Source organism: Saccostrea echinata, unplaced genomic scaffold, assembly GCF_033153115.1.
Source record: "Saccostrea echinata isolate AGI-Se365-2 ecotype Australia unplaced genomic scaffold, CSIRO_AGI_Sech_v1 ptg000017l, whole genome shotgun sequence".
Taxonomy (NCBI): Eukaryota; Metazoa; Mollusca; class Bivalvia; order Ostreida; family Ostreidae; genus Saccostrea; species Saccostrea echinata.
The window spans coordinates 6,247,794-6,391,972 of record NW_026889766.1 but is presented as its reverse complement, the minus strand read 5'-3'; the positions used below and the strand labels follow the sequence as shown (position 1 = coordinate 6,391,972).

Here is a 144,179-nt window from a genome sequence, read left to right as displayed (position 1 = left end):
TTTTACTACTTATCCAAACTGAGCATAAAACATTCTCAATGAATTTTTAAATCATTGTGTTGATCCTAACAAATTATTCCGACTCGCTGTATGGTCTGAAAAAACATGGCTGAACTTATCCATTCAGAAACTTAACCAGTGTGTGTTATGGTCTTGATGCAAGGTCATTTGGTCGAGTCAAGGTCACTGACAGAGAAACTGTAATTTCGCTACCGTATTTGTACTAGTGAAACATTGCTGGTATCATGCAGTGTGACATGGCCTTGACTCAAGTTCAAGGTCACTAAGGATAAGATGTTTTGACTGTATGTATGGACTAAAAGAACATGGCGTGTCACTGTGAACTTTTCAAGTCGGTAACACACAGATTGGGTTTTATGACAAGAGTGTGACATGGCTTGTCATTTGGTCATTTGGAATGTTCAAGGTCACGTACATTCCTTTACAGTTTTTCCTAGCGAAATATTGTAAGTTGCTTCCCCTTACAAGATTGCTTACATGTATAACTTTAGAATGTTGCATGACCTTGACTCAAGGTCACTTCTTCCTTCCGCAGCTCCAACGGAAGACCTATTCGTTGCTTTGCAACGAGCTCGCTCTAGTTTTGTCTTATTTTTTATTATTATTCTTATTTTTTTTTTGTTCTAAAACTCTTAATAGGTTTTCCTCCATTTAAAGGGTTGTTCGGAAATTATTGAGACATTTATTTTACTCCATAAAGGAAAGAGATAATTTCAAGAAAATTAGTAAACATTTTATCGAGAACAAATAGAAACAAATGTGATAAATATCTAATTGATGGGACAATTAAGTAAGTCCTGGTGAAATTATAAATTTGCATATGTGTACTGATGTTATGCAGCAAGTTACGTCACGTCGTTACGTCAATTTAACGTTACGCAAGCCGTAGATTTTTTTTCTCATGCTGAATTAACTCCGCTTTCTCTGTCATCACATATAACATTCTAGTAATCAGACTCTCTCTTTTCTTGAATGATTCTTTTTTTTAATATATGTTGTTGTTACTTGGATGTAAAGTTACATGCAGTGCCATATATCGGTTGACTTAGCATCAAGCAGTATCAAATTTTGCTCCGTGGGTCAATATTATTTAGTCCGTATTGACTCAGGTTGAACTATTTGTTAGAAAAAAAAATGCTGTATCAATGAAAAAAATCCATTATTCGCATTTTTATTGTGTTCGTAGGTCGTTAAGTCTGGACAAAAATTTAGTTATGTTCGCTGCGCCGACTTGACGTCAAAATTCATATTGTCGTCGTAATCAGATTTCTTTACCGTGCTTATTTTTTACGATCTTTGAATTTCTGATCGAAATTATATCAAAACTGCACATGTACAAAATAAAGAAAAAAAAAATTGAAAAAAATATATACAAAATTTGAATTATTTTATGGTCTTATTGGGGGTCCTACGAGAGTGAACGTAGTTGTAACATATTTTCCATATTTGATTCCATGACTGCCCCGGGTACCCATACCATTGATACATTAATATCTCATTGGAAGAAAGAAATAAAGTATTTGTAAATTATCTCAGAGATTGCAAATGAATACAGAAAATATTTGTTATGAAGTTTATTGGCGATTAAGGGCACGGCTGATATTGAATTCGAACAACAATCACAACACAAATCACAACTGTCAAATGTGGGCTGCATACAACTAGCAAGCCCCAAAAGGTATGAACAACATATCATATCAAATAGGTGACCTTGATCCTGGGAGTGGCAAGACTCAAGGTCAAAGTAACAAATGCATAGGTGACCTTGATCCTGAGAGGTGCAGGACTCAAGGTCAAAGTTCAACACATCAAAGCAATATGACTTTGCCACTGAGAGGTGCAGAGGTCAAGGTCAGTTTCAAATGTCATGTTTCACAAATTATATAGTAAAAGCCGCTCTTTACGCTTCTGATGTGTCAGCCATGCCAATTGTGAAGATTGTTGATGGTTTCATCCTGAAATATGTATAGAACAAGCAGTATCCATGTTTTGACTAACAAAAATTGCATAGAAGAATTAAGATTAACGGTGTGGGTGGGTTTGGGATTGAAAATAATTGTAGATTTTGAATTCAATTTGACATGAATAAATTGCACCATCATTACTGTTGCAGTGATTGAAGAGAAAAGGGAGATTAATTTGAGTGTGCATGACTTATATATATCTAAGGGGAATAACTGGCTACTTGCTAGGAAAGACAACTGTATTTGCACTCCTTCCATTACAGCAACCTATTCCTATATAGGAAATAGATGCAAAATTATCTCAGAGATTGCAAATGAATACAGAAAATATTTGTTATGAAGTTTATTGGCGATTAAGGGCACGGCTGATATTGAATACAAAAAACATTCACAACACAAATCACAACTGTCAAATGTGGGCTGCATACAACTAGCAAGCCCCAAAAAGTATGAACAACATATCATATCAACTAGGTGACCTTGATCCTGGGGGTGGCAAGACTCAAGGTCAACAAATGCATAGGTGACCTTGATCCTGGGAGGTGCAGGACTCAAGGTCAAAGTTCAACACATCAAAGCAATATGACCTTGCCACTGAGAGGTGCAGAGGTCAAGGTCAGTTTCAAATGTCATGTTTCACAAATTATATAGTAAAAGCCGCTCGTTACGCCAAAAGACCCAAACTGTAAGTGGTTTGACCAGAGTACTTACGTTTGGGGTCTCCGCCACCAAATTGGCAATGGGATGGGGCTTTGAGCGGCAACCTTACAGCCGTGCCCCTCTAAAGGCAAATGAAAGCTATTTAGGTTGTGGATAGGTGGAGACCTTGTTATTAATGATTTCCTCAATCCCACCTTGTATGGTATTTAAAAATATTTGATTCCCCAGGTCAGATAAATGTACCCCATCACTTTGAAAAAATTGTGTCTGGTCAGAGATGTCTGGGTATTTGATTACTGAACCCCCAAATTCATGCACCTTGCTTGTGATGAAAGAATTGATGCGTTTTCGTGATTTTTCCATTGCGGCTGAATTGTCAGAGAAGCGCCAAGTGCGTCTAGGCAAAATGAGGGACAAAATCAAGTGCACGTGTGGGAATTCCCGTCTCAAATACTGAAGTAAATGTGTTACAGCTAACTGTATTTTTCTTGCAGAAGTTTTTCCTAAATCTTTGCCCCCACCATGAATAAATATAGCATTTGGGAAAGACCTACTTGCTTTATAGTCTTTAATTTCTGAATGGTATTGAGCAAACACATTCCACCATAGCCTTGCCACCACAAATTAATATTTAACCTCTCTAGATTGAGATTTGACCCACCAGGCCGAAGGAATGACTCCGCAAATGCTCTTTTAATAATAGACGACCCAAACATCCAAACAATCAGCTGATCTGATAAACATTTTTTTTAATTAGAATTTAGGAATACGAAAGTATGTTTTGTAACAATTTGACTTCCATCTTCTTGAAGTTTGAATGACTTCGGTGTTGAATGGTGTTGAGCAAACACATTCCACCATAGCCTTGCCACCACAAATTAATATATAACCTCTCTAGATTGAGATTTGACCCACCGGGCCGAAGGAATGACTCTACAAATGCTCTTTTAATAATAGACGACCCAAACATCCAAATAATCAGCTGATCTGATATAACATTTTTTTAATTAGAATTTAGGAATACGAATGTATGTTTTGTAACAATTTGACTTCCATCTTCTTGAAGTTTGAATGACTTTGGATGGAAAACCTCTGATTGCCAACTCAGTGCTTGTACCTATTCTAAATGAATGCGACTTGTAATTTGCTGTATCTAGATTAAGGGCAGATATTGCCTTTGTCAAGACTGAGGAAAACTGGTATCTAGTAACTGGCGAGCCCCCAAAATGACAGAATAACACTGAGGCAATTGCAATCATTGTTTGGAAAGTTAAATTTCATATTTGAATATTTTATTAGAAAAGGGCGTTATTGATAACCTACACTGTAACAACAAAACTTTATGATAAACGTGATGACTTCAACTTTTGTATCGTCAACTTCGCTCACTTTTGTAGCAATATACCCTTATCACCTGCATATGGGGTTTATATCTCTCAGTTGATTCGATAAGCAAGAGCATGCTCTACCTATGAACAATATCTAAAACGAGGTAATCTATTGTCAAACAAGTTAATATATTCAAAATCTTTATAATCTCTACTGCAGCCACAACTGGAAATATGAACTGAAGAAACTGGTATTTTGCATAAAATACCACTTATCATTGTCCTGCAGTTCATAAAAAAACTTTTTTTTCTAAATTTTCCCATGTATTTTTTAATTCCATCTTGTTATATTACCTTCCTTCAGGGGTCATGATTTGAAAATAAAGAAAGAAAATACTTTTCTTCACTTTGTCAAGAATTATCCATATTACTTTATCCCTTTTCTACTCAGTGCTTTTTGTGAAGACCACTCCAATTTTCATTGTTTCTTTTTGAAAGAGAGCGTGGGCCATACCTGAATACCTTTCACACAAGGATGCTTTGTGACATCTATACTACTATATTAAAATAATAGACTCGAATTTTTGGCCTTTAATACCGATAAATCGGAAGAGTACTGTCGTTTGTTTTATATATTTTAAACATCATTGGTACTTGAAGATTACCAATTTGTTTTTATTTTTTCTCTATTAAGCTTCGCTAATTAATAATCAACGAAAATTCCTCAAAAAATTCCGGAAATCATCTGGATTTTACAATCTTGCGCGTACGTATTACATTCACGCTAAATTACGGTGTTCAAATCAGAGAAGACAAAAGTAATTTGTACTAAGTAGATATATATTTGTTATTTTATAATTTTCTCTAATAAGAAATCATAAATATATATATGAACAAAATATATAGCAAATTTCCAACGAAAATTTACACGTATTTGTATTAATGTTTCTGAGTTTATCCATGCAAGTGTGATATTGTGGCCACGTGGGTAATCATTCGCCATCTCGGAGACACATTTATTATATGTTATTTGTGTCTCTGGTCATCTCAACGGAGGCAAAAAGCTCATGATCGTAGGAGCAATATTAATGTAACTACCCGATTTTATTTTATTCTTCCTTTCTTTTATGCTTTTTTTTAGGGTAAATGGGGGGGGGGGGGGGGGTACAACTCCAGCTAGAAGCACATCTTAGTGAAGTAGGCATTCTTTTTCCGCCAAAAATTACAATAACATTATTTTCATTTCTTAACTTTGAAATAAATCGAAATAATTAAATAACGTCAATACAACCGATATTTTCAATTTGAAATGTGTCTAAATGATTGCAACTTGAATTTGTTCGCCATGTTTACTATTACCTTCACTGCTGAGATTTATAACTTCACCTCCAAAAATTTCTTTAACTTTAAAAAAAAAAGTGGGTGAAATATGTAAATTATTGTTATTGAACTTCGGTACGTTATATAGAAGGGACAGCCTGTTCTTCTAAATATGTAAAGGTTGTCGTGGTAACTACGCTTGATAGGTAGTCTGAAGTCAGCCCTTGCGGCCCGTACAGTTCATTCTATCAATGCTGCTAAAATATCGATTGTTTGTAAAATTTAATCCATGCATAGTAAATCTCAAAACTATGAGGTGGGACAAAATTAAGATCGTAAAAATATTTATTCAATGATGAAATGAATTATATTCAATCGTAGCAAACAAACTTATGTTTTATTAAATCGCCACAAGAAAAAATACACCAGCGTGAAAACAAGTTGTCTTCTTCAGCAGCCATGACAGTTCTCATGTGATGTAATGACTTTTGATTTAAAACGTTTAATACTGCAGTAGATTAATTTATTTATTGTTATCACTAAACAGATATATAAATGTTTATGAGGTATTTATTTTATTTTTGCTGCATTATTTACGTATGAAGTAAGAAAAATACCCATATTCAGTTCAAGATCCGCTCCCAAATTCTCATTGGCTGTCCCAAAATAAAATCGGTAAAGGTCAGTAAACTTTAAAGTTTGTGGTAAACTCAGACTTTACTAAATATTTTGGAAAAATTTATGCTCTGAATAATAACATTAGAAACATTTATTTTAAAATGTTCCTGATAACATTGCATGATTTCAATTAAAAAATGAAAATGATATTGTATGATCCAAAAAGAGTTGTACCCCACTCCCAGGAAAAGGCATCGTTATTGCAGCAAGAAGTACCTTCAAATTCCTACTTTCCTACTTAGGATACCCTTGCTTGGCTTATCTAAGATAATGATAATTCATGTTTCCCATATATTTTATACTTAGTATAAACAAGAGGCCCATGGGCCACACCGCTCACCTGAGCAACTATGGTCAATTACTCCAACCCAAACAGCTTTAACAAATCAGAAATATCTGTACAAATTTAGTTTTTTATATTAAGTTTTTGATACATATTCTAACTTTGGGATTTTTCTCCAAAGATTTTCAGATGTAAAATTTACAGTAAATATTCTGTTCCCCCCTCTCCCATTGTGGTTGTACCCTATCATGGCCCCCTGTGATCGTCATCATCAAATTTGAATGTACATTTATATGAATTTACATTTCAGAAAACCTCTCTGGTCAAGTAGTTTTGGAAAAGAAAATTCATAAAAAAATTTCCTATAAATACTCCCATGGATACCCCTCCCCCATTGTGGCCCCACCGTACCCCCAGGGGTCATGAAAGGTCATGATAAGATTTAAAGGAAATTGAGAATGCTTCCACATAAGTTTCAACATTCCTGGCCAAAAGGTTCTTGAGAAGAAGATTTTTAAAGATTTTCCCTATATATTACTATGTAAAATTTCAACCCCCCATTGAGGCCCCACCCTATCCCTGGGGGTCATGTTTTTAACAATATAGAATCTACACTACCTGAGGATGCTTCCACATAAGTTTCAACTTCCCTGGTCAAATGGTTCTTGAGAGTAATACATGTATTTTTAAAGATTTACCAAAAAATTTCAATATTTCTTAATTATCTCCCCTTGGTAAAGGGCGTGGTCACTCATTTTAACAATTTTGAATCCTCTTCACATAAGGAATTGCTTTGTGCCAAGTTTGGTTGAAAATGGCTTAGTGGTTTTGGAGAAGAAGTCGAAAATGTGAAAAGTTTACAGACAGCTAGACAGACTGACGACAGACAAAATGTGATCAGAAAAGCTCACTTGAGCTTTCAGCTCAGGTGAGCTAAAAAGTAAAACATATTACATTTGTTGAATCATAAAAGATGAAAAAAAAAACTTTCAACTGAAGCAAACATTTTGTTTCCAAAAATCGAATCAAAAGTATTCAAAAACCGAGGTTTTTGTTTTAATCGAATCGATTCAAAATATTACTAATTCAAGGATATTACATTAATTTTTATCAAAACAGACAGTCATGAGAGGATTTTCTTATATCATATGTAAAGTACATTTGATATTCTTAATTCTTATTATGATCTCTTGAACAACCAGTATTTTTTTTTCGGGGGGGGGGGGGGGTTATTTGCAAATAATCTGTTCTGCTTCACATCTGCTAAATTGTGTAGAAATACCAGTATAGCTCATTTGTCCATTTTCATTTCTGCTTTTACAGATTATATACATGTCTATTACCTGTGTATATATAAACTATATGTATTAGCAGTGCTTAATAACTCTTTTATTGTTGAGGTCATATTTTGAACAAGTTGAGACATGCAGTGTTAAAATTGTTACAAATTTTTTTTTACACCTTTAGTTTAATAACTAATCGTGTTAAAATACCGGCTAAACACATTTCTTCATTTTCATTACTTTGCTTGATATGTATCAGCAGTGCTCAACTCTTTGTTGTTGTCATATTTTCAATAAATATCCATAATTTCTTTTATTAAAGTTTGGAAAGGTGAAATTTATGTAAGCTCCGGTGTGATTCGAACTCATGACTTGATTTATAGCTAACTGGGGGTCAAACCCATTCTGCGCTACACTGTTACGCAACAATTTTGCAAAAAAAAAAAAAAAGAAAGAAAGAAAAAAACAGAATTATATTCACATTCATTGTTTATTTCAAAAGTACCTTACAATATATGAATGTGTCGATGTATCTATTTTGTAAATGTCCGATATGCTCATGGATGCATTCATAACAATGTCAACCCGTGCACGCACGGGTCAAAGTCTAGTTGGTTTAAAAATGATCCAGTGTATTTTTTAGAAGTCGTAAACGTTAAAGTTTACGCACGTTCAGACAGACATGAAAACAAACAGCTGAACAGACTGACACTGGACAAAATGTCATCAGAAATTTGCTGGGAAGTAAATTAAAGTTATTAGCCGCAGAAAAAAGTTATTTATAATAAGACTATATAGAAAAAATCGGTAGAATAATTTCTTCTCAATAACAACAATGCAATGTTTTGTCAGATCTACTCAATATTTACAAGCACAGCCAAAAAAGTCCGGAAAAAAAGTAAATCATCAAAAATTTAGTGTAAGGGCTACAACTTTCATACAAATGGGTCAATTAACACTAAATGCATACCATATATGATGTCATTGTCTAAAAGAATAGCAACAAGAGGCCCATGGTCCACAATGCTCACCTGAGTCAGTTTGGCCCTACTGTTCTGCATCAGATTCTTCCCCAATAAAGTTGTATTCCTAAATCATATCTTGATCACCTTTTGTGGCCCTACCCTAAATGCAGGCGCCACGATTTTTACAAAATTAATTTTGCATACCACAGTATGTTTCAACATTAAAATGGTTCATCATGGCTTTGCTGTTCTTGACAAGAGGAATTTTAAAGACTGTTCCTTACAATTATAAACCCTACTGTAGCCCCATCCTTCCTTCAGGGTCCATGATCTGAACAATTTACTATCAACACCATCTCAGAACGCTTCCATATAAGTATCAGTGTTTTCTGGCCCAGCAGTTCTTGGGATTTTTTAAAAGAAATTTCCTCTACATCTCAATGTAAAATTTTGATTCCCTATTGTGGCACCACTCTACCCCAGGGACCATAATCTGAATAATTTACATTCTACACTACCTCTGTATTTTTTCACCTTAATTTCGTTTTTTTTTCTGGTCCAGTGGTTCTTCTTCAGATTTTTCATAATCATTACAATGTTAAACTTTGATCTTCTATTGTAGCCCCTACCTACCTCTGAGGACCATGTTTTGAAGAATCTATACTACCTTAGGAAGGTTCCACTTAAGTTTTAGCATTACTGGCCCAATAGTTCTTAAAAAGAAAAATATTAAATATTTTTTCCAATACATTTCAATGTAAACTTTGATCTTCTATTGTGGCCCCACCTAACCCTGGGGCCATGATTTGAACAACTTATAATCTTCACTATCTTAGATAGCTTCCATATAAGTTTCAGTTCTTCTGGACAAGTGTTTCTTGAGAAGATTTTTTTAATGATCTCATCCTTTTTTGCCTTTTCTTGATTATTTCCCCTCAGAAGAGGACTTGGCCCTTCATTTTAATCATTTGGAATCCCCTTTACCCAGAAATGCTTTGTACCAACTTTGGACAAAAATATATATATATATATATATATATATATATATATATATATAACCCAGTGAAGTTGAAAATGAGAAAAGTTTACAGACAAAGGGAAGCTAGACAACAGGTGATTAGAAAAGCTCACTTGAGCTTTCAGCTCAGTGACCTAAAAAGTCAGGAAAACTATGACAATGACAGAATGACAAGACAGGGGCACCAAAAATCCATGATTATTTCCCTTTCAAAGAATGATCTAATTTGGCTCTGACCCAGGGGTTTGGGGATTTGAACAACCTGGGATCTCTCCTGTCTGAGACTGCTTGCATTTCAATATATCCCTTATCATGACCCTACTGGTCTTGAGAATAAGCTTTTTTTAAATTCCTATGTATTCCAATACGTACAAAGTTGATCCCATACTGTGTCCCCCCCCCCCCCATTCCTCCTAACACCCACCTAGGGGCCTTGATTTGAACAAAATTGTTTGTTTTCTCCCTGTTTTCTCTCTGAAAGCCTAAATTACAATGATGTGATTCCTCTTTTTACAATGTATGTACATAATCAAGGAACGTTTTTAAGTTTTGAGTGAGTTATTGGTGTCTAAATCACACAGACTTGTCACAAAAGCATCTTACATGAAGTGTGCTAGCGCTTCATGAAAAAATATGCCTACTTGCAAGTCTGTGTGATTTTTACACCAATAATTCACACTAAACTTAAAAACACTCCTTATATTGACATTTTACATGTTTAAATGCACCAAAAATATACTCAATGTTTGAATTTCTCGCTGCCCTATATTGTCATATTTTTATTAACGTCTCTTTAGTCTCAGTGTGACGTCACTTTAGAGTGCGTTTCTCCAAGTATTTTTCTATGCGTGAGTATACACAAAAATGACCTTCAAATCATTTTCACAGTTGGCTTAGTAGAAAAGCACAGCAAGTGTAAATATTAACATGTAAGTAAACCTGGTACATGTAAAACATGCAATGAAAATCCATTATAAACAGACATTAATTTCATAAATTATTCTTTTAATAAAGTCTCATGACAAAATAATAAGGCATTAAGAAATGTTTTAAAAAGAATGTACAAATGAATACATATGCCTATATTTTAAAAAAATACACAAGATACACCTGCAGAAATCAGTGGAAGAAATGGAACTAGTTAACAAATCAATCAACAAGATATAAACAATATAAAAAAGAATAAAAAATCTGGGGGGAAGTGCAAAAAAAGTATAATTTGTTAGTCTCAGTGGACAGCAAATAATTCTGGTTTATTTGTTAAAAACATAGGTACCTGAAAGGCTGAAATTAGTGGATAGTGTATGGGCTTCATACTAACCATTTCCATTTCCAGTAGTAAAAAGTGGTCAGGACTCTCATACCACATTTGGGAATGGGTTTGGGACCATTAAGATTAAGAAAATAGTGACATTTAGGGATAATCATTAAACTTAAAAATCATATTAGGTCTCTGATCTTTGTTATCAACTAAATTTTTGTTTTGCAATACAGAAGAAAATGAAAAACAAGTTATTACATATCTCCAACTATATTTTCTTTATTTTTTGTGAGAAAGACTACTGGAAAAATTGACACATTCAATTCTTAATCAGTCAGGGGTATAACTCAAACAAGTTATCCGAAAAATAACTTAAATAAGTTATTTTACACACTAGGGGTGAAATGATACACCTCCTTCACGGTTCGATACGTATTGTATAATTTTGTCTCGGTTCGGTTATTTTCGATACGATACATTTTGATAGAAGGAAACAAATTCAACGTTGTTTTATGCTTTCTTTTTCTAAATCTAGTCACATATTTTACGAATTTTATTTGCAAATTGACTAGAAGAAATTGATTAAAATTATTTGACTGTCAAAAATTATTTTACAAGCTATCAGTCAGCAAAAATTTACGTTTTCTATACTTATTTATACTGAGTAACGTGTTTTACCTTATGCCAAATCCGACTGAATAACGATTCTGACCGAAAAATGAACCGAACCGAAAATTAGAGATTTTGCACCGTGTATCAAACCGAGAAAAAATACCGCGGTGAATCGATACCGCGGTGAACCGTTTCACTCCTATTACACACACAAAAGTTTTTTTTAATAATAACTAAAATAAGTTATTTTTATATCCTACTTTGACATTGATTTCTTGGGAGTTTTGTATTTCCTGCCAATATGCATTGCATTTTTGGATTCCATTATGTAATACTAGATGGAATAGAGAATTGGTGAGGAGGTGGAGATAAACAGCATTTTAATCCTTATTTTGTGGTTTTATTTACATGGTTTATATGTCCAATTTTTATCATTAAATCAAAAACTTTTCCCAATTTTCCCAAGACTTTGAAGACTTTTTCTGGATTGAGCAAGGTTTAAATTTAATCAAACATTTGTTTTTGTCTTGGTGCACGAGCAAAAACCTTTGGTGCACAAGGTGTGAAGTTAGGGAGGAATGACACAATATAACTTAAACAAGTTATTCATTGAAACTATTTTGGAAATTTAAGATAACGTGTTTGAGTTACCAATGCTGGGAAAAAGTACATGTAGGTCATAGCAAAGAGAGGTAACTCACTGGGACAAAAAAATAACTCATTTGAGTTATTTTTGACAATAACTTGTTTGCATTAAGCCCCTGACTGTGAATTGGGAAAAACCATACCTTTTTGGAATTGGAAATGGGGCCCTTGAATAGCCCCAATTATAGGTAATTGAGAGCTCTGGTGGTTATGACATTTGCAGTCTTCGACAAATTCCGGCAGTCCGAAGCCCGGGACCTGGTAAAATTGGAAGCGGGCATGTGGAAATTGCATACTTACAAGCCCGAAGGGCATGTAAATTCGGAGGCCTAAGCCTCCGTATTATCAAATTAAATAATACAAATAACATTAAATGTACTTAAAGTCTGATTTTTCATTTAAAGTGGAGCACCAAATAAAATTTTAACAATAGTTTATTCTACCGTGATTTCCAAGGAACTCTTTTGCAAAGGAGACACAAAAAGTATACACGTTTAAAACAATACGTGACTTCCAACATGTCTAAGGAACTCTTTTGCAAAGGAGACACAAAATGTGTACAGGTTGAAAACAATATAAATGGCGAGACAATAGATCAATAGAAATGGATTTCGGATCATTTCCTTGAAATGAAAAGGCAAATAAGAATAAAATTACTTGATAAAATTCTGGGCATGTAAATTTTTGTTCGGGCTAGCATAATAAGTGGTTAAACCTGGGTATTTTCATAATGAAGTACATTTCTTTTGAAAATATCCTTTAAAAGAAACACAGCCTTAGATCACATAAACTCTATAAATCCCCCTATTTTTCAAACATTACCACCAGTTCACCTTAAGGATTTTAATTATATATCACTGTTTGATGCTTAGAGATTTGTATGAGACAAGAAGTTTTATGTAACACATATTTAACATCTACCAAAAATGATAAGAATGTCAGACTTTTTGGTGGAATGTCATTTAAAGTCATAGATACATAATATATTACGACCGAGATCAATACAGGATAAAACAGGATAACAATTTACAGATACTTCATGATAAATAGTGAATGTTTATATCATTCATTTCTTATATGTGAATTTATACAATCATTAACACTGGTCTATATGGAATGTATTCATCAGAAAGTTTATGGGACTGTATGAAATTTACATGTTCTTATGGGATTTTTCTCTATTATATATATATATAGGTATCATGAAAAATATTAAAATTCTTAAACAAATAACAAGTAAATAAATATGCAGCAATACCTTAAATATAAATACTTTCCACATAATTAAAACTTAAAAGCCACTCGAAAACATACAAAAGCATAAATAAAGGATAAAAACTCCTTGTGATAATGATCAGCAGAAATCACTCCATGCCAACCCAATGCAAGGGGTAATACTCTGTCCTGTTATATTGTTTTGACAGCCAACTGCCACTGGATGGAAAATTTCGATAATACACAACTTCTCCCCCTGCGAGGTAAGCCCCCCACCATCCAAAACTACCCGTGGACACAATGCTATGATTACAATGAGCAAGAAGAGCCATGTCTCCCCCGGCACTTCCTGTTGTTACGAATTTAATGTCGTCACCTTTCATATTGCTTTTGCACCAAGACATTTCAGCGCTCACAACAAGAAATACTAAGTTTTTAAATTTCCCCCGAAAATATTGGAATGCTTTGTCAAAATATTCCTTTGTGGCGACATTGTATCCTCGGGACAGTTCTCGTTTGCTTCCCATGTCACCACGACGAACATGAACACCAACGGTAATTTTGTCACCAATATTCAGTGAAGTCTGCAGTTGTCGAACTTTGTTTAATAATCCAGATTTGAACTTGAAGGATTTCTTCACTTCATCTTTCATGAAATCAAAGTATTTCCAGCTTTGATAAAATCCCCCTAACGAATAGTTTTTGTCATGACTTAAATTTTCTAGTGATTTGTCATATACCCCCGCCCCCTTTTCCCCGACACCTTTCAAGTTCAAAGGTTCGGAATCAGTCACCTGCGAAATATCAAAAACCTGAAGTAACGTATTTCTGCGCAAAATCATAGGTTTATAATTATGACGTTTGGATATTCCTAAAAGTGATGCGAACTCAAACATACGATTTCCTAAACGCCCTACACCAGTACTTATCATTATGTGTGAATTTCGGAAGGCCCCAGTATTCTCTGTATTATTGATGAACAAAGGATGTTGTTGAGTGGGTGTATGTTCTGTTGTGATGTTCATAGCATCTGGCGGTTCAAATCTATAATTTTCACTTACATCTCCATTGCTGATTCTTTCCTTTAAATCATACATCCTCTTGGAAGTAAAATAATTAAAACCGACTATATATACCATAATGGTGAAAGCACAAACTGGTACGAAAAATGTCCAACATTTCTTCCATACTGGAGTTAAGGACCAGCAGCATCTGTTCATTTTGCTCACTTCCTTAATGTGTAAGTAATTCTTAAAGATTTAAAACAGTGCATTCTAATTCATGAATATCTGCCAATCAGCTGATTTTCCCATGATGAGCTTCTTCTTTCAGAAAGACATGATACTCCTACGAAAATATGCACTGAAATCTGGAAGAAGTTAATGTTATTCCCTTTTTTTCTGAGAACTGCAATTTTTAATTCCACTCTATGCAGATGATCCTATGAAAATCTGCTTTAAAATCTGAAAGAAGTTGATGCTATTCCATCTTTGCTGGTAATTACACTCTCTAAGTTCATTTGAGGATTCCTGAAAAAAACAATGTACATTTTATTGAAAGAAGGTTCATTCATAACATCTAGCAAATTTTTCTTTGAGGTTCATACATATTTTTTTGTAATCTTTTTATAAATTACAATTAAAATATTATCAAAATGACTTTGATTCAGCGTTTGACATGTTCCACAGGTTAATAACCTAATTTGATGAAATCTTAACATTGTTTATCAAATAAACTGAGGCCTTAAAAGTACAATCTAAATAAATTTAGATGTTCTGTATCAGCTACTGCTTCTCAGAATATCTAATTTTAATTACTAGATTGGTATAAGTAACATTGAATATCCTTCTAGAGGCTGCAGTCATGATAAAAAAGCATATTAAGCAAATCTTATTCTAGTTTACATATAAAGGTATTGAAAGATTGATGATTACATTTTCTTTATACTCATTTACCACTTTTATAGGTCAGAGGTAAGGGGTCAATGTTATCTCTGTCAATCATATTATATAAATATTGCATATAGTTGAGTGTAACATTGAAAATTTTCACCCCAAGAAAACCATTGTCAACCAAGGCGCACCCAAAAGTTGACAATGGTTTTCGAGGGGTGAAAAATTTCAATGTTACACTCAACTACATGCAATATTTATTATATCATACTGAATGTTTTTATACAAATACATATAACAGTGGACCTAACATGCATAAATTCTGCGTCGTCAATTTTTTTTTGGAATATCACCCGTCTTCTAGCAATGTTGACTGTGCTACGCTGGAGGGCGTGGCTTCATTATTCAGCGGGTCATAGTGTTTTTTAACAAATGCTTCTCGACGAATCAGATTCAACTAATTTACATGAAAGTATAATATTAAAAAATACCTAGTTTGTGTGATAAGCAAAACTGTTGATGATAAGAATAAATGTAGATCATCTTTAACAAAGAAAATATTTATGATTCTGATCTATAACTGTAAGGGTCAACGATCAAGGTCAACTCCAATGACAGAATTACACACATTTTATAAATCTGAATCTGTTATTTTAAATCTGAATCTGTTATTTTTTAAATAACTTTGCTGTTACCTGTGCAAAGAAGCAAAAACTCCATGAAAAGTGTCGAAGCAAACATATGAACAGTCAGACATCATCATATCACAGATCTACAGTCTTTGCTTTGCAATAATGTGAATCTTGTTAGCTTATAATGAAAACAAATAAAAACATGCTTACTTTATCTGTTTTTTTTTTTTTAAATCCTTATAAATCCTTCAGAGGTCTTTATCATTTTTATCTCCTAGGATGTCGAAACTCTGCAAGGAAATACAGAAATATAACTTTATACATATACGGTAAATAAATTTCAAACAAAAAGAGAAAACATCGATTGCTTCAAGATGATCAATAAACTTATAAAATATTTATCTACATCCTGTTCAATAGTTGGTTAAGTTTGGTCTATCATATCAAAAAAGCGTTCTTCTCGACTCAAATTAAGCATTATCAGTAACATCATAAGGAAATAAATTCAAAAACAAAAAAACAGAAATCTACGCTGAATATGCATTCTAATCAGGAAAAGTCTTCTGTCCATGCCAAAACCAAAAAAGAATAGTCTATGATGTGATATTGATTTTTCCTACAAAGTGTAATAGTTTATACATTCAGTGGCATCAAAAACAGAAAATAAAAAAATAAGGATGCATATGTTACTTGATATCTTTAGCAGTCTTTTCAACCTATAACTAACTTAGTAATATTCACACCATTTCTCTAAATTCAAAAAAAAAAAAAAAAAAAATTCAAATGATCTAAAAAAAAAATTATCAATTTGTTTGATCAATTTTATAAAACTGTCAGAGGAACCATATTGATCTGCTTTCCACCTCGGTTATATGAATTAGGTCAAAATAAAAATATCAATTTGTAAATCAACTTTGAGAAAAAAAAATTCCCTAGTGGGGGGGGGGGGGGGGGGGAGGGGGGATTGCAGGGTCTGAAACAGTTCTGAACGGACTTATTCCATGGAGAGCCTAAGATTTCACACCCCACTGCTGCTTTTTCATGTTTTTGATAACAGTTTTGAATAAATGATCTGATTCAGATAATTTAAAAATCTTCTTTTTCATGACAATATGTGGTGAACCCAAACCAGATGTTGTATTTAACATGTTTTTTAAATTAATAAAATTGCACAAAATTGTAATTACATGTTCTGCTCAGCTGTATTGAATGAACTTTAAACATTTTATACTAATAAGTAATAACATGTAATGTAAGATTACAAAAAAATTTATAGTGTATTTTTTAAATATAAAAATATCTCGATGTAGGCAATTTTAATGGGCAGCTGAAAATAGTATCAAATAGTATGTTATAAATAAATGAACACGGATGGTTAAAAAAATTTGTAGCTCACCTGATTTCAACAAGATCATATTTATGTTCCAAAGTCAGTTCAATGCTGGACATTTAAACACAACCCTTTGCTTCAACCCTATTATCTAAATCAATTGTATCACAGAATTTATTGATTTAAAAGCTTTTAAGGATTAAATTTGTTTAGAATAATTATCAAGCTGGCTGGTATTATGAAATGCCTTTGATTGGAAATCTGTGTTATATTACATGTTTGTGAGAAGACCAAAGACTGAAATAAATTTATGTCTCTGAGCAGACACAGACAATTAGTATTATAATACAAGTCTTATAGCTATTTCATGCAGAGCCAGGGTTGTCCCTAAGAATTGAAATAGAAGGGGACATTTAAAAAGTAGAAGGGGAACTGGGGTTCCTCCCTTACTGGGGAGTTTAGGAGGAACACTGAAATAACCGGGGGATTACATCATTAAATGCAGGGAAATTCCCCGGCCCCTGGGTCTTAGAGACAACCCTGCAGAGCTGTTTTCCCTATTCTGTAATTTTCGTTGATTTATTAATAAATGGTTTCTCTCTGTAATCTGAGCTTTTCATCATTTCATACATTATACATTAATGACATTTGATATCTTTTAGATGATAATCAGGTCTGGTACAATCACTAGATTTAGCTACGTAGCTTGAATTACGTACATGGCTTTATTTACCTACCTGAAGTAGCTTTATTTAGCTACTAAATCAAACTTATTTCTTAAATAAGAATTTTTCCCAGAAAGTGCAGAAAATTGCACTTTGATGCAGTGATAATTTTCAACTTTGAACTCATCTGAAAACAATTCATGAAAAAATCACTCTTGGAGATGTGTCTTGTTTTGCGCAATTGCAATCAAAGTTCTAAAAGTTTTGGGGCTATATACAACTGTACAGTTAATTTGTGACCTAACAGTTACTTCTTGAGTGTAATAACAAAGAAAACCAGTTTTGGTTAACATGAGCACAATGTGAAGTTATCATACTTATCCACGCCTCATTGCGCACAAGGTGTGTACAGATACTCAAACAATGGGAATACATATTTTCCTTAAAAGTGATCAAACGCAGCAATGTTAAAATTATCTCTGCTTTAGATTGCTTTTTAAATGATACCTAGAATAAATATTAGTAGACATTTTCTTGCGACTTTTTGTCTTTTTAAAATAAAAAGCAAAATTGTGAAAAGTTGCCTTGAAATAGCTAAATAAAGCTACCTGCGGTAGGTAAATAAAGCTACGGTAGGTAATTTTAGCTATGTAGCTAAATGTACTGATTGTACTGGATCTGATAATAGCACATCTGTAATCTGTATTTTAAAACAAAAATCTGGGATAAATACAGAAGTTATGTAAATAATTGTAAATATCTGTGTTCAATAGAATTGTAGCAGTAGATTTTGACCCTCCTCCCTTTTCTGACCCAAATTTACCTTTGAAAAATGAATAAATAAATCTTGTAATGCTATTAATACATTTTTAAATAAAGCTAAAATAACTCAAAAAACTGTTCTTAAAGAAACCTAAAACATGGGCGCTTCTGGGGGCTTTGCCCCCAAGACCCCACCTGGATTTGACATGAAACCAATGGGAGCCATAACATGCCTAAACCCTATTCTCTTTAGAGAAGTGGACAGGCTTTCGCCTACATCCACTTCTCTTTGCAAGCCTTCATGTTTTGATTCTGGAAAACGTGTAAATCTCGAACCGGTGACGGTCTACACTTCAACTGATATTCCGTCTAAAATACGTCTGAATGTACGTAATAGACGTGTTATATTAACAATTTTAACATAAATACACACAATTGTCACAAGAAAACTGACCTTTAAGTATTGTTAATCCATTTTCACAAGTTCTCCATCCCAAATTTAAACTAATGTTTATGTATCACAGCTTATTAAAAAAAATTGAAAATTTTAAGTCGGATAATTTGGAAAAATTGGCGAAGACGTATTTTAATGTTCAAGAAAAGTTTTTGACAATTCACTTTTGATTTAGCATATTATTCAAAATTAATATTATTACCTATACTTATTTTTACTATTTTAATACAATTTAAATATAAATTTGAGCTTAAAAAATACTTCATTACTTCCTCACTGACAGTACTAAAAAATATTTTTTTATTTTTAAGCGATATTAACTCTACCTTTCCCGAGAAATGAAATAGGATTTAAAACAAAGATCAAAAGAATTTGAACAAAACTTGAGGAAATACTGTCTCGTTAGTTTAAACAGAGTAGAAGATTTCTCTAGTTTCATTATTATTTTGTAAAAATAGTTTCCATTTTTATCCGAATTAGAGATTTTAGAATACTTCAAGAGTTACTTGCACATAATTTAAATCTGGGATGGAGAACATGTGAAAATGGATTAACAATACTTAAAGGTCAGTTTTCTTGTGACAATTGTGTGTATTTATGTTAAAATTGATAATATAACACATCTATTACGTACATTCAGACGTATTTTAGACGAAATGTCAGTTGAAGTGTATACCGTCACCAGTTCGAGATTTACACGTTTTCCAGAATCAGAATATGAAGGCTTGAGAAGAGAAGTGGATGTAGGCGAAAGCCTGTCCACTTCTCTAAAGAGAATAGCCTCAACCCATGTCCTGTTGCCCCCCCCCCCCTTTTTAAACCACTGAATGTGCTGAAATATCATACAATGTTATGCTACATGTAAGCTGATGTAAATTATTGTACATTATTATACTGGGTCAATGGCGTATCCAAGATTTGCATTTTAAATAGGGAAAGGGAGTCAAACTGAACATAACAGTGAACAATCTCTCTAATTTAGGAAAATGAACAGTTAAGACAGAGGTTAGCGTAAAAATGACAGATGATATTGAAAGATAATGTTAAACGTGGCCACAGTTTTTGTTATCAGTTCGTGTTATCATACATCTGTGTATTACTATTATGCCTATACTGTAAAGTGTTACAGGTCCATGTAACCGATTGCAAAATCAAATATCGCGCTGAACACGTAACCTAATGAGGTAAACTTAAATAAAAAACAAACATAAGCATAAAACGAAAAATGTAATCCAATAATGTCTATTATTTATCAATAACATCCTACAAAACTCACTTACCATATAACATAAACACCTTTAGACTAAATAATACTCGTTCGTCCGATACGTTTGCGTACGTCGCCATTTTGAAACGGTGTCAACTGAAATCGTTACTTTGGATCGATTTTAAACCCCTACACACAAGGTGAAACTACTTGTATTAAAACATGTACAATCTTCCCACTGAGGTAAATTACAACATCGATAATAGGCTTTAAGATTCTTTATTGTTATTAAAGAAAGAAATTTACAAACAAATTATTTAACTGTGCTATATTTTGAGACACGTAATTTTTCTTTACAGGAGAAACTCAGTTCAGACGAAATTTTAGGAAATTTAAAATCGTATTCTTTTTTCAGTCAGTAAAATTAAAACGTCGACTTTTGTACACTTCACGCAACCATTCCCCGAGATAAATGAAAAACTAGGCATTTTGATATATATCATAGACAAATTCTTCTTAAAAAAAAATGGAATTTGGAAATTTTCGTATCTCAAGTTGTCATAAAAAAAAAATTTGTGAAAATTCACTCTGATTCTACAAACAAGTGGTCTAAAGTTGATATTAAAAGGATGCTGGAGATCTTCATAAACAACATATTTATGTACGGCTTTTTGATACCAGGTCTTCCAACAAACTGTTGGCATTGCGGGGGAGGGGGGGGGGGGGTCCTGCACAAGTACGTACACCAGCTTGCCCCTACTTTCTAAATCTTTCTACATCTACCTTTCTCCCTGGCCAAGGAGAAGGCAATATATTATTTTCATTTCAAATTTGTCTGTTATAGCTTTATTTTATTACAAAGAATCAAAGAACCATCTAAAGCTCTGTATCCCAGTGACTGACACGTGCTTGTGACATCTTCCCCATTCGACGTGAAAATGGCCACACAACCGTTACACACCTCCCTGGAAGATAAATTTGTATACGACTGAGTAATATATATATTTCAACTTTAGTTTGTATTTTTCACCCTTTAAATTAATAGTTTTTGCACTAGTGTTTTGCAAGGTTTTAACAATGGATTAGTGGGCAATACGTTCAAATGCCTGTGACATGAGGGGATTAATTGCTAGATTAATTTCACAAAAAATATCATATATTAACCTATTAAAATTTATTGCGATATTTAGTTGTACATACATCATACTATAATAAATGAAATACATCAGCATTCGATTTCTCTTACTGGCTATGTATACATTTTTCCTCTCAAAATGCGTGGGTTTTTTTTTTTTTTTTTTTTTTTTTTTTTTTTTTTTTTTTTTGTTTGTTTGTTTGCTTGTTTGTTTTCTTTTCTTTCTTTTCACTAACGATCCACACATTCAGTCTAAAGCTATTTCCATAATCTACTCACACAGTGAACACGAGAATGGAGAACCCTAGAAGTACCGGCCGAATTAATACGAATTGCGAAAATATCGTCATATTTTAACAGTATTGCATTAATTTTTGTATTGTTAAAAGGTTTCCTTTGTAGTAACATAACCATATCTTATTCATGTAATTATATAAAAAAGTACTTACTTGCAAGAGGCACGGGGATAATTTGGACATGACGTTACTTGACAGGCAGGTGCTTTACAAAATATGTTCGATTGACCATTCGGGCAACCTGATATAAACAGGAAATGATAACACAAAAGCAAAGGATATTTGACACTCAAAACTTTGCATGCACACCTTAACGGTCAATCAATATAACTATGGTTTTAAATAAAAAAAAAAAAAATTAAAAATACCTTTTAATCATCGTCAAGTCAATTACTTCAGAAATAAGGTACAATTTTTATACTTTTATGTAAATACGGGTTGGTCATGCGATCAAATCACATACGAATAATGATACCTCATTTCTTAATTAAGAATTTTGTTTTAATTTAGTACCAATTCCCCATTGATGAAAATGACACAAACAGTAAATTTCTAAAACTGGATTTGATCAATGTTGTCCGTGATTTCAAGTTGATTTGTTTTTAATCATATCAGAATTCAGACTGCCATTATACCGTTATTGCATGAGTTCAAACATTCCTGTTCCGTTCTAAAGTTGTTTGCGTTTCCACCACAGCAGCCATAGTAAAACTCCTCACACCTGTGCGTGTGGGAGTTGTAGAACCAGCGAGGACATAACCCGTCACACATACCCACATCCTTTGGAAGATGACACACCGACGCTGCAAACATATGTTTAGGAAGTTTCAAAATCTGTACTTCATCTTTTTTACGATATCTAAATTACACCCTCCATGCATTCTAACCTCCCAAAATACACAGGAGAATATGTCATGAAATGAACACTGAGGAGTTTATATTTTATGAATGCGATGAAAAAGGGTTGGGGTAGGATTGCGGATTTTATATTTTTACTAACATGCGTACTGAAAGAATTGGGTTGGGGGTGGGGGTGGGGGGTATTGTGGATTTTATGGTTCACGAACACACTGAAATTGATGGGGTGCTGATATTCATGTTTGTTACTACATATTATGTATTTACTCACATATTGCCGATCTCACCAAAACACAAAAATAAAAGAAGAGAAAAACCTGCAATAGAAGAAACTTAATATAGCAAGTTATTGTTTTTTTGTATATTTGTTTGTATGTTTGTTTTAAATGGTTTTTTTTTTTTTTTTATGGTTTTCTTTTATTCATTTATTTATATATTTTTACTATAATTTTCTCATTTCCTAGAATTATATTTTATTATTGCAGGGCAGTCCCAGGTTTCTGGAAAGGGAATGCGGGGAGGGTCTGGGAGGGGTACCCCTTCGTCTGAACCATTATTGCAGGGCCTTCCCCAGGTTTCCGGAAAGGGGATGGCGGGGGAAGGGGTCCGGGAGGTTTACCCCTTCCTCTGAACCGATTTTTATTTTTAAAGTCATAATTTCCACATTTTAGATTTAAAAAAATTCTAGCAGCAGACCTTTAAAAAGATCACAAAAAAAAAATGAATTTACAGGTTGTTTCTTTGTGTGTGTGTGTGTGTGTGAGGGTGTGTGTGTGTGTGTGTGTGTGTGCTTATTTCACAAAAAAAGTTTGGGTGTGCCTATTTAAAGAGGGTCATTAAAACTTTAAGTATATGTTTATTGTAATGATGTACACTTGACTTTTAAACATGTGTCATTACATGAAATCTTTACATGATAACTGTCCTAAATATGATATATATTTCAGCCAAGTCCAAAGATAAATCGGTCAAAAATAAGGACAACATTTAACTGAAATACCGACTCTAAAGATTAAAATAAAACATACCTTCATGATAAAGAGTACAGAATACTTCATCTCCAGCAGTGTACAGGTACTTCTGTTGACAAAGAGTCGTATGCACTTGTGTCGAGATAAATGATATAACGAATCATTGAATCCGGCGATATAATGTTTTATCACGTTGGAAATGACAGGTGAAAATCTCTCATCTTTTGATTTGAATCTCATCTCTCTCTCTCTCTCTTTTTTTTTAATAATTTCGTACATCTTCTATTTAATTTTCACAAGCCCATCAAGATATGTATATATATACATATGCATATATGAACATACTAGTTTTCATCTTAAAAATATATTTAATATACAATATGAATGAACACAACTTATTTCTGTAGTAAGAAACAAATTAAAAACAATATAATTTATGAAAGATATATTTTATAAATCATTGAAATCAGACAAATTTGGGGAAAAAATGAATTTTAATTGTCAGCGTTAGCAAGGCAGTCCTGTTTAAACCGCCCATATGTCACTTACCAATGAACACGTGTGCTCATATAACAAAATTAATCCAAATGTTCATGTACAATTTATGCTTCATTTAACTGGAAACTTTTTATACGAAAAGACGGTTAAGAAATTCTTTATAGCTTGCAGTGTAATTTTCTAAGTATTACACACCTTTAGACGTTAAAAATATTGGCATCATATTCGGCGTATTCATTCTTTACAGGTGTCAACAGAATGACTGCACAATATAAATGGAAGGGATTGGATTAGGGATCACGGGGGGGGGGGGTACGTCCAGTGGGTAAAGGGGTAAAGTATGGGGCAGGGGTCTAGTCTGGTATGTAAGGTGATTTTTTTTTTTTTTTTTTTTTTTTTTTTACTACATGCATACTGAATATACATAAGAATTACCCTTTTCTCTTCTCAAAAAGAAGTTGTTACATACATGGATCCGCGTATAGCAGATCTAGAACAAACGACTATATACACAGAAAAGGAGATCGATATTTCATTAATGCAATGCATTCTTAAGCATAAAATATTCGAGTTTTTCAGACTACTTTAAAAAAAAGTTAAAAGGGAAATAGATCCCAGTTTTATATTAGGATCTATACGTATAATTAATCTGAAAAGGGAAATATAGATGTCACTGAGTTTTTTTATTTCCCTCATCCTCATGAGATACTAGATCGAATTTTATTTTATCATTTTTTTTTATCTAAATGAGGAAAAAAATGTTGCTGATTAAAGACTTTCTTGTTGTTTTATTGGAGTATATGAGAAAGTCCATTTTTCACAACACTGCTTCATATGCACATGTGTAATACACTCACTTCACTTCCTTTTATTTGTTCCCATGTTATGAAACTGCATGCACTGGTCAGTGAACATAATGTTGACATAAAGATCTGGAAATATGACTGAATGACAGACTTCTGACATTTAGTCACCTTCCTGTAACAGTTTAGTAAACTGAATGCAGGCCCCTAGGAAGCAATTTCAGTTGGGGGATGGGGGGGGGGGGGCAACCAAACATTTTCATGGAGGGGGTGGGGGACTACCAACCAAAAATTCCTTGACAAGGAAGTTATGCGGGAAAAAGGTTATCAGACGTTATTATTGAGAGGGCACAATCATAAAGTAGCTAGTTTTTTTTTTAGTTTACTATATATAAATTAAAGGGGACGGAGCACGGGCATCCAGTATTCAATAACGCTGATATATTTTTTTAATTAAATATTTTCTAAGCGCATGATTCTAAAATTATCATTTTTAGTCCCCTACCGGAAGGGACTATAGGTTTCACCCTATCTGCTGATTGTCTAGCTGTTTGTCTGACAATTTGTCCCACTGGGTTTTCCACCTTTTATTCTACATGCTTGCAAATATTTAGCTGAATTTCATAATAATATATATGTCAGTGTACTTTGATAAGTAATAGATGCAATTTGCATTTCGTTTTGCTTCGATGATAAGGGGACGACCATTTGATTTTGAGAAGGGGGGAGGGCTGGCAAAATTATTCTAGTCAGATTATTTATTTTCATGCCAGTTAAGAATGGATTATTTATTTTCAAGATGATCAAGGACACAAATTACTTAATATTCTTCTTCACTGAAAAAAGAAACCAAAAAAAAAAAAAAAGGAAAACGCACAAACTCAAAAACTCTATTTCGCGTTTGGGGGGGGGGGGGGGTAGTAGCACTAATCAAGGACAAATTATTTATTTTCTTGCCAATCGAGGACAGATTATATTTATTTTCAACATTTTTGAGGATAGATTATTTACTTCCAAAATCAGCCACCCCCTCCAAGAATCCTCTAAAGGCCTCGGGACTCTGAGCCTTATTTTTGAAGGGAACCAGAATTGGACTAGAAGAAGGGGACTAGAATTATTGCAGAAAATTTGGACGTTAATTATGCTTAAATGCGATTTCCTCTCTTTAACTCATACTGAAAAATGAAGGAAAGGTAAAATCAGTCTGATTACTTTATTGCGTTATATCATGCAAACGCATCATTTTGATAAAATATCATCAATCCCGGACTTTTCAGGGACTTCGAAGATTCCTATCTGTGGGCTTCCGTTTAGGAACCACCAACTTCCCTCTGCGATTCACATACTTCCGTCTTTTATGTAAATGCTTCCGTCTTCGATTTCCAGATTTCCGCCTCCTCACGATAAGCACCGGTCGCCGTCGTTTGGGGGGTAGGGGAACTCGCCTGTGACACCTGTTCGTCACGTCCCTCCCGAATAAGATGAACCGCGAGATACATCCGTTACATCTTGGTCTAAAAATAGGTAATGAAATCATATTAATTTAAAAATAATGTGAGTAATTAATTCTTGTATCATGTTAATTGTAAATTTTGAACTTACTTGATGGAGGTAAATGCAAACTTTACCAACATGATACATAATGTAAATTTTGTATTTATCTCCACCTTGGAAATTCAAAATTTACAACATAATACATGTACTTACATATTTAATAAAATAAAATGAAATATATACCGTGCAATGCTGATTTAAAAAAAAAATGAAGAATTCTTAGCATTTTATCAGACCAAAGTAAATTGATTGAACACTTATTTGCATATATTTTACCCATTTAATTAAGCAACAGTGAATTCTATTATGAATGCTGTGTTGTTTCCTGTGGGTAAAGATGACTATTTTTAATCTACATGTATGTACAAAATAATTTCTCAATTAACAAAAGCATTTTCCCATAACGTATTGGGGGTCCTTGAAAGCTACCTATGGTTTGTTAAAAGAAAAACAAATTGATTGACACATGCATTATTTTATAAATAAATGTTATTTCAAAAAGAAGACTATTGACAACAATGCCGATCATTGAAACAGATTTATAAAACCTTATGAAGTGAAAACCCCTTATATTTTAACTCTTAGACCGACTACAAAAGGTTGCCTCCCTACTAATTTAACACATAACGGCTCTGCTTTCTTCAACAGGAAACTACTAGTATTTCAGAAATTTGGTATTACCCTAATCAGTTTATGGGAAGAAATATATATATATTTTTAAATGACTCCAATATATTTTCACTATATTTTGTAGTTTTCTTCTCTTTCTCTTTGATCTTGCTATATGTCCGAAAAATATCTAAATACTGATTTAATTTTTAAAAGAAATTTATACATCTAAGACAAAGAGGGATAACTCGATAATTGATACTTTTAGCAGATCCCTAAAAGATGATATGAGTTGATACATATGTTTTCTCAGTTTTTTCCCCACTGTTTTCAAAATGTCATTAAGCAATATTAACGCGTTTTTATCACGTAAGAAAAAAATTGCTTGGGTTCATAGATCTATAGGAAAAACGCCCGTTTACATTTAGAACTAAAGAGAATGAAAATTAACGTCTACTGATTTTTTTTCCTGAAAATTCTTCCTTTCGAAATATGGTACAAAATATTATTTTAAGAGAATCAAAAGCTATACATACACACAGATAGCCCACGGATAGCGTCGGCAGGTTTGAATGGTGCAAGCTCCCACAATGCATCGTACTTTATCTGGGTTTGTTCCGTTTGGACAACCTGAAAATTGAAATAACTTCCTTTTAGTAGGCTGCTTTGCAAATCAACCGTCAAAATAGATATGTGTATTGAAGAAAAATAATTATCGAATCCGTTTTATTTTTGGCCTTTGCCTAGTAGAGATAATTCAAATTGGACAAAATCAATATGGACACGTGCCTTTAGGAAAGTTAAAACAAAATGAAAATACACGATCGGTTTAAATGCTCATATTGGACCTTATCCTTATTAAAATTTTATGTCAAATTATTTCATTATCCTCAGCAAATGTTCTATTTGGCTGCCAGCTGATTCGGTACGCAAAGCATGTTCCGAGTTAAAATTCGTTTTAAAGCGAGGCAGGCTACTGACAAATAAGTTGATATTACAGGCTTTTGGTCGTCCCTATAAAGTCAGTATTTAGTGAATTCTATGGTCGTTATATTGACCTTGCCTACAAGATGTTGAAACCCCTTTGACCGAAATGTTTCATGTTAGACCATTTTTTCAAACTAATTTTGACTGAATTACTCCTTTAACCTCATCAAAACAGAGAGCTCATGGAGGCTGAGGCCTGTTGAGGGGATGCCTACTCTTCCTTGTCACCTGATCCCAGCTTTTGTGTTTTGAGGGCTCCATAATTATGCCCTTTTTAAGATTATATTTTTGTAGGATTCGTGGGACTGGGATTACTGCTTGTAATCTGTTATATCCACGTTTGTTGAAGTATTTGTATATTGATTAACATGTATTACCATCATTACAAGCATCCAGGCAGCTCTTTAAAGATCTGTGGTTATTGCCATTTCCCCCACAACCGCCGTATATAAACCTCCGACATGTGTTGTCAGACGGATGGAAGTACCATCTCCGGAAGAAGCCTTTACAAGGACCCGGATCTTTGGCTTCTGTACAGGAAGTTCCTACAGCAGAAATAAGACACGTATGAGAAACAATCTCTCACCAGAGGGTGCACTATCAAACACCCACAGCCTATATATGTAGCGCGCGCCCCCCCTGGTGAGATTTATTGGTGCAAGATACTTTATTTCGAAACTTAACAAAATGTATAACTTCAATATTAATCACCTCTTTGTAACATCACTTGGAACATTCAAACATAAAGAATTCGCCCCAGGGGTTGCATAAATGAAAACTGCATATAACGTTATAAATCAGCGATTCTGCATTTATACTGTGTTAAAGAGTTCAACCTTTAACAAACAAACAGGCCAAAAACTACATGTAATTATTTCGTGGGTGGCTTATAAGAAATCATCCTCTCTAAATAATTACACATTCTAACTTTTAATTGGCTGATGTTTCATTCCCGGCGTCATCAAAAGCCAATGACGTTATTCCTACCAAAAACAGCAACCTTCTGAATAAGTACAACCGTCAGAAATCCTTAAAACGGTTCAAATTTTTTATTTAAAAAAAAAAAACAACCTTTTTTAAAAGTAAATTTATCTATTGAGAATTGAAAATGAATACGACTGTTTTTAATATCATGAAGTTTTTACCAGCTATATATGCGTCATTCGTACCAAGAAAACCAGAGGAGTGAAAATCTCTTACCATGCAGAAAAGTCCCAAAACGTCCGTGTACCACGGCAATAACCTATAGGAAAAATATTTCAAAACATGAAAATACATAAACATATCGATGAAAAAAAAAATGAATTGGCAGGAAGATATATATTTCAATGTCCCAAGTAGATTGATAAAAATATGTTTAAAATATTGGAAATAATTATCCGTTAAGGAAAAGTAAGGGACTGTGTCTTACCCAAAGCAAGAAAAAGACCCTCAGAAACATCATGTTTATTTCCTTCCAAATAAATAGAAGGGGGCTGGCAATACATATAAAGCTTTATATCAAAGACATGGATCAGCATTGAAAAGAAATTCGTTTACAACTGAACGCATAAAACATGTGTTTTGTGTTGATTTACAATATGTAACAGCGATACATAATAAAATGTAATATGTTTTTTTGGTCGAATTACTGCTTTAACTTACCGGTAAGCCTCCATCTGTGGGCAGAAGCCACGTGTATGGCTATACTATAAAAAATTAGACCATGCTACCAAGAATGCCGAATGGAACCCCTATTCTTATTTTTCTCTGATTTAGTGCTTTCATGTTTAATTTAAAAATAGTATAAGATTGAAAATGAAGAGCATAATGCTTCTTATAGAATTCGATACTACAAAGGCTTATTATATCTTATTGCCCGATACTGTGATCCATTCATAGGAAAGCATGATGTTCTATGCTAAAAGTGTAGTTAAAGCATGTGAATCGGAGATGAATGTATGGCTGATGACACACGCTCATAAAAAGTCAAATTATTTCATGCCGTAAAATGTAGCCTAATGTTTTATACGTTTACAAATACTTGCAATTTATGACCAGTAATCGCTTAGAAAAAAGTTGACAACAAAAATTTAATTGTGCTAAAATTCAACTGAATTCAGTACTTAAGGACATACGCAATGTAGTTTGAACTTTATTGCCTTTTTCACTGGAGTTGAAGAGTTCCACAACTTAAAGGAATTGAGTGCTACATTTCTAAGTCTATATATGCTGTTGTTCACTTCTTCTAAAACAAGTTTGGATAAACAAAACATCTAGAATATATGTTCAGTAATTTTTGTGTATTTTTCTTTAAATAATACAGGAATTTTCATCAATTGATATCTTTTTAAAACCCCCGGTAATGCATGCCGATTTTTTGTTGATGAACATCTGAAGGCACTATAATCTTAAATGAAGAATATCTTGAAAAATTATCAGTAGGTAAGGTACGTTGCGTATGTCCTTAAGTTTTACTTCATGCTTCATTTTTAACTGTTAAAAATAATTTGGTCGCAACCTTTCAGCAAATCATGCATGTTGAAGGTAAATTGGTTATTGCTGTATTAGTGATCAAGAATCGTACATGTCATTGTTTTACAACATTTTCATTTCAGCACATGGAAACATGTCTTACATTCTTAAGTTTTAAATTAATAATGAGTTTGGAAATGAGATAAAATGTAGATTTATTTTCATGATGAGAAAACAGCTTCAAAGAAATAAATTATCAAAATTTTAGAGCAACTCCTTCAGAATATTGTGTCTCCAAAAAAAAAAAAATCAATTGAATGATGAGGACTTACAAATATGACTCATTCCAACATTTGTTTTATACTGGAAATACCTTATACATCAGAAATTTATTTTAGCAAAGACACAATATATGCTTCAATGCTTATTAAAAACGATATAATTACAATTTGTCAATATTGATTTTTACCTTGTTCTGTTCCATCGTAAAATAATCGAAGGTTCCTTGATGTTTGCTTTTCGTCCCTTGCGAGATCTTTTACTCATATGAGATGTCATTTTATACTGATTTTTATACTGATGAAGAAAGACAAATTTAAAGTTTTACTCTCCATACTCAGCGCCATTGATCTATGGGGAATCTTGTCAACGCCTGCCGTTATACGTGTCATCGGTTTAATTCATTACCGAAAAACGTTCACTTCTAAGTACAGTTGCTACCTATTTTTTTCTTCTTTTTTTTTCAAATTGATTTTTCAGGGCCTATACATGAACCTACAATCTTTCTACCACGATCGAGTAGTAGTAATCGAAGTTTACCGTAGCTTGATAATTATATATTTTCAATTAGAAAATATAAAATCAATGGTACAGTACTCTAATCTGTTTTCAAAAATTGCCAGATTAAATCCTCATGAATGACTAGGGTTGTGCACTTCGATAGGAAATCGTCTATGATTCCATTTGAATCGATAAGGCCATCCAACTTGAATAATGCTTACTTTAAGAGATACTCTTCTCCAAATTTTTCTTAAAAACAAATAAATTAAAAGAGAAAAGTAAGATTAGTATTTTTATACTACAATATACATATTCTATAGATGAAACAGCATAATAACGAAATAACACCTGCCTCCGGATGAACTATATCCAGCAAGATCTTAAGGTGTTCCCAAAACTGTATCTGTTCATAAAATTACACCTAACAGATATAATTTATTCGGTATGATTATCATTTCAATTCCAGACTTGGACTACCGTATCATTTTGCTGATTGCATTTTTAAACAAAATTTTTTTCTCCCTGTTTTTCGCCACGAAAGCTTAGGGGTATAATCATAAATGATACGCAATTCACTGTCGATATAATGATGCATTAATGGACGAGCTTGTATCGATATGACATATTTATATAAATTCATTAACGATTGACGAACGTGCATTATTGGAAATATTTGTTTTTTTTTTTTTTATCATAGATATGTGAAATCGCCATCCATACAAGATACAGCTTTTATAAGACGTGAACGTAGTATCAATTTTTGTCGGTATGGAGGTCGATTAATACTGTAAATGTATTACATTTAGCTGTATATTCTTTTTAGCGCTTTTGGCGGAAAGAAACTTCCGCTAATTCAAGTACAACGCTGAATGTGTTGCACATATATACATAAATAAGAACATGAAGAAATGCGCTAAATCAAATCCACGCTAACTTGTTCAAAATACAATTTCCGCTAAATATCGTACACGCTAAATATGATACATTTACAGTAATACAATTATATGATCAATGGTCGTTAAGCTATCTATTAAATAGAGAATATTATATACGGCTGATGTGACTTATGATATGGCTTTTAGTATGTGTTATTCTCTTTATCATATACTCAAAATATTTAATAAAGCCATTTTAGAATGTTTCGTGCATGTAAATTACCCTTTTCTTTAAAATCTAATAGAGACAATTTTAAATATTTTAGAATAAATTAAGTCGACAAAGTTTAGTACAAGAATTATATATTATAACTCTATTTCAATTAAATCAAGTTAATTAACTTTTTATCTTTATACTTATGTAATTTCCGGTTTAATAAGGATTTTTGCACGCGTGTTTGATTTCGGACCCGTCGTTGACATGGGATATTGTGACGTAACCCGTTTCTCACCGTGTGGAATCGGGGTATTTGTGGTAGATGCATATTTTACTAATTTTTCTTTGCATACATGTTTGTGTTATGTACATGTATGATAAGTGTCATATGTCATATTCATTTTGATTTAAAATGCACATATTGAATAATATAATTATTTTGTTTATAAACCTTTTGTGTGCATTCACACATGGTCTGTCAATAGGTGTATATAGATAAAAATGGTCTTAAGTCATTAATTATATCCAGGCCTAATGTTGGATGTTTCTTTTAATTTTATTGGTATTTTACTTTTTATTTTACTTGGAAATAAGTTCATGTTTTCCCCTCCAGAAGGTTCTTGTTTTTCTGGACATTCTTTGCTCAGAGTTTGGTCAGTTATGATGTCTATATGTGTGGTTGTCTGACATATTGACAAAATGACATTTTTAATTTAGAGACTGACTTTTCTTCTCCTTTTGGTAAGCTAATTATTTATTACTAATATTAATATGGTTCTAATATTTCAATTAAATGTCCAATCTGTAATTTTGCACACTTAATATATTTCCCAAGCAAATACTTTCCCTGAAGAAATGAGATCAGTGAAAATGATATTTTGAAGTATGATGAAAATGGAAAGATCTCGTTGTTATATATTTTAGGTAACATAATTTTATGATCTGGTATGTAATATTGGATAATTAATTTACTGATCACTCTGAGACTGTATGCTTTGTATATATACAGTATTTAGCAGTTACACGCCTGTTCCCATAGAATGGTATGCATATAATGATTTTAGGATTATTCAGTATTTTGTAATGTTCAAGTATATTATGATAACAATTATTGTAAGATTTTATGACAAGAATTGATTATTATTAAATTGTGGAGAAAAATATGTATATTATATGTATAAGGAATTATCTCCCTTGACAATCATTGTGTTATTTTTATGCTTATATTTACACTTGTTATATTGCAAGGTTACATTATACTTTTGATTGATTCCATCCTTTAAGTATCAATACAATCTTGTCCAGAACCCTCAACAGGCTGCGTTTTTATATAAACCAAACCCTGTTATATATTGACTACTTAGTATATGATAATATACAAATATTGACCGGTTTTGATGGTAACACTGATGATGTTAGCCTCTACCGGACGGAAATATATCCCGACAATGAGCGGAGGCAATATTTTCGGCCCAATGGGGCTAACATAATTAATGTTGCCAGAAAAAAAAAAAAAAAACAAAACAAAACAAATTAATAAAATGTTATTATGATTTCATTCGTTATCATTCAACAACTCATTTGTATCCAATGTATTATGTACACATTGATCTTTAGGTTGCTATGATAGTGTTACCTGGTTTTCCTTATTCTGATGTTAGGTTTTTTTGAAAGTTGCCAACTTGAAGGTATTATTACGTCATAATAAATCATTCTACTCATCAAAGCCAAATTCAATAATATTTTGGAAAACTCTCTTTGCCAATCAATTAGTAAAAGTTAAATGACCCTCAATATTTGTCGTAGGAGCTAATATAAATTATGTTTATTGTTTTTCTATATAAAATACGATATGATTTTTAGTATGTAATATTCTATATAAGCCAAAGGTGGAGACGAACATGTGGTGACAACAAACCCCTCTTTTATTTATCCTCTACATTATAAAACTAAACTACAAGTTCCCATATTATTTTCCCATGAAACACCTGTTTATTTTACATCCTTGATGATTCCCGATGTTTGTATATTCAACCTGTTGCACTTTGTCTGGACTCTGTCCTGTTTCTGACATTGCTCAAGGCCGCATTGCAGTTTTACTGATACTGGTGTAAAGCTCTACATTTTATAAACTAGGTATTTAATATTATTTGACATTGACTATAATTATCATTTTTGACCGAGGCGAAACATGCGTTACCTTTTTCCACATCGTGTTTAATAATCTGAAATGTAAATTAATGAATTTACTTGAAAAAATTACTCTCTCTACCTCTCTTCTATAAGTATTCAATTGACAATTGGGTTTTCTCTTTATGATCTGTTATGGAGACTGTCCCTTATTTGATTAGACATTTACCAGAATTACGAAAAATACAGGGTGTCCCAAGTAATTTAGGAAAACAATAGAATGAGATATATACCAAGAATAACGAAACATTACTATAACAAAAATTATACCATGGCCAGTTCTAGACGCTTGCAACAGATGTGTTCTGAATTGTAAAAAAAAAAAAGAATGAAAAATGACAGAAATTTCTTCAAAAGAAATACTTATCCAAATAAGTAGATTCGCATATAGATACTGAAAATAAAATATATATGGATATAGATAATGAAAAGAAAGATGTATTCTCTATTCTTTTTTAAAACCCAACAAAGGACTATATTCTGTAGTGGCCAGTATCTGCCCCCAAAATAAAACTTTGATGGAGAAATCTTTAATTATGTTCTAAACCAGGTGGATATTTGCAGACTTCAAAGCATTAAATATTTTTATCAACTATGACATCATTAGTTAGATATGACGTCAATAAAATGACGAAAATTCCAAATTGCAATGATTTTGAGAGAAAATAGCGTATTTTACGTCGGTATTTTGATTGGAAATTATCGAGCGCAGGTCTGCTCAGACTAGATCTTTTGATATAATGTGTAGAATGATAATATCAATGAAATATGGGAATATGATACCTGAGCAAGCTTGCGCTCTATAAATACTATAGTCAAAATTGAACAAACTCTGTGCATTTTGGCCTCTATTTTAAAAATAACGGAAATCCAAATAGTTTGTGACGTCACAGAGACAAGAAAAGCCAGCTAATTTTTCCAATTTCATAATATATTGTCTTAATTTGGATTATTTTATACAATATATGCACTTTTTCTCATTTCAAGAGATTTTCAAAATTTGACTATTATGGGGGCAGGAATACGCCCTTACCATATATAGTTCTTTCATTAAAATGGTTGCATTTTAGTTATTTAGTTCCAGTACACAGGAGTCATTTGATCAAAGAGATATTTTATTTCAAACTGACATAATTCAAATTTCCTGCCTCGTTTCCCTGTGAGTTGATTAGCCTTTGTTATTACACTTGTCAGTGACATCCTCTCCGTCATATATCCATACAGACATACAAGGACAAACAGCCCTGTCAGAAAGATATTGTATATATATATATATATATATATATATATATATATATATATATATATATATATATATATATATATATATATATATATATATATATATATATATATATATATATATAAACGGCAGGGGTTGTTTTTTTTTTAAATTTTTTATTTATAGGTATTTGAAAATGCACTTGCAACAAATATCATAGATCATAATTTTATGAAATATACTAAAAGATGATCCAAAGAACTTTAACATATATCGAAAGTTTTATATATTTTGCGTCTTTTGACTTTTTTTTTTTAATTTGATTTTTCTTCTTAAAATTGATAATTGAAATTAACACTATGCATGGAATGTATCCAAAAAAAAAAAAAAAAAAAAAAAAAAAAAAAAAAAAAAAAAAAGATATGTTTAACTCTCAGTGGTGGAAGAGTTCAGTGTCAAAGGATGCATTCAATTCAGTACCTAAGATATAGCTTTTTTTTCTTGTATGATTTTAAAATGAAAATCTAAATAACAGCAAACAACAGTTTTAATTTTGTCCGAACATACAAAACAGCGATATAAATAAAACAAATAGGCCAAAATCATTAACCAGCTTATAAATCTATTAATAGTTTAAATTTTACTTACACGCAAATGGCCTCGGGAAAGGCTGGGCACTTTTGAGAAGTACAAGGTCCAATAAGACAGGCTATTGCAGGACAGACTAAAAAAAAAACAAGTGCAGTTTAAACTGCATAATCCATTAACTGTGGAAATTGTTTTGCTGGGAAGTTCGACCAATAATCTCATACCAACTTTATTATTTTTTCATTAACTGTGGAAATTATTTTGCTAGGAAGTTCGACCAATAATCTCATACCAACTTTATTATTTTTTCATTATTCTTTGTGTCGCAAGCGTTTTCTCTAGAGTTGCGGAGTAAGGAGCTGATCCTTGCGTCGCGGGTTTGAATCCCACTGTGGGACGTGAAGACCGGTCCTTCCAATGAGATCATATAAACCGAGGTCCCGTGTTGCAGTATGTGTTGGCACGAAAAAGATTCCTCGCTGCTCAATGATCCTGAGTGCCGAGTATAGGTCTAAATTTGCAGCCCTCTACCGGCAAGTGGTGGCGTCACCATATGAGTGAAAAATTCCCGAGAAGGACGTTTAACAACGAACAAACAAATAAACAAATACCGTAAATCTGGAAATTTTTACGTCGATTTATTTTTGCGAATCGGGGTCAAAAAGCTGTTGATTAATTTTTACGTTTCAAAATTTTGCGAATTGAAATTGGTGCTAAAATTAAAAAGCGCTTAAAATTTTCATAGCAGTTTATAAATTACGCATGTAGCACGCACAATAAATTATGCATGTACATACAATATTAAACGATGCCAACATGTAATTATAGGATTACAAATTATACATGTACTTACAATAAATTACACATGTACATACAATACTAAACAATGCCCATGTTCAATAATCAGATAAAAGTAGTAGAATTTAAGAGATAAAACATCTAAAGTTTTCATAACATTTTAATAAATCACGCATGTACAAAAATATATATAAAAAGATGTCGGCTTTAACTAACCTTCAGATAAAAACATTTGTTCTTAGATAAAACAACTGGCCTCTCTTTCTTAGAGAAATAATTAAAAAGAGACAAAATGCCTGTCAAACCATCGGACGATGTTGAATGTAGTGAAGGCAGTCTTACGCACGGATTGTCACGGGTAATTAGGTTGTAGAATAAACAGATTTCTTAAAATGACCACTGCTTACGAACACCTGTTCATCTTGTTAAAAAATAGCAAAAAATTCTGTTTTCATTTCTTTGTTGTTGATTTATTTTTAAGAAATATATTTTTGCGAATGCAATGCACGCGCAAATTTGCTAAAAATTTATCTACAGCAAAAATTTCTAGATTTACGATATTATTCTTTGTTCAGTTTTCTTTGTCTGAAAGTGTATATCTCTTTAGACAGGTTTTACTATATGAGTATAAAAATGTTTAACAAAGATCAATAGATATCATCATTTGTTAACATCTTTAAACCTAAAGCGTTTCGGGTAGTTTCTTGTTTTTGCAAAAGTAAATTAGCACTTTTGAAATCGATGGATAAACATCTACAACAGAACCCATCATTTTCCACATACAAAAAACATTTGCTATATGCGTGTATGTGCATGTACTAAATGCTTGCCCTTGTATTTTCAAAATGATTTCACTTTCTTTCTACACCATAATTTTTTTTTTTTTTTTTTTTTTTTTTTTTTTTTTTTTGTAATTGAAAATGTTATTAGAGGTTAAAGTGAAATCCTTTTGATGCTCCACTGAAATTCAAAGCAAAAAAATAATAAAGAACCATTGCTTACATCTCGTTTTACAAACCCTGTTACAGAGTTCTTTTGTTCGAAAATTGTTTGCATTTCCCCCACAACATCCATAGATAAACCTCTGGCAGGTGCCCGTTTTAGAGTCGTGGTAATACCGGGGACAGTAGCCTTTGCACAAACCGGTATCAGGAGGTAAATTACAGATTGAATGTCCTAAATTGATGAAAGGATAAATTATAATAAATAGTATTATACCCGATTCTTTTATTATGTGTATCAAATATGTCAAAAATTACTGATTGAACATAATTATGCGCATGCAAAAAGGTTATATTTCTTTGTAATTCATAACTCTTCACAATATGGTTTATATCCATAAACTGAGAACAGACTTAAGTCAAAATTTCAAATCAATATAATTTTTAAAATAATGTCGATACTTAAACGAAATTTTGAACATGTGTATGAATTTAGGAATTAACAAACCTGCAAGTTTTCATGCACATATGTTAATTAGAATTCAAGATATTCAAAATTAAAATGTTGACTTAAATCTTTTCTCAGTTAATTGTCTTGGGGCCTGTTCTAGAGATTCCACATTCCAGATTCCACAGTTTGAGTTTAACTGTATTTTTCTGAATCGTATTAAAAACAGTTCCAATTATTCATTTTGATATTAAACGGATGCGCACTATTTCCTACCTGGAGGTCGAGGAAGATATTCTTGTCCGTTAGCGTCAGTCTAAAATAAAGTGATGGAGTAATTTTAAATGATTATATATCAACTTAGAATTTTTTTACTGATAATTTCATATTTGTTTTGTTTGATGTGATTCGATACTAATTTCTACCCACTCCTTAATCTTTTAGAAATAAATTTAGAAATGTACAAACTATACCGAAATAAGCTAATATTTGTAGAAAGTTTATGTGCGTTGCTCGTTGATAAACAATGAAAAATCATTACAAAAGAATAAATCTTTTCGGTTACGAAATCATGCTTATTCGTTTGATGGTTTAAGAATGTAAACAACATTTACTTACCCGTACAATTACAATGGCCAATACCAATCCAAGTACAAACAATCTTTCCATAATTATTTGTTTGGTCGGTTGTTTCTTATTGTATTGATAATCATACTTTATATACTTGTCAATTCAACCAGGATCACGTTACTTTAACAGGTGCCCTACCATGACAGCTTTTCCTACGTTCATTAGAAATCAGGGTTTTATGTTTCTGTTTCTGTGCCTGCCACTACAATATACAAATATGAATTTACTCAGAGTGACTCCTGAGTACAGTGAAAATAAATGTAGTTCGTGAACTTTTTAAAATAAATATACAGGAAATTATCATCTGCAATCCCCTTACCATGTTTTGTCAATTTTTTTTCTTTCGTAAAACCTTAAAATTTATTTCAAAATTATAATTCAAAAGTTAAAATAAAAAAAAAGACAGGTATCATCGATCATTTTAAGGGATCTTAGGAAAACAGCTATATGCTCTGAAGCGTAAAAGTGTTATCGAAACATTGTGAAACGTTCATCTCTTCATGATTACAGTAAAAACGGAGAACTGATATATTTCTAACATATAAAAAAAAAATGGATAAAATCGTCTATTCTAAAATAGCAAATGTATTTTTAAAATATTCGGACATATAAGACTTAAAAAAACTTTTAACCGCCCGTAAATTTTGCAATAGTTATCTAGCATTTTACATGCAGTTTGAAATAAAGTGTAAAGTTCATGACACTCTCCCCGTCATAACACCTCAAGTTGGCAGTGACTTGACGTCATTTTCCATTATGACGTCATATTTTGGTAGTTCAGAGAAGTGAAGGCACAGAGTGCACTGTGATATTCTACGGGAAGCCTTAACCTACCCGCGTCATTGAAGTAGTATATCTATACATCAGAAGGTGCAAAAATTTCCAATTCATTAAAAATATAGAAATAGATACGTATTTATCTCATTGCGAATTTTTTTAAAATAAAATCTTTTATACGTGATTTAATTTCTGAACACTAAGTTGTAATCGTAAATGTTAAAAAAATCACTGATGATGTAAGCTATGCAGAAGTGGATGATTATTAATCCATTTATGGTATATCTATAAAAGTTTTATATTTTTGGTTGATTTATAGGCCATATATTTTTTTTCATAAATTGATTTACATCGCCATGTGTAAATGATATCATTAGTATCATAAGTGAAGTTTGTATCATTATTTGCATCACTGTTGTTGAATAAAGACACAGGTATGCCATTAATGGATACAAACTCATCCACACATTCTAAATTATGCCATTGGTGGATATCATTTCATAAGTGATAAAAACAGATCTCTTTTTTGTCTTCATTACGAAAATGAAATACAAGTTTTATATTAGTTTAATATGAATCACCTGTTTATGAAATATCCTTGAAGGCACATGATCAATTCAACCTGTTGCACTTCGTCTCGACTCTGCCCTGTTTCTGAATTTGCTAAAGGCTTTATTACTGTTTTTATACCGATGTATATTGATAAACGTCTTAATTTATGTATTCAATGTAGTTTGGCATTGACCAAAAACATTACTTTTGACCGAGGTGAAGCATATTTCATTATTTTCAATTCCAAAAAAAAAAAAAAAAAAAAAAAAAAATAACAGATTAGATTACATTCATAACTTCATTATCTCTTAAGGCGTTACATGTACTTGGAATACCAGATATAATTCATTTTCTTTCAAGAGATTTTTCTTTTTTTCCCATTTTATCAGTTGAATATTTGATGTTTTGCATCTGTCAAAATATCAATGAAGTTTCGACACACTACTGTTTACGAGGAAGATGTCATGCAATGTAACCCCTGAAACAGATTACCACTATCTATGTTTCCACAAAATCGTTCACAAAATACATTAAGCTACTGAATTTACTCAGCAAGTTTTTCTAAATCCTTTAAAAGGTATCTTAAGAAATGTTGTATAAAAATATCAAGATTACATATTAAATATAAGCAAACTAAAAGTTAAAAGTAAGAAAACGTGAAAAATTTAGTACAGTAATTATTCAGAATTCAGAACGACACAAAAAGCTACCTATATGTGATTTCAATTTATATGTGCCATTCAATTATCTCCAAATCTCCTATTATAGATATTGAACCTTTCGGTTAGTCATAAACAACTGACTTATCTTGTAGGATCCATTTTTTTTATTACGAACATAAAAAATAATAATAATATAGAAGAAATATCAATCAAGATTCAAGATCGAATGATAAAACATCAAGATAACTATAATTTTTTAACTATAATTTTTTGGCAAATCTAAATGTTATCAAAAGTGTGTATAAAAAAGAATCTTCAAAAAGGACATAATTTGTTTCCGGAGATATCTTAAAAATAAGACGTACATATTCATTTTAAAATAGGTGTGAAAATAGGTGTGAAAATATTTTGTTTTTTTTTTTTTTGCAAAACCCCCAAATATTTGACGAAAATGGTTGCCTTTTTGTTAGTTGTTTTAAAATTGTTTATTTCCGATACACAGGAGTAATCAAACAGATGATTTTTTTTTTTAATTTTAAATCATTTGATTCCGCGCCATGTTCTTCTGTGAGTTAATTAGCCTTTGTTATTACACTTGTCAGTGACATCCTCTCCGTCATATATCCATACAGACATACAAGGACAAACAGCTCTGTTAAGAAAAAAATTGTATTGTAAATTATATAGGTAAATAAGCAAAAAGCAGAGGTAGATAAAAGATTATTTTTGATGGGTATTTGCAAAATACACTTGCGAATACCATAGATCATAACTGTATTAAATATCCTATAAGATGATTAGTAATGAAACATTAATTGATAGCCAAGTATAATCTGTGTTCTTTTATTTTGTTTTTGACATGTGTTGTTTTTAAATTTTGATATTCATTTGCTTTCCATTTCATTTTTGTATAATAATCATGAAATCGATATATTGTTGAATGAAAGAAATCCTCTGTTTTACCGTTTTATTAATTATTCAAATTCTAAGAATTTAATGCCGAAGGATTTCTAATTAAAAAACGAAATTATTCTTTTTTTGCTTTGTCAAAAACGTTTTATTAACCTATTTGGAAGTAGTTATGCAAATCTTTGTGTCGCAGTCTTTTATTATAAACAGAGAAGACTACCTGCTTTTACCTAAAAATAAAATTGCTTTTATTAACAATATAAAATAATTTATGACAACAAGATTATATATAGGATTTTTTTAATTGTATTTTTGTCATATTTGTTTATTCAACTGAAGCATCTAGAGTTTACGCGTACTTAATTACCGGAAATAAAACATGACTCAATGCGAGTAAAGATTAGCTGTCAGCCGCAGTTAACTCTGCATCATTCTGCATACCTAGGAATGCGCGCTTTTAACTGTTTTTTTGTGGATGTCGCCCTGGGTTTTTCCAGGGGTCTGCGTCGTTTGCGGCATTCCTTGATTTGGCTGCTAGCTGCAAGGACGATTTAAATCCCACCCACTGACCTCCCTCATTTTCTGTCAGAAACTCAAGATGCTTTTGTTCTTAGGTGGTAACATTATTTATCCCCACCTTTGCGAATCTATGTCATTTATTCAATCATATCAAATGATGCATTTTCTAAATGCTAATTATATAATATTCAATAATTTGAGTAATGTACTTTTGTGAATAAATGACCTTTTCACACAATATGGGTCTTATGTCTATTTTACGCAAAACAAGCTCGGACTCTGGCTGTTTATAATGTTGAAGTACATTAGTTGGCATAAATATGATCTTTGAAAAAATATTGTCAAAGTTGTACATGTTCTCGGAAAAAAAAACATTTTTGATCAATCATGCCCGCGTTGAATCTTGGATGCTGTTTGAGTGAATATAACATTTTAATGGACGACTTAAAAGAGCATCAACTTAGTAGAAAGGATATCGGTGTTGTTTAATATGACTTAAACAATTTAGAAATGTTTGATTCAAATTTTATTAAAATAATAATCATTGATGAAAGATCCAGCTGTTCTTGGCCACAAGGTATTATACTTAAAATACGCAGTATTTTTCAGTTTAACCACGTGTACGTAAAATTGTCTCTCTTTCCTTTTTGTGTGCATAGGGATCACTTAAATATTAAACATTGCATTTTATTGGCCCGTAAGGTACTGAGTTGTACTATATAAGTTGTAAAAAAAATACAGTTTCATCATAATTCTCCAATTCCCTGATTTAAAAATATGTTATTCTGTCATGTACCATGATTTTAAACATAAAAAACCCAAAGCAATAATAATGTACATGTTTTTTGAATTGTCCAAAGAAGCGAGACAACAAATTTTACTGAATCACGGAAAAAGCACATATTTTTATAAGTTTCCTTCATTTGAAGCATAAATCAGCTTATGAATCTTTAAGCAGATTAGATTGTACTCACACGCAGGTGGCCCGGGGAAAGGCTGGACAGGTTTCGGTAGTACAGGCTCCATTAAGACACCCTATCCTTGAACAGACTAAAAAACAAGTCAAGTAAAAGCTGTATAACAACCAAGCACATGGTTGAGCTTAAACGTTTAACCAATATTCTCATTTTGACCTACATCGTAGCTAAATTCAATATTCAATATTTCAATATTCCTCATTCAATAACCTGAGTCGACATTTGCTCTCAAATGTACATCAGAATAGACTAGTTTAACAGTATAAGCATTCAACATGTTCAAACAGGCTGTAGGAAACCAAATTTAAAAAAAAAATCATTAAAACTCAATTAGAATTATGAAGATATTATTATTTGTTGAAGTCTTTAATCAAATTGTAGCCTAGACATTTCTTGCTTTCGCAAAAATAAACCTGTGAGGTTGATGGTTATACAGTACATTAGGACTAATGATTCTGTATATCCCTAAAACATATGCCGTTTACGATTATATAAAGTATATGTTTACTTGTAGATCTTTATAATTATTTTTTTTTTTTTTGTATGATGGTCTCGCTTTTTTCTATTACACCATGAAAAATTGCATTTTTTAATTGAAAATCAATTTGATTTCATTTTACCCTCTCCATTGGTGTTTTGTTTGTTTGCTTGTTTAACGTCCCTTGGAGATCTTTTCACTTATATTAAGACGCAACCACTTGCTAGTGGAAGGCTGCAAATTAAGACCTGTAATCGGCACTTACGGCCTTTTTTGTGACAGCACCTAGTGTGTCAAGGGACCTTGATTTATACGGTTTCATCCGAAAACCGTCTTCACGTTAGGATCAACCCCTTACTCCGCGAGGCTAGAGTAAACTCTAACCACTTTACCGCGCTGGCGACCCTTATTTACTGAAAAGAGCAAATACATAATAAAGATTCTCTGCTTACATTTGTTCCTGCAAACCCGATTGCAGAGTTTTTTAGTCCGAAAATTGTTTGCGTTTCCTCCGCAGCATCCATAGATAAACTCACGGCAGGTTCCAGTTTTAGTGTCGTGATAATACCTTGGACAGTAGCCTCTGCACAAGCCGGGTTCTGCAGGTAAACTACAGATTGACTTTCCTAAATTGACAAGAAAAATGAATTATAATAAATAAGATTTCATTCGTTTTTTTTTATAATATGTCGCAGATATGCCAAAATTATTACTGATTGAACAGATATTCATGCAATAACTTCATATTTCTTTGTGTATATATAACTCTTCAAAATGTATAAGGCATAATAATGTGTTAGTTAAATATTTTACTCAAGGCATAAGAGTATTTGATCTTTTTCTAGAAAGTCTTCATACTTTAGTTTAACTGAATTTCCCGGAATATCAACGATTTTTTTTTGGTTAAAAATCATTACCAATTATGTTTTTTATAATAGTTGATATAGGAAGAATCATTAGGGTTTCAATGAATTAAAGTTGAATTGGTGTATAGGTCGTTTTGTACGATAAACAAGTTAGGTTATGCACAATCTTAATGTCCGTAAAATATGCCCGACATTTCTTATACTAACACTTAATCTGATTCAATTTTGAATCAGATTATTTAAGGAATCACTGTCTAGTTAGTAGAGTATGCCAGGGCATCAACGATAGCTGGAAACGTGGGAAGCACGTTATACATAAATTATCCCACGTTTCCAGCTACCGTTGATATCCCTGGCATACTCTACTAACTAGACAGTGATTGGTTATATTTCCATTTCATTGTAAAATAAAATTGTAAATTTAGATTTTAAAAATGTAGTCTAATAGATTTAAATTACACGAGGCCTCCCGTATCAATTTCAATAGTCCCCGCCCACTGACGTCAAACACAAAGACAACCGCACGAGATTTACATGCATATTAGGTGTTCTAAGCTAAGACAGCCGCACGAGATTTACATGCCTCCTTAGCTCCTGAGCTATCGCTTGGCGAAATTTACATTCCGGTAGAATGATCAAGAAATCAACTCTACTTTCCTTCAATGAGTTATCACAGAGAAAACAAATAGAAATGGAAATATATGCATATATAAGAAATATCGGGTATATTTTTATAGGTCATTTTATACCATGCACAAGTTACGTCATCTCGTTAGATCAGATTTAGTGTTAGTATAAGAAATGTCGGGTATATATTTTACGGACTTTAAGTTTGTGCATAGGTAGTTTTCTGCGATAAATAGATAATATTCAGCCTCTTTTTATCAGCAAAAATATATTGATACAGTAAAAGACGTATGACACAATGGACCTGACCGTTCACGGTAGCTCAGTCGGTAGAGCGCTCTCTCCGTGATCTTGAGGTCGTGATTTCGAATCTCGGCCGCGACTGACCTAAGTCGATAAAAAATGGGTAGTAACTGTTCCTTCGCCATGCAATCGACACTTTGAAGTGAAAGTTGCAGGTCCTTCGGATGAGACCTTAAAAACCGAGGCCCCGTGTCACGGCAGGCGTTGGCACGATAAAGATCCCTCACTGCTCAATGGCCCTGAGTGCCGAGTAAAAGTCAAAATTTGAAGCCCTTCAACGGTATATGGTGACGTCTCTATATGAGTGAAAAATTCTCGAATGGGACGTTAAACAACATAAAATCAATCAATCAATCAACAATGGACATGTTTCTACTCTTCTTTTTACGTCTTATTATTTGTATTTAATAAAAAGAGTAAACTCTTTAAAATGATTCCTTTTAAATCTTAAAAGAATTTCATAAAATTGATTCGTATCAATTTTCCGTAACTGAATTACACATATTGAACGGGTTAGCTTGAAGGTATTACTTTTTCCTTGAGCAAAACATCAGATGAAAAGTATCGGGTTATATCCTCTTGAACGTTTAAAAATGAAATCAATTACGCACATGTATATTTTCTTTTAAACACAAAATTATCAAACTTTCATAAGTTTATCCCTCATTTTGGCGTACCGTATAGCGGGTTTTTTTGGTGGGCGAAAATTTTGGTGTTTTGCGTGCTCAAAGGCATGCCAATAATTTTGGAGTAATTTATTTTAGCGGACAAAGGATTCCAACACTTTGGCAAAGAGCACTAAGAGGAATATTGAGTATTTTAGAAGTTAAAATTTATGTAAAGGGCAGTTTTTTTGGGGTGAGCGCAAAACAATGACCTAAGGGTAAAGGATGATTTGTTGTCAAAAAAGTTAATTTAAGTTTCTTTTTTATGTTGAATGTTTCTTGCTTCAAGGTCATAGACAAAGTCTTCATATGAATTAATCTAATTTTAACAAAAAGTTGCTGTAGAAGTGTATGTTAAAGGATGCAGTAAAGCGTTGTTCATCGATAAATAGTGAAAAAAAACCCCACAAAAATCAGTGGCATAGAAAGAATCGTTTTTGGATATAAATTTTACGCGCTATACTAAATTATACACGTTGATTTCCAGAGGATGAAAACAAAAATAATATTTTTTTTTAAATTGCCAGCTTTACTATTATTAAGCTTGGGAAAATACTTTTAGGAATAAAAACAATATTTACTTACGATTACAATAGTCAATGTCAAGCCAAGTAAGAGTATTCGTTCCATAATTGCTGTTTCATATTGTCTTAATAAGCATACCTTATATACTTGTCAGCCAACGAGAATCACGTGATTTTAACAGGTGCTCAACGTGATATTTTTTCTACGATGATTAGTAATTAACATTTCACGATTTTGCTACTGTGCCTACAGCTACATCATACAGATGTGAATTTAAGTAGACAGACTCCAGAGTTAAGTGATATCATATGTTGTTCGTGAGATCTAACTAATGATAACTACCGTATAAGCAGAATTTTTAGCGAGGATTCAATATTGGCATTATTAGCGATAGTTCTATGGTCATTAAAATTGAATATCGCTAACAATTTATTCCATATCAGTTGTTATAGTTCTCTCTGTCGACATTATAAAATCGCTAAAATCACTTCTCGCTAAAAATATATACCAAATTTTGGGGATAAATTGCGATAATAATAAATGTAGATAAAGTTTGCGTCCCGCTAAAATTTCCAATTATACGGTATCAGGTGCTTGTAAATGCACCACTCCTCTATCCCCAAAATGGAGTGAAACAAGCGAATTTACATTGTTGTCATTTGTGTGTTTGATTATTTATGAAAACAATTAATACTATCACCTTCTTGTAATTCTGTATGAGAATGTAGCAAAAAACGATTAATTGAATGTGTCTGGAAAAAAATGAGTAAGTTGGCTAATTTTTTGGTCTTGTGTTTTTTGTTTGCAAAGATTTTTTTTGTTAGAACATCAGTTATTTCAAAATTGTAATTACAAGGTTTTCATAGACAAAGATAGTTTTCAAAAATCAGCTTAAAGGGATCCCATGAACATTATACAGATCAAGGTAGGCTAGTGGTAGGGTGTTGCTTCGTGATCGAGAGGCCCGGGTTCTATTCTCGTTCCGATTCAAACTTAAGAGGTAAACATAGTACGTGATTGTTTCTTCGCCAACATCTCGAGAAAGTTAATGAAACTCACAGGTCCTTTCTTCAAAACCGAGTTCCCCTGTCATAGTAGACGTTGGCACGAAAAAGGCGCCCATTGCTCAAAGGCCCCGAGTATAGGTCTAATTTTGAAGCCCTTCACTGGTATGGGTGACGTCTTATATATGAGTGAAGAATTCTCAAATAGGATGTAGATCAACAATTAATCATTCATAAACATAGCTTTATGCTTAAAAAAAAAGCATAATATTATTACCGAGGAGTTGTAAAACATTCATCTCAACATAGCTACAATAAAATAGAGAACTGCGTGACAAATTCCCAAGATAAAAAAGAATGATTTGAACTTTAAAAAAAAATTAGTTAATAAATTTAAAGAATAATATCCAAAAATTAATGCGAAAATAAATACATTTTTAAAGCATGACTTTTTGATTTAAGATATGTAAAGGAAAAAGATGTAATGAAATTAAAAAAAAGATGTAAGTGAAACTTCTGCATTAAACAAGCCAATATAAAAACTCAGTACTACATGTACTTTTCTAATCGGTAGGGTGATATAAATGGTGATTACAGTGTAACTGTAATGAACTAAACAAAATTGATTGATTATAACATGATGTATTTGACGATAGTTTTATGTGTGATTATGCACGCATATATTTAAATCTACGCAGCTATATTAAAGCTGCCCAAAGCAGACATACAATTTGCACAAAGGGATCTCTCAACTTCATATCAACACATTTGATCACATGATGGTCAATTATAACTTTTTTAAGGAGGTTGGATCCTGTTATCAAAACTATTAAGAATTTTTTATCAAGTATATTTTTTTAGAATCTACACACATAGTTTAATTAATAATCAAAACAAAAAATGGAGCTCAATGGGTTTCTTTTGGCGCTACGGAGCAATAAATATGACCTTTTTGCACTGTAATTACGTCTAACACATAAATAATTTTTTCTAAGTTTTTTGTCAGATATTTTCTATCCAAATATATTATGGGAACAAACACAGTCTTATATTATCTTGAATAGTCACATTAAAATTTGTGACAACAAAAATGTTTCAACTTACATCGCACTGTCAATTATATGACCTTTCTGCACTCAAAAAAACATCACTTTCCTAGAATTAAAAATTTAACAGGCTATAAAATCATTAGAAAGTGTTGACATTTTACTGAATTTAAGCAGAGTGGTTAAAATTATCTTATGTATTTAGAAAAGAAAATTAAAAGAGGGGGTATGTGTTGTCATGTTTGAATTATTACTAAAATAGTGTTATTTTAAGCTTATACAGGGCTCTTTTTTTCTGGACCTTCACAATATATTTGCCTCTTGTCAAATGTGATGATAGACAGTTAATTTAACAGATAATTAGGACCTGGCACTACCAAAAAAAAATTTCACTGCATAAAATAACTTTGTATGCAGGCTGCATGGAAAAATAGGAATCCAAACTTAATAATACTATAAATACTTTGAAAGAGAAAAATTGATCATTTTCTTCTTAAAAACCTTCCGCCCCAAAAATGTAGTTCCTCACTTAATGCTTTTGGTATCGAATTTAATCATGGTGTTTTAATTGAACAAAGTTTAATTGGCTTTGTAGAATCCAAATTTTTTGTAAGAATTAAGACATTATGCAGATTTTTTTAAATATGGGTCGAGAAAAAAATCTGCTCAAAAGTTCAGGAACGAACCTCTTTAAGTGTTGCACATAAATCGTTACGGCACAAGAGCTGAACAAAATTTTTATTTCATTTTGTTGCAGAAATAATATTATTGTACGCTTATGCTCAAGCTTTTCTTGAGCCGTAGTCTGTTATTGTGTGAATGTTTTCATTTGAAATTCACTTTACCTGAGGTCCGTACCACTGTAGGTGTTTGATCGATAAAGATCCTTTCTTTTCAATGGCTCCTAGTGCCGAGTTATACTTAGGTCACATTTAACCCGTTGGTCGGGCGAACAAATTTTTCTCGTATCGTCGGCTGAAAAACATGATCGGCCGACGTTAGTATCAGGCGACGCGGAGCAGTCACATTAATTCCTAGGAACATCGATGACTTTAAATTTAAATATTTATAAGTCGCTCAATCGTCGCCCGATCATTGAGCGCTGAGCCGCAGTTTCATCGTCGGCAGACAATTACAAAAACCCTATACATAAATGTCGACCGACCGACAACCGACTTTACAAACTGTCTGCAGATGGACGGACAATGATCGAGCGTTGGTCGACGGACTATTCAATGACTGCTTCAACTGAAGAAATCGACCAACGACGCAGGAAAAAAGTATAACTGGCCACGACTGATTCATTGGTCGGTCACAAAAAAGAGGTGAAAATCGGACAAGACAACGATCAATGATTTACTGACTTTGGTCCGAAAAATCACATTTTTGCCTCATAATCCATCTGCCGTTGGTCGTGTTTGGAATTATGACTGGGGTTTAAAGGTCGATAGGGGATGCTTACTCGTCCATGGCACCTGGTCCTACCTCTAATGTTTTTAGATGTCCGTGTCTGCTCTGCTTCGGATTGGTATTGTTTCAATTGACTTTTGAGCTTAATTACTGATCGTTATCTTCATATGTAATTTGAAGCCTTTTCCAGTATATGGTGACGTCCCACATGTGTTTATCAAACTTACACATTCATTGACTTATGGTGCTATTACAATTTAGTTTTTAAAGCATATTTTAATTGAATTAAGTTTTATATATTTTTGAAAAGTTTGAAGTATAGTGAGATGAGCGAAAACATTTTTGGATTTTAATCTAAACTGTGAATAGAAGACAGTAGCTTTATTCAGTGAAATTTAAGTAGAAGCCATATATGATAATGATAATCACTAATAATGTAATTAATTAAATTAGCAATCCATTTATTTGTGATATATTTACTGATACACACTGTATAATTCTAATATTTGTTTTCTATTTATAAAACTTAGGCAACCAGTGTGCATCTTTAGCATTAAAAATCTTTGAAACAAACATCTTATACACATAATTTAATGAAGGAAAAACAATATGTTACATTATTCAATGAAGAACATCGATACATGTTAAACAAAAATAATTTAGGCAAGTATAATTTCTATCTGCAAATGTGCGCCAATGCATGAAAAAATCCTAAAGAAGACGTCAATATCTGTCTATATTACACTACATTAGACGTGGATATATAAATATTAAAAAAAAAAGATGTGCATACATTTTATATTCTTTTCAAAAACAAGTTTGATTAATTTGATTAATTGCATTTCTGATAGTTGTTTCAAAGGATTTATTTCCAATTAACAGGAGTTATTCGACATAGGATTTTTTTTTAAATTTCCAAATTGGCATATTTCAGATTTCGCTCCATTTTCTTCTCTGGGTTGATCAGACTTAATTATTACACTGGTCTGTGACATCTTCCCCGTTATAGATCCAAGCAGACGTGCAAGGACACACAAGTCTGTAAAAAAATATTATTGTACATTGCATCTATGAATAATCATACAACATAGGTTTATAAATTTTACCATCCTTTATTTATAGTATTTGAAAAAATAATACTTGCAAACACTATAGCTTATACACTTTTGAAATATCCTAAAAATGATCAAAGGTATGTTGAATAAATTGAAAGTTTAAGGCAATCTGTTTTGCTTTTAAACTTTCTTTTTGTATTTGTATTTTTTGGTTGTTTTTCTTTTGAAACAGACATTCCTTTCCTTTTGTGTACCATGAAAATAATACAAAGTATTGAAAGTAAAAATCCTCTGTTTCATTATGATTGAGAAAGACCTACAAAAAATTCAAACATCTACCCATTTCCCCCGGTTTTATCGTAATTTACATTTCATTGCTTTAGAAATAAATTTATTTATCTGTTTTCTTAAATCCTATGATTTAGATATAATTGATTACACCAAGGCATGGACTGTAATTTTGCCCAGCAATTTCCCTTAATCAAAAAAGAGGCACACATTATTTTTTTCAACTGAAAATGATAAAAACGTCACCCAGCTAACAAATCTATTGATAGACTGTAGGGTGTATTCACACGCAGGTGGCCTCGGGAAAGGTTGGACAAGTTTGATTAGGGCAAGCTCTAATGAGATAGACAGGCTTTTCCTGGACAGATTTGATATCAAACACACAGTAAACACTTTATAGTCTATTAGCTGTGCAAATGGTTTCCCTGTGAATCGAGACCATTATGCTTATAGCAACCTTATTATTTTTCAATATTCTTTGTTCCGTATTCTGATTCAAAATTTGTCGTTAAGTGTATATCAGTTTAGTCAGTTACACTGTACAAGCAATCAAACAGGTGCTAAAAAGAAATATACAAGATGCATATTGCAATATATGCATCTGTGACGTTGTAAATGTTTCCAACGTTAACAAATGCACCAGGAGCTATCTCATGACCTAACCTCATACTTGGTTCACCATAAAAAGAAATTGCTAAAACTCTTTGAAATGTTTTGCTACGGTAATACATCTTTTTAATAATAATTTCCAATTGAAAACTTTAAAACAATGAAAACATAAGAGCTTTACCAAAAATGCATAAAGTTCTAAGAATGAATGTATAAAGATTGAATGTTAAATCTTTATCCTTAATTGTTGTGATTTATTTATACAGCAAGATTACAGGATTTATCATCACACTGGTACATAAAGATACATAGATAAACTGTCGTATAGATGTATATAACCACTGCCATGTTTATTAAGTGTACTCTAATGTGTACCATGATGTAGTATGTACTATACATGTGTTAAATGTTTTGTTGAAATCTGAGCAATTCTTTAGAACAGGAAACCTTTGAAAAGAATCTTTCATTTTTTTTTATTTGGTTACCATGATAACAATATTTATTGAAATAAATAAAAAATGATATACAGAAATACGTATGTTAGTATAGTCTACTTATTAAAATCGGGCGAAATCTGATGGAGAAAATTAAAAAAAAATTACAGATAGCTGGAAAGCCAGACGGATGAACAGCTGACACTGTCATTTTATAAGCTATTTCCATTAAAGAAATTTGAAAGTAGAGCTAAAAACTATTTCATTACTCTGTAATCGAAGTATTATTTGTCAATTTGTTTGTATTTCTGGGAAGAAAAACAGAGGAAAACACATTTTGGGTCGCAATACTTGACATGACCACTGTGCCCTAACAAACATTTGCCATAATTTACTATAGTTTAAAATAGTTAAGTATATTTTACTATAGTTCGTTACTATATAGTTAGCTACTACTTGGATTTACTTTAGAACTTTTCTCCGTCATTTTTCTCTTTTTCTCTATCAGAAAATATATAGAACTTTAAGATCTTACTTTTGACAAATTTATGAAGGTTATTTTGTGTCAATGTGACTGAAAAATGTCTTAATTTCTATTTGATATCTTTTAGTCAGTTTGGCCTAGAAATTGTAAAATCTCTGGAAGTTAAAGGGTTAAATGAAATTGTCATTATTAGTTCGTGAATGGCACTATGCGCCTGTTCTTTAGTTGTTTTCTTTGTTTTGTTTTTTTTTATCATCAAACGTTAAAACGTGTACCTTACCCACTGTTGTATCAAACCAGATCTACTCGTTTTAATGTTGGAATTTCAAGGTAAGGCCAATTGAAGGATTTCTTTTCTATAAGAGTCATTTGAATATGAAGATGTATAAAGGAGTTTTCCTGTATAATTGATATGAATATCCGACTAAATGAAGGATTTTTTTATATGTGACTCCATTTCTCTGTTTTCAGGGGATGCTTACACCTCTATGGCACATGATACCTCCTCTGAAATTTTCAGGGGTTCGTGAAAGCTCTTCTCTGAATGTAAATTGTTCAATTGGCCTTTGCGAATGATAATTGTATGTTGTCTTTATATTTCATTTTACACAAAGTACCTTTTTTTCAACTGTAATATTTGATATGCACTTCTCTTTCGGAGAAATACATTTTTTTTTCAAAAATATGCAGACGCAATTTAATTTCTTTTAAATTAAAATTGTAGCTCTTTCGTTAGCTGTTTAAAGCTGTTTAAGTTCATTATAAATAAACACATGCGCGGTTTTTTTTTCTTTTTATTTAGCACCAAGTTCTTCTCTGAGAAATTAGCCTCTGTTGTTACAGCGATCTGTGACATCCTCTCCGTCGTATATCCAAGCAGAATTGCATGGACACATTTCCCTATCAACAAAAGATTATATTAAATATATAATGTAACTCTCTCTCTCTCTCTCTCTCTCTCTCTCTCTCTCTCTCTCTCTCTGTATGATTAGAAATTATTTTGTTTTGTTAATGAAAACTTTTTAGCTTCCTTGTTCATTTCATTTAAAGCATTTTTAAATATCCTTGGAGACAGATTAATTAAACATAGAGAAAGAGCCTCAATAAGGCTTTTATGTGGTTCCTGGTTACTCATTAAATGTTAAATGTTAAACCTTTTTCATGAACCTTAATTGGATTGTGTGATGATCTGAAGTCTGTCTTTCTTCAGTGAACATCTAAAATGTCAAATTTTTGATATAAAGAAAAAAACGAACACAGAGCTGTGTTTTAAAGAGGTTTCCCTTGGTTGATTTTTGGTTTATTTTATGGTTAGTATTATTATCTAATGTCAACCCCCCCCCCCCCAAAAAAAAAAAAACAAACAAACAAACAAACAAACAAATAAGTGTCAGATACACACTTTACAGCTTTGTATACTTCGATAAAGCAGGTTTGTTCAGAGTTGAGTTTGAAATATAATGCATATTTTACGTGGATCAAGATTGTCTGGAAATATAAATTGAGTTTGAAATATAATGCATATTTTATGTGGATCAAGATTGTCTGAAAATATATTAGTTAACCAACCTTGCCCATTATGTTTTCTAAATAAACTATTATTTTGAATCGGTAGACTGACTTGATCAATACTATGGACCTCTTTATGACCTGTTTAAATATGACATGTGGACCTGTAATATCATATTGAATGCCCCTGCGTCTTAATACGAAAGTCTTATTACTAAAAGATAATGTCTGATTTATGGTTCATACCTCTGTTGTGTCTAATTTATATTAAATGATCCCTATTATCCAGGAACGTGATTTAGATTTTTTAGGCTATAACAACACTTTTCTTTTCATTTTTTTTTTAGGAAACGCTTCTAGTGAGCATTTATAAATATATAAACATTTTATTAGAATATTTTGCAAAATAAGGTTACAATTTGTTTTAATCTAAACAAAATATTCAATACTGACTACACGTGAATTGTCAAAGAAACTGTTAAGCCTGCATAGTTAACGTGATAGGTATGCCCAGTCAAAAATTTTCACTGTTATGAAAATATGATATTCGTAGATGACCAGATGTACATTGAATTTAATGATTAATCTTATACTAATTTTTAACGTGCATATATCGTGTGTATTATACAATGTACTATGAGTTCCTATCATCCTCTTCGAAAACTAACGATCAATTCACATGCATGTTTACTTAATTCGAAATGCATTTACTTAACTCTTCATAGTGTGTACAATGTGCAATTCTAATATTATTATGTTAAATATTTAACACTTAATGCAAAATTTAGTTGATAAGATTTAATCGTTAACTTCCCTTACTTACACAGCTAGGTTAAGGACGCCCATGAAATATACGCCTTGATATATTCAGAGAAAGTAAATACGATTTTTTTTTAAATGGCATATATATATATATATATATATATATATATATATATATATATATATATATATATATATATATATATATATATATATATATATATATTACAGAATCATAATGCCTACTTTAGAGAATTTTTCTTGATCCAATTTTTGGACACGAGACCCTCTGGATTTTGTCATTCTAAAGATTACGATCGAGAAAAAATTTGGGAAAAAAACAAACAAAACACTCCCCCCCCCCCCCCCACAATTGTTAATTGTCATGGAAAACGACCTTCTGTTGGTCAAGATTGAAAACACCATTGTCATGTTCAGACTTGAAAAGCCTATTGTTATTGTAAAAGTACAATTGGAAATGTATTTTAAAAAATCATTTGTATTTTGTTTTGTCCTAAATGTTTTATAATGCCTTTTGAAAATATGTTTGAAAACTCAGTATCTTCGTCACCAAACTTTTGTTGCTTTTATTTGGAAATGTATATGAAAAGTTATCGAAGTTGCGATCTGATATGTAAAGAAAACAAGAATTTTTTTAACATTGATCAAGTAAAGTTGTACCAAATGCACCGTAACAAAAACAGTTCTGCTCCTAAAAATTTTGCATCAATTTTCTTTTGAACATAATTCTTTTTCAGTCGCTCTGTAATTTAAAAAAGAAAACATAAATGATAAAATAATTTAGAATTTTTGAATACCATGAAGTGAATGTATTTCGTCGATTCAAATGAAAGAGCACAATGTTTAATTTTTCATTGAGTTCCTTGCGATAGAAACGTTCTCAGGACATAAATTTTTAAGAAGTCTAACTTATACTCACACGCAGGTGGCCCAAGGATACGCTGGACAAGTTTGATTAGAACAGGCTTCAATTTGACATGATCTCAGTGGACAGTCTAACACAAAGTAAAATCGTTTAAAGATACTATAATAATTTCAATATTACAAAGGATGAATTTCGTAATTTTCCGACAAAACGACAAAGTTTCTTTTTAGATATGTTGTTTTAGGTCAAATTGATTTAATTTACAGCTTCGATGAGCATAATAAGAATCTTAGCTTACCTCTGTTATTGCAAACCTTTTCACAGAGTTCGTTTGTTTTAAAATTGTTTGCGTTTCCTCCACAACATCCATAGTAAAACTTCTGACAAGTTGAACTGTTTATGTCATAGTAATATCGGGGACAACGGCCTCTGCACCAACCATCAGCCGCTTGTAAGCTACAGATTGCATTTGCTTTTTTGGAAAGAAAATGTTTTCATGAGTACTAAGATTTTGTCGATTTTGTGCATCTTGTATCAAATTAAATATTTAAACTTTTACAGGTAGAACACAGATAGGTTTTAAATTCTTGGAAAATGTGGTAGATAGCACAGGCACTTGGGTATGGACCCCCCCTTTTCCAATTTTTTCTTTTTAAATCTGGGGTGGAGTCACCTTTTTCCTATTTTTATATTCTAATATGCACTCTATGTTATCAATAATGTAAAACTTTTGTCTCTATATGCTGTTTTTAAATATACCGTTTTCGACTGATACATAAAAAGAGAGAAGGCTTGCAACTCTTTTCTCGTCGTCTGCCTCGCCTGGCTTAAACTTCGCCTGATTATTTATCTAAAGCATAAGAACACATGGAATATGCATACATCAATAAATTTGTTACACATTCTTCTTCCTTTTCATATTTCCATTTAATTTTTATGTGCCCCCGATTTGTAAATATTTCGATAAATCAACCGCATCTAGAGTAAATTTTGTTGATGTGCACCAGCTGGGACGGAAGTGTCCGGTATTTTCGGGCGTCATCATTAAGTGTAATGTCATTCGAAACATAAAATGCAAGATGGGGAAATCCCGACTTTTCTCTTCATATTACATGTAACGGTAAGTTCTGTGTATAACAAGATAACTCTAACTAGCAGATTATATGGATGAAGATTAACATTTAACATACGACCTAGACAACCAAATTTCTCAATATTTTTATTACAAAGCTTTGAATTTTTATTTTATGCAGAACATTTGTAAAGTTAGAGTTACCGTTATTGCACTTCCGTCCCAGCTAGTGCACATCAAAAAAATTTACCCTAGATGCGGTTGATTTAATCGAAATACTTACAAATCGGGGGGCATAAAAATAAATTTGAAATATGAAAAGGAAGAAGAATGTGTAACAAATTTATTGATGTATGCATATTCCATGTGTTCTTATGCTTTAGATAAATAATCAGGCGAAGTTTAAGCGTGGTGAGGCAGACGACGAGAAAAGAGTTGCAAGCCTTCTTTCTCTTTATGTACCAGCCGAAAACGGTATATTTAAAAACAGCATATAGAGACAAAAGAGTTACATTATTGATAACATAGAGTGCATATTAGAATATAAAGATAGGAAAAAGGTGACTCCACCCCAGATTTAAAAAGAAAAAAAAAAAATGGAAAAAAGGGAGCATACCCCAAGTGCATGTGATAGTAGGCTTTTTAAAATAGATTTGAGGTCAGAGTATCGATATTGTCCCAAGAGATTTGCTACATTTAGGATTTGCTGTATTTCACTAAATAACATCTATTATACTATTCTGGTTTATACTATTAGCATTTGTTTCTTTTGTTCGTTAACACATGTGCACATTTGCTTACTGTATGCAGGATGTGGTGCAGGATAGTACGCTCTTACTTCAGTCTAAAATAAAATGATACAATGATTTATTAAAATTGATATTTAACACAAAAAAATCATCGACAATTTCTGTCAGTTAAATTTATTAATACTGCATGATTAAACAATGCTCTAAATAATGAAAAATGTGTTTGCTAATTTTTTGACAAGACATTTTTCTTGCAAATTATAATTGCTTACAATTACATATAATTACCTTATAATCTTATAATTAAATTTATCACGATTATCATAAAGATTAGTTGTAATTTACCAATAAAGACGTAAAACATCCAAATTTGTAACAGACATGTCACACTCTGTGATGATTTTATTCCGAGTTTATTGGGATACATGTATATCGAGTCAATGTAGGAATGAAAACAAATATTATTAATAGATAAAACTTCTTCGATTTAACTAAATGTTGAATTAAAGACCACGACAAGACACTTTCTTTACATTTTTAATGAGTTCTGTTTTATAAGAATACAAAACAGGTCTGCTAAAAATGGTAAGTATTCATTGGAATTCCAGAAGTTTGTAAGAGAACATTGTCTCCAAAAGATACATATGTATTGTGAATGGGGATTTCATAAATTTTTTAATACCAACCTCTGAGTACTACCATGTACATGTACAGTCAGAATATTGTTAGCGAAATAAGTCTTCAGATGACCACGATATCTTAATTTCCGAGTTCATTTTTTATCGAAGAAGAAATTGTCTATAAAATTAGAAAGCCTAGTCTTTAATTTATCTTGGGGAATTGTTGTATAAAGTGTTGAAAGCCCTATGTATGAATGTTTTTAATTTTGGTAGAACTGTAATTTCAATTTTTGGAAATTTTCTAAGTTTTTTAAGTATCCCTATCTAATTAATACCATTTGTCGAATATGTTGCTGAATAGTACACCTGAAGTTTCTCCTTCACTGCCTGTTATATTTTCGTGAGGAGTAAAGAAAGAAGCCTTGTAAAACTACCCAGCTCTGTTTTTTCGTTTGTAAGGATTGAAATTTTTATTTGTTTGTTTGTTTGTTTGTATGCTGTTTAACGTCCCTCTCGAGAAATTTTCACTCATATGGAGACGCCACCACTTGCCGGTGGAGAGCTGCAAATTTTGTCCTATACTCGGCACTTACGGCCATTGAGCAGTGAGGGATCTTTTTCGTGCCAGCACCTACTGCGACACGGAACCTCGGTTTATACGGTCTCATTCGAAGGACCGGTCTCCACGTCCACAGTGGGATTCGAACCCGCGACGTAAGGATTGAAATTTTTAAAACCCACCATAGATATGGTATTTGAATTCATTTTGGCTGTTGAGAACATTACAAATATTTAGAAACTAACTGAAGAAATTTGTCCTTAGAAGGGGAAATATGAGTATTCTGTCGTTGTTGAGCAATCCTCGAAATTCCAAATTATTTAAAAATATGCTAATAAAGTAAAAGGAGTGTAACTTAATAAACCTTTTGTTATCTAAATGAAAAAAAATCCAAGAGTGGAAATGTGTTTGCCAAATGCAACAAAAAAGCGTTGAATGTGACTTATCAGACTAAGGGAAACATTGATAGTTTATTTTTATTAGCTTATTGTTATAAACGAATAAATTACGAAATTAAATTAGATCACCTGAAGTATTCTTAAACTAAATTTAAAAAAAAACCCTTATAAATTTAACAAAATTTACTCACAAGTAAAAACGGTAGCAATAATCCTAGAAAAAGCGTTCGCTCCATAATTATGTGTTGTCAGCTGTTCTTCATTGTATCAAATTCTTAAATTTATACTGGTTAGAATCGCGTGATTCTATCAGGGCTTCCACAGGGACAGCTAAATGTTGTGATGTGATGACAGAAATGTGGATATTATGTTTAGTTTATTGATCTCTAGGTTATCCTTAGAGAGCAGAGTAAAATTATACCACGATTGATGAACTGTCTACAATGAAATAACTTCTTAATTCTACTAAATGATATTTATAATAATGATACTTAAAAAAATTAACTGTAAGCAAAACATAAAGCAAAGAAGCCTTAAATTAATACGATTCTACCTTATGCCTGTAAAGATGCCTTGAAATTGATATTATTTCTAAATAATTAATTACAATAATTTTATTGGTAAGTAAGGACAGGTAATGGCTGAGTAAGCTATTAATTAGTTTGAAATAATAGTAATACTTAAACCTCAACATTTATTTAAAGATAATATTCGACAAAGAAATTAAACTTCATTTTTAAGATGATTTGAGTTGATTCCTTGGTAAAAAGCATACTAAATTTGAAACCTTGTGAAGTTGTTTATATCAATAATTACAACGTTCTTTGTTAAAGTTGAAATAAAAAAGAAGCACTGAAATACTCATAATATTCTTAAGATTATATCCTAGGCTAACTGGAATTAATATTGTCAGAATAGTACAGAAATTATTTTATGCAAGTATAGCAATGAGGTGAATGTTCAATAGATGTTGGTAAAGCCACACAAAAGCACTGCGAGACATTTTCTCAGTACTTTTCCTGTGTAAGAAAAATAAAAAAGACCTGTGACCGGGTGCTTTGAGCGTATATCTCAATTTATTGATAATGATGCGATTTATTTGGCGACAGATTTGTTGTGCGTTAACGCACGCACAAAGGTAAATCTACACCCTTAATATTGGGATGTTTCTCTCAAATATGACACTGTAAAAACGTTAAAAGTATAACATTGAAGAAAAGTCATGAAGTTTTTTTTAATTAGTTAAATTATAGTTCACAAAAAAAAAAAAATGAAAAAGAATGGGAAATTAAAAAAAAAAGATAAACAGAATAATTTATAGTTAAAGCCAGAAATAATAAGCACCGCCCTTAGATGTACCTGGTGTGTTTCAGCAAACATTACAGACTCTTTATGTAAAGTTATGACCAAATTCTTTGCATTGTATCAAGCAAAGATCATATTCCTTCAAAATCATATTCCTCGAAGAGACGTTATCTCTCATGTAATGGCAAAGGCGAAAAAAAGTTTTCCTGAAGGTCTGATTAAACATTAATAGTGAATGAACTATTCTTTTCCTGTTCGAATTGTGATTTAATTTGAAGATTATTCAAGGGGCTTTTTTATCCTACCAAATTTTAATATTAGTGTGAAAGAGTTTTTTTTGCCCCTGTAGAAATATTAAGAAAGTTAAAAATGCTTGACCTTATTGTCGAGTGAAGGTTTTTTTTTATTGAAACTTAAGTGATGCAACGTTACATATATTTGTAATTTTTTCATGCCCCACCTTTCCAATGTACATGTATCACATTGCTTCTTTTTCCAATTATCATTTTTTTTTTTTTTTTTTTTTTTTTTTTTTTTTTTTGCATGTAAGATAAAACACCGGGTATATTTAGTCTGAATATATTTTTACAAAGATATATCACTTTACTTGGTGTTCATGAAGATTTTTATTGAATAATAAAGGCTTTTAACATGAAGTTATTTTTAGTCATGAAAAATATAGTCTAAGAAAGTGAATTGATTTATAACAAAGAAATAAAAACACGGTACAGAGAAGAAAACAAAAAGATACATTGTATGAAACTCTTGATGTATCGGAGTTCACGCAATTAAACTGTCCACACCATACATTAAGCTATTGATTCATAAAATTTGCATATTCAAACAAACATGCATGTAAAAAAAAAAGTCAGCAACTCAGCACTGTTAAGGCATACTATGAAGAAATCAACGGAATATAAACGTGTACATATAGAAACTTTTGTCAACTCAATTTAGTTTTGTAAAGTTATCTTTGATATCAGATTACTTTAGTATTATTTGATGTAACATAGTATATCGCACTCTGTATTGAATTTAGTTTGATTTTTACTGTGAAAAAAATTACTTGATCCTCCTCTTGATTCACATAAAATGCATCAAATTTTATCATGATGACGCCATGTCGACAAGTGCATTGCGATCAATAACTTGTGTATACCTTGCTGCGTGGGATTTAACTAGTGACAAAAATAAATGTAGTTCATTACTCTTATACAGTTTAAAATCACAAATTATTTCATCTTCTGGTATTGTGAGGAATTGCTATTTTCGTATGATGTCACTGTAAACATTTTCCGTATACATTACGCCCCGTCCCCCTTATGCAGCTTTAACAGTGCTGTAATTGTCCGACTTTGAGAAGTCAAAGATTTAGAGACTGCTATCAGAACAGAAGAAAACTATGCTTTCAAGCATGATAATTTACCATTCTGTTACCTATAAATGTTTAACTGAGATTGTTTTTGGATTGATCAATATTAACACTTGATTTATGGTGCTGCATCTAGGATATAATTGTTTATCAAATGATGAAAAAAGAAACAAGCCTGTCAAAAACGATTAAGCAAAGCATGCAATGCCAGATGATCGAAACACATGTGCTTGGAGTATGGCAAAAAGCTAAAAATGGCATAGGGTTTTATAAGATATAATCATATCATGGTAAAAAGAAACACATGTGCTTGGAGTATGGCACATATCATGGTAAAAAGAAACACAGAAACAACACATTTGTTTTCTCTGGAAAAAAAAGAAAAAGAAAAAAACATTTCTTTCAGTGGTTGAATCTCGTTTATTACTTTAAACTCTTTTTATCATAAGATAACAAAAATCATTGAATGATGAGACTGAGTTTTATTTTTTCAAAATTCGCGCCATGCTTACCTGTGTGCTGATTAGCCTCTGTTGAAACAGCGGTCTGTGACGTCTTCTCCGTTATATATCCAAACAGACGTGCAAGGACACACAGCTCTGTCAAGAACGAGTATAATGTAGACATATTGCATAAAAATATTGTATACAGTGGCGCCTCGTTTATTCGGACGCCTCTGTCCCCAACTAAATCGTCCGGATAAATTAATCGTCTGGATAATCGAATCACATCTCAAAAAGCACTCTCTAAGCATGTATATATGCACATTCTTGTTTCAAATGTTACAGCAAAGAAAAAAAAACTTTTAATTATATTTTAGTTAATTGTTTTAAGGGAGCCGACTGGGGTTTTATTGTGTGAAAACTACTATAGAGAAACTCTTTAGTTTATACACTATATACCTTACATTGACTTCAGTATACATGCCAAGTTTAGTGAAAATCTACCGTCTGCTTATTTTTCAGGGACCGTCTCAAAATACGGGTACATTTACTATAGGATTATATAGGAAAATACCATTTTTTCGCACTTCGGAGCAAATTATACAAATACTACTATAGACTTTTTGCTCAAATTTTATTATTTGATGGGTACTGTGGAATCATCATTGTTCGTGGGGGATCAATGTTCGTGGATTTCGTGGGTCACCCTTATCCACGAATTTACATCCCCACGAACAATTCTTTTGTCAACGTATTGATTAATTAAATCTACCAAATAAACGAGCTGCCCACGAAATTACATCCAAACGCACCAATAAAAGTTTGCTTGCACACGAACATTGACCCCCACGAATTAAAATGATTCCACAGTAATACTATATTGTACATTTTGTGCAAGAAACACAAAATTCTACCGTCTGGTTTCCAGAGGGGGCATCTCAAAATGTCAAAATTCATGATATTTTCCTGTTTTTATGGAGTAAAACAAAACATGACAGATACCACAGATTTACATAAAAAATAGTAACAATGATTGCTATATTCTCAATTTCCTTTGTTTAAAATTCCAAGAGCATACATTTTATACTTTTTATTTTATGGCATAATTAATGACCCCGCTTAAAGAACTTCGGTTATTCATAACGTCAAAAACACACTATTACGACGTCTTTCTACCCATCATTTGAAAAATCGTTAAAAAATCAGTTAATTAAAAACGTAATTAGATTTTTTGACCTCATATTTCCTAAATTTGTTATTTTTTATAAATTATGTAAAACTAGTTGCTTTAAAAGAGTAAATACGCTTTATTTTACTATGCTGCGCGAAGTATTGCGCAATGAAAACCCCAGTCGACCCCCTTAAAAGAAGTAATTGATTAATAAAAAATATATTAAAATGTAATTTACACAATTAAAAAAAATGGATGGGCAATCTTATGCCGAGACCTCTTTTTTTTTTAATTCGCCTTCCCTTTGGCATGTGACTTCATGGGTTGAGCAAATTTTGATCTACTGTTGTTTTATTTTGCCATTTATTATAATTGTTGAAGCTCATATGATAGGACAAAACTGTTCAGCATCATCATTGAAAATGTTCAAATATAAACTAACCCTGTATATTCCCCGTATATTCATTACACAGGGTTACTATAAAATTAACTGAACACTGCAAACTAACTCGAACAAAGTATCAAAAACATTCGTAAACACAAGCCATCTTTATGATTATCAATATTAATTCTTTCTACAGACGCTAAGTTTGAATTTCGATCATTAAAAAATACCTTGAAAAACGTAATCAACTTCTGTACGTAACGCCAGTTTCATATGTAATGGCCGTTTGTAAACGGTAGTACATTAAATAGAGATATTTCTTCAATTATGTACCTTTCTATACTGTCTTGTGGGGAAAAGCGTTTGAAATACATTTACGTTTTTTTTTAGAAATGGAACATCGTATTTTAAACTAACGCAATCGACATGATAAAGAGCATTAAGAAATCGCTCGTTATTTATTGTTCAGTTTATTTACAACTCTCCAAGATTCTCCTGAATTTACTGCTGTATATACGGTTAGCAATATGATTTTGAACGGATTATTATTTAATTAATGTACAGTGTCAGCTAAATTCTTTGAGCTTCATAATAAGGATAAACGTGTGATTGAATTGGGGTAAACACACGCTAATTATAGACGCTTTTGTTTGTAGGTCACAGGTAACCGCCTTCAAACTGACTGCATGGCCAATGTTTTTACAACAATTAACACGAATGCAAGATAAGTGTGAAAATATCGTTTCTTGAAAAATTACCGTCCGGATAAACGAGTCATTTTTCAATAAACTATTATGTTTTGTAGTAAAAATTGACCGTCCGGATACGGAACGCGATTTTCCGGATTAATGAGACAAAATAACGTGGAAAAAATCGGTTCCCAAAAAAATATCTTCCTGATGGTGAAGCATCCGGATAAATGGCGTCCGGATAAACGCGGCGCCACTGTACATACAGAACCGAAACAGCTGAGGTTACCAGAATAAGCGTGTTTTGACCATCCCATTTCATTCTTATCTGAATCTTCAAGTACGAAACTTGTCATATTTCAAAAAAAAATCTACATTGCAGAGGAGAGTGACTTATTCCTTAAATTTTACACAATGATGACTTTAATATACTGTTGTTATTATTGTCATCTGAAATCAGTAATGCCTTTAATGCTGAAACTTCTTGATTGTCTATTTTAATTAAATGTAACTTAACATGAAAATAATATTTTTGTATTTATTTTTTCAATTATTGTTTTTCTACAATAGACTCTCCATACTTGTTATATTCCATAAGATCTAAGCAATGTCTAGATGTAAAAAAAAAAAAAATAATTTTAATGAAAAAGACCGATTAATGAAAGTAATAAATTGTTACATGTAATATCTCTATAAAAAAATCATGTTGCCATATTAAATTAATATTATAATTATTACTACTTCTTTGCAAGAATCGTTTATAATTCCTACTTCAATCTACTTTGGGTACATGTATATATTTATATTTCAAACTTTTAGATCAAAAGGGAAAAAAATGTTATTTATCAAAACAAACTATAAACTCAAACGTAAAGATGTTAATTGATGCAAAGTATTGTTGTGACAACTTGATTTTTTTTTAAATTTGGCCTTCATATAGTATTGTGGAATACGATTTAGTTTATATAGATATAAAATTAAAAAAATAAAATTAAAAATAAAAAAAAAATGAAAGAAAAGTTTCAACATAATATCATTATTATAATAGTTTCGAATAAGTTATCTTTTGAAACCTTAAGCATATTTTATTTATTTTAGAAAAGAGAAAAAAGGAATAATATGACTATTTCTTATGATTATTCCCCAGCAAAAACGAGACATGTTAGCCTTTGTTTCAAAGAGCACCTCGTATGCATTTGCTTATTTATTGCATTTGGTATAGATCAGTCTTCAGTTAAGTTACGTTTTCAATAGTCTTTATTATACTCACACGCAGGTGGCCCGAGGATACGCCCGGCACTTTTGACTAGTACATGCTCCAATCAGGCAGGCTATTGCTGGACAGACTGAAAATAAGTGCAATAATATGCAATCTCTTTCAATATTTGATCCTTATTTTCATCCCCACTTTTATTTTCCATGTTCTTTGTGCAAAATCTTGACTTTAACTGTATGTCTCTCGTTGCTTGTCAGATTTGACAGTATTTTACTGTCCGCAAAATGTAACAGGGGATAAGAATATCTATATAACAGGGATTTCGTAATTCGATATTACAAATGGCGTGTCAGATCATCTATTGTTGAAACAGAAAATGAACCAGCACTTCAGATGTTTAACATGATACACGTACAATAGGATCTAGAATTATTTTATATACCTTAAATATATGCCGCAATCTTTACAGAAAATACATGCTTACTTTTGTATCCCCCCCCCCTCCAAAAAAAAAAAATAAAAAAAAAATGATTATTTCAAATTTGAAATTAAAATCTCAACAAAGATCAAAAAATCGATTCAAATGAAATGTGTGGAAAAATATATCAAAAGGAATCAATGTTAACCTTTATTTCTTCAAACCCTATTACAGAGTCCCCTTGATTGAAAATTGTTGGCATTTCCCCCACAGCAGCCGTAGGTAAACTGGTGACAGATTCCTGTTCTGATGTCGTACTAATATCTGGGACAGGAGCCTCTGAAGGGACCGGGATCACGAGGTAACGTACAGATTGAATTCGCTAAATAGGCAAAAGATTAAATAGACACTTTCTATAACTTGTCTTTAAAAAGTAAGACATTATTACTAATTGATCAAATGTGAATGCAATAATTCATATTTTTCTTTGAATGTTTAGCGCTTTTCATATGGTTAATATAATAAAGGGTTTAATAAGATTTTAAAGTGTTGGATCTGTCTCTAAAGACTCAACACTGTTGCTATTAATTATGGTTTTTTTTCTAAATAGCACTATCATTATTATTGATTTGTAAAATGCATAAGTATCATTGATTTTGTTATTACACACCTGGAGGTCGAGGACGATATCCTTGTCCGCTGACTACAGCCTAAAATGAAGTAATGACATTATTTTAATTAGATATGTACTAAACTTATGAAACTTGTCATAGTTGACCTATTTTTTGAAATCCTAATTATATACCCTTAATAAACTGTTATGCTTGTTGCAGAAAGCTTGACACAAACAGAATTGTTCGCAGGAAGATATATCTTTAGTTCACAATTAATTGCTGCTAGTTGTGATTTTGCATACAATTATTTCTGCAAGCTTGCAGAGAACTGGCATGGAATCAACATCTTTGAAGGAATTTTGCAAAAAAAAAAAAAAAAAAAAAACACTCATAGTGATCGCTTATTCGCGGAAAATTGGAATCTTCTTACAAATATTTACAGAATATTTTGGAAGAACAATAAATAAGTCCAAACAGCTGTTGTGCCTGCATTGCCAACTTATATTTTGTTTTAAAATAAATTTCTTAGTTATTTCCCTAGAGAAACTTAGAATGATTGTTTACATTTCGTGCGGTGGTTGTCCGTTGTTATGCTGATTTTACGAGTTACTGTTGTCTATATGAACCTTAAGAGTGTCCTTAGAATTGTCATAATGTTTCTAAAGTCTTACGATATAGTAAAGTAAAAGAAATTCTCTTGTGAATTATTACCGTAATTTTGTTGGATGCTTACTGGAAATGGCTTTTACACACTAATTGTAGAACCAGTATGGTAGAAAATACGGATCTCGGGATAAGTTGCTACATACGCCGACATACCTGTACACTTTCTATACAAAACTTTATAAATAAGATGTCTAGTCTAGATTAAAAACTATAGATTAATTAATGAGTTTTATAGATGTTTTATTAGTAAATAAAGTAATTCAAGTACATTGAGTAAAGAATAGTTTTTGAAGTTTTACGAATTACATATGACGTAGACGATGCATCATTGCGTCATGGTATAAAAGACAAGATTCTGAGAGAGCGTTGTCAGAATCCCACCTGGTAGATCTAGAGAACTGAACTGCACCTTGCACCTTGATCTGAGGTATTATTTTATATAAGTGAGCATTTTAAAGTAAAGATATTTTTAAATAGTTTAATTATAAGTTATAGCGCAGTAAGAAACAATTATCAAGTTTAAAAGTAATATTGAATATTTAGAAACTTAGATTTATTTCATATTTAAGTTCAGTGATAGTTAAATAGTCGGTGCACTCGGGGTTCTGACCCTGGGAGACACAGAAAATTGTCTCTCCCAGTAAATTTATAGTTGTTATTTAAAGTTTGTAATTTGTTAGTAGTTTGAATTCGTATTTTATTCTATTTCAATTGGCAAGTAAAACTTAGTCAATTCTTATAGTTCGGTGTGAAGTTGCACCGTTTGACTGAAATTACGACAGTGCACCGTACTTGAATTAATTGTGTCTTTTGCATGAATGTATATGAGGTGATGGTAAATTTGCATGGCATACTTTTCATTTTAATGACATAGATTAATTTATTCTATAATCAGAAGTTATAGATTTAGGGTGGTGGACTTTAGTTTGAGCATGTACGGAATTATGTTTAGATAGTTGGTGCGCTTGCACCTTACACCGAGTCACTTTGAGAATTTATGTTCGGAGATTAGACCAAGTATATTTTAGCAGAAACCTAGCACCTAACACCGAGTAAGGTTAACACCAGTCCAGTAAAGATGGAACTTAGAACCAATTAGCTTATATCAGTAGCACCTAGCACCTGAACACCGTACACCTAGAACCAGTTTGCTCCAATATCATCGGTAGCACCTAGCACCTTAAACGGTACCATCTTTCACCGAGTATAACGCGCAACTGTGACATTTGAATGTGATTATTATTATTGTACATCACACTGTGAATTGGAACGTTATATAAAAATTTGTATATTAATTGAACTATTTATTAATTTAATAAATGTATTTTAATTGATTACACTTGTTTCATTTAAATTTACTTGACTGCACAGGTACCTTCGAACCCATTATTGTAACGTGCCTCATAGGTACCTACTAGACAAATCTACACGTTACAATTGGTGGCAGCGAACTAATATATTTACTTTTAAAACCCGAAACGTTACAATTGGTGGCAGCGGTGGGATGGTTTTGGATACCATTGGATAGCCTTAGATCGAATTGGATAGTTTTGGATTGCATTAGATTGCATTGAATTGCCTTGGAGATATTTTGTAGTTACGGAGTCTAGTGAATAGTAGTAGAGTACAACCAAGAAATACTGATTAAAAAAAAATAGTATAGAGAATAGAAAGAAGAATAAATCGCAATACGTAGATTTTAGAAAATAGATGTACAAGTCCTGGAAGTTGAGTTGTCGTCTTTTTAATTTCTGATTACAGAAACAAATTGTTTCTAGGTGTTAAAAAAATATGTGTACAGTGTAGAAGAAAACTGAACTGTTTACGATATCTAGGGTGCATGTAGATCTATAGACACAAAATGGCTGAAGACGATTCTAATACAGTAATTTTAAATTTTCGTAATAATGACGAGCACATTGACAGAGATGACGATCATAACGCAACTGTAGACACACAAGATGATGATTATAGATCAATAGATGGGAATGATAGGGATTTGAATTTAGATTTCAATGAGAAGTATGACTCAATGATAAATGCGTTTGAGAGACGAATGTCGCGTCTCGAGAGGTATATGACAGAGAAATTTTCAGATTTAGACAAAATGTTAAAATACAGATCTCGAAATTCAAGATCGACTATTCTATTTTTACGACAAATATTGAGTAGTTCTCCTGTTAGAAGAACTAATTTTCACGAGCGTTCTGCCGAGCACAGCGATTAGAATAGAACCGAAAATAAGCATTTTAGCAGAATCTCAGGTTTTTCATCTAGTCGCGCACGTAACAGTAGTCCAGATTATCAAAATCATGATAGAATCAAAATGAAACCTCAGTTATTTGATGGAACGGGAGATTTAGAGGAATATTTAGCACAATTTGAAATTGTGGCTGAAATAAATGATTGGGATTATAGCAAGAAAGCTTTGTACTTAGCCGCAAGTTTGTCTGGCACAGCACTTTCAGTGTTAAGCGAGTTACGGTCAGGGGAAAGAACAGACTTCAATATTTTAGTTAGAACTTTGAAAGACAGATTCGGGTCAGAGAACAAGGACGAAGTTTTTAGATCTAGACTTCAGACAAAAGTAAAGGGCAAAACTGAATCGCAGAGCTAGCACAGTCAGTGAGAAAACTAACTAGAAAAGCATATCCTGGTGCTTCTCAAATTTTACTAGATACGCTTTCGCTCGATCATTTTATCGATGCAATCCCAGATGCTGATATTAAACTTAGACTTCGAGAAGCGAGACCGAAAGATTTGAATGCTGCAGAGTCTCTCGCAGTAAGATTAGAGTCGTATCGTGAGGCCGAGCGTCAGCGTGGTAGAACCATTCGTACGACCAATACAAATTGAGATTCAAATACTACAGATAGTGACATGAATAATATTAAGCAAGATCTTAGCTCATTAGCAACTTCCGTAGAAAAACTTCACAAATCTGTTCAGAGTTCATACCGTAGTAGGCCTGTTGGCAGTTTCACTCGCCAGCAAAATTTTAGTTCTAGACGAAATAATCAGAGAAGATATAGAAATACTAGTGTTTCTCAAAATAGACAAACTCAGAATTTTCAGAGGCATGAATCTAGACCCAACCGAATAGTAACGCAAGGGAATCGTTCGGAAAACGAATTTCCGTCGGGTTCAAGGGGCATAACTCGACCTCAAATCAGCAGCCCCAATCTATCACAATAAACAACTTGCCTCATAGTGAAGGTTTATTTTTCGACTTGGATATAGAAAATGTTACTGTTAGAATGTTAGTAGATACGGGAGCCAATCATAGTATTCTTTCAAAAAGTCTAGTTGACAAATTACATTTGTCTGATACAAGTATCCAACCACTGAGAAATATCAATATCATAACAGCTACAGGAGAATCTTCTCCTTGTTTTGGTGATCTTACTCTTCCCATTACAATTGGAAATCAACAGTTTGTACAGAGATTTCTAATAGCAAATATTCAGAATGAAGGCATACTTGGGTTAGATTTTCTCTTAGAAATTAAATGTTTGGTAAGATTAGAACCTCCAAGTCTAGAAATGAACGGTTTACACGTCCCCTTAAATTGAGGATATGAAATTGGGATATCATGTTGTAGAATATCTGTTAGTCAAAACGTAGTTATTCCCCCTGAAACAGAAATGATAGTACCTGGAGTTATCATTGATAAACATCTTCCTGAAAGATCTGTAGCGATGATAGAGATGAATGAACAATTATTAGACAAGAAGGAAATCCTTGTTGCTAAATCTTTGGTTTCACTTGGCAAATCTGTCATTCCAGTTCGCGTAGCTAATTTTAGCTCAGAAGCATGTACTTTACACATGAATACTGTGGTAGCTGCTTGTGAACCAGTTGAAATAGCAAATATAAATAAGCTCGATCTTGTAGAATCTGAAAAGGGAAACGTAGATAAGAATTGCGAACTACCTGAACATATGAAACCTATTGTAGAGAAGTGTTCAGTGTACTTGGATAAATTTCAAATGAATAAGATCAAAGCATTGTTAAATGAATATTTAGACATATTTTCAAAAGGTTCTAGTGACATAGGCTGTACTGTTTTGGTCAACCATGAGATAAATACAGGTTCAGCTGCACTTGTTAAACAGCCACCAAGAAGATTGCCTTTTGCAAAGCGAGAAATTGCGGATGCTGAAATCAAGAAAATGTTAGATCACAATATTATCGAACCAGCTAGTAGTCCTTGGAATGCAAACATTGTTCTAGTTACTAGGCCTGGAAAAGATCCAAGATTTTGTTTAGACTATAGGGGACTTAATGAGGTTACTATTAAGGATAGTCATGTATTGCCTAGAATTGACGAAACTTTAGATTCTTTGAGTGGTTCTCAGTGGTTTAGTACCCTTGATTTAAAGTCAGTATACTGGCAGGTCCCAATAGGAAAAAAGACAGAAATAAAACGGTTTTTTCTATCTTAGGTGGGGGCATGTGGCAGTTTAGAGTGATGCCATTTGGTCTCACAAATGCTCCTGCCACCTTTGAGAGACTGATGGAGAAAATTTTATCTGGATTATCATGGAAAATATGCATGGTTTATCTTGATGACATCATAGTATTTTCAAAGTCCTTTGATGACCAATTAGAAAATTTGAAACAAGTATTTCAGAGATTAAGAGAATCTAAATTGAAACTGTCCCCAAAGAAGTGTGTACTTTTCCAGAGACAAGTCTCATTTCTAGGTCACATTATTAGTCCTGATGGAATAGCTACTGACCCTAACAAAGTGGCATGTATAAAAGAATGGCCGGTCCCAAAGAATGTAAAAGAACTTAGGAGCTTTTTAGGGCTTTGCTCTTATTACCGAAGATTTGTTAAGGGGTTCAGTAACATAGCTAAATGTTTACACAAATTAACAAAAAAGAATGTTAAGTTTAGATGGACAAAAGACCATCAAGAAGCATTTGAAAAATTAAAGCATTTCCTTATTACATCTCCAGTATTGGCTTGCCCTTCGAATAAAGGTGACTTTGTGTTGGACACTGATGCCTCCAACTATGGAGCCGGAGCAGTGCTTTCTCAAATAAAGAATGGGGAAGAAAGAGTAGTTAGTTATTTTTCCAAGTCTTTTACTAAGTCAGAGCGTAACTACTGTGTTACAAGAAGAGAGCTTCTTGCCATTATTCTTGCTGTGAAACATTTTCACTCATATTTGTATGGACAAAGTTTAAGATACGAACAGATCATAGAGCCCTTACTTGGCTCATGAGATTTAAGAATCCTGAAGGACAAATAGCTAGGTGGCTTGAAATATTATCCACTTATGACATGACCATTGAACATAGAGCTGGTCGACTGCATTCTAATGCAGACGCATTGTCAAGACGCCCTTGCTTAGATGAATGTAGCCATTGTATTAGGAATGAAATCAAAGAATTCAATTCGAAAACTAGAAATGTTTGTACTGATGAAGACTATATACAAAGAGTTCTTTAGATTTAATGCTATCTAGACCTTCCTCTTCACAGCATTCCTGTTCCTATCAGATAGATGACCAGTCAAACATGCATTTAGAGAGCAATACTGATTGTGAAGTCCTTCATAAAAGCTGCTCCTCTTTAGCTTCTTTAAACATTAGTAAGAATGAAAATAAGTCTTCAAATACAAGTACAATTCCTGTTCAAAAAGTAACATCAATGAATACAAATATTGAAGAACTATTAGGGAATCAGAAACAATTAGTTGATTTACAAATGTCTGACCCAGATATTAAGTTACTTCCGCAATGGAAGATAGCAGGAGAAAAGCCAGATTGGTCTGAAGTGCCACCTTGTACTTTAGCAGTGAAATGTTATTATCATATATGGGATACTCTTTGTTTACGAAATTCAGTGTTGTACAGAAAATGGGAAAATGACAACTCAAAAGAGGTTGAATGGCATTTAGTCCTTCCCAAAGTTTTAATACCATTAGTATTTGAACAATTACATTGCTCAGTTACAGCAGGCATTTAGGAATGAAGAAAACTTTTGACAAAATAAAGAAAAGATTTTTCTGGTTCAAAATGAAACCAAATGTTGAACATTTAGTTAGAGTCTGTGATACCTGTGCTAAAAGTAAAGGACCAGGGAAGATGAATAAAGCACTTTGAAGGTGTACACTGTGGGAAATCCCATGGAGCGTGTAGCTTTAGATATAATGTCTGGTTTACCACGTAGTAGTTCTGGGAATAAACATCTTTTAGTCATAGGCGATTACTTTACTAAATGGGTCGACGCCTACCCCATTAGAGACATGGAAGCCACTACAGTAGCTAAAGTTTTAGTAGAAAGATTTGTTTCTCAATTTGGAGTACCCAGTGAGATTCATAGTGATCAAGGGACTATTTTTGAGTCTTCAGTATTTAAAAATATGTGCAATTTATTAGGTATTAGCAAGACTAGAACATCCCCTTACTATCCACAGTCAGATGGAATGATAGAACGTATGAATCTTACAATCAAAAACATGTTGACATCTTTTGTTTCTAAAAACCAGAAAGATGGGGATAGACATATTCCTCTCTTGATTATGGCCTACAGAAGTTCTGTCCATGAAGCTACTGGTGTTTCCCCTAGTCTGTTGATGTTAGGGAGAGAAATTAGATTGCCTATAGACTTAGTTTTAGGTAGACTATGTGATTCTAAAAATAATGAAATGGACATGTCAGAGTATGCTTATCAACTACAAGAACAAATGGAGAAGATACATTTCATAGCAAGAGAAAAGCTAGCAATTTCTGCCAATAGCATGAAATATTATCATGACAGAAATACGACCTTGAGTACCTACCAAGAGGGAGATGTTGTGTGGTATTACTGCCCATAAGCCAAACCAGGTCCTAGTAGAAAACTACTAGCAAAGTGGCAAGGTCCCTTTGTAGTCACATAGAAATTAAATGATCTATTGTATAGAATACAAGAAAAGCCTGGAAAGAAATCCAGAGTAGTCCATTATAATAAATTAGCTCAATATAAGGGAGATAATCCTCCCACCTGGTATCAGAGCAGAAAGTAAAATATGACTAAAGTACATAGAACTAGATAATTTTGAGGAGGATTAGATGTGGATCATATAGTTAACATTATGAATTGTAAGTAGTGTTGACATTAAATACATGTCTGCTGCAGGTTGCAGAGTTCAAATAGAAAGGCTTAGACTGTATGGAACTTAATTATGAGCAGATTTTACAGAATTTCATAGCCCTGGGTGCATCCCCTATGATCCTATGGATTCCGTGAGAAGTTGAACGTTTTGAGAATAGTTGTAGTTTATTATAATAGATTCCAGTAGAGGTACATTAGCCCTAGGTGTATCCCCTCTGATCCTATGGCCTCCAGTAATTTACTGGTATATGACGATGTTAGATTGGCAGAGTTCACATATTGGGATGGGCCCCCCAAGAACTTTTGCGGAGTAGTTTTGCATGGCCATGCCTATTATAGCAATGTGCTCGGATTTGGGTTTTCTTATAAACCTACCGGTAGTCGCTTTCATGAAGCGTTTTATCTACTTGATGTAGAGTTTATTTTATTTGAGGAGTTGAGTAGGGTTGTGAGTGAGTGTGGAATGCTGTGTAGAAATTAGAACATGTATTTAAAGTTGGAAATCCTCCTCTGTCAGAAACAGTTCTATAGAAACTTTTACACCATGGTTAAATAGAAGCAGTGACGATGCAGATTAACAGCTTGATTCATAAATAATAAACATTCGTATTGAAAACTCCAAGTTTTTATAAAAAAATTTTTTTATTAACTTATGCCATGCGGGTTTGCCTAACCACAGTTACAAATACTTTGTGAATTGTCATGTACTATTTTCCTTTCTAATTCATTTTCAGAATGTCTAGAGTAGATGATCCAACAAAGTTTAAATGCGGAGTATGCAGATCGTCGCAAGTTTTTGATAGGAAGTTTTTAGTTCGCAGACACATTTTAGAGCAGCATTCTGGGTTTGCCTTTATGTGCTCGGGCTGCCAGATGATTTTCCCAAGACAGGACAATCACTCTAGCTGTACAGGGAAGTACAGCACCACTAGGCGGATGGAAGTGATTCGAAGGAGTGATGGCCTTACAGGACTAGAAGCAGAAGAGGCGCTTGAGGCCTATAAACGTGGCATGGAGGTCCACATAGTGTATGTTGAGGGCCGATCTAGAGCTGTGCACAGAGGTTCTAAATCCCTTCCCAGAGCTGCGTCACCTGAGCGGGAGTTAAGCCTACACCCCTCGGGACGAATCTCTCCTTCCCCGAGAAAACGCAGAAGGAGTCCCTCTCCAGAGGTCAGGCGACGTAGCAGATTGACTACCTCTAGTAGCTCTAGCAGCAGCAGTAGTGGAGGTACTAGTCCTAAGCGGAATCCATCAGCCGAGGTGGTGGCCTCCGTTTCTACTCCAGTACAGCCCTCTGTTTCTGTTCCAGTACAGTCCTCTACAGTGAAGATGTTTGAACTAATGCCAGGGCTGACTCTACTTCTAGATGTTGCTAAACTGAAAGAAGTTTTGTAATTAAATAAGATATGCAAAGCTAAAAATTTGATTGCAATAAAATTACTTGATCCCAATTCATTTCTTATTTCACTTGCAGATTTGAAGAAATTTAATAAGTATAGGAGAATTACAGATAGTAACTATGATAAGTTAAGTACAAATCAGACTTTCTTTTTACGCCCCAGTTTGGAGACCAAACCCAGAGTAGGTGGGGGCAGTGTTGTGCCTGCATTGCCAACTTATATTTTGTTTTAAAATAAATTTCTTAGTTATTTCCCTAGAGAAACTTAGAATGATTGTTTACATTTCGTGCGGTGGTTGTCCGTTGTTATGCTGATTTTACGAGTTACTGTTGTCTATATGAACCTTAAGAGTGTCCTTAGAATTGTCATAATGTTTCTAAAGTCTTACGATATAGTAAAGTAAAAGAAATTCTCTCGTGAATTATTACCGTAATTTTGTTGGATGCTTACTGGAAATAATTACACGCTAATTGTAGAACCAGTATGGTAGAAAATACGGATCTCGGGATAAGTTGCTACATACGCCGACATACCTGTACACTTTCTATACAAAACTTTATAAATAAGATGTCTAGTCTAGATTAAAAACTATAGATTAATTAATGAGTTTTATAGATGTTTTATTAGTAAATAAAGTAATTCAAGTACATTGAGTAAAGAATAGTTTTTGAAGTTTTACGAATTACATATGACGTAGACGATGCATCATTGCGTCATGGTATAAAAGACAAGATTCTGAGAGAGCGTTGTCAGAATCCCACCTGGTAGATCTAGAGAACTGAACTGCACCTTGCACCTTGATCTGAGGTATTATTTTATATAAGTGAGCATTTTAAAGTAAAGATATTTTTAAATAGTTTAATTATAAGTTTTAGCACAGTAAGAAACAATTATCAAGTTTAAAAGTAATATTGAATATTTAGAAACTTAGATTTATTTCATATTTAAGTTCAGTGATAGTTAAATAGTCGGTGCACTCGGGGTTCTGACCCTGGGAGACACAGAAAATTGTCTCTCCCAGTAAATTTATAGTTGGTATTTAAAGTTTGTAATTTGTTAGTAGTTTGAATTCGTATTTTATTCTATTTCAATTGGCAAGTAAAACTTAGTCAATTCTTATAATTCGGTGTGAAGTTGCACCGTTTGACTGAAATTACGACAGTGCACCGTACTTGAATTAATTGTCTTTTGCATGAATGTATATGAGGTGATGGTAAATTTGCATGGCATACTTTTCATTTTAATGACATAGATTAATTTATTCTATAATCAGAAGTTATAGATTTAGGGTGGTGGACTTTAGTTTGAGCATGTACGGAATTATGTTTAGATAGTTGGTGCGCTTGCACCTTACACCGAGTCACTTTGAGAATTTATGTTCGGAGATTAGACCAAGTATATTTTAGCAGAAACCTAGCACCTTACACCGAGTAAGGTTAACACCAGTCCAGTAAAGATGGAACTTAGAACCAATTAGCTTATATCAGTAGCACCTAGCACCTGAACACCGTACACCTAGAACCAGTTTGCTCCAATATCATCGGTAGCACCTAGCACCTTAAACGGTACCATCTTTCACCGAGTATAACGCGCAACTGTGTAGACAGAAGAAATGTTCCTTAGCTTGAAAAGTGCTGCTGCTTTCGTGAAATCGTAATTAATAAAAATATAGATCAAAAAGTAAAGGTCACACATTTTTCAGGTGGGGTCCCATTTCTTGAAATTTAAATTAATAAAATGTGAATTCTGGTTAAAGCAGCAGCACTTTACATAAAGCCCAAGATGTATAGAAAATATTTATGAATTAAAAATTTACTTTGAATGAGGGCATGCCCTTGCGATATTGAGATTTGTTTATGACCTCCATACAGTGTACACATTATATGCATTTATCACGTGACTGTCAATTAAGGTGACCAAGCTAAATTCACTATAGTTGGGTATACTATGTAATTACAATTAATATTAAAGTCATGTGATAAAATAATGGGTATACAAAAACAAAATCATTTAGAGAAAAGTATCTATTTGTGCAAGTTAATATTCCATTAATTTCCTCTTAGTATGCCTTCACAGTGATGCACATTATAAATGTTTGAAAAAAAAGTTCCTTCATGAAAAGACATGTATTTTGTCACATATAAAATGTTGACTGTGCTACCGTTAGGGCGAGCGCAGATACATTTTCCATGTCTTCAGTGTACTGTTTATAAACTGTATTTAGATCCTTGTCTTCAAACCACACGTGACATTTGGTAAGTTTGACTATGACGTCAAATGACGTCGTATTTAGGTTATATTACCGAACCGAAGCCTGAACAGTGCTTATTTTAATGAAGAACGTTTTATAGTATATATTATTACCTAACCTACTATATAAATTGTAATTAGGCATTTTGAACTGTTTCCTGATTCTTTTTAATGTTTTTGCAAATCATGAAACAGTCAAATCTGTTTACCCGGTCACAGAATAAACTGTTACATGGCTGAACTGTTCCATTATGACGTCATAGTTAATTTCGCGTACTTTACAGCTATAATATTGAATTATATATAAATTGAAGCATTTTTATTCAATTTGAAATTATCATCTGAAAAGTAAACCTGATACCAATTTAAATATATACATGTATTCAATTTAATATCATTTCAAAGAAGAGGCCATGAACACCTTTTCTGAGGGTAGTTTGGGAAAAATGTAGGCCCCTTTCATTCAGTATAGATCTTTGCCATAAACGTGCAATATTCAAATCTTTAAGACATCATTATGTTGTTTACTACATGCTTTTTTTTTTCAATTTATTAGTGTATGATAATATCACACCCATTAATTTTTCTGATTTTACACCAATCGGTGTGAATATTTAATTAATATTCATCTTGTTTAGTTTGGTTTTAAAAAATAATACAAACTTTTGTCAATGTATTTTAAAAGCCATTGATTATTATGTCGATATCATTACTTTAAGAAATTATATAGTAGGTTAGGTAATAAAACACTTATTTCATGACAACTCGGGAAACAGTCAAACTGTTGTCCCTCGATAATGGGGAAGACCTCGTAGTCATGAAATAAGTGTATACTGTTTTATCTGCAATGTATCCACTAAATCAAGGCGAGTTTATTTTTTGTTGAACTTTTGTTGTTATTCTCGAGAGAACCTAGCTTTAACAAGCGATGCATTGTGGGTCCAGAATAACTGTCTGCGGAAAGAAAATCATTGGGATCAATGTGCAAAGTCCGAATTTTCTCTTCGCCCAGGCGTTGTTTTAAGAGCTAGAGGAAACGAGCGGCGATTTGCGCCGCTCGCCATTAATTATTGTTTGATTTCAAATTGAATATCATTTTCTTCTTTCTAGTTAAACACGCTTAATTAGCTAATACATATTTCCTTGATGCATTATAAGTTCCGGGTCAATTATAGTGCCGAGTAATACCTAGGTCACATTTAAGAAGGTGGTCGGGCGAACACATTTTTTCGTATCTTCTGCTGAAAAACATGATCGGCCGACATTAATATCGGGCGACGCGGAGCAGTCACGTTAATTCCCAGAACAACGATGATTTTAAAAGTTTAAATATTTATAAGTCGGTCAATCGTCGCCCGATCAAATTCGCATAAAACAAATGCCATATACGTATACATATTCAATATTCTTAAAAACTTTTTTGATGGTTTGATTTTTTTACGAAACCTTAAAAATTATATTTTATTGAAATGTTATTTAGATAACATCGACTATTTTTACCGTGTTAATCGAAATACAAACCAAATACATCATAAAAATGCAATGCTTACATTTTTTTCCTGCAGACTCTTTTAAAGAGTGCATATTCTGTATATTTTGCATTTTATTGAGTGTACATTATGTATATTTTTCATTTGTGATATTAAAATGCTTTTTTTTGCAAACTTGATTACTTATGCCTAGTCAAGTCATTTAGACTGAAAATATGTTGCGTTTCTGCATCTTTTAATCGGGGCATTTGATGTAAAGGTACTAATGGAATGCATGCAATTGTTTTTTCAGCTAAAATTCTAGTTAATTTGCAGTTCTTACTGGTTCTGTCTCTACTGATTCAGTCTTAGTGTTCTTTAAATTGATCTGTTAGCTGCACTGAGACATGGTTAGTCGAGGGGGACTGTCGAGGGACTGCTGCTGGTCGGACTAGGGAGGAATAATACAAATTAAGAAACATTGGAAAAATGTCCTTGAGCAAAACCTGTCAGATTTGCGAAAACTCATATGGTGACATTTTAACACGGATCAAATACTATATACACTATATATCCAGTACATGCACGTACAACTATTACATAACAAAGAGTCACGTGATCTAATTGAAATGTATTAATTTACTTTGTACAATGTACCATCAAAGCAATAGGTTTGGTAAATCCCATGCTTCTGTACTTTTTCAGTAATTCTAAATAAATTTCTGGGTTTTTTTTTAATATCTCCTATCATATATCAGCTTAGATTTGTCACTTTATCGTACACATTGTATAAGGGAGGTAGCATTGTATGTAACTCTCGATGCATTCAGAGGGTATCGCTGCCTGAGTTTATGCAGTAATACAATTAATCTTTTCACACCATACATTAATCTATTGATTCATAAACAGGTCGAGTAATCTACCTTATATGGTAGTTGTTATTATGGCACACAGCGGAGATTGTCCAATCCGATAAAGGAATTGCAGAGCATGATGGTATACTAGATGTTTTCATTTTACTACTGTAACAGACACGTGGTTCGGGTCACGAACTATGTACTCTAACTCTCGATTCCCGCCTACCCAGGTACATTTTACACACATTTAATTCAATATAATGTTAATTTGGTCATTAAAACTACTTTGAATACAAAGAAGAGTTCAATGGTAATTGATTAATGATTTTAATAACAGTGTCAATTTATTAATTACCCTTAATTAAATATCTTTTTATAAGAGGGTAGACGATGTTTTCCATTGAATCAGGCTTCACATTATCAACAGTTTTTAAAATATTCTTTGATATTAATAAATGTCCCTTAAGTATGTTTGTACAAATAACTCCTGTAAAATTAAACATAAATTATTGATAAAGTACATTTTTTTAGTTGTTAACCCAGTTAAAATTTGTGATAAAATGATCATTTTTGCTGTTTTTGTCTCACATTATGCCCCCCCCCCTTGAAACAACAAAATCTTTGGTATGAATTAGATAAATAAACGATTCTTAATACATATAATAAGGAATTTTTTTTGAGGTGGATGTGTTTTAAAAATATTTTCCGTTTTCCATTGATTTCTATAGTGAAAAACACAAGTTTTACCAAAATTATAGAGTTATCTCTCTTTTTTTCCAAATAAATTATGTTTTGTGAAAATCCATATAAATATCTATATAAGTATGAAAATTTATTCAAATCTGTTAACATTTGAAAAATTACTTAGAGGTACACGGGAGAACAATACTATCGTTCGCAGTTCTTTAGGTTGTAATCTTTATTCGACTAAGGGAAAGACAATTAAAACTAATTTTCATTGCTTTTATAAAAAAAATACAAAGATAAGGTACAAATAAAGATGTTCCAAGCTCACATTAAAAATCGAAGTTTTGTTTGTAAGTTAAATAATAGATTAAAATCCCTTCACCAAACCATCACAATACTAGCATTTAAAACATGATAATAGGTTTGGACAATTTAGTGACTATTATCTTGATCCAGGGAATCCACGTGATTTTTTTTTTCACTGATACTAGAAAGTGGAAATATATACAATCGTCCACAAATGGCCTTAGACAATAAAATGGATAAAAGTAGAATTCTACGTTTATTAATCAATTGTTTGTAAATGTGAGCATGAAAATAGTAGATAATTACATACATATTTTACTCAATCTTTGAAATACATAAAAAAATATAATGTGCTCCTCAGAAAAAAGTATTCTTGTAGTAACCCATAACGCAATTCAAATCATTAGCCGACTGGTTAGTGTAAAGCTACCTTGGTACCTTATTTACAAATTAATTTCGATGTCAGGGTATATAGTTTCCCCGACATGATAAATTCTAAAACGAAATAATTTATGCAAATTTACATATTCAAACCAACAGGCATGTGACAATTGTAAGCAGAGTCCGACTTTGAAAAATCAAAGATTTAGAAAAAAAAATGTTTTCAAGTTTGCAAATTTACCATTCTGTTACCTTTATATTTTTAATGAAGATTGTTTTTCTGTTGTTTTTCTGTTGATCAATTAACATACTTGATTCATTGTGCAACATCTAGAGTATAATTGATTAATGCGATATAACAAATAATGAAACATGAAACAATTCTGTCGAAACAGATTTAACAAAAAAATAAGTTTCTGCAATTCGAGGAGATCGATACTCATGCTTTTTATGTATTGCAAAAAGCTCAAAAGGGTATAATTCTTATAGGGGATAAATTTATAATAAAAAGACGCACCAAAAAAATCATTTTCTTTGAAAAAAAGAACCCCACTAATTTGCATGGTTGCATTCTCCTTATTTGCTTTAAACTGTGTATTATCATACGATTATAAAATCATTGAATGATGAGACTTTTATTTTTTTATTTTTTCAAATTTCGCGCCATGTTTTCCTGTGCGCTGATTAGCCCCTGTTGTTACAGCGGTCTGTGACGTCTTCTCCGTTATATATCCAAACAGACGTGCAGGGACACACAGCTCTGACAAGAAAAAGTATAATGTAATGTATTGCATAAAAATATTGTATACATACAGAACCCAAACAGCAGAGGTTGCCAAAATACGCGTGTTTTGACCATCTGCTTATATTTCATTCTTATCTAAATCTTCAAGTACGAAACTTATCATATTTGAAAAAAAAGTCTACATTGCGAAGAAGAGTGACTTATTCCTTAAATTTTACACAATGATGACTTTAAAATGCTGTTGTTATTATTGTCATTTGAAATCAGTAATGCCTGTGATTCTGAAACTTCTTGATTATCTATTATAATTGCAGGTGTTTTCAAAATACAATTGCAAATAACATTCTCATCAGTATTTGTAAAAGAAGCCCAAATGTAATATAACATGATATAATATTTTTGTATTTATTTTTTTAATTATTTTTTTTTCTGCAAGACTCTCAATACTCCTTGAATACAATAAGATCTACGCAATGTCAAGATGTAAAAAAAATCATTATGATGAAGAACGCCAATTGATGAAAATAATAAATTGGTAAATGTAATATCCGTATAAAAAAAACCAAGTTGTCATATTAAGTTATTATTATAATTATTACTACTACTTTGCAATAATCGATAATAATTCCCACTTCAATCAATTCTGTATATACATGTATTTGTATTTCAAACTTTTAGATCAAAAGCACCAAAAATGTTATTCATCAAAACAAACTATGAACTCAAACTTAAAGATGTTATTTAATATTTAGTAGTGTTGTGACATCTAGAATTTTTAAAATTGGTCTTCATGTAGTAATGTGGAATACGGTTTAGTTTATATATAGTTTTTTTTAAAAAATGAAAGAAAAGTTTCAATATAATTTCATGATCACAATAGTTTAGGGTAAGTTATCTTTTGAAATCTTAAGCATTTTTTATTCATTTAAGAAAACAGGAAAACGATTAATATGACTATTCCTTGTGATTACCCAACAAAAATTACTATGATTAACTATAGTTTACTATAGTATCAAAGTTTTTTTTTACTATGGAAAATCAAACTATTTTTACTATGGATTTCAAATTGTTAAATATTTTGTTCTTCAATTCATATATGCACATTTTTTTTTATATTAAATGGAAGTATTATTGGTATATAGACATATTATTTCCACATTTTACATAACTGTTATCGAATTTAAGAGATTTTAAGCTTTGAAATCTCAAAAAAAGTTCCAGAGTAAAGTTTCATAGTAAATCAAAGTATCAAAGTGTTCACCATAGTTAACTATATTAAACTATAGTTAACATTAGTGAATTTTTGTTAGGGATATTCCCCAGCAAAAATAAGACATGTAAGCCTTTCTTTCAAAGAGCACCTCGTATATATTTGCTTATTTTTAGCATGTGGTAGAGATCAATTTTAGGTGAAGTAACCTTTTCTATAGTCTTTATTGTACTCACACGCAGGTGGCCTGAGGATACGCCGGGCACTTTTGAATAGTACATGCTCCAATTAGGCAGGCTATCACTGGACAGACTGAAAATAAGTGCAATAATATGCAATCTCTTTCAATATTTGATCCTTATTTTCATCCCCACTTTAATTTTCCATGTTCTTTGTGCAAAATCTTGACTCTAAGAGTTTGTGTGTCAGATTTGACAGGATTTTACTGGACTATAAATCTAAGAATATCTTCATTGCGGGAATTTGTGGGAATTTGTTATGTCTATAATACAAATGAGACATCTTTTTATGCAACAGAAAATGAACTAGTACTTCAGACGTTGAGCATGATACATGTGCTATAGGATCTATAATTATTATATATACCTTAAACATGTGCCGCAACTTGTACAGAAAATATATGCTTACTTTTGTATTTGTTACCAAAAAAGTTTCATTTTTTGGACATTATCAACATTCAACTTTTAATATTAAAACGTCATAAAAGATGATAGTGATATCCTTTAACCAATTCAAATGAAATGTGTAACACATATACACTATAAGGAATCAATGCTTACCTCTATTCCTGCAAACCCTATTACAGAGTCCTCTTGATTGAAAATTGTTCGCATTTCCCCCACAGCATCCATAGGTAAACCGCTGGCAAGTTCCTGTTCTTGTGTTGTAGTAATATCTGGGACAGGAGCCTCTGCAGGGACCGGGATCACGAGGAAATGCACATATTGGATTCGCTAAATAGGCAAAAGATTAAATAGACGCTTTTTATAATTTATATTGAATAAGTAAGACACTATTACTAATTGATCAATAATGGGTTTAATAAGATTTTAAAGTGTTGGACCTGTTTCTAGAGATTCAACACAATCGTCATTAGTTATATATTTTTTTTCTAAATAGCATCATTAAAATTGATTAGTATTCATTTATTTTGTTATTACACGCATGCGCACTATTGCTTACCTGGAGGACGAGGACGGTATCCTTGTCCATTGACTACAACCTAAAATGAAGTGTTGATTTAATTTTAATTACATAGGTACTAAACATAAACTTTTTCACTGATGACCTCTTATCTTTTTAATAGTAATCATATATAATTTTCAAACTGCTATATTTGCTGCAGATTTGCAGCAAGTCTGCTAAGCGTCTGCAGCAAATAAGATTGTGTGCAGAAAGAAATCATATAGTTCGCAGATAATTGATGGTAGCTGCGATCTTGCAGCAAACATGAAGTAAATTCTGCAAGCTTGCAGAGAATTGACAGAAAATCTATATGTTTGAAGGAATTTTCAAAAAAACATACATGCCAATCTCTTGTTCGCCGCAAGTTGCAAGAAAGATGTTACAAATTGAATGTTTACAGAAAGTTCGCAAGAAAAGTAAATTGAATCATCCAAAGAATTCCAGTTTATGCTTAAATCAATACAGAACTTGTCATTTTGTTCAAATGAAGTTAGACTTTTTAGTATTATATGAAAATGAACATTTTAAACTTGTAAATAAATGTCTAGTCCTTCCCAAAAAGTTCAAGTATTTTGTCAGACATTCATTATTGTTTTATTAACTGAGGTAGATCAAGCCCACTGATTTCAATCTTTTTAAACTCACATTTGCATGTTTTTATTGCGTTGTTTTTTATGCAATATAGGTTCCTGAGCAATTAGTATAATGTCTCTATATGTTTTAATAGGTATTCCTAATAAGTACTAGAGTATTTGGAAGTTAGTCTTAAATATAGAAATCTGAGTTGATGTCCTTATCTTTTGTAAATGAATTAAGAAATTCACATAGAATATACATCAGAATAACATTTATCTGTAAAAAATATATATACGAGAAAACCGACTTACAAGCTCTCTTACAATTCATGTTAACTTTAACAACCTAGTCTGTTCTAAAATATACATATTTTTCATTCGTTGAGGTGGTCATATTCATCGTTGAAACATTTGTGATACAGAGAGAGTACTTGTTTGCCTAAGGATTTCAACATAACTACCTTATTGTTACAAGTTTCTGGAAAGGGTGTGGATTTTCAATATACATAGCAGTGAATAAACTCATTTCACATAAATGAACATTTACAAATATGCTTTTTTTTTTTAGCAATCGTTTACAAGGTAAAAGTTGTAAAATTTCTATGAGTTAAATCGAACTGATGTTAACTCGGTTTTTTTTTACGAGCAGCAATACTTGGAAGTCTTAATTATTGGGGAAATGCCCTTTCAAAGAGGTGTAACATGATGACATGTTTATGCATTTCATGTTTTATTGATGTTTACGTCTCATTTCATGTATATGGAAAATCAGAACAATAAATCCTAAGGATTTCTTTCTTAAAAAGATAATTATATAATCAATGTATAGTTAACAATAGATTATTATATTAAAGTTTTTACAGTATTGAAACGAAGAATTATAGAGTAAATAAAGAAATTTTACTATGAATTTCACTTTTTATATTCCATTCTCCAAGTTTTACATGCAATTTTATGATATTAAAAGGAAATGTTACTGGTATATTCACATATTATTTCTATATTTTACTTCATTGATGTTAAATAACGAAATATCAGGACCTTATGTCTAAAAAAAAAATTTAAATTTAAAGTTTCCAATTATCAAAGCGTATTCTATAGTTCGCTATTATACATTTATTGACTGAATTTGAGGGCAACACGCGTTTTGTCGGACTGAAGAACCAAACAGTTTTGTTCGAAGGGTCGACAAAATGCATTTTATCCGAAAACACAGTCAATAATTGTTTCGTTATACCTTTTATTACTTTTTTTGACATACATGTATCTTTTGCTGGCTTGCATGAGGTAATTTTTTTTACTCGCACTGTGGTTAAACTTGGTCAATTCTGTCACTGTCGAACACCAACGAATGGAAATAAGATTTAGCTGATTCACAACCCCTCCCCCCTCCCCACAGTGTGAAATGCTGTCCGATATCTCACTCTGCGGTCAACATTCGATTTATTTTTATGACCGCTCAGTATAACATTTGAAATTCTAGACTTTTTGAAGTATAGATTTATATTTGATTTATATAGGAACCAATTTTCAAAGGTAAAACAAAATATTTTTTGAGAGGGAAACTACACATTTCCAACAGTGGTTACTTGAAGGCATGATCTGATATGTTTTACATGGGCAATGTCCTTAGTTCATTTCCTCATAAATTTTCAAAATTTAAATACTTTACTCAAAAAAAAAAATCAATCTATTTCATTCATCTCATTTAAACACATGCGTATATTGACAATTCATCGAAGGTTGATTACCTCATCCAGACTTACATTCCTGTCTACATTATTACTCCTCATATATTATGAGGATGGGAATTTAATTTTTCTAAACATTAAATCTCATTCAGATCCTACATAGTTAAAAAAATATGTTGCTGAGCACCAAAAGATTTTTCACAGCTAAAGGATAATAAGTTCTTGAAATGTAGGGAATTCAAAGAATTTAAAAAAAATGAAAATGTTCAGATGTGAAATGAATGATTTATCGGAAAGTTATAGTGAAACACACTTTATGTCACTTGAAAGAAAACTATACAAAGTGAAAAGGTGTTTGTTGACATATAAAAAACATCTCTAATGAATAAACAATGAAGGCGGAATAGAATGTAGTGATTTTTTTTAAGTGTGGGTATAAGTTTATCAAAGGATAGTAAAAAAATGATATTGTTTATTTAAAGCCTAAATTATTCTTCCTTTAAAAATAGAAACCCTGAAGAAATTCTTTTCAAAATGTAGTCCAAAATTTACTTACAATCACAAAGCTCAATAACAATCCAAGTAAAAACTTTCGCTCCATAATCTCTTTCGTCAGCTGTTCCAATTTGTATTAATACGCATACTTTATATACTTGTCAGTTAGCTACAATCACATGATTTTCACAGATGACCTACCTCGACAGATTTTCCTAATGATTAATATCAATAGATTATGATTTTATTTCTGTTCCTTTAAGCAAATTATACAAAATTGATTGTATTTTCTAACAGAACTCATATTTTCGTGATATGTAATTTATAATCATTTTCATTTGGATGTAACATTTGAACTTAAATAGATATTAATATACATGATAACCATATCTGTATTAGACTGTAAAAGTTTCAAGATTCTTTTAAAATATAAAGCAAAATAGTTTGATTACATTTGAAAAAGATGAACCCCTTCATGATTAACATAAACAACAAAACTAAATCATTTCTAACTTTAAAAAATACTGATATTTTATTTATAGGTATGAAATTTAATCTAACTGGTGTTATATTTGAAGGCTGAAATAAATTTTGACAAATTCCTTTGTAATATAAAACTGAAATATGAACATAATGAACAGTAATCAAAGTCTCAAGGTCCATTATGGTTTTAGATTTAGATTGATGAAAACAATGAATGCTACTATTTTTTCTCCTTCATGGATCTTCGAAGTTCCTTGAATGCAGATCTCGTCTTTTTTTTTCTTTTCTTTTTATCTTTATCAACCAAAAAAAAAAAAAAAAAAAAAAAAACCCACGATATATCGATCTTTTTTGCACTTATTAGCACGCATCACAGACGTTTAGTCCACAGTTATGACAAAAACTTTCACAATGCTATATCAAGCTAAACTTTATTTATCTCTGAGTCGTGATTTTACTGGAAACAGTAAGGAAAGATGTTGAAATTAATTTTGGGGAATTAATTTCATGGAGTTTCAGACAAAAAAATAAAAAAAAAAAAAAAAAAAAAAAAAAAAAAAAAAAAAAAACAAGTTGATGAGACTGATCTAGAAAAAATCAAGATGGCGGCGATGTGTACCTTGTGAATTATTTGGTATGGGGTTAAACATTTTTAATAAGAAAAATATGTAAGGTCAAGTGCTTGTGGCTAATACTGGTTCTACAACACTGTGTTTCATTAAGAAAAAAACTGTAGCATTTAAAGTTGGTTTCTGTCATAAGAAATCATTTGAAATTTTGCAATTATTTTAGATTGGGCCTTTTAGATCGTTGGTCGCTGATTTCTTATGGCGAATAAGGATGGGGTTGGTCATCTTATAAATTATACACTTGCATCCACTCAAAAAGATTGATTTTTTTTTTTTTTTTTTTTTTTTTTTTTTTTTTTTTTTTTTTGCTTTTGTTGATAAGCTTCACAATGCGGCATTTAAACTGATAAAGATCTCCATATTTAACAAATCGGTTCTTTTTAAACAGAAGGACCATTTCTTATTTATTCATAAAAAGAATGTTCTTTTTACATTTAACAAGTATTTTATTCAAATAAGACAGTTTTCTCTGTAATTCTGAAACAGTCATTTTAATATATTGTTAATTATTAAATTTTGTTATTTATCAATGCTGGAATTCCATATTTAAAGCCTCAGTTTATACAACTGCAATTAGACAATGTTAACATCACTCTTAAAAGAAAGCAACACCGTTTCATTTCGTTTTACAGGCTTTCCATTGTTAAGAGGATTCTGTAACTTTCTAATAAATAGTGTTTGCATTGAATAAATTCGCGATGTGTATATAAACCACCTGTTGCACGATGAAACGTTATCGTCGATCATACCGTTTTGAATTAATGAGACTCATTTCCCTTGCCTTGCTAGAAGGTTGTTTTAGTCCAATTCGCATAATTTATGGTAATGTAATATGCTGAAAAGAACTGCTGCCTTGGGAAAAAGTACCCCGGTTTATTGCGCTTTATATTGCACAGAATTGTTGTGACCCGAGTTAAATGAAAAAAAGTGAAGAAAACAAACAGTGTTTGATCTCAAAAAATCTTCAAGCAATACAAATCTGTGAACAAGGCATAAAACAAGGACCCTCGGAAATTCCAGGGTTGGAATCAGGTGCCTAGGAGGAGTAACCATCCTCTGTCGACATCCTCTCTGAGCCCTATGTATTGATCAGGTAGACGGAATCTTCCGTAGTTAAAATTAGTATAAAAACAAAGGCGTAACAATTGATATGAAGAAAAGTCAGACAGAATACAACACATTGGTATGATATATTGGCTAAGAAGGTCATAACAACATAATAACCATAGCATTAACAAAATGCTGAATTTTAAATGAGGTTGTTGAAATCCCTGGAACATTGACTCATCTGTCAGTGGACTGCCTCGGATTAAAAATGTTTCGTACTCAGAGTATGCTCTTGAGTATCGAATAAGTTTTGAGACGTAGAATCTATGCATTTAATAGCGGAATATTGCTACATAAATAAGGAAAATGGAAAAGCTGGAGTCATCTCGATTGTCATAAAATTTAGTTGTTAGTTGGCCCTAATCGTATGATAAACAAATTCAAAGGTCAAAACATTCTTGTTCCAAAAGTGGAAGAAAAGATTTGTCCGAGTTCTTTGAATAAAGGCAAGTGTTAGCCACACTTAATGAAGCGACTGGTTTTAAATTCGTTGCATAGGGGAGACCTGTACAAGAATTTCGTAGAACATTCTTTTTTCCCTTTGATGCTGATTGCTTTGCAAATAATCCTACGATTCTGGAAAAATTATGTAAATTTCGATCTTTTTTTTAATTCAGGGCACTGTCAGATATCATTATGTTTCTTCGAGACCCGCTGTTAAAGGAAAACAAATAAATTAATTTTATAGAATATTGAAAAACCTTCCTTCCACTGAGGATCAAATCTTAGCTCATTATTGTTTGCTTGTGTTTACTATTGTGCTACCTTGAGGAAATACTGAGAAAAAACCTTTCCAATCTTAACCAAAACAAAAAATAAACAAAATAAATCGTGAACCTTAAAGATGATTTATTCATGAATGGCTAAATAACGTAAAAGCTAATAAATTAATAATTAGCATTTCGCGACATTTAAATTTCTCTGCCCTTGGGTATTTAGCAAACACAGCAAATGCATGGTTATGATGTGCAAGGGTTCTTCTTCCTACATTACATGTATGAGTTTCTCTGCCCCTGGGTCAGGGGCTTTGGTGTTAGGGTGGGACTCTATAAATCATATAGTGAGAATGTACTAATTCGTTGAAAATCTTCTTCTGTGGTCCTAGGTATCTTGCAGATAAACTAAGTATAAAGTATAAATGATGAGCAAGTATGTTTTTCCGAAATTGTGAATTTCATGGCCCACAAGATCAGGGAATTTTGAATTAGGGTGTGCTGTGTTGAATCTAGAGTAAAAAGGATTATTTCTTTGAAAATCTGTTGTTCTGCTCATGGGCAAACAGAGTACAAAAATGTAATAATCAAGGAGTATTTTTACCACATTTGTGAAATTCTAGACCACTTGGTCAAGTGCTCCGGTACATGCTGGGCAGGGCTCTTTTTAATTGTATTCTTCTGACAGAATTTATTCCCATTTGTTATTCACCTGTGATAATAATAATAATCAGTGGTAATAATGTCAATGATTGTCAATTGATTATAAAATTATGCAAGAATTTTTATAATAATACTATATAATACAAATAGTACTTTCAATGTCTTTAGTGGTCAACCATATTTTTAAATTACAGAAGAATAAAAATGAAACAAAAATACCTGTTCTTTATATGTATTAAATATTCTTCAAAGACAAAGAGAAGCCAATTTGAGAGGGAATAAGATTGGCTAAATAATTGTGCTAAAGCACTACTTTTTCTTAGTAACTGAGTACTAGACTAATTATTTTGTTGATCCCTGATCATCCTTTTTCTCTTCCTATAGGGTAACATAGATTCATCTATCAGTTTTATTTAGCTATACTTCTACGGATCCTTTATAGTGTTGTATTATATGCAGGTGACTGTTAAAACCCTTGGTCCTCTTGTTAAAGGATATTTTGGAGAGATTTGACATTGACTTTCTTAGTAGTCGGTACAATTTGAATTTTCAGATAAATTCTCTTATGGATTTAACTATGTTTCAAATAAAATTTTGGAAAATGACACTGATATATTATCTTCTATTAACAACAAAGGTCAAGGTATGGTAACGGCCGAATCTGGTCCTTTATTTGATGTAAAAATCAGAACACAGTTAAAATTGTGATAGTTTATAGTAAAGAACTTAAAAGGATGCTTGTTTTAAAGCTAGCACTAATTTTGATTCAAAGCTTACACGGAGACCACAAGATGGTGCAGAAGCAGGACATTTTCCCGAATTTTCTCAACTCTGGTGGAAGTTCGTCAAATTTGAGATACTTTTCACTTCAGGAAACATATAGCACAAGCTTGCCTATCGGAGATTTTTATACATAAGATGTATCTGATACTAATGTATGAAATATATAAATTTGGTAGATGTGCTGTATGTTTTCTGAAACAAAATGTGCTGTAAAATTTGCATAAAAATGAAGAAGTTCGGAAATTGACATATTTTCTGACCTTCCTGTGACCTCAGTGTATCCCATAACTTAGAACCAATACTCATTTTGTGGCATGGGTGACAACAGGTTTCTATTGATAAACTGTTGCATCATTCTAAAAGACACCCCAAACCAGGGACCAAAAAGGGGTCTAAGCCTATCTTGTCCTTTGTTGCTACTGCTAAAAATGTCAATTTAGATCAACGCTACACATTCTTATGCAATTATAGACAACGGTATGGCTTTATACAAAAAAGGCTACGAAAATCAATTAAACCATTTCTTTAGAAAATCTCTTCGAAATAATAGCTTAACATAGGAAAATTATTTATTCGTTTAATTTTAATTAACAGGCATACTACTCTCAGTTGGGCAAATTTAAAACAGGGCGAAATCAAAGACTACATAATACTTTCCTAAATAGAACTGTGACTGGGCGAATTTAAAACGGGGCAAAATTGGTTGCAAATGCGAAAGGGTGAAAATAATGGGGGGGGGGGGGGGGGTAACCCCGTATACAGTAAATATATATTTTAAATTCAAAGCTGCAATTCTGTTGAAAATTCAGAAAAAGTATTTTCTTTCCCTTTTTTAACTTACATGTAGGTCTCACTTGGAAAACGTGGACATCCGTGAACTGGTTAAGCTCCAACAACGCAAAAGATGTTTGGACTTTCTACAAAAAATGTTACATGAACATCAATTATCGAGTGAATTCAATAAAAATATTGTTTTTATTGATTTCAACATATCAACGTAAACCTTGATGGATTCACAAAAATATGAACATTTTTTTTTTCAATAGAGATGAAGTTTTGACAATTGAAGAGGGAATGAAAGTTAAAGAACAGATTAAAATTTGAATGATTTCCTTTTTTCAGAAAGTGGTCCCGACGTTTGCAGAGAACACTTTTTAATCAATTCTACAGGATTCCCCCACTAACTTGAATTTGCTATTATCTATTCAGCATTAAATTTCTTTTTTACCATTTCTAGACCTTGGTTAATTACCATAGCTCCTCCCCGTCGCCAATACCTGAAATTGGACAAAGAATTGCACTCAACGTTTTGGGTAATAAACATGTTTTGAAATGGACCAAAATAGTCATCGCCTACAAGAATTAGGTTTTATTTTCTGTGTTATATTTTTGTGAAACATATAGAAAGATTCTTTTAAACATTTTTTTTTTCTTTGACGGAGAATTATTGCACTAGCATTATTTCAAACATCTTTGTTGTAAACGTCTTGTATTGTAGGTATTTTGTTTTGAAACCAAGCTTGTTTATTTTAAAATTATAGCATTACAATGATCCGATATATGATCTTATATGATATAAATGATTTACATATCTGCATTGTCAACATACTAAACTCGAAGGCCTTTCAAAAATCACGCATAATTTGCTATTACTTGCTTTTACAGATAGTAATGCAATTTCACAAAAAATATATAGGATTTTTGCGATGCGATCCCTATGACAATAACTGCAGAAATGACGCCTATTGATTTGTCGAAGCAACACACTATTATCAAATTATTTGTAATGCTCGAGAAATACGCAAGCATAGACCCAAATGTGCTTGATAAAACAAGTAGTAAACCAGCGGGATTCCCGACATATGTCTACATATAGGAAAAGAGAATTTTAGACGGATAGACATAAAAAAAGGGAATGCAGGAGGGGACGAAAAAGATCATCGAGGAAATTAATTGAGAGTAATCACATGCTCAATATTTTTTTTTCAGAAATTTCAGCAGTTTTGTGGTTTAAAATAAACTAAAACACACTATACGAGTTTTATAGTTTTAAGCTGGACAAGAAATGATATATATGGAAGTTTATTCTGATTGGATACGGTAACCCAAACTGTACAGCATCAAACACTAAGGGAAATGTTGAAAAAAATTAAAGTCCCATTTTCTATAATACCTGTGACGTTGAAGATTTTACTACACCGTGACGTCATAATGTTCTTTTTGGAATTCTTTGACTTTGATACGTATAGCATTAATTAGAGTAATTTAATTAGAATAAATTACAGGTAATTAACACCTGAAGAAAATTTCTTTCTAATTTGCACATTACATTCCTCTGGAATACGTATTTTTTTTCTTTTCCTTTTTTGAAAACATACATGTTTTGAATACATTTATTGCACCATTCCCATACATACTATTCGTTATTAAGGTGAAATAATCATCGTTTTGTCGTTGTTCTTCTAATATCAAAAAAGTAATTGTAGATCATTATTTCTGCTATAAGAACTACATATGATTTAAAAGGGGGATTGGATATTCGATATATATGCTTAAGCTTAAAAGTTTTACGTCACTTATTTAAGATAGATTAAAAGTATTACGTCAGTTATAAAGCTTTAGATGAAATACATGTATGAATTAACTGATACTTAAATATTTGAATTATAAAAGAGTGAGAGAGTTTTTTCAAGCATACAAATCAAATCCTATCTGTATTACAAAATACGATACAAATACAATACAATAGATGTTGGATGAAATGAATGCTCTTAACATTGTATTCAGTGAGCATTTCTTTCAAACATCACATTTTAAAAACAAAATAAATGAAGTGTCTTTCTCAATCTAACGCTGGCGAGTAAGGCCTTGTCATAACTAGCTGACTATCACAATACATGATTTAGAATAATAAATTTCTCTCTGTCGTAAATATACTTTAACCTTCCAAGTGCGTAAATTCATATCTTGATCAAAAGGTGTTATTTGTCCTTCCATTTGACAAGCTGCCAAATTTTAAAATTTCCTGTTTTTGTATTTTTTAAATGTTTATTTTTTGATAATTTATTTATTATTTATTTATTTTGCTCTAAAAAATCATATTTTCTGTTACTTACGATTTAGCCTTTTTTAATGTTAATAAAAAAAATAATAAATAGATAAATAAATAAGTAAATAAACAGAATAAATAAATAAATAAATAAATAAGTAAATAAATTAATTATTAGGTTAATTAATAAATAAAGACAATTTTATGTGGTATCTGTCAAGCGTGCAGGAATGTCGTCATCTTGTTATATTTGTAAAAGGAATATTTTATTTAATAAACAAATCGCAAATTAGAAATATGTGTCCACATACTCAGTTGATTGATGGGAAATTTTATCAAATATGACGTCAGAGTAATTATTTTGGTTTTTATAATGCATTCTCATTTCCCGGCCACCTCAGCTGTCAACAATGTCATGCAAGTGAAGTTCGGAAAAAAAAGGAAAATATCCTTTTAAATCCTGAACAGGTTAATACATAAAGAAAACAGGATTGAAATGTTATACATTGATTATATGTCTGGAAAGTCGGTGTTTCATGGGGAATATATTGGGACTTCTTGTTTAAATTCTTGATATTCTGACATTCTACATATCAAAAAAATGGTAAAATCATTTTGGAAGGGAATGAACTTGTACAATTGCCAATATTTCTTCGCATCAAAAATTCTTACAAAAAGCAATTTTTTGTGTCCCAGAACTATTTTTATTATTTTTATATTGATTATTTATTTTCTTCTTTTTTTTTTTTGAGGATTAATAAAAAAAAAAAAAAAAAAAAACCACGAGATACAAATTCAAGACTGTATTTTTTACTTATTTATTGCAAGTGATAAAATAGAGGGATTGCTTTTTTCTGAAAGAAATAATCAGATCTATGACAATCGTAAGTTGTATCAAAAATTAATTAATGAAATAAATTAACTAATTAAATAAATAAATAGAGAAATAAAAAAATAAATAAATAATTTAATTAATTAATCAAAGGAAAACGTAATCAAACAAATGAGTATTCACTTTATGTATTATTCATGGAATGAGAAATTAAATGCGCCGTAAATATTGACGGTACTTTATCTTCAATCATAATGAGTCGTATCATTCAGTTAGGACAGTGCATATATCACACATTTATAAATTAAAAAAATAGAAACGTACAAACAATAAAGCCAAAGTCAATCCAAATAATTTTTTCTCTCTCCATTTTTCCAAAAAAAAAAAAAAAACCACGTGGTTGTGTCAGGTCACTGTGTCAAGGAGTGCTTGATCAACATTTTGTATTTTCTAAAAATCCTGTTTTTTGTTTTTGTTTTGTTTTGTTTTTTTTTTTTTCTGTAGTGCTACAAATAAAAATTGACAAGCTTACAAAATAGCTAGGAGAAAAAATACAACAAAAATTAATTTATCATAATTCATTGGAAAATTGTGAGCATTGTTTTTAAAAGAAATCAGTTTTTGAATATAGATCACAATTGTATTAACATATGTGTTATGGTCCGTCTGGTTAATTTCAAGCAACAATGTAAAGGAATACTTATAAAAGTAAAAGACTTTCTGTACACATTTTAGTTTTTTGAAGAATAATAGGTACCATCTAGTCATTTTTTGGCATTGATTCAATTCAAAAATAAAAGAAAAAGAAAAAAAAAACAAGAGGCCCATGACCCTCAACACTCAGAAAAGGCCATGGGCCACAACCCTCACAAGAGTCACTTTGGTCCTACTGTTCTTCATCAGTAGAATTTTATTTTTTTATTTTATTTTATTTTTTTTTTTTTTGAAATTCTCTTTTAATTCAAAATGAATGATTCCAAATTGTGGGCCGAAATCTAGCTATAAGGGAGAAATGATTTAATCAAATTGAAATCCACAAAAGAGAAGAATGTGGATATCCATTTCTTAAAATTTGGAAATCTATTTTCACCCAAAACTAACTCATAATTTACACAAAAAAAAAAAAAAAAAAAAAAAAAAAAAAAAAAAAAAAAAAAAAAAAAAAAAAATTAACAATACTTTTATTCGTTGAAAGTTCTAAATTCAGATTTCAAAATTTAACTATAAAGGGGCTCTTAAATTACAAATTATTGGTCTTCTTCTATTTTGGTTCTAGCGTTCACGATAGCTCAGTCGGTAGAGTGCTCGCTCCGTGATCGGGAGGTCGTGAGTTCGAATCTCGGCCGCGACTGACAAAAGTTTGAATTTTCACTCGTATAGAAACGTCAACATATACCGGCGAAAGGCTTCAAATTTTGACCTTTACTCGGCACTCAGGACCATTGAGCAGTGAGGGATCTTTATCGTGGCAACGCCTGCCGTGACACGGGGCCTCGGTTTTCAAGGTCTCATCCAAAGGACTCGCAACTTTCACTTCAAAGTGCCGAGCGCATGGCGAAGGAACAGTTTCTACCCATTTTTTATCGACTTAGGTCAGTCGCGGCCGAGATTCCAAGTCACGACCTCCCGATCACGAAGCTAGCGCTCTACCGACTGAGCTACCGTGAACGGTCACATTCCTTTGAGAGAAAGAAATCCTTTGAGAATTTTTATAAGCAAAAACACTGTTTTGATTTTTTTTTTTTTTTTTTTTTTTTTTGCCACTCTTATACATCAATGTATCCAATATGTTGTAGCTTTTCCTTTACTTATTACTAAAACAGTTTGAAAGAAAAAAAGCATTTTTTGAAAACAATCACTTTTCTGAGTAGAAAATTATCCTCTACAAATTCCATTCTTTACAAGTCTTTTCTTCCTTAGCCCATATCTTTTTTCTATGTAAAGCAGGGACCTTTGGAATCTTTGAAATTTCATTATCTAGTCTTACTATTTTATTATTAATTAAATTTTGACGAATAATTCAAAAAGCTTAAATTTGATTGATGTACATTTGACTAAACTTTTACACTTCTGATGATAACGTATTGGCGATCATTCAGAAGTCTATATGAAATATATGGTGCTGCATTTGATTTAAATTATCTCATGCCAAGAGCCTTATTTCTTTTATATTTATATACACTTGGTAATATGTAATAGTTTTCATGGATAAAAAAGATAATATTACACATGGTAATAACCCAGATTCATGTAATGATACTACAATTTTCAAAGTTAAACGAAGATAGAATTTTCTTATCCTTTTACAAATATAAAAGCAACCAAATAATTCATTGTTCAATGAAGGAAGATAGAATTTGAAATGAAGTCCCAAGTCTAAAAGTCTCACTTTTGTTATTTTATAAAGTACAAAAGTACTGAATGAAGAATGCCTATCCTACATTCATCTACACATATCTTTAATTTCAGTATAGGGAGCATTTGTACAGGGCTAGTTATATTGTAAAAGACTCAGGGACTATGAAATCATGCAAAGAAAACCCCTTGTTTGCCATTCCATAATTTAATTTCTAATTTTTTATCACCTCCGAATTAGTGAATACGGAAGAATATATTGTTCGCACACTGCCTTATAACATCCAAATACGATTTTTCAATTTATTTTCGAAACACGTAATCCTTTCAGACAAAGCGTTCAGTTGCTTTTTTGTATGCATATCCCAGCAAATGGCACAGTCTTCGACAGAATTCATAATAAGAATGTAGTCCAAAATTTATTATAGGAATATAGTCCACACAGCAATGTTAAGGCTTCCCGAAGCTTTAAATGCGTACAAAACATAACACTGCATTACAAGGCCGATTTTTATTTTTATTTGTAAGTTATGTACAAAGTACGGCCAATTTATATAGAGAGTTCTCTAAGCTGTATATAAACGTATTTGTTACGATATCACATGACCTCGCTGATCACGTGACAGTTATTTTTTTTTTTTTATTTATTTTTTTTTTTTGAAGTGTTTCACATAAATCGCTTCGGCGCAGCTAATTAGCACAATTATTATTAACTTTTGTCACATAAATAAACTCGTTGCATCCTGGTAAATCCGAAATGTGCTTGGGAAAAGTTATACATTACTCTGGTACAAAATATTTCACAATAAATTCAACTTACCGAAAAATTTAAGAGTATTTTCCACTCAATATCGTCATTTGTATTAAAACACAGCCATCACACATTTTCCCAAGGAAGATTCAGTTAAAGAGGAAACTCTTTTTACAGATTTCCACAGAAGATCTCAAATAATTCTTCATCAATCACCTGCGCCAGGCTCTTTTATACACATATTATAAATTCTACTTCTATTCAAGGGTATAAAAAAGGGTAAATGTCAAACGCATATTTTCATATATATTTTGAACACGCTGACTTTTAAACAAGAGTAATAAAGCAAAGTTATCTAAAATATTCGGATATATAAGATTTTTAAAAAAGATTAAATCATGTTTATTTTACACTACCTTTCTGACACATTATATGTAAGTTGAAATAAGGTGTAAAGTTATTACACTCCCTCCATCATTACAGCTCAGTAGACATTTTCACAAAAAAATCTCAAGCTTTTGCGTAAGATTTTAACTAAAAATCTCTTACGTCAAATCTTAAGTGCTTTTCACGAACGCATTCGTAGCAGATTGAACTTAAGATTTTACTTACGACAGCATTCGACCCTAGCAACGACTTCAATATGCTTTATAATCCTTAAATAAGTGTGTGAAAATAAAAATAAAACTTAGTTTTCAACATTTGTCAACATAACAAACATTATTGACAATAAATATCGAATGCAATCGTTTGTGAAGCAAGGAAGTTAAAAATCTGACGTCACAAACACAAGTCTGACGTAAAAGTAGGTCATACGAAAATCGTAAGTGAAACTTACATCGTAAATATTTTGTAATGTATTTTATTTAATTTTTCGACAATGATTGTGAAAAAATATAAAATATTATTGTAAGTTGCTTTACAACGTTCAATTTGATGTGTATTTTGGTTTTTGCGATTATATTTTTACAATAAAATCGGTTTTAAAGTACTTAAGGGAGCCGACTGGGGTTTTATTGTGTGAAAACTACTATAGAGAAACTCTTTAATTTTATACCATATGTACCTTTCATTGACTTCAGTATACATGCCAAGTTTAGTGAAAATCTACCGTCTGCTTATTATTTAGGGACCATCTCAAAATACAGGTACATTTACTATAGGATTATATAGGAAAATACCATTTTTTCGCACTTCGGAGCAAATTATACAAATGCTACTATAGACTTTTTGATCAAATTAAATTATTTGATCGGTAACACTATATTGTACATTTTGTGCAAGAAACACAAAATTCTACCGTCTGGTTTCCAGAGGGGGCATCTCAAAATGTCAAAATTCCTGATATTTTCCTGTTTTTATGGAGTATAACAAAACATGACAGATAACACTAATTTACATAAAAAAATAATAGAAATGATTGTTAGATTCTCAATTTCATATGTTTAAAATTTCAAGAGCATATATTTTATACTTTTTATTTTTTGCAATAATTAATGATCCCGCTTAAAGAACTTCGGTTAATCATAACGTCAAAAACACACTATTACGACGTCTACCTACCCGTCATTTGAAAAATCGTTAAAAAATCAGTTATTTAAAAACGTAATTAGATTTTTTAACCTGAGATTTCCTAAATTTGTAAATTTTCATAAATTATGAAAAAATGGTTGCATTAAAAGAGTAAATACGCTTTATTTTACGATGCTGCGCGAAGTATTGCGCAATGAAAACCCTAGTCGGCCCCCTTAAGAGAGGGTTCGGGCTCTCGTAAAGTTACGACAGATTTTGCACTTACGATTTTCTTAAGAATTTTTGTGAAAATGATTTTTATCATAAGTTTCCACTTAAGATAAAAATATGTCGTAAGATTTTTTGTGAAAAGGGCTACTGGTTTGCAGTGACTTGACGTCATTTTTAATTATGACGTCATACATTTGTAGTTCAGAGAAGTGAAGGCACAGAGTACACTGCGATATTCTCTGGGAAGCCTTAACGTACCTGCGCATTGAAAAATTTCAAGGGAACCGAGTAGTTTAATGTAAATGTGATGAAGACCTTATTGTTAAAGAACGTAAGACAAGAGTGAATCAAAAGAGACATCATGTATATTTGATCTGCAGTATGATCGATGTCCATGACTACGGTCACGTCTACGTGTATTGTTAAAAAAAAGACATCACATTCAAATTGGCACATTGTGCACTTGAAATATTCCATACGTCATTTATGGACCATACGGAAAGCCTTGCCTAGTTTCCTGATCGTATTCTTCTTGTTATCTACGGAATTGAGTGCTCAAGGTGAACTGTTCGTTGGATGATATATTTTTCGATTATCTTCTAACCCTCATTGAAAAAATGAGTGGTCAGGCGAATTAATATCTTAACAAAGATGGTGATAGTCCCCATTATTTATTTCAAACCTGTGCCCCAACATTCTCTTATTGAGTAAACATTCTGTTTACCAACGATAAACCAGTCCGCTTAGAGTAATTCAATTCCATAAACGTTTCAATGTTTACAAGTCAAATTTTCACCAGTTTTAGTATAAAACCTTTGCCCAATAAGGTTGCTACAGATCGAAGTATTTGTTATGAAAATATCGCAGGTTTTGCAATTTTAAGTAGAACGTCTGGAAATGGAGCACACATGGTCCAAAAAAGATTTATCAGAAATAACTCTGATTGAAATCTTACAATCTGAGTGTATGTATGACAAGTTGTTAATGTCCTGAAAGAGAATAGGTGCCACTTATAGGCTCTACAGATTGACACCTTTTTATGCTTGGTGCCGTGTCAGCCAGTATGGAATCGTTTATCTTTTCAATATCCATAGTTGAATATATACCGAGCGACAAGTATCCTCGGGGACGGGCTGTCCACTGGTAGAGATACATTCTAGGTGGTTAAAATTACAAGTTGAAGACATAAAAAAAGATCGATAAAAATCTACAAACAATACAAATTTGTGAACAGATACATGTAAGACACGGACACCTGAAAAATCCAAAGGTGGGAGTTTTGTAATGAAATACTAGGGATTTGTCAGAACGTTGCGAAAACAAAAAATATGAAGATTTTTTTTTTTTAAATTTCACGAGGCATCTACATGATACACATAAACTTTGAAAACATTTCAAAATAAATCAGTTAAAATAGCAATGAACAATTGACATTCTATGTTTTAGTTGACATTTTCATTTGATATATTGTTCGTTGCTCTGGTCTCAGATATCATTCGTTGCTTACTTTTCAACCCTTATTTTTTCATACTATGTCTTTGCGCTGTAGTTTCGCTTTTCTCTCCTTGTTTTGATCGTTCTCTTTTGTGCATGGAACATCTTTTTGTGTATGTTTAAAAGTATGCTTAAATACGTGTTTATTGATAGATTCTGTCAAACAAACACATACATAACATTATTTCAATGGTTTAGAGAAAAATGTCAGATACCATGTTGTCAGCAGCAAATAAATACAACTTATTGCTTTAAAGTACATTGATTGCCATTGCAAAAATTCGCGAAGGGTTATAACGGCTTCTACATGCATGTATATAAATAAATGTTCTTTAAATAGATTTTACCTAGGAATCTGTTCCTTAATTTATTGAAGAAGACTGAAAAATATTTTCTGTTAAATGTTTACAACATCTTTAATCCATCAAAGTAAAGTTGTTCTTTATTATCAGCACTGATATTCAAAGGGAGTTCCATCAGGTGCCCCTATGAATATATAGATAAAAATACAATAGATGTTACTTCGTGCAAGATTCTCAGTACATTTGTAGTAGGCTGAAAATTATCAGATATGATAAGATATTTTGTTGGCGATAATATTCTATTGCGAATATTGTTCTTTGAAACAAAAGAAACACACACACACACACATACACACTTTAATCTTCAATCCGTGTCTGTGACTAAAACATAAACTACGCAGCATTGTTATGGCTAATAAAGAGAGGGGAATATTAACTGCGACATCACAAAAAATACATACTTCCAGAAAATTTAATAATTTGCGTTTCTAATTAATTTAAAAGTTTTAAACTACGTCAAAACGTTCCACTTTATTCATTTTTGTCCCTACGCAGCACAGTTAAGGCTGCAGTAAGGAGGCGGGGCCAAAGTTTTACGGGAAATGCTTACTATGACATCATACAAAAATATATGTTCTTCAAATTACCGCAAAATGAAATGATTTGCTTTTTTAAACTGTTGGATAGCTTTAAACTACTTCAATACTTACTATTGCATGTGTTTTTGTCGTTGATTAAATCCCATACAGCAATATATAAACAATTCACTGATCGCAATGCACTTGTCAATGTGACGTCATATCTCAAAATTTGACGCAGTTTGTATGCAGTGAGAGGCGGATCTAGTTATATTACATACAATGAAAAATGTGTTTTGTAATTAAATAAAATATAATTACAGATATATACTAGGCCATTAACTTGGATGCGACGTCTATTTTATGATTTAATTTATATACTTCCCGTACATTTCCTAGACAAGTGATACTGCCGTATATTTGTATGCAGATTCATTGAAGGGTAATAGAATGGTCGTAATAAATCGATATATTGCAAGGGCATACCCTAAATGAATTATGACAAGCTTTTACACATAAACTCAAGAAGCATGAAGGTATTTGAAAAGTGCTGCGAACCTGATGAAATCTTGGAAATGAATTAATTATATCTATATTTAATGTACTTGACCAGCAAAATATTCAACATACGGTCTAACAAACGTAATTTGAGCAATAACATAGTAAAATCTATATAGGTTCGCAGCACTTTTCACAAACTACAAAGAGTGTTGAAAATAATTATAAATTAAACTAAGACTTTTAACGTAGTTATGCCCTTGCAATATTGGAATTTATCGATGACCTCAATACTGCAGGTATATTTGCTAAAATCACGTGACTGTCACATTACGTTACAAGTCAAGGTAAGAAGTTTAATCGTCTCCAACATGTAGTTTTCAACCACATTATATTTGTCGGATAATAGTAAAGTCCTAAAAAGAATCGCCCATCCTTGCAAAGAATGTATTTTCTACATAAATTTCCATTTGTCACCTTAACTGTACTGCGTAGTTAAATCAAACACAGTAAGGTATTAACAAGGATCTGGCTGTAATACACTTTTCGGCGTAAAGTCATCATTAAATTCTGACATCTTTCATGTGCATAGAGAAGTGCATCAAATATATATTTTTCACAGTTAAAAATGCAATATTTTAACATTTTTTACGACAGATTTACGAGATTATCACCACCACCTCTTCAGGTCAATTTATTTAAGCAGAGATGGACCTAAATCTTATCAAAGTTATGTTCAGGGGCAAAGAAAAATAAGAAAGTCACTAAAGCAAAGAGAAAGAAAACAAGAAAAAAAAAACAAGTAGCACTACAAATAAACTATTGACCCTTCTATATATGCAGGTTTACACGTTTACTTGAAAGTTGAAACTTTGTCTCGGGAGAGATTGATCTCTGAGAAGAGAGTAGTATGTTCCATTCAGTCATACTAATTGTATATCTCCGTAGCTAAATGTAAAAAAAATATCCTAATAGAAGAACAGAAAACATGTAGCACATGTACAAAGTAACTAAAAAGTTACCGTTTTCTGAGCAAAAGAGCATTCAGTGATTCGTATTCTTTTTAATTCATATCTATTTATTTCACACAAATTTACATCGTTGATTTCCCATGCAATGTCTAATACATCTGTGTAAAATTTTACACAACTCCACAATATCCGTTTCATTTTATTGCTTTTAACAATTTTTTTCCATGAACAGAATTACTTCAAGAATGATATATGACTGATCTAACTTCCCTGTGATATGTGTTTCATATTATCCTCATTTCGAAGCAGGAAGGGGATGTAAAAAGATTTTAATAACATTTCTTGGAAACATTTTCTAGCAATAGTTCTCCTATCCATTACATTAACCAAGGGGTTTATTAAAAATAAATATATGAACAATTTAAAGTCTATGGAGCTTTCGAATGGATGGGAGGAATTGCTTAATCATCATTGCTACTGGACTAAACAACAGGACATGTTAGCATCAGTCAATTGTTCTGCTTTGGCAAGAAAATACGAGAAGAACAAGATGCTACAAAAATACCTTCGATATTATTGTTAATCACAATGGTTCCTCCTAGACTTGAAGCACACCTCTTGATCCAATGTTTTATCTGTGTTTTATTTTTTGTCCCCACGTGCCATTTACATGGTTTTGAAAGGATAAACTGAACTGAAGAAATAAAAATTACAACTTTGTGCCAAGAATATTCCTTACTAAATTCTGAGTTCTACCCAGGAAAGTATTCATTATTGAAGCTTCTTTGTTTATGAATAGCTGAGAAAACCCCTTGAATTCGTCTGTGAACTTCATTTTTTCTTCAATAGTTGAACAATTTTCAGAAACAAGGCTTTTTTTTGCTACACTGCAGTTCAAAGAATATATTTCTAAATTGGTGTTATCATTAAGAAAAATGTGTTTATTTCCCTTCAGATCACCACCTCTAGTAATTAATAGAAGAGATTTATCCAAAAAACTTCTGAAGTCTGACATAATTAAATGAATAATAGACTTTTCTGCAGTTCTTAATCTGTTTACAGCAAAGGCAATAACAACAAAATCGGGTGACACATTTTGCAAAATTTCCAAAAGAAACGGTTTAGCATCATCTCTTAAGCCTGGCGTATCCTCCAAAATTTCTTTTCCTGTTTCATACATCGTAATTTCTTTGGTAAAGGACTCTGCTTCTAATTTGTTTCCAGATTGTGCTTTATCTTCTTGAAGCAAGGCATTGATGGTCGCACTTTATCCTGATCATACAGGTCCAATAAAGACCATTCTTGGTTTTCTTATCACAAGGAACCGGAGGTATTCTTATGTATTGAAACAAACAAATTAGAAATTGGGAAGAATTAAGAAAACATCTCTCTCACTGAGAAACCCCCCCCCCCCCCCCATATTTTTGAAATTCTTACTTTTGTCGCCAGGACCCCAAGTGTTCATCACTTCATTTTCTCTTAAATCTGTTCCATCCAAGGATGCTTCGTAGCAAATTTGAATGAAATTGGAGTACTGGCTCTTAAAATTAAAGTTTAAAATGTGAAAGTTCGACTACGAGGACGATAAACAAATGACAAATATTGGTCAGAAACGCTCATTAATGCTCTGTGTAGCTAAAATTTCATTTAAAAATATCCCTGTTTGTCATTCCGAAATACAGAATTTGTTCAGGTAAAGACATATGTAGTTTTTCCCCCAGAATTTAAGATTCATTTTCGATGTCCTACTGAAATATTGAAGTACTATGTATGTTGTGCAAGTTTCATATGATCATTCAGGTGATCAAGTCTTAAAATACAAAGTTATTAAATAAGGAGCAACAACCTTTGTCAGATACAAATACTTTTATTCTCATTTGACATGTTTCACTTGAAACTTGGAACATTTTATTTCACTAAAGCCCCCAACATGGGGTATGTTAGTACAATGAAAGTTTAAAAATTGAACAAATCAACATGTGAACAGTTAACATAATGAACTACAAAAAGATCTATGATATGGACAGTACTGACATTCACGAATTTTTTTTTAAACTTCCCAACATTGATTTTCATCAAGAGCTATAGCATCAAAATCAAATGAAAAATAGGATGAGGTATGAAGCGCTGCTTATTTTTTCAGAAGATATCTATGTCAGATCATAATATGAAGAAATTTTAACACAGAAATTAGGAAGAGTAATAATTTATTATCACAACATAAAATTAGAAATATGTATATGAAAATAATATTTAGTGTCATGCCCACTAAATTCATATTAGAAATCATAATGAAGCGCTGCTTCCTAAGTCAGAATATAACAATGTTATATGTGGTTGTAAGAAAACAATACATCTGTTAGCAAGAGTTATCTTTCTTATAAATATTTTTTCATCGGAAAAAAATGTAATACTAATAAAAATTCTACATTTGGTACTTGATACATTAAACCGTTTTTAAAATGATCGTTAAAAATAGAACTTATTCAATTTTTAAGGGTTTTAAAACTGGATTTAAATGTTTTTTTGTCAAACATAGTAAAACAATTTGAAAAGTACAGTCAAAGGAAATGTATTGTAATGTTTCCATCATATGTTAAGTTTGATCGAATTGTCTGCTCAAAGGTCTCGATGATTAAACTCTTGGAAAGTAAACTATGAGTAATACTAGGATATTTTACTTGGAAAGTTATCTCTCTTATCAGAGGGTCGGTCCCCCTTAAATGCATCCTCTTGTTCATCAAAAATAAGGTGATGTAAGTTTCTTTTTAATTACTCCTAGAATTTTTAGAGTGACTTGTTTATGTTAGGAACACAGATCACATATTTAAAACCATCAGGTAAGAGAAAGTAAAAATATACGCAGACTTCTGAAATTCATCTTTTCAGGTCCTCTGAAAAGCAATCTTTTCAAAATCAAGCATGATCTTTTTCCGCATGGGAGCTCTGTCTTCACGTTTGAGTCGTTTGTAACATCTGCAAGAAGAAATAAATTAACCTGATGAAAGAAAAAATTACAAATTAGAAAACAGGTGCCATGCTTACATTCATGCAGTTCCTAACTACAATTTTAAGTGGTAATGATAGTCCGTTTTAATTGTAAACAAAATATTTTTTTCTGTTATTTTGGATATAACGATATATTCTAGCATGCTTTGTCTTGAGAAATGACTTTCATACGCTTTTCTGATAAGTTGAATTTTGCATTCCTTGTGAACTTCTCAGTTACTAAATACATCATACATATACGAACATTCTCAATGACATCATTTTAAAAATGTTGAAGAATTATATTCTCCAATAAGAAATGTTTGGAATAATTTTCTAAGAAAAAAGTTATTAAAAGACCTTAACTTTACGTCTGTGTAGAAGAAAGATCGGGCGATTCGAATAATTCTGATATCTTTAACATCTTTTCCTGCTTGTTGCCTAGTCCATGATAGTCTAAACTTTAAATATATTGCAAGAAATCTTACAGAGAAAAAGTTATACTGTAAAAAGTACTAATTTAGGGTGGTTAAATTGCAGTGGTTAAAGAAGTTCTTTGAGAGAAATGGAGGAACATGATACGACAGTTTGAATTCTTATCATGATTATGAATCTGTAGTTCTCTTTATTCCATAAAATCAACAACAATTGAAACCATACCAAATTAATAATTTCACAGTATTTTAAGTATAAAGTAATGAAAAATGTTTGCCTCCATTGACTAGCTGTTTACTACCTTGAATAATACTCATCACAGTCTGTCCAAAAAAATAAAGAAGGAATAGAATCCTCAAAGTAAACGTTATTTTTTAGGTGTTTAATCTTAACCATATGGACAAATTTGAAATATATATATATATATATATATATATATATATATATTAAAATACAGCCATTTAACATTGTTTAATTGATTGTAGCTTACTGTAGATTGAGTAAATGATAAAAATACATACTGTAATTTTATTCCGGCAAATTTTAGTATTTTTGCAGATGCCTTGTATTTTGGTGTTTCAGCTTTGTCATTGGCATAGTAAATCACTTTACTTATCCTTGATTGGGCGAGCAGTTTGGCACATTCATTACATGGAAACAGTGTAACATACACGATACAGTCTTTTAAACTTGTCCCATGTCTATTTATAATAGCATTCATTTCGGCATGACAAACTAAAATAAAATCTTATAATTTTCAATATATAAAAAAGACATTTTAACCTAATTTAAGTTTGTTAAATAGTTTTGCAAATTGGACATTTTTGGCGTATGAAGTAGCAAGAGGAATACCAAAAAGACTTTGCTCTTCTTTGTTTTTTGAAAATTTTGGATCATTTTTCCGCTTGCTCTCTTTTCTCTGCGGGTCAATAAAACCATTGTATCCAGTGGTTACTATTCTTTTTTCGCTGTTTACTATGCATGTTCCAACCTGAAAATTTGACATGATAGAATTACATTTACCAGATGAAATTACATTTACCAGATAAAATTCAATGTATTTTTGCAGAGAGGACCATGCTTCATGTACTCAGTAAAGAAAAGTTTGAATTATTTTTACGAGAAAATATTTTTAAAGATATTCTTTTTAAATGTGAAAAAAGCCAAACTTTTAAGTTTTTTTTATTATTGAATTCTTTGTTTGCAAAAAATAGTTCTTAATAGCATCTTATAATATCTAAGGTAAAAGATTATTTCAATCAGGATTTTGAAGGACAATAATTATAGCTTATAATTTTTTGATTTCAATTAAACATGCATATGTGTATAACTAGTATAAAGTAAGGTGATGTAGAAACAGAAAATGATTTTAATTTTGATATAAATCAATATAAGAAACATTTCATTCTTTGCAGTTAAGAACTAAATTGAAATTTTGAATCAAACTTTTGTTAGTTTTTATCACGGCATGCAGACCAGGTCATAAGTAGGTAACGATTTGTTTAAATTTATTCAAGATTATTTTTTCATACATTTTTACCTTGAAATGGTGCTTGGAATTTATAATTAATAAAAAAAAAAGGGATAAAATATGAAAGATTTTGAACCATTTTAAGCATAATAGCAAGTTTTATTCTAAATTGTCTGTCAAATCAGGAAGATTTTACTATTAACCTTTTCATTGGTTTTGAGTCTCATCGGAAAAAATCCAGTGAAGTACGGACTTGAACAATAGAATGCAACAAAAAAGACAATGTGCCAAACGAACTCTCTGTAGTTTGAAAAAAAAAAACTTTTTGCATATACTTAATCTTTGATATATGTACCTTCATTGAATACCACTTTTACAGAAAATAAGAAGATCGTATATAAGATATATAATATAGTTTTGGTAGGGGCACACAGTTTAAATTCAATTCCCATTCATTTCTAGCCCCGTTCCACTTTCGGAAATCCGAATGGTCTTCCCAATTATAAACGATTGTTGGTTACATCGCTTGAACCCGCGTAACCTTTCATAATCTTGCTCACCTGTCCACTCACGCTTTACTTTTTTACTTTATCAAGTGGTATTTTTTTTCTCAAATGTGGTCAACGCTACTTGTCAGCTCTTATCATCGCAATGTTTGGCTTCGTTTATATAAGTAGATAATAAATCAATAGCTTCGTAAATTGTTGATTATAATAAAATAATAATTACCACTAAAAACTTCATAATCTTATTTTGATAATTACCCTAGTAATTGATTGCTAGGTTTGTTAACATCTGAACCTTCATTATCGACTGATAAAAATTGTCACGTTGTAAGAAAATCTATTCTGTCTTGGTATATATCCCTGTATTGTAATGAGACCCTCCCATTCTATTCATCTTTTTTTCATAAACAACAATCAGTCACAAAAACAAAAACAAAAACAAACAAACAAACAAACAAACAAAAAACAAAATTTGATGTTTCAATGTGTAAAAAAAAAATGAACGGTAGTGCAGTTTTCCTCATAATTATAAAATATCCGAACTTTCGAAATCTGTTCATAATGTGTCTTTTTAATTCACTCTTTTCAAAATTATCCTAGATTTTTTTTTCAAATCCTCGTAGAAAAAGGTGCCCCAGACATAAGTCATGGCAATTCATCTTTTGTTTCATTAAAGTTGCATAATGTGTCAAAACCTTGTGTTTCTTTTAAGAAAATTGTATCACAAAATAAAAGATTTCTCTGAAATATTAATACGAATATATCGCAGTTTTGACAACTCAACTCAGCTGCACTGTAAAGCAAGAAAAAAAAACCCTGCAAAATATAAGTGCCGGAAAAACAAATGTATCTATCGCTTTGTTTTTATCGTCAATGTCAACAATGTCAAGGTCCCGCGTCCTTTATTTTTAGCGTGACACTTGTAAACAACATTGAATTGGGGCAAGCAGAAGTAAGGGATAAGTTATGATCATCTTTTTTGAAGATTGTATCAAAATTCTCAGTCATCCGACATTTATATCTATGGAATTGAAATCATGGTAAATTCTTAAACTTTTCAGCGCATGCGTACAATAAAGAGGAAGAAGTGAAACGATATTTTTGTGATGGGTTATACAAAGATTTTTTTTTAACTTTTATTTTTCTCCATTAAATTAGATTTTTTAGGTTCTCAAACCTGTAATTTTCTGAAACCTAATATCTTCAAGAACTGAACAAAATTTGCATGTGTCATGCAAAAAATCTACAGTTGTCAATTTTCCCGTTTGTCCGTCACAGTGTCACTTTAAATTATCTATTTAAAGAGCAAATAATTATCGTCATGCGTTAGGCTACAAAAAAGCTTCTAACATTTACATGTATGCTTTGAGAAAGTTCAAAATTAAAGAACTGAAAAGATAGCCTACCGTTCGTACGTCATACTTGCTTCTTTTGGCCGACAGAAAAGCGACTCCCATAAAATACTCATCCCATGAAATGATATCATCTTTCTGTGTGCTGAAATAATTTATGTTTAAAGCAAACTTTGTATCGTTAAAATTTTGTTTTAGACATTATTGTTTTACTTACTTATAATTACTTAAAACAATTCAATATAAAAAAAGGATAGCTATTGATATTAATTGATAAAGATGACGTAACATGTTTAATTTTTTCTTTGCCAGATTACTTTTACAATCATCCCATTCCAATTTATTATGTCATTATACATGTACCTTCTTCTTTTGCGTTGCCCTACTCTTCTATCCTTTTTATCGTCACTCATTTCTGATTTTCGAGTATTAGGCATGTTAAATGTTTAAAAATTATCTTAAATATGATATTATTATCTGTTTGAAAATTTTCAATTATCTACATGATTTATGTACACAAGGAAATTACAAATACTAGACATGTGATCAGTATATACTTTTAAAAAATACTTCTTTAAAAAAAAAATACTTACAGGAGTAACCTAAAATATCCAAGCCCTTTATTGAGAATTTCAAAAGAGAAAGTGAAAGTTGATTTCAAAGGCTTCCAGGGTAAGTCAGTGCTATATACACTTACCTTTGTATGTATCACATATAGATTGAATTTAAAGTATGATTAAAACTACGCAGATTACCCGGGAATTCATTTTCGGAAAACTGCGCAGTTTATTAAAGTATTGTGGGTAGCCCTTTTTTCAATAGATATTTTGCAATTTTTAAATGCAATATCCTTTATCTGTTAGAAAATGTTGTTTTTTTTTGTTTTGTTTTGTTTTGTTTTTTGTTTTTTTTTTTGTTTTTTTTAATTGGAATTTGACTCTTTCAATGTGAGTGAAAAAACACAAAAACCTTTTCAGTTGAAATAAATATTTGTGGTTATTAAAATATTTAAACATTGAATTTATCTATAATTAAAAATAAAAAAAAGGTATTAAACCTATTATATATGTTATTTTAATGAAGGAAAAATCAATCACAATGTAAATTCCATCGAGAATAAAACACAAATTAAATCCTGGTATTTATATAACAAAAACAATTTTTCGAAGAAAGAAACACGTAGGTTTATAGGACTAATAATGTAGTCAGCATTGAATTCATTAACAACACGAATCCTATGATTCAGCAACTAAATGTAATTCAGTTTTAGTTTCAAATACAATACAAGCTGGTGAAGGAGAAAATATTCTTTGACAAGCAAAATGAGATACCCCCCTCGTTTATAGATAAATCACAAGATTAGTTTTATATTGTTGCCATTGTATCGGACAGTTTATTATCTCTCTCTCTCTCTCTCTCTAATTGGGTTAAGGACCTCCACACTTACATCATTCTATGCATGGATCGGACAATAATTATGAGGTCTCGTTAAAAAAAATGTAAATGAATACGTATGAATAGATATAAAAGTTCTATTTTCTAAACACTCAAATACTTTCCTTTTCCATGTCATGTACCTAACATTAACCAGACATAGAATGAAAGCTTACTGGATCTTGCTGTATACTGAATGACGCGACGTCATCGACTAGATTCTCTGCATTGTTGGCGTGGATTAAGTTATTATCGTACGTGACAAACAGCTGATGAAAGGTACGTCGGTTAAGCAACACTTAGCAGACATGATATACATAAAAAACAAAGAACAAAATTCCCAATTATAAAAGATATGCTGTTTAATATATTCTATAGTGTATACATTTTCACTGAATATTTTAGGGTGTAGTTCGTAAATCCAACTGCACCCCTCTCTCAAAGAAACGAAAGCACAAGGAATTATTGAACTGTTAGGAGCTATTTCCATTAATCTGCACACCTATTGAAACTTATTTGCAGACGTTTTAAATGCATTAATATCCTTCAGCGCATAATCTAATGTGCAGTGTAAAAGCACATCCAGGTTGCAGTTTGGTAGATGATGCAATAAGATATGAAGAAAACAAATAGTAATCAAGCTCAAAGTCCAACCATTGGTCTCTAAACTAAACTGATAATATAAATGGTCGATAACACTTATGAAAATGTAGAAGCAGTAACCTTTCTGTAAAACAATAAATGTCTGTAATGGAAGCCTTGTGATTACATTCAGAAAATATAAATTAGGATCAGTTTATCAAAAACGTTGTCAGGAAGAAGATACTTTTTTTAACAAATGATCAGGTTTTACAGATCAGATATTATTCAAATAAAAACATTATCATCAGTAGTAGGAATAGAGGCATGTCCTAAACTTTTAATGTTTTTAACGTTTTTTTAACTCCTAAAATTTACTGTTTTTTTTTCTATAAAAAAGAATATAGTTGCTTCGTTCTTTTTCTAATGGTTCAGAGTTCAACAGAGCATTTTAATGGAACATTTACATAAATTAAAAGTACATGTTCAATTGAATCAGAAAACAAGTAAATACGATTGATGTAAAGTAGAAAAAGCCATAAACCTATCTCAAGTTCTTTTTCTTTTGCTTTATTTTATAGTTTTGATTACGGGTACATGTATTTAAAAACTTTTTGGAAAAGCAATTTCTTCAAAATCTAGAAAGATTTCTTTCCTACCTAGAACTCTACTTTCTCCTTCTTCTTTGTAGCTTCTACAAAAAGAGAAATTTGAAGATAACAAAAATTAGTATTTATAAGAACAGACAAAAAAAACTAATATTTAATTTCCAGTTACATATTCTATAAAGCCTAAGGTTTCAGAGCTCATTTCATTCCTGATAATATTTGAAATAAAAATAATTTTGAATTGCATCTTTGCTAATTTATCATATTTTTTAATATGCACAAGAATTTTTATGCGATAATCCTTTCGTGAGGGGACCCAGAGCATAGCATTCATGATGTTTTCAAAAATTATCTTTTAGATATTCATTTTCAATGATATATTTTTAATTCAATACTGAAATGTTTAGAATTGGCTATGTTGAGAAGCGTTTTATAGAAAACTTAGTGCCTGTAATTATGAGTATTTTACTCTATATTTTGTATAAAAGGAGCCAGATTATTCTTGATAGTGACATTGAACTATAATAAACATTAACATTAAAATACTGCGATTAGACATTGTGTAAACTATCTGGAGCTATGAGGAAAACACAAAGTGTGCAGGAAGAATTAAACGTATTCATGTCGCTGCATGTGCACTGATATCTGTTAGTTAAAATCTTGCATGTTTATATCAGTTACCTAGATACAGTGTGTTTGGGTAGTCTTTTGCCATTCATTGTTCACTATAGTTGACAACACACAATTGTCTTTTGGGGCAAAACTTTTCTAAAGTTTAACACTTTAAATGTTGCCTACTTTCAAATTGGTGTAAAAACAGTCTGTAATAAGCATACATACTGTAATTGTATTTTTGCAAACTCCAGCATTTTTCTGGACAACATGTATTTTTGCTCGTCAGATTTGTCGTTGGCATAATATATAACTTTACTTATCCGTGACTGGGCAAGCAGTTTGGCGCATTCATTACAAGGAAAGAATGTAACGTATGCAGTGCAATCCTTTAAACTGGTACTGTGCCTGTTTATAACAGCATTAATTTAGCATGGCAAACTGAAAAAATAACAGAGTATGTTTTCTTTTCTCATAAATACAACAATTATTCTGCGGTGAGATGTTTAACTTTGTACTTTTTTAAAATAATCTTTTCACGACAACTGCAATACTAATCTTTTGCAGGACAAATTGATAAAGTTTGGTGAAATATGACGTAATATCATTTTTTGTTAATATACGTTATTTGATTATCAGCCAACAAACACTGCCAAACGTTATCAAGTTTATATCCTGATGAGCAGTACCGCACTTATACTGAAAATGCTTATTTTAGATTACTGTCAGTCCCTCCAGTCTTTTTTCTATAGCACTTTTATTTTTTCTTCAACAGATTTAAATGAAATAAGGGCTATCGAGTTAATTTAGGAAAATATTTTCGCAAACCGGATAATTGCAAGAGAGGAAGTAAAACAGAAAGTTACCAGATTTACTTTTTTCCTCTTCTGAAAATAGTTCATCATTGTTTTGATTTCCTTGCATTTCCGGTGGGTCAATATAACCATTATATCCAGTGGCAACTATCCTTTTTTCATTGTTAACTATACATGCACCAACCTGAAATAATTATATATATGAAAACTCATTTTCATATCAAAATTTAAATGTAACTATAAAATATGTTGGTAAGTGAAATGAGAAAACTTAAAGGATAACGCGAAACCGTATTTAACTTTGCATCAAAGAACTACGAACGATAGTATTGATCTGCAGCCTACCTCAACATCAATATTCGAAACTAAATATATATAAATATTTTTTTTTTTACATTTATATAGATATTTATGTGAATCCCCCCCCCCCCAAAAAAAAAAAAAAAACTTATTTGGGAAAACAAAGAGAGTTAACTATAAATATTGGGTAAAACTTTCCTTTTTCACTTTAGAAATCAACGGAAAACGGAAAATATTTTAAAATATCTTTCCCCCCGTGAAACAAAAATTCCTTTTTACAAGTATTATGAATTTTTATTCCACAAATTACATGATCATCGCAATGTTTGGCTTCGTTTATACAGTCCCTGAAACGTTCTACTTTCCCACTTTTACGGTGATCGAACGCTTAACGAACGGTGAACGAACGGTGAACGAACGCAGAGCGAACGGTGAGTGAACGATGTGTGAACGCTGAACGCAACTTGGTGAACGATGTGTGAACGGTGAACGGTGAGCGAACGCAGAACGCGAACGGAGCGCAAACGCGAACGCAAAGTGAACGATGAACGAACGGTGAACGCAAGATGAACGATATAATCGGAATGCCTCCTTTTCCTTGCATTAAAACTATTTCATTGTTTTATAATGTCAGGTGTCAAAAAACAAAAAAATCAATAATAAATAAGTTAACCAATAAATGAATGAAAAATTAGTCAATAAAATAAATTCTCCAAAATTGTCCTGAGAAAGACGATGCATGCACATTAAGTTTTTAATCACACGATTTTTATCTCATTAAAACATTGCAATTGTTGCCGAACGCTGAAGTATAAGAGATATTTTTTTTTTTTAGTTGGAAAATAAAAATGTTTATTCTTATTTGATAACAAATCAGAGAAAACTTCTGACTTATAAAATGAAATAAAGTGGTTGTAACATCCATTCATATATCTCCGTGTTAAGGCGATTTCGTGTAAAGTAATGAAAAAAAATAAATAATTACAAAGGTCAGTGGAGGTTTTGCATTTATACGCTAGTATTTTAAATTTTTGATACAATAATATATTATGTGTCATTTCTATTTTTCATGATGATTTATTCAGGCCCGTAGGAAGCAAATTTGGTTGGGGGGGGGGGGAGGGGGGCACAGCCATACATTTTCAGGTGATAGTGGAGGGGGCACTACCTAAAATTTCCTGACAAGCAAAAAAAAAAAAAAAAAAGGTCATCGGACTTTTTATTGCTGGGGGCACAAGCATATAGTATCTATGTTTACTATAGTAATATCGGCAAAATTATTGGGAAAGGGGGAGGGGGCATGGCCTCCCCTTGTCCCCCCCCCGGTTTCTACGGCCATGTTTATTGAGCAGACTTCTACATTTATCTGTAGATGGCCGTGATTATACTCGAACAAGATAATAAAAGATACATATCCGTATTACTTGTTATAAATTCAATTTTCAGAACTTGATATTCAAGTAATATGCTGTTATAGTTTTTATTAAACAGACAAATGAGAGAGAGAGAGAGAGAGAGAGATTCCGTTTTAGCCCCCCCCCCCCCATTTCAGGCTTCACTAAATGTTTGTACCTATATCAAACAAAAACTCTGAAATATTTTTCTAAATATATCGGACAGTGAAAATAACTTTCTTGTTATCAACAAATCATATCCATTTGTTTGACAGTCATACTCGTTTTTATTTTCCTGCTTCAAGTTCACACGAAGTCCACGTGCTTGTCATGTCAATCAAAATCATTCGACACTGTGCACTGTGCAGGTGTGAAATTTTCGTCACATCGAAGACGAAGTGCGAGTATTTCCAACAAGTTATAACATTTATTTTTATCATTTCTAGATTTGATTCCAACATTTGAATAATAATTGAATAAAATACATGTACATTGGGCATTAACACTTGAATTTGAAACATACTCTCTGCCAATTCCAAATACCACGGCCGACACGTGTACATATTGAACTACTATTTTTATGTGACTTTTTAGATGCATGTTTGTTTTGAGACTGAAATTTTTGTTCTAAAAAAGACCTGAACTTTTTTTTTTTAAAAAAATGTTAAGGATGGATTCTTGTCAGCATTTTATGTCGTCAATGGGTCTCCATAAATTATGCAAGTCGTAAAATGCAAAATTCATATTTAATTATACTGAAGGAAAAACTATTGGTTAATGTGTCAGTCTAAGTAATGTTGAATCTATTTCTTTTGAAATTAATAAATTTTTCGTAATATTTTCTTTGATTTGCGACAATCGCCATAATATTCGCAGTTCGATAGCGAATGTCAACATGTCCTGATCATTTTCCGTAGAAAACCCCGAGAGGGTTGTTTTGTAAAATCTACAAACTGTGACCATTATCGAAGCATTGCAGAAGCCCAGGGACAGTTATGACAAATTAAATCATAGTTATTTATGCCCGGGGCATTCCGATCAACCAAAAGGGAAGCTTTAACTTGAAGGTCACAAACATGTGCAAGATTGCAGATCCACGTTGCCTCGTCTGATGTCATGTCGTGTGCATTGAGCATGTAAGTTAGTTATATATGTCTGAAGATTTTTATAATTTTGAAATTGAATTCAATTACATGGTGGTTTGTATTGATTTATGGGAATTCGCACGGAAATTAAAGTCCTGTTATTAATATTTCGTCTGCTTATTCCCGCGACTTGTCAACATTTGAAGAGGATATATTTCGTGTGTTCGTCAGGTTTAGGAATAATAATTCACAAAAATAGCATTTCTTGTAGATGATTACAACAAATTTTATGTTTTTAACTAGCTTACTTTGTTCTAGACAGAACAATCATCAAGTTATTAGAAAAGTAAGGTGTTCCGCTTGGGTACAAATCGATCGGAAAAATAACTTGATATTGTATGTGGAAATATCAATAATATTGAAACACACAATTGTCTAATAATTAGAGCAAAATGAAACATTATTGTTAAAAACTATTTATATTATTGTTTTTTTTTTTTTTTTTTTTTTTTTTTTTTTATACTTTTCTGTACTTTTAGGATAAAAAATGTCTATTTATTTATATCCAATACACTATAATATAAGATATTATGCATGGTAGAATCTATTAAAATATTTTCATTCATTTAAATCAATAAATGAAATACAGATGAGATAAGTTGTTTAATCTTATAATCAATTTCCATGAATTTAAAAAAAAAATAGTCTAAGGGATGTTCATGTTTAATTCTTAGGAGAAAAACAACCCTACTTTACCCTAGACTAGAAAAAAAAGACTGGAGGTCAGAATGCAGGATGATTGAGCAAGGAGTGCTGGCAGATGGACTATTGAGGTACATGTATAAGAAATATGGACACAACTTATCTAACTATCATATAATGCAGCATCTGTGCTGCTATGTAAAATATATTACTTTTTTTTTAAAATTATAGGTCAACAACAAATTTGGACTTTCACCAGTTGGACACATGTTCAGCAAGAAATTCTCACATCAAATGAATGATGGCTGTCTGTGGAAAAGAGATTTTCTCAGAATATATCATGTCAGAAGCAGGAATTACATATTTATCTGATCAAAGAAATGTTTTTGTAGAAATATGGAAGTCAATGCATGTTATCAAAGTCACTGCTGCTTGTTGCATGATTCCATTCTTGATTTTTTTCAGAAACTTTTAGTCAAAAATAGTTTTATTTATAATTATATAATGTTTAATTATTTGATTCCCAAGTACCCGATACAGTGCACGCTTTGTAGAATGTGATTACTTTACAAAATCTTTGATTCAGATTTGAAATCTTACTCCCAGTGTGAATTTTTCAAGCATTATCTTTCATTAGATTACAATGTGAAGATTTACATGTACTAGCATTACAACAACTTGTAAATGATATATACCTAGCTCTATGTATTCAGTTGCTTCACATTTTCAAATACAGTTAAAATCTTAAAATACAGTTCTGGAATACATAAAAATGTGCCTGCTTTAGATCATTTAGTTAAAGGGTGATTTTAAGCAAGAGCATGCCGAACAAAATTGGTGGTAGTGGCCGGGTTAAAATTTAAAATTTTACAAATGAACTACATATACATGTACTTGCAGTAGAAACCCTCAAGAGGTAATTTTTAATTAAATTTCAATACATGTTATTTACACTGATCAATAAATGTTTGTGCTACAAATTCTCAAAAATAAATTTCATTCTTGAATAAGTATTTTGCATCTAAATGTGAAATTAAGTTTGATAGCTGCATGCATATTATTGTTACAAAGTTCAAGGATGTCATATTCAGGCAAAGATGTCAAAGGGCATTTGATTGTCATAGATGGCTTTTTTGTTATCTTAAAACTCCAGCAAATTTTATGCAATATATGATCACATTGAGGAGTTATATTTATTGGTGCTGAACAAACTATATACTTATAAATGTGTGTAGGTATTTATTGTCCCTCGCTTTCGCGAAAGAGAGGGGACATTAAATTTCATTTGTCTGTCAGTCTGTCTGTCACAAAAACTTTAACCTTGACCATAACTTTTGAGTGAGAAGAGATTAGGCTTTTGTATTTCACATGTATATTACCTGTAACAAGACCTTTCCAAATATACTGTGAATTTTGATCCCTTGGCTTTGCCTTGAAGTTTGACCTACTTTTCAAAAAAATTAACATTACCTTAAATTGGTCATTAAATTTAAATGAGAAAAGATAGGGCTCTCATATTAAATATGAATATTACCTGGAAGAATACCTTTCCAAATGTACTATGATTTTTGACCCCATGACCATTACCTTGAAGTTTGACCTACTTTCAAAATTTTTATCTTTGCTTATAACTTTTGATTTAGAATAGTTAGGGCTTTCATATTTGACATGTGCATTAGTAGTGACAAAGTGTTTCCGAGCATGCAATAATTTTTACTCTTTTACCTTGACCTTCATGTTTGTTTGTTTGTTTGTTTGTTTGTATGTTGTTTAACGTCCCTCTCGAGAATTTTTCACTCATATGGAAACGCCACCACTTGCCGGTGGAGAGCTGCAAATTTTGTCCTATGATCGGCACTTACGGCCATTGAGCAGTGAGGGATCTTTTTTGTGCCAGCACCTACTGCGACACGGGACCTCGGTTTATACGGTCTCATCCGAAGGACCGGTCACCACGTCCCACAGTGGGATTCGAACCCGCGACATAAGGATCGACTCCTTACTTCGCGACTCTAGAGCAGACGCTCTTACCACTGCGCCACGCGGGCGACCCTTCATGTTTGACCTAAATTTCAAAAACTTTGTATTTGGTGATTACTTTTGAATGACATATGATATGGTGTTCATATTTGACAAGTGCATTACCTGTGTCAAAATGTTTCTGAATATGCTATGATATTTGACCCTGGGACCTTGACCTTCCAGTTTGACCTAATATTCAAACATTTCATCAGTTTGCTAACTTTTGAAGGAGCAAAGATAGGGCATTCATATTTGACAAGTGCATTACCTGTGACAAGCATTTCCAAATGTACTATGATTTTTAATCCCATGACCTTGACCTTGAAGTTTGACCTAATTTTTAAAGTTTATCATTGCTTATAACGTTTGATTGAGAGAAGATATAGTATTTACATTTGACCTGTGCATTACCTGTTTCAAGACCTTTCTGATTAGATACTCTAGTTTCTGATATTTTTTTTTTTTACATGTGCATCACTTGTGAGAAGATTTTTTGGATTTTATTATGATATTTGACCTCATGACCTTGATTTTGAAGTCTTTGCCATAACTGTTATTAATTCAATAATTTATGTCTTTTTGTATGATGCACAGATAAGACAGGACAAACAAACAAGACAGTTACAATATGCCATAAATAATGGCATCCCATCCACTAAGACATCGAAAGTGGGGGACCACCATTCTTTGAATTTGCTTGTTGTTTTCAAAACTCAGTTTACAAATGTAAAATATCCAATAATAACATTATACCAGGGACCTATATGTATATAACTACATATACATGTATAGGCATATATATTAGTCCCTCTGATATTCATATATTAAACATTGAATGGCATGTTCACTATACATGTATATTGATTTTATGTTTATGTCATAAATAATATATTGAAATCTTTTCTAGTCTATGAAAATTTTATGTATGATTTTTCTCATAACTTTTTGGAAGGTTTATTATTTATTTCTAGTTATATTGAAGGTTAAGTTGCTTTGAATTTGTCCTGTGCATGTGAAGAATGTATGTGATAATTTTTCTGTAATTGCCACTAGAAAATTGATGAATTTTATAAAATTGTCAAACATAACATTCATAAGGATAAAATGACAGAGGAAATTCGAAATGAATATTTTAAATATCATTAGTGTAAAATACCATAAAAATAGAATGTATAACTGGTAGAAATGATTGTATTTATGTCACAATTACACCAAATTGATATATTTTTGGGGATTAAAAATCTTTCTTATAGACATTTAAAACACTCTGTAAATTGAAGATTTCAGAAAGTATAGAGCAAATTCTGGCTATTTTTTTTTCAATAATTTGCCTGATTACTATATCTTTTTTACCTTGTAAATTAATCTTGAACCTTTGAATATTCATCAGACAAAAATCTAAATATTTGACATTATACGGTCAATTGTAAAAATTGAGATGAAATGTCATGTCAGTTCATGAAAACTGAAAATTTTGAAAAAATATCGAGAAAATTCGGATTAAATGTATTTATTGAATATAAAGGATTTCATGTTATCTTTTCACCAGCTCATTTCATATGAATTAGTCATCAAAAATAAGTAACAACTTTAATTTTATGGTGAAAGATATTTTTTCAGTCAGCAAAATTTATTCATATGCATAAATTTCAAAACTTCTCTGTGTAAAAGTACTATTTCTAGGTCTGACTTTCAAATGACCTTGACTGAAAAATCAAGGCCGATGACACCAAAGTTTTTGGATGTTAAAATAGTGTAAACAGTCTGAATATTGAGTATTCAGAAAATCAAGATTCTGCCATTATAAGAAATATGAGAAGAATCCATCCTTAATTAAAATATTCTGGAAATACATTACTGACTAAGTAACCGATTAAGGGGGAAAAGGGGGGTGGGATTAATCATATCGAATGGCAAACATATAAAGTTACGGTAAAGAAAAATTCTTTTTTTTTCTATAACTATAGATTTTACATATTATAGTAGAGAAACTTTAACCACACTATCAATTTAATTCGCTCCAAAGATAATAAACTAACACGATATCCGCAGTACTATGCATAACTCTTAGAACTAGTTCTATCATATTTTCTGTAGTCATTGAAAAAAAAAAAGTGTTAGAAATAAATATTTTCGTAATTTTGCTGCGTAATTATTTGACTTGGATAATAATATCTCCATTAACAACAAAATGTTGCAGTGCTTGAAGTATTTGCACATTGCCCTTAGTTAAATTTAATATTTCAGCATCGTTCTACATAGGTACAGAATGTGCTTATAACAACATTTATTTTCCAGAGTAATTTAATAAATAACCTAACAGCTAAGTTAGAATAATAAAAACATATATCGTAGATATTTTTACCCATGAAATAATGATTCTTCAAACATGATATGTTAGTTATTAAATTAAAAAACCTGTAACTCCTAACCTACAAAAAGATAAGTCCTTTCACTTCGGAGTTCCGAATGACAATGAAAACTGAACGATAGGTGAACGCTGAACGCAAGGTGAACGCAAAGTGAACAGAACGAAGAGCGAACGCTGAACGCTTTGTGAACGGTGAACGCAAAACTGTGAACGGAGAGCGAACGGTGAACGCACGGTGAACGAACGGTGAACGCACGCTGAACGAACGGTGAACGAACGGTGAGCGAACAGAGAAATGGGAAAGTAGAACGTTCCAGGGACTGTATAAGTAGATGATAAATCAATAGCTTCGTAAATCGTTCATTATAATAAAATAATAATTATCGCTAAAAACTTCATAATCGTATTTTGATAATTACCCTAGTAATTGATCGCTTGGTTTGTTAACATCTGAACCTTCATTATCGACTGATAATAATTGTAAGAATATCTATTCTGTCTTGATATATATCCCTGAATTGTAATGAGACCTTCATTCTATTCATCTTTTTTCATAAACAACAAACGGTCACAAACAAAAACAAAATTTGATGTTTCAGTGTGTAAAAAAAATGAACGGTAGTGCAGTTTTCCTCATAATTATAAAATATCCGAACTTTCGAAATCTGTTGATAACGTGTCTTTTTAATTCATTCTTTTCAAAATTATCCTAGATTTTTTTTTCAAATCCTCGTAAAAAAGGTGCCCCAGACATAAGATTTCTGTGAAATATGAATATGAATATATCGAAGTTTGACAACTCAACTCAACTGCACTGTAAAGCAAGAAAAAAAATGCAAAATATAAGTGCCGGAAAAACAAATGTTGTATCTATCGCTTTGTTTTTATCGTCAATGTCAACAATGTCAAGGTCCCGCGTCCTTTATTTTTTAGCGTGACACTTGTAAACAACATTAAATTGGGGCAAGCAGAAATAAGGAATAAGTTATGATCAACTTTTTTGAAATAAATGGAGATAACAAACAGTATTCAAGCTCCAAAGTCCATTATACAATACAAGATTGTATCAAAATTCTCAGTCATCCGACATTTATATCTGTGGAATTGAAATCAAGGTAAATTCTTAAACTTTTCAGCGCAAGCGTACAATAAAGAGGAAGAAGTGAAACAATATTTTTGTGATGGGTTATACAAAGATTTTTTTTTTTACTTTTATTTTTCTCCATTAAATTAGATTTTTTAGGTTCTGAAACCTGTAATTTTCTGAAACCTAATATCAAGAACTGAACAAAATTTGCATGTGTCATGCAAAAAATCTACAGTTGTCAATTTTCCCGTTTATCCGTCACAGTGTCACTTTAATTTTTTTCTATTTAAAGAGCAAATGATTATTTTTTTCTACAAACTACGTCATGCGTTAGGCTACAAAAAAGCTTCTAACATTTACATGTATGCTTTGAGAAAGTTCAAAATTAAAGAATTGAAACGATAGCCTACCGTTCGAACGTCATACTTGCTTCTTTTCGCCGACAGAAAAGCGACTCCCATAAAATACTCATCCCATGAAATAATATCATCTTTCTGTGTGCTGAAATAATTTATGTTAAAAGCAATCTTTGCATCATTAAAATTTTGTTTTAGATATCATTGTTTTACTTACTTACTTACTTAAAACAATTCAATAGAAAAAAGGATATCTATTGATATTAATTAATAAAGATGAAGTAACATGTTTAATTTTTTCTTTGCCAGATTACTTTTACAATCATCCCATTCCAATTTATTATGTCATTATACCTTCTTCTTTTGCGTTTCCCTACTCTTCTATCCCTTTTATCGTCACTCATATCTGATTTTCGAGTATTAGGCATGTTAAATGTTTAAAATTTATCTTAAATATGATATTACTATCTGTTTGAAAATTTTCAATTATCTACATGATTTATGTACACAAGGAAATTACAAATACTAGACATGTGATCAGTATATACTTTTAAAAAATACTTCTTTAAAAAAATACTTACAGGGGTAACCTAAAATATCAAAGCCCTTTATTGAGAATTTCAAAAGAGAAAGTGAAAGTTGATTTCAAATGCTTCCAGGGTAAGTCAGTGCTATATACACTTACCTTTGTATGTATCACATATAGATTGAATTTAAAGTATGATTAAAACTACGCAGATTACCCGGGAATTCATTTTCGGAAAACTGCGCAGTTTATTAAAGTATTGTGGGTAGCCCTTTTTTCAATAGATATTATGCAATTTTTAAATGCAATATCCTTTATCTGTAAGAAAATGTTTTGTTTTTTGTTTTTTGTTTTTTTTTTTTTTTTTGTGTTTTTTTTTTTTAAATTGGTATTTGACTCTTTCAATGTGAGTGAAAAAAACGCAAAAACCTTTTTAGTTGAAATAAATATTTGTGGTTATTAAAATATTTAAACATTGAATTTATCTATAATTAAAAATAAAAAAAAGGTATTAAACCTATTATATATGTTATTTTAATGAAGGAAAATTCAATCACAATGTAAATTCCATCGAGAATAAAACACAAATTAAATCCTGGTATTTATATAACAAAACAATTTTTCGAAGAAAGAAACACGTAGGTTTATAGGACTAATAATGTAGTCAGCATTGAATTCATTAACTACATGAATCCTATGATTCAGCAATTAAATGTAATTCAGTTTTAGTTTCAAATACAATACAAGCTGGTGAAAGAGAAAATATTCTTTGACAAGCAAAATGAGATACCCCCCTCGTTTATAGATAAATCACAAGATTAGTTTTATATTGTTGCCATTGTATCAGACAGTTTATTATCTCTCTCTCTCTCTCTCTCTCTCTCTCTCTCTCTCTCTCTCTCTCATTGGGTTAAGGACCTCCACACTTACATCATTCTATGCATGGATCGGACAATAATTATGAGGTCATGTTAAAAAAATGTAAATGAATACGTATGAATAGATATAAAAGTTCTATTTTCTAAACACTCAAATACTTCCCTTTTCCATGTCATGTACCTAACATTAACCAGACATAGAATGAAAGCTTACTGGATCTTGCTGTATACTGAATGACGTGACGTCATCGACTAGTTTCTCTGCATTGTTGGCGTGGATTAAGTTATTATCGTACGTGACAAACAGCTGATGAAAGGTACGTCGGTTAAGCAACACTTAGCAGACATGATATACATAAAAAACAAAGAACAAAATTCCCAATTATAAAAGATATGCTGTTTAATATATTCTATAGTGTATACATTTTCACTGAATATTTTAGGGTGTAGTTCGTAAATCCAACTGCACCCCTCTCTCGAAGAAACGAAAGCACAAGGAATTATTGAACTGTTAGGAGCTATTTCCATTAATCTACACACCTATTGAAACTTATTTACAGACTTTTAAATGCATTAATATCCTTCAGCGCATAATCTAATGTGCAGTGTAAAAGCACATCCAGGTTGCAGTTTGGTAGATGATGCAATAAGATATGAAGAAAACAAATAGTAATCAAGCTCAAAAGTCCAACCATTGGTCTCTAAACTAAACTGATAATATAAATGGTCGATAACACTTATGAAAATGTAGAAGCAGTAACCTTTCTGTAAAACAATAAATGTCTGTAATGGAAGCCTAGTGATTACATTCAGAAAATATAAATTAGGATCAGTTTATCAAAAACGTTGTCAGGAAGAAGATACTTTTTTTAACAAATGATCAGGTTTTACAGATCAGAAATTATTCAAATAAAAACATTATCATCAGTAGTAGGAATAGAGGCATGTCCTAAACTTTTCATGTTTTTAACGTTTTTTAACTCCTAAAATTTACTTCTTTTTTTTTCTGTAAAAAAGAATATAGTTGCTTCGTTCTTTTTCTAATGGTTCAGAGTTCAACAGAGCATTTTAATGGAACATTTACATAAATTAAAAGTACATGTTCAATTGAATCAGAAAACAAGTAAATACGATTGATGTAAAGTAGAAAAAGCCATAAACCTATCTCAAGTTCTTTTTCTTTTGCTTTATTTTATAGTTTTGATTACGGGTACATGTATTATAAAACTTTTTGGAAAAGCAATTTCTTCAAAATCTAGAAAGATTTCTTTCCTGCCTAGAGCTCTACTTTCTCCTTCTTCTTTGTAGCTTCTACAAAAAGAGAAATTTGAAGATAACAAAAATTAGTATTTATAAGAACAGACAAAAAAACTAATATTTAATTTCCAGTTACATATTCTATAAAGCCTAAGGTTTCAGAGCTCATTTCATTCCTGATAATATTTGAAATAAAAATAATTTTGAATTGCATCTTTGCTAATTTCTCATATTTTTTAATATGCACAAGAATTTTTATGCGATAATCCTTTCGTGAGGGGACCCAGAGCATAGCATTCATGATGTTTTCAAAAATTATCTTTTAGATATTCATTTTCAATGATATATTTTTAATTCAATACTGAAATGTTTAGAATTGGCTGTGTTGAGAAGCGTTTTATAGAAAACTTAGTGCCTGTAATTATGAGTATTTTACTCTATATTTTGTATAAAAGGAGCCAGATTATTTTTGATAGTGACATTGAACTATAATAAACATTAACATTAAAATACTGCGATTAGACATTGTGTAAACTATCTGGAGCTATGAGGAAAACACAAAGTGTGCAGGAAGAATTAAACGTATTCATGTCGCTGCATGTGCACTGATATCTGTTAGTTAAAATCTTGCATGTTTATATCAATTACCTAGATACAGTGTGTTTGGGTAGTCTTTTGCCATTCATTGTTCACTATAGTTGACAACACACAATTGTCTTTTGGGGCAAAACTTTTCTAAAGTTTAACACTTTAAATGTTGCCTACTTTCAAATTGGTGTAAAAACAGTCTGTAATAAGCATACATACTGTAATTGTATTTTTGCAAACTCCAGCATTTTTCTGGACAACTTGTATTTTTGCTCGTCAGATTTGTCGTTGGCATAATATATAACTTTACTTATCCGTGACTGGGCAAGCAGTTTGGCGCATTCATTACAAGGAAAGAATGTAACGTATGCAGTGCAATCCTTTAAACTGGTACTGTGCCTATTTATAACAGCATTCATTTCAGCATGGCAAACTGAAAAAATAACAGAGTATGTTTTCTTTTCTCATAAATACAACAATTATTCTGCGGTGAGATGTTTAACTTTGTACTTTTTTAAAATAATCTTTTCACGACAACTGCAATACTAATCTTTTGCAGGACAAATTGATAAAGTTTGGTGAAATATGACGTAACATCATTTTTTGTTAATATACGTTATTTGATTATCAGCCAACAAACACTGCCAAACGTTATCAAGTTTATATCCCGATGAGCAGTACCGCACTTATACTGAAAATGCTTATTTTAGATTACTGTCAGTCCCTCCAGTCTTTTTTCTATAGCACTTTTATTTTCTTCAACAGATTTAAATGAAATAAGGGCTATCGAGTTAATTTAGGAAAATATTTTCGCAAACCGGATAATTGCAAGAGAAGGAAGTAAAACAGAAAGTTACCAGATTTACTTTTTTCCTCTTCTGAAAATAGTTCATCATTGTTTTGATTTCCTTGCATTTCCGGTGGGTCAATATAACCATTATATCCAGTGGCAACTATCCTTTTTTCATTGTTAACTATACATGCACCAACCTGAAATAATTATATATATGAAAACTCATTTTCATATCAAAATTTAAATGTAACTATAAAATATGTTGGTAAGTGAAATGAGAAAACTTAAAGGATAACGCGAAACCGTATTTAACTTTGCATCAAAGAACTACGAACGATAGTATTGATCTGCCGCCTACCTCAACATCAATATTCGAAACTAAATATATATAAATATTTTTATTTTTTTTTTTACATTTATATAGATATTTATGTGACCCCCCCCCCCCCCCAAAAAAAAAAAAAAACTTATTTGGGAAAACAAAGAGAGTTAACTATAAATATTGGGTAAAACACTTTCCTTTTTCACTTTAGAAATCAACGGAAAACGGAAAATATTTTAAAACATCTTTCCCCCCGTGAAACAAAAATTCCTTTTTACAAGTATTATGAATTTTTATTTCATAAATTACATGATCAATACGTACTGGTCTCTGCTGACAAAGCAGGTAACAACATTGTCTTTGTTTGTAAGGCTCATTATATTAAATGTATTTTAGAGAAACTTGGATTTAATTGTACAAGTGGTGATCCAACTGATACTCATAGTTCCCTTTCTAAGTTTCTAAGGAAGAAATGTTGCAAAATCATATGTCAGTTTTGAATATTTTTAATATTCCAAACAACCAAAATGAATTTGAATTACCATATCTATATTGGATTCCGAAACTTCTTAAAAATCCTTACAAACAAACATACATAGCGGGTTCCAGTAAATGTTCAACCAAGCCTCTTTTTTTACTTTACTACTCACTAAGATACTAACAGTAGTGAAGAAGAAACTTCAAGAGTACTGTGCAACAATATATTCGAGAAGTGGTGTAAATCAGATGTGGATACCTAAAAATTCCAAGAAACTTTTGGAAAATTTGAAATTACAAGATTTTACAAAAATCAACAGCTTAAAAACTTACGACTTTTCAACTTTATACACAACCATTCCCCACGATAAATTTAAGTCCAGGCCTTTTGGTATCATTGAGAGCTGCTTTTTCAATAAAAATGGAACTCGTAAATTTACATACCTTGTCATTGGTCATTTGCAAAATCATTTTGTTAAAATACATTCTGATTGTACACACAGGTACTCTGAAGTTGACATTAAAAAGATGCTTGAGTTTCTGATAGACAATATCTATGTGGTTTTTGGAGACCAGGTCTTCCAACAATCTATTGGAATTACCATGTGTACCAATTGTGCCCCGTTATTAGCAGACCTTTTTTGTATTCATATGAAGCAGAATTTGTCCAAAATCTTATACGTGAAAAGAAGAAATCACTTGTTGTGGCCATCAACTCGACATTTAGATATATCGACGACGTATTGTCAATTAACAATGGATATTTCCATATCTATGTCGATACGATATATCCTGGTGAGCTTGAGATGAAAGACACCACAGAGTCTGACACATATGTTTCACATTTAGATATTTTACTTGCAAAAGACATTAATGGTAATCTAACAACCAAGCTTTATGATAAACGTGATGACTTTAACTTTTCAATCGTTAACTTCTCTTACTTGTTCAGCAATAAACATTCATCGCCTGATTACGGGGTTTATATCTCTCAGTTGATTCGATACGCAAGAGCATGCTCTACGAATGCACAATTTCTAAACCGAGGTATATTATTGACAAACAAGTTGATGAAACAAGAGTATCAGCAGTCTCGTTTAAAGTCATCATTTCGTAAGTCCTATGGTCGATACAATGACCTTGTTGACTGACGTTTTTCATACTGATTGTTAGACCATTATTTACACACTGAATTGTCGACGGATTTTTCTGTTATTTCCCGATGATGACAAGGGGCACACGGCGGGTGTGACCGGTCGGCAGGGGATGCTCACTCCTCCATAGCACCTGACCCCACCTCTGATGTTTTATAGGTCAGTGTTTGCTCTGCTCCAACATTTGTATTGTTTAATGGACTTTTGATCTTGAATACTGTTCGTTATCTCAATATATTTCATTCAAAGTTTTTGCTGTTTCACGTTGGGGGGGGGGGGGAATATATTTACAGACTAAAAAAAAACATCAAAAATGGTCATTTTATTAAAAATTTCAAATGAAATAACATGTTAAAATGCACTGACCAATCTTTACATTAAATTTTACAAAAAAAGTTAAACATACAGAAAGATCTATGTGTCATTTATCCATTTAAATGCTTCTTTGAAAATCTGCTGATGCTTTTAAGCCTGATTTCTATAGTTAAAATGTTCTAACCCCCACCCACCAACCCTCTTATGAAAACAGTTTTAAAATAGAGCAATTAACTTTATGACACTGGTTTAAAATAATTAATCAATTGCTAATATTATGCTTTTTGTAATCCATTAAGTTTCAATGGCCTAAATGTGGATAAATGTGGTCAAAAATGGGTGTAAAATGTAGGCGGGAATCGGGAATTAGCGTGCGTAGTTCTTTGTTGGAAAGTTTTGTCGCTGCTCTCTTTTCTTTTCTTTTCGTTCTTTAAGATCTCAAGAATTCACTTTCTACAGATATTGTCTAACGATACATATAGGCATAACTACTAAGAACTCAATTTAAGGATCACAGCTGTTAACGAAAAACATTTGCAACGAAAAGAAAGAAAAAGAAATTGGGAATTGTTGCCTAAAAATACCTTTCGCACTTCATACTTGCTTCTTTTTGCTGACAGAAAAGCAATACCCATGAAATACTCATCCCAAGAAATAATGTCATCTTTCTGTGTGCTGAAATAGTTCACTCAAATAAATGATTGACAAAATTTACTAACATTGCTGAGTAAAAAGAATCGTTATTAAAATTTGTTTTTGATTTCATCAATTGGAATAAGTTGAAAAAAGGGCTCGTAAAAATCTTTAATCAATAAACAAATTGCATAAGCAGCAAGATCATTTGTGAAAATTAATTTTTTTTTTTACAAGTATGGCCACCCTGTAATCGCTTGGCTAAAAATAAAAATGAAATAAGATACAGGAGTATTTATTAGAAAATTTTTGTAAACAAAGATTAGGGAGTTACGAGGCATGAACATAATAAGTTATGAAATCATGTCAAAAAATCGTGCAAAAACAAAAACAAAACAAAACAATGAACAATGTATATATTTTTCTTTCTTATAGAATTATTTTGATGACAATGTCTGTTGCTTACTTTTTTTCATACCTTAATCTTTTGCGCTGTTTTGTCCCTTTCTCCTTTTGATTTTTCAATTTAGATTTTTGACTGTCAGACATGTTTTCGTGTACCTTTAAAGATATCCTCAAATATACATACTGTGAAATATACACTTACAAAACATTATTTAAATGGTTTATCTGAATAGGCGCAGATCAGATATCATGTCATAATTCCGGGGTCAAACAAAATTCAAGTTATTTCTTTAATGTACCAAAGTAGATAGATTACCATTGAGGAAATTCAAGAAGAGCTCTAATGGGTATTACATGCATGTATATGGGTAATAGTTTTTTTTAAAAAATAGATTTATCTAGATTGGCGATTGTTCAATTGTATTGAGGTAGACCGGGAAATATTTTGCTGCCCAATGTTTACAATATCTTGTGGCCTTCAATCCACCAAAATAAACTTGTTCTTTATTACCAGTGCTGAAATTCAAAAGGAGCTTTAGCAGGTACCACATGAATATAAATGAATGATTATTCAATAGATTGCTCTGTCGATTTGAAAGTAGGCTGAAAATTTCTGTAATTAGTTTAAGATATAGTTTACTAAAATATTTTACTGGGAATATTTTCCTTTAAAACCCTTTATTCATTGTTAACAAAAACTGAACAATTGAAGACCTTTCTAATTATTATGTAAGGGTAAAAGAAGACAAAACAAATGCTGCACAGCTTTCATGTCAAGGATACTTAATGTATCGTCGGTTTGTTTTTGACAGGTAATGCCCTTGAAGGAAAATTAAAATGCATATACCAACGGTACTGGGCAAGTAAAATTACTGAATTTTTTGTCTTGAATATTATCTGAAGATGAAACTACATTTAAGCAAATTGTGTATAAAAACGGGAGGGAAATTATTGGACGCGTTCATTTAATAAAATACATGTACATTGATGTCTGACATTACATATATACTTGTTAAATAGTGATAGGAAAAAGAACCTGCAAATTCCCTGATATTTGAGGAAGCAAGTATTTCCAAAAAGACGAAAAGAGGAAAAAAGTTTACAGTACCATGTCAAGTATTGATAATTTGGACTCCATATTGAAGTTTCCCTGAGAAAGATATTTCATTCCCATTTCGAAATTTGTTTTTATATTTTCTTGCAAATTCTTGCTAAGGACCTCACCCCCTGCAAATGTTCCATTACCTAAAAGTAAGGTTATGATAATTTGCCTTGCGGTATCTTTGTTGCTCTAATTTTTAGTCTTACATATTTACTAATGCAAAAGATGTATGATGTCAAGAAAATATATGAAAAATATTTGGTTAGAACGTCTTCTCTAGAGACACAGAGTAAGGCGTTGATCCTTACATCGCGGGTTCAGATCCCACTGCATGACGTGGAGACCGATCCTTCGTATGAGGCCGTATAAACCGAGATCCCCTGTCGCAGGAGGTGCTGGCACGATTGTTTGATAGATTGTACGTAGTTTTACGTCCCATTCGAGAATTTTTCACTCATATAGAGACGTCACTATATACCGGTGTAGGGCTTCAAATTTAAACCTTTACACGGCACTCAGGGCCATTGAGCATGCAGTGAGGGATCTTTATTGTGCCAACGCCTGCCGTGACACGGGACCTTGGTTTTTAAGGTCTCATCCGAAGGACTCGCAACTTTCACTTTAAAGTGCCGAGCGCTTGGTGAAGGTGTAACGACGAAAAGTGACCCCCGTAGAATATTGAGTCAAACATCTCCGTAGAAAAATGACCCCCCGGTCAATTTTCTACGGCAAGTAGGGTCATTTTTCGACCGTAGAAAACCATTCCAGGCCGGTAATTCTACGACTCTACACACGTTGAAAAATGACCCCCATAGAATTCTGACCCCCTACTTTTGCACTATATTTTATAACTAAACCTTTAGAAATGAGACGTGATATGCGTTAATCCGAAGTTTGGGAGGGTTGGTGAAAGCCTAGAGTTTCCTGATTTTTTTTCTTTCAAATGTATATTGGGGGAGGAGCAAAGTATCTTCCCCTCCTTAATTGTTTTTTCTTGGTTTTTGGTGGGATTTTTTTTTACTCACATATTTTGTTCCGAAAATGACATGATTTGTTTCTGACATCGATATACCTATATGGAATGCATGTTATCGGAAACCATCTAAAGGACAAGTTAGTGTCCCCACATTTCTAGCTTAAAATTTGTGCCCGCTTTCAACCTGCCTCCACCCCATCTTTTTTTTTTTTTTTTTTTTTTTTTTTTTTTTTTTTTTTGCTCTTTTTTTTCATATACAATGTAATAAAATAATAAAACATGCAACAAATTTAACTATATACAGTAGGTCAGTCTGCATCCTGCTAGACAATGTTTTGCAAATCATGAAAGATCACAGTGCATACTATCTACAGATACAAAACATATTTTCATTACTTTTACAAAAAAATATGTTACAGGGGATATTACCTTTTGATTATGACATTTGATTTAAATACATAGTGAAATAATACCATTAGTAGTTCTGATGTAATAACTATAAAGCATCTAATATTGGTTGCCAAGTTTCATTAAAAATATCTAAATTACTATTTGAGCAATATGCTGCCTTTTTAAGTAGTAATTTCTTTTTCAGAAGGTATAAAAAGGCATGAGAACTTGGTTCTTTTTTAAGGACATTCAAATTTGCTATAGACACTGAATGTATATAAAACTTAGAAAGCAAAATACAGTAATTCAAACTATCACATTTTCTCTCATACAGACCTAATATAACATTTTGACATGATAGCTTGTCTATGTGGAAAATGTGTAAATCATTCCACCAACTGAGAAAGTGGTTCCAAAATGTAACAACATAAGTACAGTAATAAAACTTGTGTTCTATAGTATCTTCCATTTTACATAAAAAACATTGGGGGGAAGTTTTAATTTTCATTTGAAACAGTAGTTTATTATGAGATAAAAATCTATGAGTTAGCTTATACTGAAAAAACTGTAGTGATGTTTCATTAGAACATACAAAAGGTAGCATGAAAATTTTTTCCAAGTCTGTTTGCGAGAAATTTGCTTTAAATATTTCCTCCCATTTTTGCACACATGTTGGTACTTCGTTTAAACTTTCCACTGTAATCCAGTAAAAGTCTTTACAAGATATTTTTGACAAAGGACTTCTTTTATTATTAAAACATAAGGTCAAAAAATCTCTATTAAAAGAGACTTTTTTGTTTTGTCTTATATATTTTCGCCAATGATATGGAATTGCATTTCTTAAACAAAAGTAATCAAAAAAGGTATATTCAAGTCATACAGATTACTTAATTCTTCATAGCTTAAAAAATCATAATTATCACCTAAAATGTCTCCAATAAATAAGATATCTTTTTTATACCATTTTTTCCAAAACACAGTCTCATTATTTATTTTAATGTTATCATTGAACCAAAGAGCTTCTTTAAATATTATTGGTTCAATATTAATAACATTACATCTAAGTTGTGTCCATGTTTCAAAAATGTCTCTATAAAATTGTGGTAATGATGAACATGCATATAGCCTATTTAGACAACCTCTGGTAATTATAAAATCATTCAATTCTATATCATTCAGGTAAGATTGAATTATATTTCTCCATCTTGCTAAATATCCTTCTAATCCAACCAAGTTTTAATGATTTCATTTGTGCTTCAAGATTAGGAACTTTCAATCCACCCTTATTGATTTTTTGACAGGATACTGAACTTTTAACTTTTGGCTTTTCATTATTCCATATAAACTTATTCAGTTCTTTAGACACCTCCTTTATCATTTGTGGGGGAATTGGAAGTACTTGTGCTTGGTATACTATTTTTGATATTACTAAAGTTTTTACAATTAGAATTTTGCCAATAAGTGTTAAATTCCTCATTTTCCATAAATTCAAAGTTGCTTTTAGTTCATCTAATTTTGTATTTAAGTTTTTAGCAAGGGTTTTTTGTTTACCGCTTGAACTAAACCAAATACCAAGAGTAAAAAACTGACCTTCAGACCATTTCACAGGCAAGATTCCTGATTTGAAGTTTTTATTCTTTCCTATCCAAATTGCTTCAGTTTTATTCAAATTAATTTTCAGACCAGTACAGTACTTAAATTTTTGAATAACATTTAATATTTCAATTCCTGATTTTTCATCACTTAGAAAACATGTAGTGTCATCTGCTAACTGGCTAATCTTAAATTCTGTCTCCCCTATTTTTATTCCACATATATTTCTATTTGCCCTTATGGCTATTGCAAGTAGCTCAACACATAAAATGAACAGGTAGGGTGATAAAGGGCTAATAGAATCATTCATTACTACGAGTGTGGGATAGTGAAATTCCACCAAGGGGACAAGATTCACGGTCTAGGACGAGGCTTTGCCGAGTCCTAGACCGTGAATCTTGGCCCCGAGGTGGAATTTCACTATTCCCACACGAGTATGTAATGAATGATTATTTTTCTCGCATTATTTTATCCAAAATAACGGCCTGTCAATGACGTCGCCATGATAGGGCTAAAAATATATTCTTTTAATTTTCCATCTAATTAAAAATCTAAATACACCATCGGAGAGAGCGTACCTGAAAATGGTTTACACAGAGTGTAAACTGATAAAATGAATTTCAGTCCATGTAAATTAATTAGATAGATAAAAACTGGGAATAAAAAAAACTTATCTATCCGATAGCGTACACATTCATTTAAGAAGAATCATTCCGCGATCTAAAAGTAGTGCCATTTAAAAAGTGAAAATACGACAATATTTTGAATGAAAATAAGTTTATCTTAATAAGGTAAATGACAACATTTTAAGTATATGTAATATTTTTTAACATTGTTACAATTTCTTTATATAAAGACGGAATGTTTACGTTATCGTTCGCGGCGTAGTAATACACAGTGTAAGACAGAAAAATCTCACACTGCTGTCTCACACCGGACAAGTCAATCTCACACTGGTGATTATGCGAGAAATCCTTGTCTCACCCCTCTAGTTAATTTGAAGTAAGAGGTTGTATACCCATTGTTTATAACACTACTAGAGATATCTGTATACAGGATTTCAACCCAATGTCTGAAACTTTCACCAAATCCAAATATTTCTAAAGTTTTATCAATGAAAGGCCATTCTATCGTATCAAATGCCTTTTCAAAATCAACTAAGAGAATTAGTCCAGGAATATTCTTAATACTAGTATAGTTTATAAGATCAGATATGGTTCTAATATTTTCTCCTATAAATCTATTCTCTAAATATCCAGTTTGGTCAGAATCTATTAAATGAGGTAAATAAGTTTTCATCCTTTTTGCCAATACCTTTGATAATATTTTATAATCAAAATTTAGAAGAGATATTGGTCTCCAGTTTTTTAACAAAGTTCTATCTTTATCTTTTTTAGGAACTATAGTTATTATTCCTTTTCTTTGGTCAACTGAGAGAGTGTGTTTTTCAGTGCTTTCATTTATACTATCAATGACTAGTTCTGATATCTGATTCCAGAAATACTCATAAAATTCTATTTGAAACCCATCAGTTCCTGGTGATTTATTATGTCTAAAAGTTTTCAAAATATTTGCACATTCTTCATAAGTAATTGGTCCCTCACATGAAAGAGATTCCTCTTTTTGAAGTCTTGGAATGTTTACATTATTTACAAAATAGCCAAGATTTTCATTATATTCATTATAATCCAAGTCAGATGTATATAATTTCTTATAAAATTTCATCTCCTCCTCTAATATTTCATTTTTACATTGTACAATATTGTCATTTATATTTAATGTTGAGATACATTTATTTCTGTAATTTCTTTTTTCCAAAGATAAAAAGAATTTTGTGCATTTTTCCCCCTTTTCACACCATTTTGCCTGAGATCTTAATATAATTCCTTTCGTTTTGTTATCATTTAATATTTCCAACTCTTCTCTTATTTCATTATATATATTAATATTTTCTTCAGTTGGATCTGTTGCCAATTTTACATTTTGTTCCTCTAGTTTCTTAATAAGACTTTCTTCACTCTTTCGATTTCTACGAGATTTAAGTTTTGAATACTTTACAATAAATCCTCTTAGTTCACATTTAATTGTATCCCATTTCAACTGCTTATTTTCTAACTTTAAGTATTTTTCTTTTAACTGTGCAATTGTACTTTTTATTCTCTCTACAAATACCTCATCTTGTAATAAGGATGCATTAAATTTCCAAAAACCAGGGCCTCTATCTACAAAAATTTTCCCCTTTAAAATTATGGTTATAACACTATGATCTGTTTTTATTGATGGTTTTATACTTGTTGTTCCAAAAGGTACCATAAAAGCTGGAATCAGGAAAAAATCTAATCTTGATAAAATAATTGGATTTTTTCGCAAAAAAGTGAAAAGTTTTCTATCTGGATTTTTTTCTCTCCATATATCTATTAAATTTAGATCATTCATTGCAGCAATTAGATTATCTCTGTATTTGGATTTCCCTTCAATGCCTCCGCCTTGTTTGTCTATAATAGGGTTTAAAGTAATATTGAAATCACCACCTAATATCAAATTCTTATCACTCTCTTCTTCTAAATGATTCAACAAAAAATCTAAAAATTCAACTTGTTCAACTAAGTTATCTTTTGTTGGTGCATATATATTTATCAATGTAAATTTTGAATCATCTAGCAAAATAGATACTTTCAGAAATCTGCCAATATCATCACCTGTGTGTTCAATTATTTTATAGTCTATATGATGTGGAAATAAAATTGCTACCCCTTTGCTATTAGATTCTCCATGAGTAAAAATGATATCCGATTCCCACTCAGTTTTCCACATCTGCTGATCTTGTTCAGTAGAGTGTGTTTCTTGTAAATAAATAAAATGATTGGGAAATTTCTCTTTAAACCATGTAAACAAACATCTTCTTTTACTAGATAAACCTAACCCCCTTACATTTAGAGATAAGCAAGATATATTAAAAGACATAATCTATTTTGATTCTGTTGTAGAGCACCAGCACTGGCTCACTCGCAATAAAAAAAAAAAGTGCAATAAAACATTGCCAATACAATTGAAGTTGCATGTAAACAAACAGTTCTTTTTTTAACATAGAGCCAGGTATATAACAGAAACACAAAAGAAAAAACATACAGCGTATGTACAAAAAAGGATAAGTCATTTTATTTCGAGTACCTTAAGCTTTAACCAAAAATTGTGTCTTTGTCATCTCGATCAGTATGGGGATTTCAATACCGGAAAGGAAAAGCAGTAACAAATTTTTAGACCAAACACTGCGGATGTAAAAAATCCGTATTGTTTAATACAAGAAAGGAAAGGAAAAATTTTGTCAATTTAGACATAAATAGCAAAAAATAATTAAATAATTCATACTAAGCATTATTAAATATTCAATAATAATCGTTTTTGATAGAAAAAAGCAGTGACAGTTCCAATAAGGAAATTACCTGACATGAGCACATATTTAGCCACTATGTGCAAGAACAATGTCTGCAGTCAAGTTTTCAATAATTTGAAACCTGCGGAAGCCTATGTGTTTACCGTAAAACCTGGAAATAACGCATGCCATGTTTGTAACATTTAGTGATCGGAGAACTTTGATGAGCCGCCTCCCTGCTCCATACTCGCCGTCATCATTATGACCCTCGTGGATTGCGCCGGTACTATCTTTAAAACGGTACACTAAAATATTTTGTTCAGCAGTTGAGTAGGCTGGGTCAATAATATTTTTTTTATAAAAGTCCCTGACTTGATTGAATGTCTCTGTTGTTGTTGCAGCTGCTTTGAATGTGTTCCCTTCATCTGAGCAATCCATGGTGGACATGGAAATCTTTTGAAGCTTTTCCTTATCTGATTGGGTCATCTCAAGGATATTTTCTGGCTTTGGTTTCAATACTTTGTCTCTGTACACATTTCCATTCGGGAATACTAATTTCTCTCCCACAAATCGTGTCATTACTTTCTCCTTCCAGTACTGATTATTTATCTCCTGCAGTTTCTTTCGGTTTTCCGCTATTTCTATTGGTCTCTGTGGCGTGACGTAAAAGGTTCTTTCGGGTGCATTTGGTTGCGCGGACTGATCAGACTGGTCAGACGCTTCACGGTCACTTTTGTTCAGTTCTCTTTGCGCTTGGAGAATTTTTTCCTTATCAGTAAATTTTGACAGTCTGCCTGTAATAATTCGCGATCTCCCTGGAGTTTTTGGCCCATTTCTATGTATGTTTGCAAAGGAAGTGTCAACTCCAAAATGCTGCTTTATGAGTTGTGGGATTTTCTCAAATAAGTTTTCTTCATTGTCTTCTGGAAGATTGTGAATAAGAATATTCCAGCTCAGTTTCTGAATACACCAATGCATTGCACCAAAATATGTATTGTATTATTATTTCTAGGCAAGGAAAAAAATAAGAGAAAGAACGGCATATGAAGCGTCCAATGTGAAGAAAGATCCTAATTAAATATTTTAAATGCAGATGAATTATGTTTTCTTTGCAGTTTATAATACATAACATTACAGAATTAGAAATTGAGAAATGATTGTAGATTCAGACATATGTATTCAAAATGTATTCATTGTAATTACTGCTTCATTTTTAATATCATGTAATATTTTTTCCCTCTTTTAGGTTCATTTATACTAAATTTATAACATGAATATTAATACCCCCGCTCCGAAGGAAATGGTGGTATATACCTTATACCCTGCGAATCTCTCTGTTGTGTGTGTGTGAGGGGGGGGGGGGTGAGTGTTTGTGTATATATATCTGTCGGAAACAATTTTTTTCGTTGCAGTTTTCTCTATCACACTCTTTAGTTCGGCATGCCATATAGTGGTTTTCATTTTGGTACAAATCTTGTTCGTATGTCTGTGCGGGTTGGGTATCACTAGAGAGCACTGGCTCATAGATTTCTTATTTCCCCTGTAATTTGTGTACTTACAATGCATTTATTGTCTGTAGAATTGTATTATCTGTATTGTGGGGAAAACGAATGTATCTAAATAAAGTTAACTATGAAATACTTTATATATTGTTTGTATCAGGTTCGCTATATGAAAAACACTAATAATCTCTAAAAAAAAAAAAAAAAAAAAAAAAAAAAAAAAAAAAAAAAAAAAAAAACGAAACAAATATAGTTTACCAAAGTTAATTATACTTTAATGCAATATGTAAGTTTTTACTATAGTTAATTAAAGTTTTTTTTTTTTTTTTTTTTTGGATTTATGATTGTAATATTTTATGTTCTTAAATTTATATGTGCATATTTTTTTTTATATTTTAGGGAACTACGAGGGGTGTTCAAAAAGTTCGTAAACTATCTCTTTATTTACAAAACCACAGTTCAGAACAAAATGAATTTGGCACACATTTAGTCATAAACATGTTTTATAAATAGCAGATGTTCGCAATATAAAAATTATTCAATATGTAGATGACGTGACCAAAAAAAAAAAAAAAAAAAAAATGGTTGACTCAGTCGTACTTGAGCAATGAACGGCTTTGAAGTTTAACTTTTATCTTGGAAATTCCTTTGAAGTAGCCTTTAATACTTTGTACAAGGTTTATGGAGTCAAAAGACTTGCCAGAAGTTCAATTATTAATTGGATTGATTGATTAAGTGAGGAAGGGATGTGGTTAAAATGATGTTTGTTCTGGTACCTACTTAAAGTAAGCTTTGGAAGAGATGTTTCCTCAGTTGAACAATTTGTAATGGAAGATCGCTAAATTACAGTTAGAAAAATAGCTAAATATCTTTACAATAATATAATTATTAATTCCCTAAAATAACGTTTACCTTAGATTTTAAATATATCACATATGATAAAAAGAAGGCACCCATACTTTATCCACAATGGATAAACGACGCACCCAATATAAAAGAGTCAGGTTGTGATGGTCACCATGCTAATTATGGGAAAAGATATCCTAATCCACCCATCCTATTGCCAAGATATGGTCATTTGTGACAAATGAACTATTCTTGTTATAAAAAATAACTTTTATGGTAAGAAATATAAGACTCGGAAAAATCTTTTAACTTCTGTGAACAGAACGCTACGGAGCATGTCACGTGGCCGCCTGAATCACGTGATTCGTGCATGGGCAGAACGGTGGCAGATGTGCATTCAAATCGGAGAGGACCACTTAAAAAAAAATAAACACTGAAAACTGATTTTATTTCTTTATAGAAGTAATTCAATTAGTTCGTGAACTTTTTGATTACCTCTCGTATTTCTTGTATATTAACATATCACCCAACACATATTACTGATATCAATGTTAAGAAAGTTTGAGCTTTGAAATCTCAAAAAAGTTCCAAACTAAGTTTCATAGTTAAGCAAAGTATCAAAGTATTTACTTTAGTTAATAATAGTAAATTATAGTTAACTATACTTTACTATATAGTAAATTTTTGTTACGGGTGCCCTTCGATTGTGATAGAAATTCCCCTTCCTTGATCATTATATAGATACATGACTGTATAATCTACATTATTATTCACATATGCATTATGTAACTACTTATAAGTAGGATTTTTGATGTAAGAAAAAAGAGTTTTGTTTACTTTAGCCTAAAATCTCATATTTTTAAAACCTCGTATCACACAGCAAAATCGCTTAATTTGTGTATAGGAAAAACATGGCCAGATTTTTTATAGGCTAGCAAATTTAAAGAGTGAATTACATCCTCGTTACACAGTCCCTCAAAACTTACTACTATAGATACACTGACACAAATCACGTACCTCATTTGAACACAATATGTGTTACAATATTTTTTGCACAGTTCTATGCTTTTTGCAAACGCAACTTCAATTGTGCTAATAATGCCAATCCTACTTAAGGAGAAAAATAATATATACATAAGGCAGAGAAGCTTTTTCATAATGCAACATTCAGTTTTTTTTTTCTATTGGTAAAAATTATTACATGTTACTAGAAAGGGGAAATACGTACTACTGTGTATAAACTTGTGTCAATTTTTAGTATACCAAACACCTCTTTTATTAATTAATCATTTTTTTTTATGTAAAAAGCCTCATTTTGCTTAGGCTTTGTTTACACCAGCAAGACATTGGTAAAGATTTTGAGCTAACCATTTTATGTGTGCCTGAGATCGAATATCAGAGGAATATTGATTTAGTCCTATCTGTTATTTTTACACAAATTTAATCTTCCTTATATTTTGATGAGAAATTTTATACTAGAAAATCTAAGATATATATGAGATCAAATTTTCTTAACAATTCCAT

At 31.7% G+C, this 144,179-nt stretch overlaps 6 protein-coding genes, 1 long non-coding RNA gene and 1 pseudogene across 7 annotated transcripts; all 8 read right to left on the bottom strand.

Annotated features, from left to right (window-relative positions):
* Positions 1-13,295: 13,295 nt before the first annotated feature.
* LOC133189361 (galactoside alpha-(1,2)-fucosyltransferase 1-like) lies at positions 13,296-16,068 on the bottom strand. The gene is made up of 2 exons (XM_061324748.1): positions 15,988-16,068; positions 13,296-14,782 (listed from the first exon to the last, which is right to left on the bottom strand). Exon 2 carries the CDS (start codon positions 14,471-14,473, stop codon positions 13,403-13,405), a length of 1,071 nt encoding a protein of 356 aa, XP_061180732.1. The 5' UTR covers positions 14,474-14,782; positions 15,988-16,068; the 3' UTR covers positions 13,296-13,402.
* A 4,965-nt stretch (positions 16,069-21,033) lies between these two features.
* LOC133189297 (actinia tenebrosa protease inhibitors-like) lies at positions 21,034-22,439 on the bottom strand. The gene is made up of 3 exons (XM_061324695.1): positions 22,262-22,439; positions 21,780-21,867; positions 21,034-21,160 (listed from the first exon to the last, which is right to left on the bottom strand). The coding sequence occupies exons 1-3, from the start codon at positions 22,437-22,439 to the stop codon at positions 21,034-21,036; spliced, it is 393 nt and encodes a 130-aa protein (XP_061180679.1).
* Positions 22,440-26,029: 3,590 nt separating this feature from the next.
* LOC133189296 (tissue factor pathway inhibitor 2-like) lies at positions 26,030-88,563 on the bottom strand. The gene is made up of 8 exons (XM_061324694.1): positions 88,519-88,563; positions 85,694-85,733; positions 85,291-85,464; positions 36,293-36,368; positions 29,551-29,594; positions 28,284-28,451; positions 27,456-27,549; positions 26,030-26,270 (listed from the first exon to the last, which is right to left on the bottom strand). The coding sequence occupies exons 1-8, from the start codon at positions 88,561-88,563 to the stop codon at positions 26,030-26,032; spliced, it is 882 nt and encodes a 293-aa protein (XP_061180678.1).
* Positions 83,155-84,791, bottom strand: LOC133189360 (uncharacterized). Its single transcript, XR_009721446.1, has 2 exons — positions 84,727-84,791; positions 83,155-83,295 (listed from the first exon to the last, which is right to left on the bottom strand). It is a non-coding gene; the product is annotated as an uncharacterized LOC133189360 (long non-coding RNA).
* Positions 88,564-108,293: 19,730 nt separating the features above from the next.
* Positions 108,294-112,597, bottom strand: LOC133189295 (deoxycytidylate deaminase-like). The gene is made up of 5 exons (XM_061324692.1): positions 112,524-112,597; positions 112,215-112,305; positions 109,684-109,822; positions 109,353-109,566; positions 108,294-108,384 (listed from the first exon to the last, which is right to left on the bottom strand). The coding sequence occupies exons 1-5, from the start codon at positions 112,595-112,597 to the stop codon at positions 108,294-108,296; spliced, it is 609 nt and encodes a 202-aa protein (XP_061180676.1).
* A 2,179-nt stretch (positions 112,598-114,776) lies between these two features.
* Positions 114,777-125,953, bottom strand: LOC133189294 (deoxycytidylate deaminase-like; annotated as a pseudogene).
* Positions 125,954-128,704: 2,751 nt separating this feature from the next.
* LOC133189293 (deoxycytidylate deaminase-like) lies at positions 128,705-133,017 on the bottom strand. The gene is made up of 5 exons (XM_061324691.1): positions 132,947-133,017; positions 132,420-132,510; positions 129,632-129,764; positions 128,994-129,207; positions 128,705-128,798 (listed from the first exon to the last, which is right to left on the bottom strand). Exons 1-5 carry the CDS (start codon positions 133,015-133,017, stop codon positions 128,705-128,707), a joined length of 603 nt encoding a protein of 200 aa, XP_061180675.1.
* A 7,377-nt stretch (positions 133,018-140,394) lies between these two features.
* LOC133189291 (protein IMPACT homolog) lies at positions 140,395-141,285 on the bottom strand. The gene has a single exon (XM_061324690.1). The coding sequence runs from the start codon at positions 141,283-141,285 to the stop codon at positions 140,395-140,397; it is 891 nt and encodes a 296-aa protein (XP_061180674.1).
* Between the last annotated feature and the right edge of the window lie 2,894 nt (positions 141,286-144,179).

Coding starts and splice junctions, on each gene's coding strand:
- LOC133189291 (XM_061324690.1), bottom strand. CDS start 141,285: ATGCATTGGTGTATTCAGAAACTGAGCTGGAATATTCTTATTCACAAT.
- LOC133189295 (XM_061324692.1), bottom strand. CDS start 112,597: ATGCCTAATACTCGAAAATCAGAAATGAGTGACGATAAAAAGGATAGA. Junction 112,306..112,523: donor GGGCAACGCAAAAGAAGAAG/GTACATGTATAA, acceptor AAATTATTTCAG/CACACAGAAAGATGATATCA. Junction 108,385..109,352: donor TTTGCCGGAATAAAATTACA/GTATGTATTTTT, acceptor TTCTTCTTGCAG/ATGTTACAAACGACTCAAAC.
- LOC133189297 (XM_061324695.1), bottom strand. CDS start 22,439: ATGTTTGCAGCGTCGGTGTGTCATCTTCCAAAGGATGTGGGTATGTGT. Junction 21,868..22,261: donor TTTGAACTCATGCAATAACG/GTATAATGGCAG, acceptor TGTTTATATCAG/GTTGCCCGAATGGTCAATCG. Junction 21,161..21,779: donor TATCCCCGTGCCTCTTGCAA/GTAAGTACTTTT, acceptor TTTATCTTCCAG/GGAGGTGTGTAACGGTTGTG.
- LOC133189293 (XM_061324691.1), bottom strand. CDS start 133,017: ATGTCTGACAGTCAAAAATCTAAATTGAAAAATCAAAAGGAGAAAGGG. Junction 132,511..132,946: donor AAACAGCGCAAAAGATTAAG/GTATGAAAAAAA, acceptor GAACTATTTCAG/CACACAGAAAGATGACATTA. Junction 129,765..132,419: donor GCAAGTATGAAGTGCGAAAG/GTATTTTTAGGC, acceptor TAATTATTTCAG/GTTGGTGCATGTATAGTTAA.
- LOC133189361 (XM_061324748.1), bottom strand. CDS start 14,473: ATGAACAGATGCTGCTGGTCCTTAACTCCAGTATGGAAGAAATGTTGG.
- LOC133189296 (XM_061324694.1), bottom strand. CDS start 88,563: ATGGAGCGAAAGTTTTTACTTGGATTGTTATTGAGCTTTGTGATT. Junction 36,369..85,290: donor TAGGGTTTGCAGGAATAGAG/GTAAGCATTGAT, acceptor TTTTTTTTTTAG/TCTGTCCTGCAATAGCCTGT. Junction 28,452..29,550: donor CCACAGATGGAGGCTTACCG/GTAAGTTAAAGC, acceptor TTTCTGCTGTAG/GAACTTCCTGTACAGAAGCC.